Raw genomic sequence first — 144,179 nt, 5'->3', positions numbered from 1 at the left:
CATGTGATTATTAGTAAAACTATAGTGTAATATCTGAGATCAGAGTCATAAAGGTCCTTCTGCCCTGCCGAAATATAATTTCTTGGAATAAGAACACCTTAAATGAGATAAAAATTGAGTAGACCAAATAAAGCCACAGTGACAGAGGCCCTAGATTAAATGTTGACTCAAATTAAAGAAATGAGTGGAAGATAGCACTCAAGAACCTATGATTGGGATAGATAAATATGATGGTGTTATCATTGATACTGTGGCCCTATGTTTCTGTTGCTTCTCATGTTCATTGTTACTTCAAAGAGGGAGTTCCACTGTTGATTATCCTTGGTTTAATTCCTATGTTATTGAATGCATTTTACATAAATGCTTTCATATAATTTGACTTTTATCATTCTTTTATTTGTACTAAGCTTCTTCTGCAGTTTTATCTCTGATGCACTATTCATGTTCCTGAGGTTAGATTTGTTTAGTAATGATTTAAGCCTATTTAAACTATGGAAAGTGTTTATGAAGATTCTTGAAACATTTCTACCAAGGAATGGGATGTGGTAGGTGTGACATTTGTTTCAAAAAGGTTGGGCTTGTTTATCATTAAAGAATTTAGGAAGTCATTCCCAGGATTTGATTGATCTAGACATTCATGGATAAAACTATTGATATACCTTCTTTCTTATCTGAGACATGAAAGTCCAGCTTGTGGAGAATAAATATTTCTGAGCCTCAGCAAAATTCTCACTGCTTTTTGAGATACCTTTCTAAATTAGGTTTGCTGCCATATTGAATTTGCAGATATAAAAAAGTAGTATTTATCTCACTTGGTAATTGTAATAATCTTAAGCTATGTAAATAAACTTATTTTATTGGATTCTCCTTTTTTTTAAAATAAACTTTTATTGTTGACATTTTTCACATTCTAGTATGTTTCCTTTTTCTCTTCCCAGAGAGCTGGCTCATATAAAAAAGAAAACAGAAAAAAATGGAGGAGGAAAACTGAGCATATCAATCAATACCTAGAAAAAGTCTCAGAATCTATATAAAGTAACAAATTTATATAAGGTATTTTCATATTCTTCTTTGGAGGAATGCTTGTTCTTCATGATTTTGCAACATTCACTTTTTTCTTTCTTTTTTGGCAGTGATTATTTTGTTTTGTTTTGTTTTGTTTTTGGAGGGGGGGAGACAGGGCAATTGGGGTTAAGTGACTTGCCCAAGGTCACACAGCTAGTAAGTGGGTCAAGTGTCCAAGGTCAGATTTGAACTCAGGTCCTCCTGACTCCAGGGCCAGTGCACCACCTAGCTGCCCGTAGTGATTTTTTTTAAACTTTGTTGTATCCATTATGTTTGTTCTTTTCTTGGATCTGCTCAATTCACTGTTCATTAGTTCTTGGAGATCTTTCCATGCTTCTCTGCATTTGTCATGTTCATCATTTCTTAAAGTATAGTATTATTCTATAAAATTCACATATCATATTTTTAGTGCTGCCCCAATGGCCGTTTATTTCTTTCTAACTCAATTTCAATGCATTTTCTACATTAAAGTTCATATTGGATAAGGATTGGGAGGTTTAACCAAGTTCAGAAATTTTTTTCCAAAAATATTTTTAAATGTATCTTTTTATTAAGCCTACTATGAAACATTAAAGAAGATATACCATTTTTCCTTTTTATTTCCTTTTTATTTCTCCACATCAGAAAGAAATGTAGACCATGATAATTCAAAAACTAAGAAAAATAGCATAGCTTTTGCTGCCTGCTTTTTGGAAATTATTTTTATCATGGTTTAAAAATGCTATAATTCACTGTGAAAATTAGATGCTTCATCATCCAGATCAAATAACAGAAGTAGCCATAAGAGTTTTTCAAGCATTGTGTTTTTAAAGTTACTTCATGATGTAATCTCTCCCCTATTGATTAAAGCCTCCACCAAGAGACTTTCAGTACATTAAATGTTTGCACTTAATTATTTAATGGTTAATTAGCATGACATAGAAAAAAAAAAACATACTGGTGCCAGAGTCATAAGACCTGGATTCAAATTCTGCCTCTAGTATTTTATTCCTTTGTGAACTTGGGTGCATCATTTAATCTCCCTAATTGCTAATTTCATCACATATGAAATGAGAAGGTTGGAATGCAATTCCCGATTTCTTTTTCTTATTTATCCAGGATCCTATGATGGCAGACCATGGTTCTTAGAAATGGCCTAGAAACTCAAGCAACCTAGAAACTTCTGTTTTCTTTTTCTTGTTTTCTTCAGTCACAATGACCTTGGATACAAGTTTTTTAAAAAAAGTACTATTGCCTCCAACCTATACCTTAATCAATTTCCTCAGCTTCCAGGAGAACTTCAAATGCTGTGGATAAAGTAGGAGAAACAACGTCAGCTTGACATGGTTAAAAACCAGGAGAGTATAGAAGAATACAGAATTTCAAAGAAGGAAGCCTAGACTGAAATTGAATAAATACTATTTACTGTATATTTGACTCGAGTAATAAATATTTTATTTGACCTTTTCATTTGACAGGTAAGGAAACCACGTCTTACAGAAGCAAAATAATTAAATCTGCAAAATTAATCCTAATTTTTCTTGAGAAAAAAGATAAGCCTTTGGGACAAGTAGCATGTCAGAGAAAATATTTAAAAATTTACATGGATAGTACAAAAGGAAAATAAAAAAAATCTAAAGAGTTTGAATGATCTAGGTCATGATCCAGTGTATATTGAGTAAAAGGGAAAAATCAGACTATCAATTACTTAATAGGTATACTTTATGGAAAGATCACTGAGGGAACAAAGTCCTAGCTTAAAAGATGTAAAGAAATTCCCTAAAGGAGAGAGTAGGGAGAGGAAAGACCCTGATATTTCTTGATATTAGGTAACCACTAAAGGTCACTCAAATGTAGAACTAAATGGTAGGAGAATGAAGCTTATGAAGCATATACCCTACTGGGCAAGACAAACTACACACATGCACACATGCACACATACCTACACATTCACATTCATGCACACATACAAATATACATTCATATGTATATATACAAAATAGAGTGAGCAGGAAACTGAACTGAGACAGAAAGGGAGTGGAAGGAAACTCTAGGACATGGATTTCCTCAGTCTAAACACACCATAGCCATAAAGACTACAATAAATGAATGAATACATAAATTAAATGCATAAAATAAATTAATATGAAGATAGGAATACAAATAAATAAACAAATGGATGAATAAATAGATGAATGAATAAATGCAAAACAAACAGATTAATGAATAAAGAAATTTAAACAAAATTTGTTTATTTAAACAAATGAATGAATAAATTGTTAGAAATGTGCTGTAACAGAGGAAGAAATGAATGAATGAATATATAACTTAAAAATGGGCCACTTATCTGAATGTGGATGGTAGAGATATTTGGATTAGATTATTCTAAGCAATAAAAGTACACTAAAAACAGCAACAACAAAAAGCAATAAAAGTACACATATCTTGTATGGATTTGTTTCTGTAAAACAACAACATTACAATAAGATTTTGGATGAGAAAAAAAACATTATTCCCTTGAATGTGAAAGGGAGGAAGTCACCCTTAAAACTTGAGGTTGGTAGAATAGATTAAAAGTAATATGCTCCAGAAAAGCACTTACACCATAATGATTCTTATAAAGCTAAAATTAGAGATTAGAGAAGAATTCTTTATAATTCATCCTAATTAAAAAAAAGGAAAGTGCCAATAATGAACTCAAAGAAGAGAGCCAAAAAGAAACCAAAATTGTCAAAGCAGACATAATATGGCTCTTAAAGAAATCACACCAAGTGAAACTATATTATTGTGTATAGGGAGAAGAAGAAGAAGAAGAAGAAGAAGAAGAAGAAGAAGAAGAAGAAGAAGAAGAAGAAGAAGAAGAAGAAGAAGAAGAAGAAGAAGAAGAAGAAGGAGGAGGAGGAGGAGGAGGAGGAGGAGGAGGAGGAGGAGGAGGAGGAGGAGGAGGAGGAGGAGGAGGAGGAGGAGGAGAAGGAGAAGGAGAAGAAGAAGAACGAGAACAAGAACAAGAAGAACAAGAACAAGAACAAGAAGAACAAGAACAAGAAGAACAAAAAGAACAAGAAGAAGAAGAAGAAGAAGAAGGAGGAGGAGGAGGAGGAGGAGGAGGAGGAGGAGAAGGAGAAGGAGAAGAAGAAGAACGAGAACAAGAACAAGAAGAACAAGAACAAGAAAACAAAAGAACAGAGAAGAAGAAGAACAAGACATAAGAAGAACAAGAATAGAAGAAGAACAATAAGAACAAGAACAAGACAGAAGAACAAGAACAAGAAGAAGAACAAGAAGAAAAGAAGAAGAATAAGAAGTAACAATACAAGAACATAACAAGAAGAACAAAAAACAAAACAAAACAGAAAACAAAACAATAAGAACAAAAATAGAAGAAGAAGAAGAAGAAGAAGAACAAGAACAAGAAGAACAAGAAGAACAAGAACAAGAACAAGAAGAACAAGAACAAGAAGAACAAGAACAAGAACAAGAAGAACAAAAAGAACAAGAAGAAGAACAAGAACAAAAAAAACAGGAACAAGAAGAACAAGAACAAGAAAAGAAGAACAAGAACAAGAAGAGAGAGACTGAGTCATAAATATAGAGACATATTGCTATACTTATCTCCACATACATACATAGGGCATAGCAATTTTTTTTTAATTCAACTTTAATTTTTTTGCCATCTGTGTTCATGAATCCTCAGGTATAGTATGCCATGCAGTTATGAGGGTGTGACTAAGGCCTACATGTCAAAAAAGATGCTTACCCAAAAGAGCACATTAGATTTGGGAAGTGGTGATGACTCCCACAACTGAGTAGAAACCTGGAGTGGAGGAGGGAAGATGTATTACTATATTAAAAAATAATAAAGTCACATGATTACATCAACAGACTCAGAAAAAAAAATCAGCAAAATACAGAACTCATTTCTGTTTAAAAAGAATACTAAAAGACAAAGGAATAAAGGGACATTTCCTTGTGATCTTATGGATATACCTAAAACAAAGAATCAATGCTATTTTCAATGGTAAAGGGATAATGTAATTTTCTAGTAAAACAGGGTGTTCACTGTTTTTAGTATAGTTTAGTATGATGTGCTAACCATAAAAATAAGACACGAATAAAAAAAGAACTGAGTGAATAAGCCTAAAAACATAGAAGACAATGATTTCCATTTAATTTGGAAAATCCAGAGAGTCAGTTCAGAAATCAATTAAGGCAACTAATAACTTCAGTAAAGAAGAACAAAAAAAATCTCCCACCCTCAACAAAAATGAAATGGAACAAACAAACAAAAAAACTCTCCTCAAGAAGGCTACATCCCACGGGGATATAATACATACTAATAATATATAATATATTACTATATAATGTTCATAATATATTATTAATATATACTATTAACATTTTATATTAATACATGATATATAAATAGTTATATAACATATAATGCCCTATAACACAGGAATGTAATATAGGAATATGAATATATCCTATTAACATATAAGATATAAATTTCATGCAAATTAATTCGAACTAATTTCAAGAGGTAGAGTCCACCAAAAAAGTGGGAAGGCATTTCAGGAAAGCATACCTCTTTAGGTGGGTGAGAGTAAAATCTGAGTTATGAAATTCTAGGAGGGACTGATAAAAAGGGAATGTATTATTGACTTGAGGAACAGTTAGCAAAAAGTTATAAATGAGGGGGTGTAATGTGGAATAAACCTAAGAAGGTTGGCAAAAGCCAGGCTGAAGTCTTTGTATTTTATCCTAGAGACAATAAAAACTTGTTCAGTCATTTTCCTTCCTGTTTGACTTTAAGTGATTCCATTTGTGGTTTTCTTTGCCATATCCCTCTTCAGCTTATTTTACAGATAAAAAAAAAATGAAGCAAGCATGATTAAGTGACTTGCCCAGGGTCACACAGCTAACGAGTATCTGAGGCCAGATTTGAACTCGGAAATTCCTGAATACAGTTGCCCTTAATAAGTTACTACTGGATACTATTGAGAAGAAGAATTACATGATGAGATTTATGTTTCAACCATATTAGTTTTGCACCTCTGGCAAAAAAGAAAAAGGAAGAGAAATTCTACTTAAGATATAAAGATGGGGATGGAACCAAGATGGTGGCTGGAAAGCAGGGACTTGCTTAAGTTCTCCCCCAGGTCCCTTCCAACACCTGTCAAAAATGGCTCTGAACAAATTCTAGAGCTGCAGAACCCAGCAAAGCCTGTACAGTCACTGGGAAGGGTCTATCACATTTGGAGCTGTGAGTGGAGTGGAGCACAACCCATAGGGTCCCTGCCAACAACAACCAGACCATCAGCCAGGTGGAACAAGTAATAGAGCCCTGAATCATTGAGCTGTGGCAGTTATCAGACTTCTTAACCCACAAATGCCAAAGACAACAGAGCAGGTTTGTAGGAAAAACTGCTAGATCACAGCGAGACACGTGGGCAGTCAGCACAAGCCCTGGGGGCATGGAAGTGGTGCAGCTCTGGGGCTGCTTCCACAGATAGAGCTGTAGTTACTTCTGGTCCCAGGCACACCCGGTGGGAGGAATTAAGCAATGGATCAGAGCTGGAGTGCAGAGCCTCCTTGGATCTGGATCACAGTCAGGGTTGGCGGTTCTTGGGGGAGGATTAACTCTGGTGTGACAGAGCTTGTTGTGTAGAAGTAGCTCTGAAAACAGCAGTGCAGCCCCTCAAGCTTGGGACAAAGAACTCTCTACTCTACAAGCAGTCACACAATGACAAAAGCTCAAGGGTTAATTAGTTGGCTGAGAACACCAACAGTCAGAGAAAATGGTCTCAGATTCAGACTCAGACTTTGGAAACTTTTTTCGCTGACAAAGAAGACCAAAATATATAGCCAGACAAAGTCAACAAGTCAAAGAGCCAATATCAAAAACCTCCAAGAAAAATATGAATTGATCTCAGGCCATGGAAGAATTCAAAAAGGAGCTGGAAAAGCAAGTAAGAGAAGTAGAGGAAAAACCGGGAAGAGAAATGAGAGTGATGCAAGAAAACCATGAAAAACAAGTCAATGACTTGCTAAAGGAGACGCAAAAAAATACTGAAGAAAATAACACCTTAAAAATAGACTAACTAACCTGGCAAAAAAGCTCCAAAAAGGCAATGAGGAGAAGAATGCCTTGAAGGGCAGAATAAGCCAAATGGAAAAAAGGTCCAAAAGGCCACTGAATAAAATACTACCTCAAAAATAAGGCTGGAGCAAGTGGAAGCTAGTGATTTTATGAGAAATCAAGATATCATAAAACAGAAACAAAGGAATGAAAAAGTGGAAGACAATGTTTTATATATATATATATATATATATATATATATATATATATATATATATATATATATATATATATCATTGGAAAAACCACTGACCTGGAAACCAGATCCAGGAGACATAATTTAAAAATTATTGGTCTACCTGAAAGCCATGATTAAAAAAATAGCTTAGATATCATCTTTCAAGAAATCATCAAGGAAAACTGCCCTGATATTCTAGAGCCACAAGGCAAAATGGAAATTGAAAGAATCCACCTATCGCCTCTTGAAAAAGATCCCCAAAAGAAAACTCCTAGGAATATTGTTGCCAAATTCCAGAATTCTCAGGTCAAGGAGAAAATACTGTAAGCAGCCAGAAAGAAACAATTGGAGTGTTGGGGAAACATAGTCAGGATAATACAAGATCTAGCAGCTTCTACATTAAGGGATTGAAGGGCTTGGGATGTGATATTTTGGATGTCAAAGGAGTTAGGATGAAAACCAAGAATCACCTACCCAGCAAAACTGAGTATCATGCTCCAAGGCAAAATATGGATTTTCAATAACATAGAGGACTTTCAAGCTTTCTCAGTGAAAAGACAAGAGGTGAATAGAAAATTTGACTTTCAAACACAAGAATCCATAGAAGGATGAAAAGGTAAACAAGAAAGAGAAACCATAAGGGACATACTAAAGTTGAACTGTTTTGTTTACATTCCTACATGGAAAGGTGATGTGTGTAATTCAGGAGACCTTTCTCAGTATTACAGTAGTTGAAGGAAATATACATCCATATATATATATATATATATATGTGTGTGTGTGTGTGTGTGTGTGTGTGTGTGTGTGTAGACAGAGGGCAGAGGGTGAGTTCCTTATGAAGGGATGATATCTAAGAAAAATAAAATTAAATTAAGGCATGAGAGAGGAATAGATTGAGAGAGAGAGAGAGGGAGAGATAGAATGGGGTAAATTATCTCTCATAAAAGTGGCAAGAAAAAGCAGTTCAATGGAAGGGAAGAGAGGTCAGGTGAGGGGGAGTTAGTGAATCTTGCTTTTATTGGATTTGACTTGAGGAGGGCATAACATTCAAGCTCAATTGGGTATCTTATCCCACATGAAAGTAGAGGGAAGGGAATAAAAAGGGGGGACGATAGAAGGGAGGGCAGATAAGGGAAGAAACAATCAAAAGCAAACACTTTTGAAAAGGGACAGGGTCAAGGGAGAAAATTGAATAAAGGAGGATAGGATAGGAGGAAGGGAAATTTAGTTAGTCTTTCACAACATGACTATTCATGGGTGTGTTTTGCATAATGATACATGTGTGGCCTATGTTGAATTGCTTGCCTTCTTAGGGAGAGTGGGTGGGGAGGGAAGAGGAGAGAGAATTTGGAACTCAAAGTTTTAAAAGCAGATGCTCAAAAAAAGTTGTTTTTTTTTTTTTCATGCAACTGGGAATTCAGATATACAGGCAATAGGGCATACAAATCTATCTTGCCCTAGAAGAAAGTAAGCGGAAAAGGAATTGGGGGGGGGGAGGTTAGAAATGGGGAGAAAATTTATAACTCAAAATCTTGTGTAAATCAATGCTGAAAACTAAAAAAAATATTAAATAATAAAGTATGGAATTACAAAAAAATAAATAAAAAACACAAAAGATATTAAAGATGTTATATCTAAAACTAAAGGTGTTTAAAATGTATTAAACATCTGGGGATTAACCTCCCAAGACAAAGGCAAGTAATTTAAAAATAACTATTGAACCTTTTTTTTTTATAAATCAGAGAAAACAATAAATAAAATGATAAGTTGAGGCAGCACCAATATGGCAAAATTATGCTACTTTTCAAATTATTGTATAGATTTAATATCATACCAATCAATAAAATGTCCAAGGAGAAAATTATTGAATTAGATAAAATAGTAATAAAATATGTTTGATGAATTGGAAGTTCAAGAATAACTGTGAGAGTGTCATGGATAAGGAAATAGCAAGAAGGAACAAAAGCATAAATCATCATGTGTTAGGCACTTTATTATTTGCAGTGTAGAGCAGGATAAGTATCCTCATGGAAATTTCAGATTTCCTGAGTTTCTGCCCTTATATCTGATTGTTCTTGCTTATCAGATTCAATGGGAACTGAGTGGAAGTGGGTGTTCAGTCTAGTCAATCAGCAGGTGATTAGGTCTGTGAACCTAATTATCAACAAGGGTGCTGTGATGAGGAAAGCTTGCTAAAGTTAAATACCCATATTACATAAAGTTTGCTAAGCCAGTAATTAGGTAAATAGGAATATCATGGTATATAGGAAAGTAAATAAGTGGCCAAACACGGAGTCATTTCTGTTAGCTAGAGTGCAGCAATGGGCCATTTCTCTCAATAATATGATACATAATCAACAATAACTACACTTGAAAGTGTGGTGACCTAGCACTACATCTCAACCTATAGGCTAAAGGAATATCATCTATATGCACCACGTGGTCAACACTTCAGCGAGTGCAAAGACACGCTAGGTTTTCTGGGACTTGTAGTCCCAGAAGAAAGACTGAAAATACACCTTAGACTTAAACTAGAAGCCAGAGTTCTGCCACAGATAATTTTTTTTAGTCCTTCTCTGACAGAGGTAGAAGATACATAGGACCAGGACTTGAGCAGCAATGGGGAGAAAACTACAGCAAAACTATTGTGCCTACTGGGGTATATTGCAGTTATAATACCCCTATTGGGTATATTGAAGTATATATGCAAGACCTAAGGACTAAGAATGGTGTGCTAGCCTCAAAGTATCTTCTCTTTTACAGTAGAAGGACTGGGAGCTTGATGAGTGACCACTCCTTTGCCCACTGAGTAAAAGTTCTGAAAGGTTCTTTATCAAAAATCTCTATTAACTTTCCCTGTATATGCTAATAGACATTAGTGTATACAAACAAAACATATACATATGCTTGCAGGATATAATGCATATGATTTAATGTATGTATATACCTACATATGTTAATAGATACATATGTGCGTATATATTACACACACATGTCCATACAATGTAAAAACAGTTCTGGGATTTAAATCTGTTTTCATAGCCATTTTTTAATGACCTATGGACTTGATGAGATAAGTGTTAGAAGATCTTATGATTATGATTTTTGTCAATAATTTCTTTAACTTGATACACTTTCCTGATTGCAGAATTTAAATGTGATTCAGGACTTTCCTTTTGTCCTTTGGTTAAGGAAATTATTTGTAGCTTTTCAGGTTGCTTTGAAAAAATAAGTCTAAGGGAAATTTATTCCTCAGCAAGAATGATGTTATGTGGATGTGGACTAAGGAAAAGTTATGACCTGGATAGTTTTGAGTGGAAGGATTGCCTCATGGTTTCAGAAGAGAGTGAACCCACCTCCCTTTACAAAAGAGAGGTGTAAAACCCTTCTGAACCAAACTCTGACCTCCACAACAGCATATGATGATTGTATATCAGTTTGTGTTGGTAAATGTTTAACAAGCAGCTCTCAAGAAGGATTTCTACATTTTAAAGTTTAATATGAATTATGAACATTATTTTCATTATTTTCTTATGTCTAGACAATCAATAAAACAAGTCAAGTCATGATTTTTAGTATTTGCTAATTCCTCACATATGAACGCTCAAACAGAAAATTTAAAATTGAGAGCTTATTAAACTAGGATCTAGCATACTCCTATGTACCCATCAAAGGAGAATGATTGAACAAATTATGGTGCATGAGTATGATGTCTCATCATATCAGGGAGGTGATCCAAGGTTTTTGAAGTTTATGCCAGCAGAATATAATCTCTGGAAGATTCTTTTGTGATGGAAACATTTCAAGTAGGGCACTATTAATCGGTCTAGTTTCCAAGGTCTAAAATAGTTAATTATGGAGAGTCATATATAGTGAAGAATTTTGCTTTGGCCATGACAACCATGAAGTGACCAACCTACAATGAGCAACTCCATATTTAGGTAGGATGAGCCTTGAAGAGCACACTTAATTATTCATTGGTAGGCTTATCCTCTAAGTCTTTCTAGCTTGATTGAAACTTAGCTAGTAAATTGAGGTTACATTTATATCACAACAAGATTTCAGAGTTGCACTTTATTCAAATGATATATAAACAAAATCGTCACCAGCACCATCACCAGCACCATCACCAACACCAACACCACCACCATCATCATCATCATCATCATCATTGTTTTAACCCAGGAATCATTTAACCCAGGAAACACAGAATCTTAGAATTGATAGAGACTTTAAAGATCACCTTATCCTATTGTTAAGGCAATCAGTAAATGAGAAGCTCTTTCTTGCCTATTTGGATAGACTTAAGGTGGGGCCTCAGGTGGGGCCAACTAAGGGAGTGGGGCCAACTAAGGAAGTGGGGCCAACTAAGGAAGGTCTGATTAGATCTTTGCTCCTAAATTTGCCCCAAACCCCTAATTTCTAGGTGCTAAGCCCATGTGGGTGTGAAGCTCCCAGGGTCCTTAGGGGACGTGCTAAGACAAGAGCCAATCATAGGAGCTTAAGTTCCAGTCACAAAGACAACACTTGATGATGTCTGAAACTGTGTAAAAGGAGAGAACACAGCTAGGAGATTGAGACATGTCGAAGTCAGGGAAAGCAGCAGCAGCATCGACAGCAGCAGCAACAGTGACAGCCGAAGCCGAAGCAGAAGGAGCTGAAGCAGTAGGTGCTGCTGGTAGCAGGGCTGACCCGAGTGCAGACCAGAGAGTGCTGAGCGAGGGCTTGAGGCCAGTGAGTCTTCTTATTGGAGGGGGAAAACACGAATATGATTTGGTTTAATGTCATCATGTTTTCCTGTAATCTCCTAGTTTCTCTTGTGAGACGGACTTATTGAGCCTAGAAGCTTTTGGCCAGGATATCGAATTGGGGACACTGGTTCATGGGTCTGCTGCTTTAGAGCTTGAATAAATGCCTTAATTCTTCTGCCTTCTACTTAGAGAATATTTTATATCCTGTGGCTCTGAACCATTCAGGCATGTATATGATTTTCCTTGAAATCATGAATTCAGCCTTCATAATATACCAACCCTTGACTACTTTATGAACTATACAATCTGGTGGACTCATTAATTCTTTATCCACTGTCCTATTTTAAACTAGTTCATCACAGATATTTGGGGAGGTGAGTGAGAAGGTCTACTAGCACCTCAGGAGGGTGAAAAGTTGCACTTGGAAGCATCACCATCACTCTCTAAAAAACTCCACACTCAGCAACTACATAATTATTTTTGTTAAAGTCATGTCCTAAATATTAGAAACATTTTAAGGAGGGGCATGAAAACTTTAAATGGAAAAATAATGTAACTAAAGCCAAGTAACTACATAAATATTTCACTACCTGTCAATACTTTTCATTAAAATTACTATATATTTTTTTGTTTCATAAATAAGTCAACTTTGTCAGTGATTTAACAGAAAAAAGGTTTTTTTTTGCCAATTTATGAAAAAAAAAACTAAGTAGTGATGTGACTGGCATTTATTGGGCTAAGACTTAAACCATGTTTTTAGTAATAAAAACTGGCTAATAGCTCACTACAGGAGGTACTTTCCACCACACTCTAGAGACATAATTCACATAATGGAAGTAATTAACAGGACTAATATGTTAGACAGGCAGGAATGCAAGGGCCTTGCTATCTGCAAAGCATAGGGATGAACAACTGTATCAAAAAAAGTTAAGGGACAGAAAAGTGAAAAAGTCCTGATTTTCTATTTCAAGGTGACATTTTAAAAAGTCACACTATGAAAACTTTATTTTTCAGGTTTACCTAATTTAAAGAAAATATACAGACTAAAGGAAAACTTTTTTCATTTATCTAATACTTATAATTCATCTAATGCTTATGGTATCTACAGATAGTCTATGAAGTCATAATTGAGTATTAAACATTTTATTCATGTGTTGATACAGGCCATTTGTTAATTTTTGGATAGTGTATCATACTTTATTGAACATAATTGAAAGACTAATGTGACATCTTTTGTATGACATTTGCATTCATTATGTCTGTGATAAAGACGTTGTCACATAGCAATGCATGTGTGTGTGTGCGCGTGTGCGAGCATGCATTCCTTCAAACACTTATTAACTAAGTCAAAGACACTGCTGTAATCCATGGGGAAGGGAGCTGAAAGACAAATAAAGGGTATTATTCCTTCTCTCAAGGAATTCTCATCTATTAGTTTTAAATAAGGTACAACATTATAACATGATTACTTGTCAGTTATATTATAGGGAGGGATTCCTTTCATGTATGATTTAGACTAGGTGGACACTGAGTTCCCTTTGATTTCTCAAATTCTGTGGTTTTGATTATATAGTTAAGAGCTAAAGTTGGTGGTATATATTTTCTAGAAAAAGTCTCTTTTAGATTCAGTTAAAATTGTGTATATTGTCTACTATATCATGTCCTTCTGAGTTAACAACATGACTCCTATCTCAAGCCCTTTTTCTGATCCATGTTTTAGAAAAGTTGGTAACTCATTATATTCATAAGATTTGTCCTCAACTCTGGTCTTTCCAAGACTCTGACTATACAACTTGGGGTTATTCCTTCTATGTTCAAAGCTCTGCGGTGGACATAGCTCAGTGATGGCTGAATCTGGTCAGGAGTTCTTTTGGGACTTTTCGTTAGGTTCCTTTTATTTCTTTCACTACTTGTCATTCATTCATTCATTCATTCATTCATTCATCCCTCCATCCATTTATTCTTTCATCCATTCATCTAATCATTCAACAGCTACTGAACAGCTGCTATATGCAAAGCACTATCATAAAGGTTGGGGTAGTAGATAGACTGTGGTCTTGGAGTCAGGAAAACTGAGTTCAAATGTGAACTCAGACACTTAATGACTGTATGATGCTGGGCAAGTTACTTAACCCTATTTGTCTCAGTTTCTTCACCTGTAAAATGAGCTGGGGAAAGAAATGGAAAACCAACTTATTATCTTTACCAAGATGAAGAGTCAGACATGGCTGAAAAACTAGTGAATAACAAAATTGTAAACGTTACAGGGGATACAAAGAAAAATACAAAAAAAGATCTCCCTCGAGACAGTTAGAATTTAGTAGAAAAAAAAATACTCAAATGACATAAAAGACAGTTCGTTATAGTTGACAGATCACTGAATTTAGAACCAGGAAGACCTAAGTGTATTACCTATCCTAGACACTCACTGGCTGTGTGATCCTGAACAACGTCTCTGGGCCTTATTTACTTCATCCCTAAAATGAGGAGTTTGGTCCTGATGATCTCTAAGGATGAATCTAACATCAAAATATATGATCCTTATTTCCTATGACAAGAAACAATATGAAACTGCAACTGAAGACTATAAAGCATTATGACAGGTCAGAAGAAGAGGAACAAGGAAGGAAAGATTCCTGGATAATGTGGTATTTTCATTAGATTTACTCATGCATTCAAAATGTAGAACAATCAAAGAAATTACTTCTGCTAAATCATGTTTACTAAGTGTATTGGGAATCAAGATGGGCTCTTAGCACTTATTCAACCAAGTGCCCTTGAAGAGTATGGCCTTTATTTCCTTGATTAAATTAGGAGTCTTTGATGACCTCCTTGCCTCAAGGAAAAGACTCGTTTACATGGATTTGAGTGACATGTTTGTGACATCAGAGGCTTTTAGACCATGTGGGTTTAAGTCGCATTTTTGTGACAATTTTAGGTCACATGGGTGAGTTGCATGTGTGACTCACCTTTGACCCTGAACAAGATACATAAACACAGAGCCTGGCTTTCTCTTTTGGATCTCTGAGCTGCAGCAGGAGTGGTGCATGACTCTAGGCCAGCTGCTATTATTAGCTCCCTGGCTTTGATGTTGATGTTTCTCTGGTAACTGTATATTGTGATTTTGTCAGACAGAAATCTCTCTGTTGATTCGTGCTTATTACCTTTGTTTGTATTTGCTCTTAAGCTCAGGGTTCAGGCTTTTCCCCCTGAGTTGAATGAATGATATTTGTATGTTGGATTAAAGTAAGATTGTTAACCCCTCAATGTTGCTTTCCTTAATAAAGCAGATCAAAAGAACCTGGGCTTGCAGCATTCTTGTTGTCAGGCTTGTGTTGGTTTTTCACCCCCACAGCAACTGCTAACTGAATTGTTGAAACATTACGATCCTATCCACATAAGATCTAAATATTTTTTGGCTTAGAAATCAATATTTTATGAAGCAATCTACTCTATATAATCCTACTCAGACATGAACAATACAAGACTTAATGAGATATATATTACTTGATAATCTAGAGGCAATGTAGGCAACCCTACTTCACTCTAGTTAATGAATAATAGAAATCTTTTGATATACTATTATATTTTCCTCCTCTCCCTCCAAAACCAACTAAACTCACTCTTCAGGTTTACCTTCTTTCATTTATGCTTCTGATAAATGATGATGAGAATAGGGAAATGATCAAAAGTAAGAGAACCAAAGGGAAAAGGGAGAGAAATGAATGCCATGGCTATGGGACAATAAATGACCAAATAATTGAGGTTTGGTAGAATGGTTTTGATTTTTGCCTTTTGTTTGTGAAATAAGCAAAGGCACTTCACACATTGAAAACATTTATTAATAAGAATCTTTGTGCACAATATGAATATGAATCTTGGCTGCTAAAGAGTACCGAATTTGAAAATTCATAGTGCACTGGAAATCTGATTTCATACAGCTAAAGGGTAGTTCCCTGGAGATCTTAGGATAGAACGTTTACTAGTATGACTATGAAGGTAAGTCTAATCATTAAGTATTGAAGACAATCATCGTACCCAAGAGTATGCTAGGCAAAAAGAGTGAAAAAAAAACAGATGCAAGAGCAAAATGATAGTCTCTCGTGGCAAGGTGTCTACAGTCTCTTTTGATGACTGTGGTCAGAATTTATGATGAAAAGATGGAAAGAAACACAAAACTTATGTAACTGAAAAAATTAGGATTGGCAGGATACAATTTTAAATCTGCACTCAGACTTTTGGAATACTCTGTGTAATCAATTGAAAAATCAAATATTAAGGTCCTTTAATGTTACAGAAATTAAGAGAAGTGGGAGAGAAAGATAGGTGAAGGTCTGGGTGAGCCAGAGTTGGGAGGTCTATTGAGGTTAATTAGTTTAAAACCAAACCAAAGTAAGCACCCAAATATTAATGTTTGCTTATCGCTAGAGACAAATACTCTTAAACAATCCTGAAAAAGTTTTGGATTTCATTTAGATATATTCCAAAGTAATTTTATTTAGAAATTCCACAAGAATTTTAGAATGTGAAAATCCCAGTTATCCACAAAATAATTTGTGAATAAAGACTCTTTTAAAATTCAATAGCACTGATTTTATTTTAATTGTCTGTTTTTTTTTCTTTTGGTTTGCTAGCTTCCTTCACGTACTTTGTGGGAAGCCTAGACCTCCTTTGTACTTGTGAGAGTTTGAAAAGGACCACTCTACTTACATCCATCTGAGATCACTCTAGAAAAACTTGTTCTCAAGCTCTGCAAAGGTAATTGAATAAAGGATCAGAAAAAGGAAAAGTATAGTTCCACTTGAGTCATACTTCAATACACACTTCATTATTTGTTAAGAAGTTAAAAAATATCTTACTTCCTCCTTGCCCTTTTTAATAAAAGAACAAAAACAGTTTCTAAAATCAAATATAAATGGTTCTTGAACTTACCTCAGTGCTGAGTCTTTCTCAACCTGTCCCTGTGGTCTTTCCATCATAGACCATCCCTCTTTGGTATCCCTTTCCTCTTCTCCTCTTCTCTTATTGGTGAGTTTCTTCCAGGGCTTCTTTTTAGGGTAGGGGCCCAGATTGCCCAACCTCCATTCTCCCAGATATGCTAATGAAATTCTGGACTTTATCACCATTCCCCAGACTGAGTACTTCCCTTCCCCCTCCCACTTTCCCCTTACCTTTTGTGTATTGCTTCCCTCCATTAGAATGTAAGCTCCCTGAGGGAAGGGAATTTCTTTTGTTTGTATTTGTATCCCAAACACTTAGCACAGTCCTTGGCCAGTAATGCATCCTTAATAAAAGTTTGTGGCTTTGGCTGGTATCATCCCTTCACTGTGAAGAGCTAACTCCATGTTCATAGCATTAGATATACTCTATCTATTCTTATTAGAACATAATAAAAGATATATTTCAGGTTATGGAAAAAAATGAATACCTATTAATATCTTCATTTAAATGCCATTGAACTAACAAACAAATTCAGAATAGACATTTATCAGCAGGATTGAAATAAGGCCTAGACCTGAGATTTTCAATGATATAGAGAATTCCTTGGTAAAGAAACCTTCTCCGCCAATGAATATGGACATTTTCTCTACAACTTTTACTCTTAGAGCACTGTCTTGAGTACTCAGAAGTTAAGTGACTGAACTAGGGCCACCTAAGTGAGTGTTAGATTTGGACCCAGGTCTTTCTGACTTCAAGGCCAGAAATTCCCTAGCTTCCAGGCCATGATGTTTCCCAATATATTTTCTTAATTTGTACAGTAAGTTCTTTTGATAAATGAGTATAGTCCATCTATATTACTATATGTATCTTTCTAAAGATTGATTTTTTTTTCTTTTGATAATTCCCAAAACATTGAGTTAATATATTTTTAATTGGACAGTGGAAAAAATGCTTTCATTTTCAAGTGGATATTTTCAAACCTATAGTCAAATTTTATTTTTTTTATCCTGTAGCTTTTAGTGCATTCAGCTTATAAGACTGAGCTAATTCTTCAGAAGAGTAGGTTAAGTTTCAGCTCAGTAGGATGGGGAGGGTGTCAAGTAGCATTATGGTCAAATAAAAATCTCGTTTGAAAAACAGCACATAGAGTAAAAGTGATGATTTTGGCAGGCAGGATGAGCAGAGCTACAATGACATAGTTGATGAATTATGTCCCACTTCCATTAGGGGGTGAGGACTTCTTTCCCTTCCCCCTCACCCCTTATATTTCTTCTCAGTTTCTTATAATAGCCCTGGAAATCGAATCCATACATTATGTAACATGAAAGATGCTAGTTAATCCAGAGATCTTCTTCTCCTTCCCCCTAACCCCATCATGACTCTTCTCTGACAAGGAGAAGCAATCCTCTTGTTGATTGAACTGGTAACTTTGCCTTGCTTTCAAATTTTGTGACTTTTATGATGGAAAGCCCTTTGTCTTATTTTAGCAAATTCAGAAGTTTCCTTAAATAACTGAAAATAAGCCATTATTTTCTTGCCATTACAAGTATCATACTCTTCTCTCTTCCTTTTTTTTCCATTTCAGAAGGATAATTTCACTGGATCTCTATTCATGCACTTAGAGCTCATGCCTTTAGGTAAAGTAAGAAGACTAGAATCATTTAGTTGAGAAGTCAGGAAGGGAATAAATTGGAGGTTATGAAACTGGATGCTAGTCACACTTCTGTTACTAACTCACCATCTAATCTTGTTCAAATTCTTTCCCTCTGTGTTTCAGTTACTTTATCTGTCAAACAAAGAGATATATTTGATGACCTTTGAGTTCTGCTTCATTTCACATTGAATGATTTTTTATATTCAATCAGCATATACATATATTTTATGTTTTTTTTATATTTTTTTATATTTTATGTTTTAATGATAATTTTAGCTAGTTCCAATTTCTACTTTTTAAATTATTGCTAAAAAGTCTTATTTATCAACATGAAAAAATTAAACACAAAAGTACACATGAAGCCAGTTTGCCACTATCTATGCTATTAGAAGAGAACCACAGCCATCTTTCAAGTTGTCATTGATTTTAGTATAGCAAAATGCATATTATCAATATGCATTTCTTTCTGAAAAGGACACTGCTTCACATCAACAAGATTTTATTTACTGCACTGAATGACCAACTTCTTGAATATTTATAGAGCAGAAAATGTTATTGCTTCTACAAGCCTCTTAAACCCCAGAATGACTTCAGACTTGGCTTGATGTCCTCTTTGGGTGCATTTTTGCCAAAAATCTTATTAACTCTAATAAAAAACAATATTTACTTCAATTCTCCACATTTGCATCCATGGCCAATAAAAAGCAAGAAAAAGAAAAAAAAATACAAGGAATTTACACATTCACTGATTAGCAGGAAAAGTGAGTAAGTCCCTGTTCAGTCACTTTATCAGCGACTTTATCAGTTGAAGTGCCTGTGTAGAGCAGCTCTTAAGGAAAATACATGTCAGAACTTGAACTGAACATATTATAGTGAACCTTTTTTAATATTGTACTTTAAAATTAGTGATCTTTTTTCCCCTAAAATAAAATGTACTTGCAGACAATTTCATCATAATTTTCTCCTCCAAAATGTAATAATTTATGTAATAAAGCACTTAAGAGTACTGCATTACAAAACCCAATTGTACCATGCTATTCCAGGGAGTTAGTAATGGGACACAGACTATAATGCTGTCATAATAATTCAATAGTAGATTATTCAAATTTATATTAAAATCATTAAAAATAGTTCTATGATTTTTGGCTCAGTGGATAGAATTCTGGGCCTGGAATCAGTTCAAATCTGACCTCAAACACTTACTAGCACTGTGACTCTGGGAAAATCATTTAACCTCTCTTTTCCTTAATCCATCGGAAAAGGAAATGGCAAACCACTTTAGTACTGTGGCCAAGAAAACTCCATGGACACTATTGGTGTGCTATGGTCCACAGGGTAATGAAGAATCAGATATGGCTGAATGACTGAACAAGGTAACAATAAGTAAACTGAAAACTCCTAAATGGCATAAACCAGTTTAGGGGAAGTCAGGTGGCAGAGGGCTGGATAGAGCACCAGCCCTACAGTCAAGAAGACCTAATTTCTGATTTGGCCTCAGATACTTATTAGCTGTGTGTGACCCTGGGAAAGTCATTTAACCCTGTTTGCCTCAGTCTCCTCAACTGTAAAATGAACCAGAGAAAGAAATGGCAAGCCATTCTAGTATACCTGCAAAACCCAAAATGAGGTCACAAAAAGTTGAACGTGACTGAACAACAACAAAAGACAATTTTAATATATGAATACTTACTTTAGTTTTACATCTTTCTGATAAATATTACAAATGTTATGAATTATAATAAGATTATACGTACAATTTTAATAAGACCTCATCAATTCCACCACAAGAAAGTAAAATTCATTTCTATCTTTTTCTAAAAGCATCACTTGATTACCGATTTTATATTTTTGGTTTACTTCGAAACTAGAATATTTTGTTATGATTTATTCATTCAAAACTATGATTACATTTTATTCTTCACATCCTATCTGTGGAGGTCCTAATGCATATTCTCACAATGAGTCATGTGATAGGAACATCACCACATGGAGGAATCAGGCAGAAAAATAGACTTCTGGTCTTGATGCTGGTACCTGCTGTGGAAACAAATCATTTCATTAATCTGGGGCTGAGTTTCTTTAGATCTAACATAAAGCAGTTGGACTAGGATTTTTTTTTTCCTGTTCTAAAATTATAATACTGTCTGTCTCAGGGAATTTGCTGGGAAAAAGGCATTTTAGGGAAAGGATAGAGAGAAGAAAGGAAGAAAAGAAAGAAGGAAGAAAAAGAGAAAGAAAAGGAAGGAATGGGGTAGGAAAGAAAGAATCATTAAATTGGAGCAAAAATATGTTACTTTTGACAAGGCCAGTTTATGTAGCTTTCTAAAAAGAACACGCTTATAATATTCCTTGCTGAAAAATCTTTCCTTTCATTGCCTCACCATTCTATTACCTGAAAGAGAGGAAAGGGAAGTGGGAATCTTCATTGAAGTATGTGCAGTCATTTTTCTAGAATGTCATAGCTCTCACACCAGATAAATGAGTGAAATTAGAACTTCCATATCCTTCTTTCAAAATTTTGACTCTTTATTTAATTGATTAGATCAGCATAGGATGTTCATGCGAGAGCCAAAGCTTAATGAAATTCTTGCTACTCTCTACTCTCTCTCTCTCTCTCTCTCTTTCTCTCTCTCTCTCTCTGCCCCCCCGCCCCGTCTCTCTCTGTCTCTCTCCCTGTCTCTCTCTCTCTGTCTCAGAAGTTTCCTAGCTTAGCTATGATGTAGACAATGACATCTTTCAAAATCATTAATTCTATTTTTAAGGTAATTAAGAACTGAACAAAAAATTTCTTAGAAGCCCTAGGTTTAAATCTTATCTTTGACAAGTATTACTCACTTAAGCTTGCATCAATCACATCACCTCTTTGGGCTTCAATTTCCTCTTCAAGAAAAAATGAGGAGATTATAAAAGATGCCCTTTGAGCTTCCTTCCAGCTCTAGTTCTATGATCCTGGGATGCTATATAAACAAAGAAATGAGTCCTAAGAGGGATAAATTGGTTTCCCAAATTTATGGAAGATTCAGTACCAAAATCTAGTATCAGCTGAGTTGCTTAGCTTTATGAAACCCACTCACCTTACTGCAATGAAATTTACCCCCCACACACACATGCACATAACTATAATTGTGTTTTATGTATAAATATATATGTACATATATACTTAAATATGCATATTTATATATGTGTGTATGTATATATGTATGTGTACATATACACATACACATACACATGAAGTTTCAATGATTAATTAGAGTGGAATATTATCATGTCTATTGGTTCTGACACAGGCCAATCAAATACATGGTTGGAACTATCACACACAAAAAAAATACACTAAGATATTAGAGGGAAATTTAAGAAAGAAAAGAATGACATGAAAAACAAATTGGAAATAAGTTTGCAATACAGCATGGAATGCAACAGATTCCTTGGAACAGTGGGAAGACAATAAATTTCAATGTTAGTCACATGGTGCTGAATTGTCACCTCTGGTTTTCTCAGTCACCTGTAAAAAATAATAGCCTTTAGACATTCTGAATAGTATCAATATTTTTTCCTATGATAAAATTCATGAGCTACTGGACAGACAACCTCCTTAAATAGGTTGGGACAGTTGTCATCATTCTAATAAAAGCTTAATGAAACTTTAAAACTATCTCCTATGTCCAGATGGACTGGGGTGGTATTATAATATTTGTGGTTGCTGTAGTAACCTTAACTCATGCTGCTGGCTTCCAGAGAAACAATATGTCAGTGTGACATGCCCTCAGGCAATTTAATGTTCTCTTAAAATGAGAGAGTGTCTACCTATGAATCTCTTGGGCTCCTCAAAGAGAAATATGAGTAATTATCCAAAGTGATTGTCATTACTCATGAAATACTCATGAAAATAACTTTTAAGGGGCAGCATATACTGCTGCCCATCAGTCCTAGACTTATATTTGCTATGTACACTGTATATAGATCTCACATTTGTAATTGGCCAAGTATAGCACTTCAGAACAAACTTGACTGTCCTATTATACAGCTACAACAGTTTTAGAATTTGTCTGTTTTTTTCTTTCCCAATACAAAGGAAAACAGAAAAGTTTTCTGTTCTATATAGTCATAAATCCCAAGTGGCACTGGGTATTATTTCTATAGCTTGCTGTCCAATTATTAAAAAAAACCTATCAGATAAATTACTGGTAATTTTTGCTTAAAAATGGTGCTCACAATAATCCTTTTGGCAAGAATGACTGGCTTTTCTGCTTTTCCTTTATCATTTCAGTGAATATATTACTGATTAAAAAGCCAAAGCTATTCTTTAGCTTTGTCAATGCAAGATTTCTATTCATATTTGTTTTATTTATAATCTAAACATTTCTCTATGCAACTTTCTTCAAGTAAAAGGATTTTTGTAAGAAAAAAATTGTAAACAAACAAAAACAAAACAATATCCTGAATGTAGGATTTCAAAATAGCATTCTCTTATAAACATGAAGTATGAATAAAGAAAAGATAATCTGATTATCAGCTTAATTTGTGTGCTGCCATATAATGTATGTATGCACACAGAGGCTGTTTTAATATACCTTTAGTATTAATAGGTATATTTATAATATTAAGCATTCCCATCTCTAGAAGAGAATGTAATTCCTATCTTCAAGGAAACAGGAGAAGGGACTATAGAGTAATCATACTCTCCTTCAAAATGTGAGATGGTTACAGGACCAAATGACATCTATGTCACCCCTCCCTCTAAATATTGCTGTTATAAGGCCACAGTTGATTTAGAACAAAAACAATACTTCCTTTGCTGATCATTATTCCTTAAATGGGGAAGGTAGGCTAGATTTTTATGTTTTGTTTCCTAATGCTAGTTACACAAAAGACTATCACAAATACCAAATAGAGAACAGCCTCATTTATCTAAATAAAGAACAATCAGAGGAATTATGCAAATTAGAAAACACCAGAAAATAGAAAATGAATAAGCTCTTTCCTTGGGAGCATTACACCTCAGCTCAAACAAAGAGAGTGTTTTGATCTCTCTGTAACAACAATGTTGTTCACTGCTACTGTGGCTGTGTAAGACCAACAACACCAACATACAGGAGGGCTGCTGGCACAAGTTTTTTGATCTGCTTTTCTAAGAAAAGCAACATAAAGGAGTTTACAATCTCACTTTAGTCAAATATATATATATATATATATATATATATATATATATATATATATATATTTCACTTTAGTTCAGGGGAAAAAGTCAGCACCCCGAATTTCAGAGCAAATACAAAAAAATTATAAACAGAAAAAAAAATAACACATATCATCAGACAAGCTTCTATCCTTAGTGCTGAGAAACACTCCAAAACAAAAGACAGCAAAAAGTCCCACTTTGCTTGCCCTTACACTCAGCCACCAGGGAAGATTTTAGAGAGGCACTCTAGAAATCAGGTACATACAGAGGGGACAGCACCCTCTACAACTTCCAACATCTCTCTCTTTCTCCACACATCTAGAGTTGCTCCTTTGAGACCATAATTGCCCAATCAAAGAATTCAGTTCACTAATCATTGCTTAAGTTCCAGTGATATGCAGGATATTGCATTTCAAGTTTGGGGATTAGTTGACTGTAATGTAGAATGACTAAAAGGGAATAATGTGAAATAAGGCTGAAAGGAAGGGTTAATCCATACTTTAGAGGGCTATCCAAATTGTTTTTGTTCTATTTTTGAGATAATAGAGTGTTATTGCAAGTTTTTGAAAAGAAACATGAATAGTCTTCTGTGTACTTTAAAAAGATTACTTTGGCAGCTATAGAAGAATGAGAGTCTATGTGTCATATGTGTGTATATCTGCATATATCTATGTGTATTGCACACATATATGTATGTATATATAGTACTCAGCATTTTTGGTAAAAAGTAAGCATACATACATCCATTCATATTATGTATGTATATAGACTAAAGTCCATTATGTATGCATGGACACAGCTGGGTCATGATTTGTACAAATAAAGAATCCTCTGAAGTGGTAGCCCTATTCAAATTAAAGCTGCATATTTCCTTTGTGGTTGAACCAAATACTATATTTTACACAACTCTAACTTAGAACAGAAAGAACTCATATATGTGATCACATAACAGGTTAATTATTTAATAATTCACACCAAGGAGAGAAAGAGAAGAAAGAGAGGGAGAAAAAGAAGTACAGAAAGAAAGAATTCATTCTTTTTTCTTTTAATATAAGTTAGACTGAAGACAACCATGACCCTGTGAACTTGAAGAGAACAGAAGAAGCAACCTGAAGGCTGGGGATAGAGTCCATGCTGGGTTTTGCAGACAGCCAGTGCTTTGTGGAACAACCTTTGGGCCAAGCCCAGTGGTAGCTAAAACACAGACTCATCCAGTGGCTATGTTATAAATGTAATTAATTTTGAGAAGCGAGTTCTCTAAGGAAACTGAATTATACATGAGCCTACTCTCCCCAAGGGCTAAGGTGGTTTAGAGGAGAGTGACTGCCAGATATTAGTTGGAAATGATTGTTTTCTTTTCCTTATATCTTTGCACTAAATTAAATGCTAATTGATATTAATTGATTAAGTGAAACTGAGGAGTTAATCCTTGACTCCTTACAATGAGGAATTCACATTGGATTGGGTGGTCAAAATAAATAGCATTAGAGAAACACATGAATTGCCTCTCAGGGGTGCTTCTAGAAGCATGAAGGAAGATATAGTAACCATTTTACCACTGAAGATCGAAGCCTAAAAATTGCTCCTTATCTGTGGGATAGAATAGAGGAAATAATTAGCAATAATTACATTCAATAAAACAGATTTGAATAAATTGGAAAACCTAAATTACCTAGTAGTAAACACTCTTTTTGAGAATAACTGCTTGAAAAACTGTTAAAGCAATCTAACAGACATTAAGTTTATAACTAAGACTGATAGTACATACCTTAATGAATTGATATATAATGTGATAATTAAGGCCATACTCTTAAAATAATATAGAATCAGATCAGGTAATTTTTCATACCAATTACTAGGGTATGGATATTGAATATATCAAAAAAGTAAAAATGGAGGAAAAAGTAGAGTCACCATTATTTTAGCAGTTTCTCCAAGAGTCCAAAATCACTGCCATTCCCTGCTAAATTTGCTAAATAAACTGAACTATTATCCAGGGGAAGAAAAAAGGGTTCTGGACAGTATAAGGCATGAGTCAGTTTCTTGGGAAGAGCTCTCTATATGCCATGGCTCTGTCTTCAACTCTCCTCTTTCCCTCACTAGAAAGATTTTTCAAGCTCCTGCTTTGTTGGAAAATTCTGACCTTGTCCACTTCCAGGAGTGAAGATGGTGGAGTAAGAAGTAAGTCACTCTCGCTCTTCCTTAAGAATTTCTGAAAGCCTAGAAAATATCACACCAGGAAAAACCCTGAAACAGCTGATCTAGCAGAAGGATGGGGTGCAGTAGTCTTGTAGCCCAGGAATCTTGGAAGATTAATGGGAAAGGCATTTCTAGCTCTGAGGGTGAGGGAGTAGTACAGGACAGGAGGTGCCCTTGCAAACCAGTGGCAAATGCCATCTCTGCAAGCCAAGGGAGATCCTGAGCCCCATGGTGGTGGAGGAGGTAAGTGCCAATACCAGGACTCCAGACTCCCTGGAGTGCCTCAGTACAGGCAGGGGAAACAGTAGGCACCAACTTGCAAAACCATCATATGTATCAGGCATTTTCCAGCAACTAAATCTTTCAGTGCTTCAGGCCAACTCCAGGAAGCACAATTCCAACAGGAAAAGCTCCAGGCAGGCAGACATCCTCCAACAGCCAAACAATGAAGTTCTATAAAGAGGCCCAAGTGATCAGGTATTCCCAGGGGCCAGACTCCCTGCCCCCACCTCAAGAGCTCTAGTTTTGGGGACCACAGCTTCGCACCAGGTAAGCTGCCAGACCCCTACAGCTTCCAGTTGCCAGCACCTGAGGCTCCAGAACACAGTGCCAGTGAGCAGGCCCCAGGCTCCCACCAAAAGAAGCTTGGGTGAGTACCACCTTAAGCTTAAATTCAAGCTTCTCTGGGAAATAAATTTCAAAGAGGATCTTTTTTCTTTTTTTTTTAAATTTAAGGAAGCTGAGGAAAGCTGAAGGAAGCTCAAAGGCCATCTTTTATAAGCTCCTCATTTTTTCTTGAAGAGGAAATTGAAGCCCAAAGAGGTGATGTGATCAGGAGACCTCAACTTTAAAAGCCAGGAAATAGGCAAACCATGAGCAAAAAGCAGAAACAGACAATGACCATAGAATCTTATTATGGGGACAGGGAAGGTCAACGCACAAATTCAGAAGAAGACAGCATTGTCAATATAACCACATCTAAAACCTGAAAGGGGAATATTAACTGGTCTCAAGACCCAAAAACCTTCTTGGAAAAGCTCAAGAAAAATTTAAAACGTCAAATAAGGGAGGGAGAAGAAAAATTGGGAAGAGAAATAAGAGGTATGCAAGAGAGAGTCAATAGCTTGGAAAAAGAAGGACAAAAATTGACTGTAGAAAACAAGTCCTGAAAAAATACATTTGTCCAAAAAGTGGAAAAAATACCCTGAAGAAAACAGGTCCTTAAAAAATACAACTGGCCAAATGAAAAAAAAAAGTACGCTGAAGAAAGCAACTAGTTGAAAAGTAGAAGTGGCCTAGTGGGAAAGGAGACATAAAAACTCGTTGAAGAGAGGAACCCCTTAAAAAGTAAAATGGGTCAAGTGGAAGAGGAGGAGCAAAATTTAACAGAATAAAATAATGTGTTAAAAATTAGAATTGGGCAAGTGGAAGTTAATGTCTCTTTGAGATATCAAGAATCAGTCAAACAGAAACTAAAGAATGAAAAAAAATAGAAGAAATACGTAAAATCCAGGAGACAAAATTTACAAATTACTGATCTACCTGTGAACCATGATGAAAAAATAGCCTGGACAGAATCTTTCAGGAAATCATCAAGGAAATAGATAAAGTCAAAATGGGTGCATGATTTAGAAATAAAGGCTGATACTACAAGCCAACTAGGAGAGCAAGGAATAGTTTACCTGTCAAATCTATGGAGAAAGGAAGGATTTATACCCAAACAAGAGATAGAGAACATTATGAAATGTAAAATGAATGATTTTGATTACCTTAAATTGAAAAGATTTTGCACAAAGCCAATATAACTAAGATAAGAAGGGAAGTAGAAAGCTGGGAACCAATTCTTACCACCAGTATCCACGATAAAGGCCTCATTGCTAAAATATATAGAGAATAGGGTCATATTTATCAGAATACAGGTCATTCCTTAATTTATAAATGGTTAAAAAATATGAAAGGCAGTGTTCAGAGGAAGGAATTAAAGTTATCTATAGTTATATGAAAAAAATGCTCTGAATCACTATTGATTAGAGAAATGCAAATCAAGGTAACACATCACACCTATAAGAGTGGCTAATATAATAGAAAAGGAAAATGATAAATGTTTGATAAAATGTGGGAAAATTGGAATATCAATGCCTTGTTGGTGAAGTTGTGAACTGATACAACCATTCTGGAGAACAATTTGGAACTATGCCCAAAGGGCTATAAAAATGTGTATACCCTTTGACCAAGCAATACTACTTTCAAGGCTGTATCCCAAAGATATCACAAAAATGGAGAAAGGACCCACATGTACAAAAATAATTATACCAGCTCTTTTGGTGGTGGCAAAGAATTGGAAATCAAGGATATGTCCATCAATCAGGGAATTTCTGAACAAGTTGTGACACATATGAATTAACCAAATACTATTGTGCTCTAAGAAAGGATGAGCCCATGGACTTCAGAAAAATGTTGAAAGGCTTATTTGAACTGATGCAGAGTAAGGGGTGCAGAACCAGGAGAACATTGTACAAAGTAACAACCATATTGTGTGATGACTGACTTTGATAGAAGACAGCTCTTTTCAGCAATGCAAGGATTTAAGAAAACTCCAACAGGCTCATGATGGAAAATGCTATTCACATCTAGAGAAAGAACTTTGGAATCTGAATGTAGATAGAAGCAAACTATTTGCTCTCCTTTTCTTTGGTTGTTTTGTTTTGTTTCCTTTTTCTTGTGATTCCTCCCATTATTTCTAACTCTTCTTTATATCATGACTTATGTGAAAATATGTTTAATACGGATGTAGAAGTAGAGTCTATATCAGATTGCACACCATCTTGGAGAGGCAGGAAGAAGAGAAACGGGAAGAAAATCTAAAACTCACAATCTTATAGAAGTGAATGTTGAAAACTAAAAATATATTAATTAATTATAACAAAAGGAAATTTCTAATCTTCAGTCCTGGTCCTAATAACCATCCTCCCTTCTCACATTTGGGAGAAATAAAGCTTCCAGCATCTTTAGTGTCTTAGGCTACTTCAGAAACAATTGGTCCTATCATTGCCAGAATGGTCATACACCATTTTATAGATGTAGATACTAAGACTTAATCAGAATCAGAAAGTTAGCCAACATGCAGTTATCAAAGATTTATAATGTCAGATATTGTGGTAAGCATTGGGTATGCAAATATAAGCAAAAAGAGGGATAATCTCTGCCCTCAAAAACATCATTGTAGTGGAAGACAATACAGAAAAGGGGAATTGAAAAGTGAGAAGGAAAGGGAGGTGCACACATAGAGGCATGATAGATAAATCAGAACAATGAAGCATAAGTGGTTCATAGACACATGATTGAAATATACAAATAAAACAATAGTTTCTGTTTATTTTCCATTGATTACAAAGAAATCAAAAGCATTTGACTGTACTTCAAACTGTAGTTTTAAATGCAATCCTATAAAATATGTCTCTCATGTATGTGTGAATCTCACATAATATTTGTTGTTTGATGAAACCACAGTGTTTTTAAGTCAGTGTTTCAACAATCTGGCTAGCAACTGCTGTGGGGGTGTAAAACGAACAACAACCAGGTCACAGAATGCTGTGAGGCCAGGTTCTTTTGATCTGCTTTACTAAGGAAAACAACGTTAAGGGGTTAACAATCTTATCTCAATCCAACATACAAAAATCATTCACTTACTTCAGGGGAAAAAGCCAGCACCCTGAACTTCAGAGCAAATACAAACAAATTACAAACATCAACAGACAGACCTTGTCTGATTCGAATCTCAATTCATAGTTACCAGAGTTTAACAAAGTCCAACACCTGGTTTAAAAGCTGGAGGGCTCTCAGCTCCAGTTGCCCGTACTTTCCACATCAGAGCACCACCAAGAGTGAGTGCCTTAAGCAAATGGCTCTGTCTTCCCTTTTCATGTAATTTCAGAGGTCATCAAACATCATCTGAGCAGCCAGAACTTAGGGTCCTTTGATTGGCTCTTGTGTTAGCACCTCCCTTCACTGGCCCCACCTGGAGCCCCACCTTAGTTACCAATTCACACCCACATAGGCTTAGCAACCTAATAGGGGTTTGGGTCTAGGGCTTAGAACCTAGTAAGGCTCAATCAAAGACACTTAATTAATCATTCTAAAACAGTAATAAAGTTCCAACTTAATTGATATTACAGTCACCTTATCCTCAAATCAATTTGAAATTATTGGATTGGACATTAGAACCACTAGAAACTGAACCCACCAAAAGAATGATAAAATATCACATGACAGAGAGTAGTTTAATTGAGATTGCATTACTATATAAGGATAAAATGCCATATATATATATATATATATATATATATATATATATATATATATATATATATATATGTAATAGACTCTCTTCATTGAAGATGAAGCCAAAACATTTATTCGAACACCAAAAAGCTAAATCCCTCATAGCAACAAAGAAATCTATATGCATTATCAGTGAAGGGGACATCACCATCCCAAGCCTTCCCCCCATCAAGCTTCCCCATGAACAAACTCCTGTAAGCAAAATCATGCCCTCTCTCAGGCTACTGCTCTGCTCTCTCTCTCTCTCTCTCTCTCTCTCTCTCTCTCTATGCCCCCTCTCTCTCTCCAAGCTCCAACTCACTCCAACTTCCTGCCCAAAGCCTTCCTACTTCACCCATTCAGTAAGCTCCTCCTACCATAGGCTAATGTGATTCAGGCTTCCATGTGAGTCAAGCAGGTCACATAGGCTTATTAATGGATGGGAAAGATCTTCCCGTTGCATTAACATTACAAGAACTTATAATCTAAGTAGAAAGGCAGTACATAAAAGGAAGCTGAAAAACTGGAGTGGGGCCATGCATAGCCTGGGAACTTACCTGAGACACAGGAATAGTAGAGAAAAGTCAATCAGAAAAGTCCCAAAGTAGTGCAGCGAGGTGAGAAATGAGTCCATACCAGAGAAATACTCAGGATCATTTGAGACCTAGGAAAGACATGCACTATTATGAGAAACCCCTATAATATTAACAGAATGTTTAATAGTAATCCTAAAATACTTCTGGTTAAGATAGTAATGTGGAAGATTCTGGAAGAATCCAACTCTTTCACACATTCACTAAGTGAAGATCTGAAAAGGGAACAAATGTAATAATGATGAAGAAAATAAAAGAAAAATAATAGTAAGCTCATGTGTCCTGTGAAGCCTAAACAAGAAGTCTGTTAGCACTCTAAGGTGAAGGCATTGTCTGTGGGACTAAGTCATACTCTTGGGGCTTATTTAAAACTATCAAGCTAATTGTAATTGGAAAGTAAAGAAAGGAGTAGAGAGAAGGGTATCATAACTAAAGTCCTAAGACAGAAAAAGAAAATTGTGAGGGTACAGAGACTGACCAGAAGGCTGATTTTCAGGTTTGGTCTCTGTCTTCTCTCCCCCTAAACCATTTGACTGGATTAGCTTAGTGAATTTTGAAGCATTTGAATATCCCCCTCTACATTCTAGCAGAATCCTTGGAATTGCTGCTGGCAGTGTGAGAACAAAAACTAAGTTATTTAATTTATTTAATATATTTAGTATTCAGCATTGATTTTCACAAGTGTTTGAATTATGAATTTCCTCCCCATTTCTACCCTCCTGCCCACTCCAAGGTGGCATATATTCTGGTTGCCCTTTTCCCCAGTCAGCCCTCCCTTCTGTCACATACTCCCCTCCCATCCCCCTTTCCCTTCTTCTCTTGTAGGGAAAGATAAATTTCTATGCCCCATTGCCTGTGTATCTGATTTCCTAGTTGCATGCAAAAACTTTTTTTGTTTGTTTTTGAAAGTCTGTTTTTAAAACTTTGAGTTCCAAATTCTCTCCCCTCTTCTGTTCCTGCACACTCTCCCTAAGAAGGCAAGCAATTCAACACAGGCCACATGCGTAACATTATGTAAAACCCTTCCACATACTCATGTTGTGACAGATTAACTATGGTTTGCTCCTTCTTAACCTATGCCCCTTTATTGAATTTTCTCCCTTGACCCTGTCCCCTTTCAAAAGTGCTAGTTTTTGGTTACTTCCTCCCACTGCCTGCCTTCCCTTCTATCAACCCCCATTTTATCTTCTTCCTCCTTCTTTCCTGTGGGGTAAGATACCCAATTGAGTATGTATGGTATTCCCTCCTCAGGTCAAATCCAAGGACAACAAGATTTACTCTTTCCTCCTTACCTGCCCCCTCTTCCCTTCCTGTAGAACTGCTTTTTCTTGCTACTTTTATGTGAGATGATTTACCCCATTCTATCTCTCCCTTTCTCCCTCTCTCAATAAGTTTCTCTCTTATCCCTTAATTTGATTTTTTTTAGATATCATCGCTTCATATTCAACTCACCCTGTGCCCTCTCTCTCTCTCTCTCTCTCTCACTATATATATATATATATATATATATATATATATATATATATATATATATGCATATATTCATACATATACACCTACATATATACATACATAGACACACACATATGAGTGTATACACACACACACATACACACACACACACACACACACCTATATATATATATATGCATATTCCTTTCAGCTACTATGATATTGAGGTCTCATGAATCTTTCTCACATCATCTTTCCATGTAGGAATGTAAACAAAACAGTTCAACTTTACTAAGTCCCTTATGATTTCTCTATCTTGATTACCTTTTCATGCTTCTCTTGATTCTTGTGTTTGAAAGTCAAATTTTCTATTCAGTTCCGGTCTTTTCACTGAGAAAGCTTGAAAGTCCTCTATTTTATTAAAAATCCATATTTTTCCTTGGAGCATGATACTCAGTTTTGCTGGGTAGGTGATTCTTGGTTTTAATCCTAGCTCCATTTACCTCCAGAATATCATATTCCAAGCCCTTGAAGCCCTTAATGTGGAAGTTGCTAGATTCTGTGTTATCCTGACTGTTTTTTCACAATACTCAAATTGTTTCTTTCTGGCTGCTTGCAGTATTTTCTCCTTGACCTGGGAGTTCTGTAATTTGGTGACAATATTCCTAGGTGTTTTCTTTTTGGGATCATTTTCAAGAGGCAATTGGTGGATTCTTTCAATTTCTATTTTGCCCTGTGGCTCTAGAATATCAGGGCAGTTCTCCTTGATAATTTTTTGAAAGATGATATCTAGGCTCTTTTTTTGATCGTGGCTTTCAGGTAGTCCAATAATTTTTAAATTCTCTCTCCTGGATCTATTTTCTAGGTCAGTGGTTTTTCCAATGAGATATTTCACATTGTCTTCCACTTTTTCATTCCTTTGGTCCTGTTTTATAATGTCTTGATTTCTCATAAAGTCACTAGCTTCCACTTGCTCCAATCTAATATTTAAGGTAGTATTTTCTTCATGTGTCCTTTTGGACCTCCTTTTCCATTTGGGTAATTTTGCCTTTCAAGGCATTCTTCTCCTCATTGGCTTTTTGGAGCTCTTTTGCCATTTGAGTTAGTCTATTTTTAAGTTGTTTTCTTCAATATTTTTTTTCTGTATTTTTTGGGGTCTCCTTTAGCAAGTCATTGACTTCTTTATCATGGTTTTCTCACATCATTCTCATTTCTCTTCCCAATTTTTCCTCTACTTCTCTAACTTGCTTTTCCAACTCCTTTTTGAGCTCTTCCTTGGCCTGAGAACAGTTCATGTTTTTCTTGGAGCTTTTTGATGTTGGGTCTTTGACTTTGTTGATTTCTGCTGTCTGTATGATTTGGTCTTCTTTGTCACCAAAGAAAGATTCCGAAGTGTGAGTCTCAATCTGAGTCCATTTTCATTGCCTGGCCATGTTCCCAGCCAAATTACTTGACCCTTGAGTTTTTCATTGGGGTACAACTGCTTGTAGTGCAAAGAGTACTTTGTTCCAAGCTTGAATGGATGTGCCCATTGATTTCAGAGCTATTTCAATACAGCCATCTCTGCTACACTGGCACTCCTCCTTCCCCAGGTACCACCAGCTCAGACCTGATGCAAATGTTAAGCAGGCTCTGCACTCCTGCTGTGATCCCCCACTTAATTCCTCTCACCAGGTGGGCATGGGGTCAGAAGCAACTGCAGCTGTATTTCTACAGCTGCACTACCCCTGCTGCCTGTGGGGAGTGGCCAAACTGTGAAGTCTTTTTACTCTGTCCCCCACAGCTTTTCCCACTAACCTTCTCTGTTGTCTTTGGTGTTTGTGGGTTGAGAAATCTGGTAAGTGCCACAACTCACTGATTTAGGGCACTAGGGCCTGTTCTGACCGGCTCCTGGTCTGGTTGGTCCTGCCGCCACCCAGGCTGAGCTCCACTCCCCTCTGCTTCATGAGTGATAGACCTCATCCAGCAACCACCCAGGATGTCCTGGGCTGGATCCCTGCTTCCCTCTGCTACTTTCTTGTTTCTGCAGTTCTAGAAATTGTTCAGAGCCACTTTTTATAGGTTTTTGGAGGGACCTGGCAGGGAGCTCACGCAAGTCCCTGCTTTCCAGCTGCCATGTTGGTTCATACAGACTCCTTTTTAAAGTTAAGGCTGGCTGAGTAATTGATGTTGGTTATGGAAAGAAACAAACTGGTGAGCCATATGGAAATTAAAAGACAATCTCTGAACCAATCAAGTCTAACTCAAAGTAGTCCCATTCTCTGAAGACTCAGCCTACAAGTATGAGCTTTAGTTGGAATAACTGCTTTAAAGCATATATAACACAATCACAGACAAAGCTTCCCAGAATAAGGTAATTCTAGTTCTTCTGTGTTCTGTCATAATCAAACCATATATAGTATATTGTATTTAATTATAGGAACCGAATTTTCGGAAGAAAATTCATAAAATGGAGTTTGTACAGAGTGGATCAACTAAGATGGAGTAGGTCTTGCTGTAAGAGGCTTGGTTAAAGGAACTGGAAATGTTTATTTTAGTGAAAAGAAGACATTGGAGAGATATGATAATTCTATTCAAGTATCACAAGAACTTTCATATTTTTTTTGTTTTGTCCAAGAGTACTGAATTACATTTAAATGATAGAAACTGCAAAGAGGCATATCTAGGGTGAATGTTAGGGCTTGCTGGGGGCCAATGACTTCATACAAATCAAGGCTGTTCAAAAGTGGAATTGGTGCCCTGGGATGTATGGGTTTTCCATCACTGCTGGTCTTTTGGAAAACAAAACAAAGCAAAACCCCTAGATAACCATTGATTGGGTATATTGTAGAAAAGGTTGTTTATTCACCTATCAGTTTGCATGCTTTTTTATTTCATTCATTTATATATTTACTTATTCATTTATTTATATATGCATTCTTTTAGTTGCATACCCATTCATTCACTAATTTATCTACTTATTTAGTTACTTCCGCTTATTTATCTATTCACTTATTATCCATTTATTTGTTCATTTCTGTATTTGTATATTCATTAATCAGTCTGTCAACAGAGACAGGGATAGAGAGAGATAGATGAAGACAAACTTTAAGGGATTTGTCTCCAGTTGAAGCCCTCCACCATTACACTGGTTGAATACTTGACTAGTCTTACTAATGGAATAATGGCTATTTTTAGTTGTTTTGTTTTGTTTTGTTTTGTTTTTTGCAGGGCAATTGGAGTTAAGTGACCTGCCCAAGGCCACACAGCTAGTAAGTGTGTCAAGTGTCTGAGGACAGATTTGAACTCAGGTCCTCCTGACTCCAGGGCCAGTGCTCTACTCACTGTGCCAACTAGCTGTCCCAATGGCTATTTTTATATAGAGTCTTAGTACTGTCTTATATTCTTTCAGCATTTGACAACATGCTTCATTTGTGCTTTCATCTGCCTTCACCCAGTAATCCAAGTGATATAATCCTTTCAAACTGATTAATAAATAGCTTATATACAGTTCATGCTTTTGATTGATTTATTCAATCAGGGCCTGATCCTTCTAGGTTATATTAGTTAGGGATAAAGTGGAACCTCCAAAAACATTTATAGAAAGGTTTAAAAGTAAACCAGGTAGGCTAGATAATCCCAAAGGCATTTAAGGATAAAACTGGAAGAAGAGAAATAAACATACAAAAACAACCCTATCAGGTTTTCTATCAGATACACTTTTCCTCTTCTAGAGTGGAATCATCACACTTAGACTGTAAAATTGCATTACCTTTCATGCTGCAGAAGGAAGTAGAAAGAGCACAAAAGAAAACAAAATAGAAAAAATATCTAGACTAAATCAATTATGTACAGAAGAAGACTTTACTGGAGGTTAGAACATTTTAAGGGCATTTGAGGAGTTATAAACATACATGCACACATATGTATATATGTATATACACACGTAAGTACACATATATGTGTATGCATATATACATATGCATATATACATACACATATGTATATCAGTATATACACGTGTATATGTTCATGAGTGTATGTAAATAAGAAAGTAAAAGAAGTAAGAACTTTTCATTATTTTTGTCAAAAGTTAGGAATATTATCAACTACTTGACATGAGTATTTTTAATCTCCGTAACACCTTCAAGAAATCAATCTACATACCTATAATAGATATTACTTGATTAAGGTGTAAAAAGGGAAGAGGATTGCTTAAATAATTTACAGTAATCACATACACACAGAGAGACATATATATGTGTATATGTATACATGCATAAATATAATCACACAACTGACAAAGTTTAATATAAGATCTTACTATGCTTATTATTTGCTGATTATTATTTTTTAATTCACTAGAGCAAAATGCTACAGTAAATTTCTTCTAAAACAACATTTTTCAAGAACACATTAAAATTGCACATGATGTCCTAAATAACAAAACAATACTGGTCACTTTACTCATATTATTCATGGGAAATTAGGAATAAAACAAGGAAACCAAAAGTCATCAATTGTGTTTGCCTCTCTTTTGGAGAATGTACCATGCAGAGTCCAAATTAGAAAAAAAATTCTCTATAAATCTTTAGGTCCTCTATATTCACCCATTTATAGATTTCACTGATTGTATCATGCCTCAGAACACTGAATAACTTCCTAAGTGAAATCCAAAAATCATTCAATAGAGTTCATGGTACTTATTCACAAAGGAAAAATCAAGGGAATGTTAAATTCCTTTTATTTAGTCTGATATATAATTGGATGAAGAAGCAATAGAATTAGTCCTTCAGTAAACATACAATCCCAAATACTACCAATCTTCAATTTCTCTCTAGCTAGTGATCCCCTCCCTACTGACTTAAACTGTGGCTCAATATCATCCTCCTAAAAACAAAACAAAATAAGCAAAAGCCACTTCATAAGACTATTATCCCTTGAAGCCATTCACCTATAATCTCTCTTGGTTTCTAAGACAAACTTCTAAAAAAAGCTGCCTAAACTCAATGCCTTCACTTTTTCTCTTATTCCCTCCTTAACACTTGCACTCCGATTGCTAATCTCATCACTCTTCTGAAACTTCTCTTTCTAAAACTATGAAAGATCTTTTAATTAACAAATCTGATTCTCTTTTCTTGGACCTCATCCACCTCAACCTATATGCTTCATTTGACATTGTTAACTATCTCTCCTGTCAACTCTCTTCACATGGGTTATTGTGACACTACACTCTCCTGATTATCATCCTAACTCTCTGATCATTCCTCCTGGTCCCTATTTCTCTTCTTAGTTCATCATCCATATCGGGCCCCTTAACTGAGGAAGTTTTCTAAGGCTCTTTCTTAAACTTTCTTTTATCCATGTATTCTATCATGTGATTGCCTCATCAGCCCCAAATGGTTTAATTATGATAGCTCAACAGATGATTCAGAAATGCAAATGATTTGTAGCTCCTGCCTATCCTCAGGGCTTCAGTCTTGAATCATCAAATAAATATAAGATATTTCAAGCTACAGTATGCCTGAATCTTCCCATTTTACAAGCTTCCCTTTCCACCGGCTTGGTTTGGACTTCACTATCATCATACCTCCCAATCTTCCACCCAAGGAAAACCTATCACAAGGAAACTTATCATCACAGAGGCCTCATCATCTTTGCTGCTTATACTTCATTAGGGCCCTCAGTTGTCTCTGACCCTCTAATTAGAGGGTCTAATTAGAGCTGAGCAAAAAACTCCCCCTAAAGTCCCCATTTAAGGAGCTTTCAAAAGTGCAACTCTTCATTCCCAGCAGTTGCACTGTGGTTTTGACTCTATGATCATCCTGCTCTCGAGTAGGTACCCTTGTCTCCACAACCTTTTCAGCTTCATTTTATATGTTATATTCTATTATCAGATTGTAACTTCTTTGAGGGAAGTATTACCTTTCATTTTTTTTTTATTTCCAGTGTTCAGCACAGTGCCTAGCACACAGTTGGTGCTTAATAAATGTTTATCATATCATTTTCCCCTACTTTTGTCAAAGATACTACAATACTGCCAGCCTTCCAGGTTGGTAACTCACGCATTTTCTTTGAATCTTTACTCCTCACCACACATATACAATTAGTTCTCCAATCTTTTTTCTTCCTCCACAACATATCTGGACACTTCTCTCTACTCATGTAGTTACTACCTTGTTCAGACGCTCGTCACCTCTCACTGAGATTTTCATAACAGTCTTTTAATTGACTTCCATACCTTTAGTGTTTTCTCACTTCATTCCACCCTATAAACTGCTGCTAAAGTAATTTTCTAAAACTTTATATGTGATCATTTCATTCCCTTAATTAATATCAGTGCCTCCTTATTGTCTTATTTTTTTTATTTTTTTTTTTAAAGACCTTCATAGCCACACTCCAACCTATCTTTCCAGCCTCATTTCCCATCTTGAACTTTTCTTGTTGATCCAAACCGGTCTTGTATCTTATTCCTGCAGACAGCAATACTTCATATCCTATATCTTTGATTGGGCCCTAGTTATACCCTGTGTCTGTAATGTAGGCCTTCCTCACTTCTGGCTTATAGAATCCCTCAGTTGTTCCAAAGTACATCTCATACGCTAAATGTTATATGTCTTTTCAACTTCTCTCAACTGCTGGTAACTGCTTTCTTAAACTACATTGTATTTAATGACTTTGTATTTATTCCCTTTCTATTTATTCTGTACATACTTACATATGTACTCATTGCCAGTGAGCTACTTGTGAGCAGGGATTATATTCTATATTTGTATTGCTAGCTCATAGCTTGGTACATAGTGCATAAGAGGTGCTTAAGAAATATTTGTTCATCAATTGTTTCAAGCAATATTCTGAAAGTTCTGCTTTATTGTTGTAGGTCATGGGCCACCATGATATTTGACAAATTGATGTTATTTGTCACCTGAAGAGCTTGGTTGGCATAAATAAGTAGCAACATATTGAAAAGAAAAAAATATGAAAAGCTTTTAATTATATAATCAGAGATACTTAGGACTAGAAAGAGATGGAGCACTCATGTAGTAAGTATGAAGAATAACCAATGGAAAGCTCCAGATCTGGAGACAGGCTTACAGAGATTAAATAGCTGTCACAAATGAGATTAAGAGGACAGGATGTACCATAAGATTTCTAATGCCCTTTACAACTCTAAATTTATGATCTTACAAAGTTAAGACACTATTATCAATAATATATGTGGTCCCTATTTTAAAGTGTTGTTCTGAGATTCAAATGATATAATTTATAATATTTGATATAATTTATATGGTCAAATGTAAAGTGCAATATAAATATCATTTTGCATTTAGTATTCTTTCTCTGGCAAGAAACATATAAGTACATGAAATAAAAATTTGGATGGGGAAATTTTGTGAGTCACTTACTGGATTCTTTAGGAACATCAAAAATTCAAAGGAAATTCCCAGAATAAAAGGAAATAAAGCTTTAGACAATTTATTACATTTTTTAAAAATTTCTGATAAGAGAATAAACAAAAATTGAGATAGCTTCTATAAAATATCAGATTGAAATAGAAATAGTAATAAACATAGAGAGCAAATAAGTATCTTCATATCTCAGCTCTATAATAAGAATAAGAATGTAGTTGTAACTTGTTACTGCCCTTCTAGTTCATGCAAAAGAACCGATGAAACAAGCTTAATGATTGAATAAATCAGAAATCTTTCAGATTCATAATTGTTGATCATACGTTAGAGGTCAAACATTTTGTCTACCAAAAAATCATTCCATTACTCATTCATCTTCGGACAAATAAAAGATTCATCAACAAATGCTTGCCATTTAGTCTGTATTAGGGACAGAAAAATAATTTTGTCCTTAGGTAAATGCTAATTTTGAGAAGGGTAAGGGGTTTTCTTTCTTTTTCTTGGGGATTTATTTGTGGTTTGTTTATATTTCAGGAAATGTATAAATTAAATTTTTAACTTTTTGCTCCCTCTGACTCTCTTGGTGTTGAACTTCAGGAAACTCTTCAATGCAGACATACTAATTCACAACTCTATTACATTGAATTTAATACATTTTTGTTTAGCTCGGCTTCTATCAGAGACCACTGATGTAGCAATGATGCAATGACAGCAACTTCATTCATGTGTAACATGTATCTCTGCTTTGTCCTCTTATCTCTTCAAATTATTGATTCCTCTGGTGCTGAAGGTAATGAATCAGAGAGAGAAAGAAGGATTGGAAAAGCAGTTTCTGATAATTCTGGCATAGGAGAAAATAATTGCTCTTTGTATCCTCTTCAGACATTTCAGTGAGCTCTTGCTTAAAAGGATGCAGAAGTATCACAACTAAATAATTAAGGCCAGGGTTGAACCAAGATGGAGGCTGGAAAGCAGGGACTTGCTTAAGCTCTCCCCCAAATCCCTCAAAACACCTGTAAAAATGGCTCTGAACAAATTCTAGAGCTGTTGAACCCATGAAATAGCAGAGGGAAGCAGGTCTCCAGCTCAGGATGGCTTGGATGGTCACTGGGAAGGATCTATCCCATGCTGCTGGGAGCACAGCACACCCCAGCATGGGCCACACCAGGACAGAGCTGAGTGAGAATCGAGCAGAGCAGGCCTTAGGGCCATGAATCATTGAGCTGTGGCAGTTACCAGACTTCTCAACCCCAAAACACCGAAGACCATGGAGCAGGTTAGTGGCAAAACTTTTAGATCAGGTTAGAAAGCAGTCCATCCCCAGGAGCCCCAATGCTGGGGGTGGTGGAGGTGTGCAGCAGTGGTCACAGCAGTAGCAGGAAGCTCCTGCGACTGCTTCTGGAGCCCCAGCATCAATTGCTTCTGGAGTCCCTGGCTCACATGAATGATTCAAGTGGCAGACCAGAGTGGGAGTGCAGGGATTGCTTTGCCCTGCTTGAATCTGGGTTGCATTCCTGGTTGGCAGTACTGGGGGGAGGAGGAGCGCTGCTGTGAGAGAGCTTGTGGTGACAGTGGAGTAGAAGTAGCTATGAAAACAGCAGCACAGCCCCTAAAGCTTTGCGCAAAGCAATCTCTACTCTACAAGCAGTCATACCCTGGCAAAAAGCTCAAAGGTCAAGTATTTGGCTGGGAAGATGGTCAGGCAGTGAAAAAGGATGCAGACTCAGACTCAGACTCAGACTCTAGAATCTTTTTTGGTGACAAAGAAGACCAAAACATACAGCCAGAAAAAGTCAACAAAGTCAAAGAACCTACATCAAAAGCCTCCAAGAAAAATATGAATTGGTCTCAGGCCATGGAAGAGCTCAAAAAGGATTTGGAAAAGCAGATAAGAGAAGTAGAGTAAAAATTGGGCAGAAAAATGAGAGTGATTCAAGAAAATCATGAAAAACAAGTCAATGACTTGTTAAAGGAGACCCAAAAAATACTGAAGAAAATAACACCTTAAAAAATAGACTAAACCAAGTGGCAAAAGAGCGCCAAAAAGCCAATGAGGAGAAGAATGCTTTGAAATGCAGAATTACCCAAATGGAAAAGGAGGTCCAAAAGACCACTGAAGAAAATGCCACCTTAAAAATTAGATTGGAGCAAGTGGAAGCTAGTGACTTTATGAGAAATCATGATATTATAAAACAGAAACAAAGGAATGAAAAAATGGAAGACAATGTGAAATATCTCATTGGAAAAACCACTGACTTGGAAAATAGATCCAGGAGAGATAATTTAAAAATTACTGGACTACCTGAAAGCCATGATCAAAAAAAAGAGCTTAGATATCATCTTTCAAGAAATTATCAAGGAGAACTGCCCTGATATTCTAGAGCCAGAGGGTAAAATAGAAATTGAAAGAATCCAACAATTGCCTGTTGAAAAAGATCCCTAAAAGAAAATTTCTAGGAATACTGTTGCCAAATTCCAGAGTTCCCAGGTCAAGGAAAAAGTACTGCAAGAAGGCCAAAAGAAGCAATTTGAATATTGTGGAAACACAATCAGGATAACAAAAAATCCAGCAGTTTTTTCATTAAGGGATTGAAGGGCTTGGAATATGATATTTCTGGACATCAAAGGAATTAGGATTAAAACTAAGGATCACATACCCAGCAAAACTGAGTATCATGCTCCAAGGCAAAATTTGGATTTTCAGTAAAAGAGGACTTTCGAGCTTTCTCAGTGAAAAGACCAGAGGTGAAAAGAAAATTTGACTTTCAAACACAAGAATCAAGAGAAGCATGAAAAGGTAAACAAAAAAGAGAAATCGTAAGAGACTTATAAAGTTCAAGTGCTTTGTTTAAATTCCTACATGGAAAGGTGATGTGTGTAATTCATGAGACCTTTCTCAGCATTAAGGTAGTTGAAGAGAATGCACATATATATAGCCAAAGGACATGGGATGAGTTGAATATGAAGGGATGATATCTAAAAAAAATAAAATAAAATTAAGGGATGAGAGAGGAATATACTGAGAGAGGGAGAAAGGGAGAGATAGAGTGAGGTAAATTATCTCACATAGAAGTGGCAAGAAAATCATTTCTGTTGGAAGTGAAGAGGGGGCAAGTTAAGGGGAATGAATGAATCTTGCTCTCATCCAATTAGACTTGAGGAGGGAATAACATACACACTCAATTGGGTATCTTACGCCACAGGAAAGTAGGGGGAAGGGTATAAAAAGGGGTATGATAGAAGGGAGGGCAGATAGTGGATGACAGTAATCAAAAGCAAACATTTTTGAAATGGCACAGCGTCATGGGAGAAAATTGAATAAAGGGGGACAGGATAGGATGGAGGGAAATATAGTTAGTCTTTCACAAGATGTATGTTGTGGAAGTGTTTTACATAATAATTCATGTGTGGCCTATGTTGAATTGCTTGCCTTCTTAAGAAGGGTGGGTGGGAAGGGAAGAGGGGAGTGAATTTGGAACTCCAAGTTTTAAAATCAGCTGCTCAAAAGAAAATGTTGTTTTTGCATGCAACTACAAAATAAGATATATTGGGAACGGGGCATAGAAATCTATTCTGACGTACCAGAAAGTAACGGGAAAAGGGATGGGTGGGGGAGAGTGGGGTAACAGAAAGGAGGGCTGACTGGGGAACAGATCAATCAGAATATATGCCATCTTGGAGTGGGGGGAAGGGTAGAAATGGGGAGAAAATTCATAACTCAAAATCTTATGGAAATCAATGTTGAAAACTAAAACATTAAATAAAAAATAAAATAAAAAAATAAATAGTTGAGGCCAAAAGCTCTGTACTCCAGCCTCCCTTCTGTCTTCTTGTCATCTATCTGCTGACCTTGCCATTGTAGGTTTCATGAATGGAAACACTCTTGCCATCTACCTTGGCTTCATCTTTGCAATATTATTAGCCCATCTTCTCCTATCGCAGATTTCTGTGATAATATCCTTTATGCCTGCTGTTCCTCCTAGTTCCTCACTTGATATATGGGCTAGCCTAATGATACTCATCATGGTCACTATGTTTATTTTTGTTCCTTATAGTATATTATTTACTTTAAATTCTTCAGAAATGCAAAATCCATTATCATGCTGCCATACAGTAATACCAAGTTTGGTATTAAAAAAGCACCTTTGTTCTTGGGGGAGGTAAGGATGGATCAAGTACTGTAGCTAGGGCTTTGATTGACACTGGGGCTGAGGCCAGCTTGCTTTATGGAAATCCTGACAAACTTAAGCATGGAACTCCTATTACCACCACAGGACTTGGAGGGGCTGAAATATCAGCTAAACAACTGAAACTGATGATGAAAAATGGACAATTGCCTAAGAAAGAATATACTGTGGTCATTGCACCCATTCCTGAATACATCGTTGGAATATATATGTGTGTGTGTGTATATATTATATATATATATATATATATATATATATATGTGTGTGTGTGTGTGTGTGTGTGTGTGTGTGTGTGTGTGTGTATGTATGCATACATATATATATATATATATATATATATATATATATATATATATATATATATATATATATATATTATATAGATAGATATTGAAAGACATGACTCTGCATTTGCGTGAGGGGAGATATCAATTTGCAGTGAGGAAGATAGGAATTAATACAATTTTGGTGGGAAAAGTAAAGATGAACCCAACCACTTTACCTGAACCTTCTAAATTAATTACTTTGAAGCAGTATCATGTGCCAGGTGTGCAAGATGAAATCACCAATGCTATAAAGGAATATGTTGAAGCTGGAGTGTTACTACCTACAACCACTCAATGCAATAATCCTGTATGGCCAGTACGGATGTCAGATGGAATGTGGAGAATGACTGCAAACTATAGACAATTGAATAAAGTGACTCCTCCTTTGTATGCTGCTGTTCCAGATACTGTTTCCTTAATAGAAAGGATCCAGAAATATGATGAGACTTGGTATGCAGTTATTTATTTGGCCAATGCTTTCTTTATGATCCCAATAGACTCCAAACAATGGGACCAGTTTGTTTTAACATGGCCGTGCCTACAATATACTTTTACACATTTGTCACGAGGGTATTTGCACAGTCCAACTATTTGTCATAGGGTTGTGGCTGAATATTTGGATGAATTGAAGTTACCTGGTGTACAGCTTACCCACTACATAAATGATATTTTCATACAGGGGGAAATTGTAAAAGAAGTGGAGAAGAGTTTGATACTTTTAATTGAGCATGTGAGAATCAAAGGATGGGAAATTAAACCTGCATAGATTCAAAGAACAGCTCAAACTGTAAATTTTTGGGTATACAGTGGAATAAAGGACTGTGAGAAATTCTCCCACAAGCTATACAGAACATTCCCCACCAATAGGAAGGAGGCAGAAAAGTTCGTAGGACTGCTTAGATATTGGAGGCATCACATACCACATCTTGGACAAATTTTGAAACCCTTATATAAAGTTCTGAGGAAAAATATTAATTTTATTGGGGACTTGAACAGAGTAATCCTTTGGAAGCAGCTAAAGCTGCTCTACAATTGGCTCTGGATTTATGGCCTATGCAAACTGGACTAGTGGAATTATAAGTGACTGTACAAGATTACTATGTGAATTGGAGTTTATGGCAGAAACAACGAAGTGGAAATATACCCTTAGGATTTTGGTCAAGGAAACTACCTTCATCTGGATTACAATATATACCTTTTGAAAAGCAGTTGTTAGCTGCATGTTGGGCTTTGGTAGAGACTGAACAACTGACTCTGGGCCATGAAGTGATATTAAGGCTTAGAATCCTGATTATGATTTGGGTAATGAGTACCCCAGCATCTCACAGAATTGAACAGGAACAAGAGGCTAGAATAATTAAACAGAAATGGTATCTTCAGAATAGATCAAAAACAGGATAAAATGGAGTTTCTGGTTTACATGAATCTATAGCAAGCATTGACATTGATGGAAATGACAAGTCCTCTGGCAACAGTTGGTACAATCCTTGGTAAAATGGAATGACTGATATGATGGACTAACTGAAAAACAGAAGAAACATGTATGGTTTATTGACTGGACAGCAAAATATGTGGGCCATAAAATACATTGGGAAGCAGTAGCCTATAACCCATGTACTAAGAGAACTTCGGAAAGTACTGTTAAAGCAAGTAACATATATGTCAATTGGAAAAGGAAGGAACTGTTCCTTGGGTAGTAACTGGAGAAATAGCAAGGGGAAAAGTTCCAGCCCAGATTTGGCAGATAGATTATATCAGATCACTACGCCAAGATAAAGGATTCACATTTATATGTACTTGTGTTGACACCTATTCAGGTGTACTAGTTTCTTGTTCTTGTAAGAATGCAACCCAGAAAAATAACTGCAAAACTCCAGATATTGTAAGTCTATACCATGGAACCCCAATGTTGATTCAAAGTGACAATGGGTCACATTTCAAAGGTAATGAGATGAAGAGATATTGTGTATTAAACAATATAGAGTGGATATATCATATTCCATATTATCCACAAGAATCTGGATTGATAGAAAGAATGAATGGTTTGTTGAAAAAACAGTTAAGAAAGTTAAGTTCTAATAATTTGTATCAACATTGGAAGGATGATTTGTTCCCTACTTTACATAGTTGGACCATTAGGAGGAAGTACACCTCTGGCCAGAATGATGACCCCGAATCTGCAAATTAGAAAACATCAAACACATAAGATCCAAAATATTGAGTATTGGACTGTGAGGGAAGATGTCCCACCACCATATATAAGAACACCTGGTTTGGCAGGATATGATTTAAATTGTTTAGAGAACTTTTCATTGGATAGAAAAGGGAAAAGAAAAATCTCTACTGGGATATGTATGAGAACCCCTAAGAATCATTTTGGATGGATATTACCTAAACTAGGATTAGCAGCTCAAGGAATATATGTATTGGTTGGAGCCATAGATTCTAGTTATCAATGAGAAATTATTGTGACACTCCAGAATTTAGGTGAAGAACCTATACAGTTGTGTAAAAATGATAGAATAGTTCAACTGATTATTATTCCTTGTGAAACAATACCTCTTGTGAAAACTGACCCTCCTTCCAAAATAACTATCAGAGGAAAGGAAAGATATGGTTATACTGATAGAATAAAATTATGAGCTAAAGTATAGGTAAAATGGAAGCCAAACAATATTCCAAAGGCTGCAGAAATTATAACACATGGTAAAGACAATACTGTAACAGTTGTTTACCCAGGAGAAAAAGCTTATGAAATTGTATCTTTGACTCATGTATTCTATCATGAATGAGGCTACGATACTCTGTTTCTTTTTGGCTGATGTCTGCTGAATTTTTTGGTGAGATTTGTTTTCTGCAGGCTTAGTACCATCCACCTGCAGATGCCTGATCACTTAAGCCAGATGTCACCCTCTGACATGTTCGAATGTCACCTCTGGACCTGTCCACGACTGTAATCTGTCATCTCTGGACGTGTCTTAGACTGTGATGTGTCATCCCTGGACCTGGTGTCAAGTGAGTTCCAGATGCCAGCTTGCTAAAGAACTGACCTCTCTTTATCTTTTGGGGCAGGGACAGCTCTACATCCAATTTCAGCATGAAGGGTAAAACCTTTACCCCTTTTCCCAACATTTTGAACCCCATTCTTTGAAGGGGAATGATGACATTGTTTTACATACTTATTTTGTGTTATCCCTGTTATATTTTTGTGTGAAGTTCTGTGGATCCCAGTTATGCCAGAATTCCTATTGCCCTATGTAATGGCTATGAAAGATCTTGGGGCCAAATGTATTAGCAATTTTGATTTGAAAATCTTTCTCACCCATTAACAGGCCATATAACCTGCTTACATCACAGGAGGCCTAAGTTACATGGCAGAAGGTGCTTCTTGACAGGAAAAGGAAGTTTTGTCATGGAGAATGCTGAGAGAGAGAGAGAGAGAGAGAGAGAGAGACAGAGAGAGAGAGAGAGAGACAGAGAGAGAGAGAGACAGAGACAGAGAGACAGAGAGAGAAGTTATGGCTGCTAGAGGCTGCTAATGGCTGCCCCAATGATTGTTAGATGTGAACAGGCTGACTTAGCTTACTGTGAGTTTGTTTTTGGGAAGACCCCAGAAGCAGGGGGTCAGAGAGGGTTTGGGATGGTGAGTTTCCAAGTTGTGACATTCTATGTGGAATGTTTTACTGCTGTGATGGACTGGATAAATGTCTTATGGGATGTGGGTCTCTGGTGTCTGAATACATGGTTTACTTCTTCTACCTTCTATGTGGAGAGTCTTGTATACTTAGCAATACAGAACCACATAGGCATTTTGACAATTATCATCTACATTGCTATTATTGCCTTAGCGTTTCACCATCCCTCTTCAAATTATACTCTGATCGATCTCTTCTCTTACAATAATAAATACCATTGGTGAATATACATTCTTTTTCTCCTCTGCCTCATCCTCATCCCACCTGTAACAGTTGATGATGGCTCAAGGGAAGTTGTTCATTTATATATTTATTAAGAAACCTTGAGTGATTTCCATGTATAGGTTAATGTGCATGTGTGTTATAAGATGATTGTTTAGGTGGCAACTTGTTTTACCAGTTAGAGTGCTTTTCAAAACCAGTGGACAAAATGCTGGATGTGGAGTCAGAAAAACCTAAGTTCAAATCCTGCATTAGATACTTGCTTGTTGTGTGATACTGGGCAAGTCACTTAATCATTATTTGGCTTAGTTTCCCCGCTTGTAAAATAAGTATAATAATGGCACCTACCTTTCAGGACTGCTGTGAGGATAAAATGAGATTATATTCATTAGGTACTTTGCAAACATCAATTAACATAAGAATCTGGATCTAAATTTACCATACATCAAATGACTCTTTAAAATAATATAAGCAATTAGTTTTCAAAAAAATTAACAACCAAGGAAATTGTTATTTTGAATCACTAATAATAAAACAAATGAAAATCAAAACAATACTGACCTTTCATCAAAAACCAAAAAAGAAAAAATCACAAATGCAGTAAAATAGCAGTATGATCAATATTGGAATTATTATGGAAAAAAAAAGAAATACACAAAGTGTTGTCAGTGGACCTATGGATTAGTTCAACTCTTCAGGCAGGCACTTAGATTAGACAAATAAATAGCTCAAAATATTGACTAAACTTAACCTTGATATTTCACAACTGAATAAGTGCTCTTAAAGGAAATCATTGACAAGAAATAAAGCTCCATATGCACTAAAATATTTATTACCATGCTTTTTATAATAGCAAAAGCTGGAAAGACATTAGAGAGTCATCAGGAAGAAAATATTGAAATTAACTATTGAACAATAATGTACATTTTTTTTCCTACTTTCCACATTTTGCTGTGTTATTGGAAATTGTAAGCATTATGAATACATAGAGACATGGAAAATATTATGTGAACTGATTCAAAGCAAAATATGCAGAGCCAGGACACCAATATAAACAATGATTACAACAAAGAGGTGAAAGAACAAAAACCATAAAATAATTAAAATTTATTCTTGACAAAAAATATTGACCAAGATTGGCTCCAAAGAAGAAATATGAAGAGATAACTTTCCATATTCATTTTTAGAGGTGAAGAGACAGAGCATGATTTATGGATATATAATATTGTGAACAATATCAGATATTTTGACTAATTTTGTGTATTTTTAAAGTCTTCCTCATAAAATACCTTTTTTTCTTTGTTTTAAGATGTACAGAAATACAGGTGATGAAGTCAAGAAAAAGGAAGAAAGTCACCTGAGCTCTTCAAAATTCCCCTCTAAATAACTTTAAAAAATGCTTCAAAATGCATTGTGGAGGAGCAAAACCCACAAAAGGATGAGGCGAAACAATTTTCCTGATGAAGATAACTTAGAAGGTTAGCAAGAAAGGTCTGTGAGAGTGAGTCTTAGAGGGGACTGCAACAACAGTGGGCAGCAGCTGCTTCTGGTACTCTCAGCCCACAGATGATAAGGTATTTGATCAACTAGTCATAAGATAATAGGAATCCTTTTGCTGGCATTGGACGCAGGACTCTGTTGCATTACCCATACTTAGACCCAAGTTACAGTCCTGGGTCATAGTCCAAGAGTGAAAAGAAGCACTAGCACACCACAGCTTGTGGCTGCAGGGGGTGGGGAATCTGCTCGCTGTTCCAGGGTGGAAAACAGTATTTATGGTTACTCAAAGACTAAAGCACAGGCCAGGAGACTAGTAAACATGCCTCTCCTTAGATCATGCCACCTTAAAAGAACTGAAGGCTTGCAGATGCCCAGAACTATCTTTGAAAATAGCTGTATAAACAGCCTGAAGCTTGGGACAGGGTCCCTCCACCCCTGAAGCTGAGCCTAACTTTAATGTGAAGCTAAAAGTCAAGAAATAAGCTGGAAAAAATGAGCAAACATAAAAAAAAACCTTACTATAGAAACTTACGATGGTGGTAGGGAAGATCAAAGCACAAAACCAGAAGACAACAAAACCAAAACTGCTACACCCAAAACCTCAAAGAAAAATGTAATTTTGTCTCAGGTCCTGGAAGACCTCAAAAAGGATTTAAACAAAATAATATAGGTAGAGGGAAAATTGAGAAAATAAATGACAGTGATGCAAGAAAATCATGAAAAAAAGAATCAATATCTTGGTAGAGGAGGCACCAAAATTATTGAACAAAATAACACCTTAAAAAGCAGAATTAACCAAAGTTCTACAAAAATTCATTGAAGAAAAAACAAACTCCTTAAGAAGTGGAATTGAGCAAATGGGAAAGAAGGTACAAATGCTCAATGAAGAAAATAATTCTTTAGAAATTGAAATAGGAGGGGCAGCTACATGGTGCAGTGAGTACCGGCCCTGGAGTCAGGAGGGCCTGAGTTCAAATTCAGACTCAGACACTTGACACATTTACTAGCTATGTGACCTTGGGCAAGTCACTTAACCCCAATTGCCCTGCCAAAAAGCAAAAAACAAAATTGGAATAGGGCCAGTGGAACCTAATGACTCCATGAGATATAAAGAAGCAAAAAAGAAAAACAAAAGAATGAAAAAAATAGAACAAAATTGAAATACCCCATTGGAAAAGTTATTGTCCCAGAAAGTAGAAAAAAGGAAATAATTTATGAATTATTGGCCTAACCCCCCCCAAAAAAGATCCTAGAGATATTTTTTTCAAGAAATTATCAAGGAAAACTGCCCTAATATACTAGAACTAGAAAGTAAAAATAGAACTTGAAAGAATCTATTGATTGCCTCCTGAAAGAGATCTCCAAAATGAAAACTTCCAGGAGTATTAGCCAAATTCCAGGGCTCCCAAGTAAAGAAGAAAACAATGCAAAAGAAAAAAAAACAGCCAGAAAGAACAAATCCAAATATTCCAGATTCAGTCAAGATAACACATGACTTAATGGCTTTTATATTAAAGAATTGGAGGAATTGGAATATGATGCTTTCAAGGGCAAAAGAGTTAGAATTAAAAATAAAAGTCACCTACCACGAAAAATTGAGTAAGTTTCCTCAGGCAAAAAAAAAAAATGGATATTCAATGAAACAAAAAAAAATCTTCAAGCATTCCTGAAGAAAAGACCAGAGTTGAATAGAAAATTTGACTTTAAATACAAGACTCAAGAGAAGCATAAAAAGGTAAACAGCAAAGAGAATACATAAGGAATTCAGTAAGGTTTAACTTTTTTATATTCCTACATGGGAAGATCACACTTGTAACTGCTAAGAACTTTATAATTAATAGGCCAGTTAGGATACTAAGAAGAAGGTCACTCTTGGGTAGGGCATCACTAACCACTTAAGTACCACTATCACTTTAATGAGGTCAAAAACCTCAGAGAATCAACTGATAGATTGATGTGTGATAATATTTCAGCTGAGATGAATTGTTTCATGGAGGTTCACTTTTCCTTTCAACAAATTAGTGACTGTGAAGCATATCTCATGCACTGCAAATAACAATAGAAATCTCAGCATTTGTTCTCCTCTGGTTAGGAAAAGACCATCATACAGCATATACAAGATACAGATAAATACATGTAAGTGATAAAACTTCAACTACCAAACTTCTTTCCATAATACCTTAAGACAACATTTGAACTCTGGTTTCCAGAGGTGAGGAGTTAATTAAGTTCATTCTTCCAGCAAGAACCCTCTTTGTCAAGTGTAATTACCAATGCAACACCTATCACGATGTGCTAATAAGGTCACAGAATACAAATAACAAGTTTAAGACTAACAATATTTTTTGATTTAAAATGGTCAGAGAGATAGCCTATACTATTTCCAATCAGGAAGACAAGTGTAAATAAAATAACTTTTTTCTCTCAAAGATGACTTGAGTTTTCTAAATAGATACTGTTGAAGATTAACAGATGAGTTCCAATTACATACTTACTAGGAGTGGACTTTTTTCAATTTCGAAGATGTGTAATGACAAAATTTTTTTGGTTATTTAATGTAGTTGAAACCTACTTTTTTCACCTAATCACAAAGAGGAGAAAAATATTATTAAAACAGGATCCTTCTTTTATTTACAAGAAGCTTGCCTACATGCAGAATGGATAATTTTGTTGTTCAGTCATTTTAGTCATATGTGCCTCTTTGTGATGCAATTTAGGGTTTTCGTGGCAAAGATAGTGAAGTGATTTGCCATTTCCTTCTCCAGCTCATTTATATATGAGGAAACTGAGGCAAACAGGGTTAAGTGATTTGCCCAGGCTCACACACCTAGTAAGTATATGAGGTCAGACTTTAAAACAGGAAGATTAGTCTTCCTGATTCAAGTCTTGACTCTCTATCCACTGTGCCCCCTAGCTGTTGATGATAATGATGATACTATCTGATAATCTATATAGGGAAATGGGAAAGAATATGCTTCCTGGAAATAATGAAAAGAAAAAGCAACATATATATTAACATATGTGTTAGAGAAGACAAGGTTGTCTGCTATGACTAAGCTGAGTACTTTAGTTTGTCAGCACAGTTTGTGTCCTAAAATTTATTCATATTGGAGTAAAATGCATACATAAACAGATCCAAAACAATAGACACATGATAATCCACTCCATTCATTTAGTATTTTTAGTATTAAATTGGTGTCAAACATTCTTAATAACCTAAAATGAGGAAAAGGGAGAGTCAGGGATAAAAATGGAGTGGGTGTATTAGAAATAGCAATACCTTACATCACCACTGAGAAAATGGAATCACATGGATGTAGATTTCATGCTGGTATGGACCTTTGTAATCATTTTGTCCAACCTTATTACTTTTATACATGGAAGCCCTAAGAGATTGGATGAATTGTCCAATATTACACAATGATCTACTTACATATCAGAGAAAGATGTTCAAACCTAGGCTGTCTAATTACAGATCTTATTTCTGAACTATAATACCCTATATATAAACTGTGTCCTCTTTTATATTCATTCCTATTACATTCATTCATACCTGGCACATTGTAGATATTTAATAAATTCTTCATCAGCATATAATGTTTTATGGTTTGAAATATACTTTATGTCATTTAGTGTTCCCAACAACCCTGTGAAAAAAGTACTACAGATTTTATTATCTCACTTTTACAGATGAGGAGATGAATCTTATCTCTCTGATTTTAAATCCAGTGCTGTCTTTGTTGGAAAACTGTGCTTGATATTCTCATGCAATTTTGTTATCGCTAATTAGAAATAAATATATTCTAAGTAGAAGAATGAGAATAAGTGACTAGTATAGTTTACATAAAAACACCACTTAGATGTAACAGTACATACACACATTTATAATACAATGTGTATATGTATATATACATGTATATTTATGTGTGTACACATATATACAGAGAAAGAAACAGACACACATTTATGTATGTATATGTGTATATGTGTGTTTATACATATGTATATTTATGTATAGGTATATGTGTATGTGCACATGTATATGTGTGTATGTGTGGGGGTATGGGGAGTGTGCAATGATGCATGTGAAATGTTTATACCTTAAAAAGACCAGAAAAACTTAGTTCATGCTTGCATATGAATATATGAACTAGGTAAGAAAATTACTTTACTATGAATTATTCATTAACTTTTAAAATGAAACACAATTATGTCATATCACTGGAATGCATATTTCCTACATTTCTATGTATTATAATCTTTCATTTCATAGACTATTTTTTGAGAGTGGCTATGGACAAAAAAGAAAAAAAATCTTCCATCAACTTGAAGGTTACTTTCTCTGAACCTAACAAGGGCTATCCCTGGATAACAAACATTTTTTTTCCACATCACCAGATCCACATTTAGTATCTTCCCAGTTAGGTAGCACTTCCTAAAGATTATGATGTTCTTTAAAAATGTAAGGTCACCCCTATAACAAAATGAGGAATCAGAGTACAAATTTAATACTATATAAGACAAATATTAAAATAAGGAATCATTGAAAATTATCAAAAACTTTCATAATTTATACATGGTTTAATCTGCCCTAAAATTGGACATTTTATAGGAACCAAGTAGCTGAGTGATTTTTTTTACAAAGCTAAAATTATAGTGGAAAAGTATCTTTATATTTTTCATATATTTCCAAAAGAAAAAATAAATCTTTTTTTTTTTTCCTGAATGTGAAATAACATCGAAGTGATAGTTCAGAAATGTATTTGAAACACTCTTTCTAAAGCACTGATAACAGATCTGAAATGAAATTTTAAAAAATCATTGCAATTTTCTTTGCTAAGGTAGTTGTAGAGTTTTAGAATCATATTTTGTAACCAAAACAGGTAAGATGAGCTTTAAACAATCCTTAACTATCTGTAGCAGGATATGGTGGATAACCAGGATCTATCAGCCTTCTTGGAGTCAACAACTGAATAAAGCCCAAAGGGAATTAGTTAGAAAATGAATAATCTTGACATGGATATTAGGATTATAAGGTGAAAAGAGTAGTTTGAAATGCTGAAAATATTAAAAAAACCACAAAACATATATTTAAGGTTTTGAAAGAAAAATGATAATATCTCTAGCTACTACCTAATTTACATAAATTGTAAAAGAAAATTCAAGACTAAGAGTCTACAGACAAATTTGGGCAACATTACTGCTCTCCGGGGCTTGTTCTGTGTTCTTTACTCTATTCTACTTTTAAAGGTCGATGGGCAGGACATTGTGAGGGAATATTTTTCACGTAACATATTCCATGATGCCCATTGCCAGGTAATAATACATCAAGGATGGTGGGGCACAGATAACTTTAACTTTAAATATATAAAGCATTCACTTTTTCTTGACTTTCACTTACTCTAACCCACTAAATAAAATTTAAAAAAATGAAGGAGGAAATGGAGGATGAACCAGTAAAAACAAAATTGTGGGAAGGGCAGTAAGAAGAGAGGAAGGGGAAAAGAATGAGAGAAATAAAGAGAGAAAATGAGAGAGGGAAAGAAAGAAGAAGACATATAAAAAGAAGGAAGAATGTAGGTAAGAAGGGAAGAAAGAAAGGACAAGAAGGTTAACAGAAGGAAAGAGGGAAGGAAGGAAGGAAACAAGAAAAGAAAAGTAAGGCAGGAAGAAAGGAAAGAGCAAAGGAAGAAAGAAAGGAGGGAGGGAGAAAGGATAGAAGGACAAATGGAGAAAATGAAAGAGGGAAGAAAGGAGGAAGTAAGAAACTAGGGAAGGAAGGAAAAAAAGAAAGGTTAAAAAATACTTTTCCAATTCTTCATATTGGTTCATCATCTTTCTCATAATATGGACATTCTCCATCATAAGACTACTAGAATCAAGAATGATCATTTAATTGACCAATCAAATAATAAACATTTTATAAGAATATCTATGTGCCAAGCACTATGCTAAGCTATAGGAATAAAAAAATGCAAAAGAAAGTCCCTGCTTTCAAAGAATTTATGATCTAAATCTAATTCAGAAGATAAAAACCCTCAAGTTTTTAATAAATATTTTTACCCCTGCTGGTTATGTTCACATTGCTCTGCATCAATTCATATAATTTTTCCATGATTTTTTTTGAAACTGTCTTTTCCCAACTTTATGGGGGCAAAGGCAAGATGGTGGCTGGAAAGCAGGGAGTTGCATAAGCTCTCCCCCAGGTCCCTCCAAACACTTATAAAAATAGTTCTGAAAATCTTCTAGAGCTGCAGAACCCATGAAATAGGAAAGGGAAGCAGGGCAAGAGCCCAGGATAGCCTGCATGGTTGTTGGGAAAGGTGTGTCACACAGAGCTGGGAGCAGAGCTGAGCAAAGCCCAGCATGGGCAGTGCCAAGAACAACCAACTAGGAGACAGGTGGAACAGGCATAGCACTGAATCTGTGAGCTGTGGCTGTCACCAGACTTCTCAACCCACAAACGCCAAAGAAAACAAAGAAGGTTAGTGGGAAAAGCTGCTGGGGAACAGTGAAAGGAGTTCACAGTTGGCCACTGTCCTGGAGGCAGCAGAGGTGGTGCCGTTCTGAGGCTGCTTCCAGAGCTACAGTTGCAGGGGCCTCAGACCCCAGGCCCACCTGTGGGAGGAATTAAGGAGCAGATAAGAGCTGCGTGATTGGAGCCACAATCTTGGTTGGCTGTTCTTGGGGGAAAAGGAGCACTGCTGTGGCAGAGCTGGCTGTGTACAAGTAGCTCTGAAAATAGCAGAGCAGCCTCAAGCTTGGGACAAAGTACTCTCAACTCTACAAGCAGTCGTACCCTGACAAAAGACTCAAGGGTCAAATAGTTGACTGGGAATGTGAACAGGCAGTGAAAATTGTCTCAGATTCAGACTCAAACTTTGGAATTTTTGGGGGGTGACAAAGAAGACCACAACATAAAGCCAGAAGAAGTCAACAAAGTCAAAGAGCCTACATCAAATGCTTCCAAGGAAAATGTGAATTGGTCTCAGGCCCTGGAAGAGCAGAAAGGATTAGGAAAAGCAAGTAAGAGAAGTACAGAAGAAATTGGGAATAGAAATGAGAGGGATGCAAGAAAACTATGAAAAACAAGTCAATGACTTGCAAAAGGAGACCCAAAAAAATGCTGAAGAAAATAACACCTTAAAAGATGGACTAACTCAAATGGCAAAAGAGCTCCAAAGCCAATGTGGAGAAGCATGCCTTGAAAGGCAGAATTAGCCAAATGGAAAAGGAGGTCCGAAAGACCATTAAAGAAAATACTACCTTCAAAATTAGATTGGAGCAAGTGAAGCTAATGACTTTATGAGAAATCAAGATATTATAAAACAGGAAAAAGGAATGAAAAAGTGGAAGACAATGTGAAATATCTCGTTAGACCAAACAGTGACCTGGAGAATAGATCCAGGAGAGATAATTTAAAAATTATTGAAATACCTGAAAGCCATGACCAAAAAAGAGCCTAGAAATCTTTCGAGAACATATCAAGGAGAACTGCCCTGATATTCTAGAGCCAGAGGGTAAAATGGAAATTGAAAGAATCCACCAATCACCTCTGAAGAAACATCCAAAAAGAAATCTCCTAGGAATATTGTTGTCAATTTCCAGAGGTCCCAGATCAAGGAAAAAATACTACAAGCAGCCAGAAAGAAACAATTTTAGTATTGTGAAAAGACAATGAGGATACACAGGATCTAGCAGCTTCTACATTAAGGGATCAAAGGGCTTGGAACATGATATTCTGGAGGTCAGTGGAGCTAGGATAAAAATCAAGAATCACCTACCCAGCAAAACTGAGTATCATGCCCTAAGGCAAAATATGGATTTTCAATAAATAGAGGACTTTCAAGCTTTCTCAGTGAAAAGACCAGAGATGAATAGAAAATTTGACTTTCAAACACAAGAATCAAGAGAAGCATGAAAAGGTAATCATGAAAGAGAAATCATAAGGGACTTAGTAAAGTTGAATTGTTTTGTTTACATTCCTACATGGAAAGATGATGTGTATAATTCATGAGACCTCAGTATTAGGGTAGCTGAAGGGAATATACATACATACATATATACATATATATATATACACACACACACATATACATACACACACACACACGTGCACACACACACACACACACACACACATATATATATATATATATATATATATATATATATATATATATATATATATACAGAGAGAGAGACAGAGAGAGACAGAGAGCACAATGTGACTTGAAGATGAAGCGATGATATCTAAAAAATAATAGAATCAAAGTAAGCGATGAGAGAGGAATATATTGAAAGAGGGAGAAAGGGAGAGATAGAATGGGGTAAATTATCTGACATAAAAGTGCCAAGAAAAAACAGTTCTATTGCAAAGGAAGAGGGGACAGGTGAAAGGGAATGAGTGAATCTTTCTCTCATCAGATCTGACTTGAGGAGGGAATAACATACACACACCATCGGGTATCTTACCCCACATGAAAGAAGGAGGAAGGGGATAAAAAGGAGAGGACAATAGAAAGGAGGCCAGATAGGGGGAGAAGGTAATCAAAAGCAAACACATTTGAAAAGGGACAGGGTAAAAGGAGAAAATTGAATAAAGGGGGACAGGATAGGAGGGAGCAAAATATAGTTAGTCTTTCACAACAGTAGTACTGTGGAAGGGTTTTACATAATGATACATATGTGGCCTATGTTGAATTGCTTGCCTTCTTAGGGAGGGTGGGTGGGGAGCAAAGAGGGGAGAGAATTTGGAACTCAAAGTTTTAAAAGCAGATGTTCAAAAAAAGTTGTTTTTGCATGCAACTGGGAAATAAGATATACAGGCAATGGGACATAGAAATCTGTCTTGCCCTACAAGAAAGTAAGGGAAAAGGGGATGAGGGGGAGTGGGGTCACAGAATGGAGGGCTGACTGGGGAACATGGTAATCAGAATATATGCCATCTTGGAGTGGTGGGGAAGGTAGAAATAGGGAGAAAATTTGTAATTCAAAATCTGGTGCAAATCAATGGTAAAAACTATAAGATATTAAATAAATAGGACAGTAAGGAAAAAGAAAAGCTTTACTAAATCAAAAAAAGTGTTCTTTCCCTCATTTCTTATAATAGTATTCAGTTACATTCATTTACCGTAATTTATTGAGACATCCCCTAACTGATGGGAATCACTTAATTTTCACAAAACAATCCCTGCTATAAGTATTTTGTGCGTATCTATTATCTTTTTCTTTGTGATCTCTTTTTAGTGAAGAAACTTTGTCTTCTTTTCATTGCTCTCTTTTATTTTCACATCAGATTCATATTTGAGCATATCCTCCAATATTGCTATTCAGCAAGCTATTTGCTATAACAAAAATTTGAAGAAAAAGGATGAAAAAAAATTTAGCAAAGCTAGCCAAACTATAAAATATATCTAATGATATATCTCATATTATATACCCCTAATCACTTACCTCTGAAATGAAATGAAATGGTATATTTTCTAAACTCCTTTCTGGGCCAAGCTTGGCCATTTGCAATTATAAAGGACTGTTCTGTTTTGTTTTGCTGTTCTTCCCATTTATATTGTTGCCGAGTTTAAATTATTTCCTCATTCTGGTTTTAATTAAGTCTTTATTGGTTCCTATAAATATTCCCATAATACTTTGAATTTTTTATGTTCATCCCTTCATTACTTTCTTGCAACCACAATTTGTTTAATCAATTTCTGATTAATGAATATATATTATACCTTGTTTGTAATTCTTTGCTACCACAAAAAAGCTGCTCTCAATATTTTAGGAAATATGGGACTTTTCTTTCTGTTTTTGACTTTCCTGGGGTATATGCTTGACAGCTGGATCTCTAGGTCAAAACCTATGGCCATATTAGTATCATTGTTTTATCATAATTCCAAATTTATGCACAGAATTCATGGACTAATTCACTTTATTTTTGCCTATCTTGTCACAACTTCTCCAACAATGAGTACCTTTATATTTTGTCATCTTTACTTGTTTCCTATAATACTGCAGAATGGTATAATTTTGAATTTCTCTTAAAATTATTGATATGGTACCATCTTTCATGTGGTTTTTAATAGCTTGCAATTCTTTTTACAACAGTTCATATCCTTGGGATTATCTATACATTAGGGAATAGCTGTTGTTCTTAGAGATCTGTTTTAATTTCCTATAAATTTTTGATAACAATACCTTAGACATAACTGATTGTTAAACTAGATGGATTGATTTTCTTCAAACAAATCCTTTTTAATTTTATATAAAATTTCCACATTTATCTTTTTTTAAACTTTTCTCTATACCACATTTAGTTTCATGTTCAAATAACACATATATTTTTATATTATTATGCTATATGTTATAACAAAATAGATGTGTGTCCAAAACTAATTTCTGACACACTGTTTCAAGTTTTCTCATTAATTATTGGCAACTATGAGTTCTTACATGACTTTTTTAATGACCTTCACTTAATTAAACATTGGGTTCTGAGTGTTGTTTTTTATGATTCTACTTTTCTAGTCTGTTTCACTGATCTACTCTTCTATTTTCAAACCAATAACTAATACTTTTAAGATTAATTATTTATAGTATAAATTGAGTTATAGACTATTTTCTTCCTTTTTTAATTATTTCCTTACCATTTCTAGACCTGATCCTGCAAATGAATTTCCTTATTATTTTAATTAGCTTTACTTTAAAAAAATACATTCTGATAGTTTTTTTTTAATTTACACTATCATGTAATATAATGAACAGCTAATATATCTTCAATTATTTAAGTCATTATTTCTTGAAAGAAGTTTATAATTGTGTTTACTAGGTCTTGAGTATGTTTCTGTGGATTGAGTTGACAGATATCTTATATATTTACAGTCATTTTGAATGAGATTTCCCTTTTCTTTTTATTATTGCAACCAAACTATTCTAGAAGTATTCCAAACAACAGTGGCAAGAGAGGGGATATTTGGTTTATACTGATATTTATTGGGAAACCTTCTAATATTTCCCCATCCAAAATAATGCTGAATTTTGGCATTAAACATTTTTGGCATATAAAAGGGTTTTTTGCTCATTTTTCTGCATCCATGAATATGTTTGTGAATTGTGTTTCTATTTTTAATATGATTAATTCTATGGTTTTACCTATGTTGAATCAAACCTGTTTATTGTTCTTGTTTAACTGATTAATCCTTGTATCCCAGGTATAAATTCAACTTGGTCACAGTCATTTTTAAAATGTATTTTAATGTTGTCTTTACACCATGATTTTACATAAAAGTTTACATTGATTTTCATTAATTTTCTTGTTTTATGCCTCCTCCTCCTAAACCCATTCTTTACTTCACTGGGAGTTTCAATTCCTACACCTACTAGAACTTTCTTAGGCCATCACTCCTGCTCTGACTTAAATGTCCATCCTTCTCAATCCCCAGATCCCATTTTATCAGTTCAACTCCACACTGTCCCCTACTCTTAAATCCCTTATCTTATTGTTCTACTTGCCTTGACAAACCCCATCATTATGTAGTTTCCACTTTCTTCTTTCATTCCTATACTTGTGTTGCTGAATGGAGGAAGCCACACAACTCTGCTTACTGAAACCCGTACAAACTTAATCTCAATAGGGTCCTCAATGCAGCAAGATTTATACTCCATCCTAATTGATTCTCTGTCCATCTCCCCACCTTTCTTCCAAAACTTTTCTTCTCTCTTCAATTCTCTTCCATCCTTCCCCCTTTATATACACATATCCCTCATATACATAATGCAAAAATGCACCTTTGCCTCAAAGAGTTTCTCTTTAAGGGTAAAGACAATTTGCAAAGATGTATAGAATATGAAGGAAGATAACCTCAAAGGGAACAAAGGCACTGAAGGCAGGGGGAAAGGAGGATGAGGACAATCTTCCAGCAGAAACTCTTATTTGAGCTGGTTTTGAAAGTAAGGTAGAAATGAGGAAGGAAAATATTGTAGGAATGAGGGATAACTAGTGTAAAACCAAGGAGTTTGAACATAGAGCATGATACTGAAGAATGCAACAAGTTGTTTTTTTTTTTTTGTGATCAGCAGACTCTTGATATGGAACAGTTTCAAAATCTTTCAAATTAGCATCAGTATGTAGTATAAAGGCTTTTTGAGGGTGTGCATGGGGGGTAATATTGTACTTGACTGAGACTGGTGACCAATTTTTTTAACAGCTTGTTTACATTTATCATCCCAGAGATATCCAAATGGCTTCTGAGGGTGTAAGCTAGTGGTATCAAACTCAAACAGAAATATGATCTCTACATAAGGAGCCCTACCAGCTGCATATTGACTTAATTTTAAAATTTAACAGTATGCTTTACTGTATTTTTATTTTTTAAATATTTCCCAATTACATTTTATTCTGGTCCAGGCAGGCTGCATGTTTGATACTTCTCATGTAAACCAATTGACTTTTCTTTTACTTCTAATTTTGGCTCTTTTCCATGATTTATCCTCAAATGAAATTGTTGAGAAGTTCAGCAGTAGCAACAGAATTCAAAATGTATGGCACTGGCTACTGAATACAGGAAAAGTGCTTAACTCACAAAGTTTCTTTGGATTCTGCCAACTGAAGAGTGCTTTAATCTTTTCTGGATCAATGTTTATTCCTGGTTAAGATAGTAAATGACTCATGTATCTGTTAGAAGCTTTGAAAAAAAACTGGCATGTATCAACTGACAACTTCAGGTGAGCATTTTCTAACACATTAAACACCTTAATACCTTTCTTCATGTTTTTCTAGTATTTTTTCAAAGATAGAGGGATCATCCATGATCACCAACACTCATTTCATTTCATTTCACCAACAATTTGATACATAAGCTGTTGAACAATTGTAGGTACTCCTAAGATACCTTGAGGCATGCACTGAAATTAGTAAAAATCCTATTGGGCAAATAAATATTATCTTCTCTTTTTGTTTGTTTGCTGTTTCAATTCAATAGAATTTATCCCAAACTGAGAAAATACAATCTAGCAAATGATCAAAGTCACCTTGGATTCTTGGGATGCGGTATACATATATTTTAGTTCTATTGTTAAAAGTGTGGTAGTCAATGCATGGCCAGATCTTCCTAGTTTTTCGCTTTTCTTCTTTCCACTTTTGGTGTGTACAATGAGCACATTTTGCCTAGAATTTCCCCCTTATTCCTTAGGTTGGACATTCTCAGCCTTATGAAATGGGGTGCAGGGGCAGTTATCTAGATCCCTTCCCTTAGGAAACTGCACAAGAAAAGGAGTTTACATAGAAAAAGATTCAATTGATAGACCTTAGGCATGGAAGCCTCTTTCCTTCTAAGTGATGCTTTTATATCTTCCCCATAATGTCCTCCCACCAAAACAAGTCTCTCCTTTCCTGTATGAGACTGGAGAGGATCCTTGAGGCCACATGTGGTCTTCTAGGTCCTGAAGTGTGGTTGTTTTACCGAATCTAAACTTCATAGAACAAGTCATTTCATTAAAGGGGGATTTGTGAAATTTAGATTCAATGAAAGAGCAACACTTGAGGACCTGGAAGGTCATGTGTCACTTCTAGGCCACAGATTCACCACCCCTGGCCTAAACCACCTACACTGCCATTTCACTGATTATTACCACTTTTCATTCTCTTTGATAGACAAGTAAATGTGGGGCACAAAGTGCAGTGCCTTGCTTAAGGTCCTTCACCTAGTAACCATTAGGTCCCAAGACTCCAAGATTGCGCTCTTTCAACTGGTCCATACTGACTTTCTACATACACAAAATAGAAAACTTCTATGCATCTTTACTTGACCAAGAAACCTGGCATTACCTAAGGATCAGAATAGACCATTCACACTTCCTCCATGAGCAATTATTCTGGATAAAGTTGGATTACAATATCAGTTATTTGTTTTGCTGTGATTATGAGTACTGCCCCCAGCGTGTACTTCAGGCACCTAGAAGTTGAAGGATACTGTTTACACAAACACTACAAATAAGTTTAGGGATACTGAAGGAACGTTGTCTAAAGCGCTAAAATGAAACTGAGCTAATGGAAACTTTGATGACTCGAATACAATGCAATATTCCCTAATAAAGAAAACCATTTAACTATAAGATGAACTCCCACAAGAATTGAATCTCATCTACTTGAACTATTTAAGGATACCATGGAAAATTCACCTATGTATCTCCTGCAGGAGACAATACTATATTAAAAGAGGGAATGACAAGACACAATATTAAATGTTCTCTTTCTCTCTAACACCAGCCTGCCTTAAAAATCTGTCTTCCAAATAGCTGTCTTTTGCTTATAGGAGGAATTGTGCCTAATAAACACACTTTCAAAATTTCAATATATGCTCTTCAGATGAAATTCCTTGAGATCTTAGTAATTACAATTGATTTTAAAAGCTAATTCCTATTGTTTTTGTTTTTAAATTTTAAATAATCTATTACGATTATGCTTATTTAGGAAATATATCAATAATGAATCAGGACTGGAAAAAAGCTTTCTGAAATGAATGTCAAATCATTGCAATTTATATTTAATAATCACCTTCATATGTTAGCATGAAAAATTTACACTAGTGAAATAAGAATTAAGCTTGAACATCTGAGAATTGCCTCTTACAAAATCACCCTTGTTCTTTTCAGTCTAGGTAGCCTTCTCTGTTGTTGCTGCTATTGTTTTGCTGTTTTCCACTAGGGAAGAGAGCAGACAGAGAGCAACACCTGCATTCAGGAACACTTGAATTTAAATTCTACCTCAGTCATTTCCTAACTCTGTTACCCTGGGGCAAGTAACATAACCTATCTGTCCTTCTGTTTCTTCATTTGTAAAATGTTCCTGCAGTCATACTTTTGCCTTACTAAAGAATGAATACCATGTAGACAGCAGTTTGCCTGTTCTAGAAGACATACCACTATTAAATGCATGATGGCATTAACCCAGGAAAGAAGGTTGAGTGGTTTTTACCTTGCTAGTTCAAAATGATGACAAGAAATGCATGGGGGGCGGAGCCAAGATGGCTGGGGGACAGAGCCAAGATGGTGACTGGAAAGCAGGGACATACCTAAAGCTCTCCCCCAGAACCCTCCAAACACCTATAAAAATGGCTCCAAACAAATTCTAGAACTGCAGAACCCATGAAACAGAGGGAAGCAGGGCTCTAGCCCAGGACAACATGGATGGATGCTGGGGAAGGTAGTGGAGTGGAGCAGAGACCAGTATGGGCTGCGCCTGGAACAACCAGACTGGGAGCCAGGTGGAACAGGCCCTAGAGCCCTGTATCAGTGAGCTGTCACAGTTACCTGACTTCTCACCCAACAAACACCAAAGACAACAGAGAAGGTTAGTGGGGAAAAAGTGTGGCGAACAGAGTGAAAGGAGTTCATGGTAAGGATACCGCCCTGGGAGAAGCGGAAGTGATGCAGCTACAGAAGTACTGCTGTAGTTGCTACCAGCCCCAGGCCCACCTGGTGGGAGGAATTAAGTGGCAGATGAGAGCCGGAGTGCAGAGCCTGCTCAGATCTGAGTCACAGTCCAGGTTGGTGGTTCTTGCGGGAGGAGGAGCACTGGTGTGGCAGAACTTCCTGTGTAGAAAAAGCTGTGAAAACAACAGTGCAGCCCCTCAAGTTTGGGACAAAGCACTCTATACTCTACAAGCAGTCATACCCCAATGAAAAACTCAAGGGTCAAGTAGTTGGCTGGGAACACAGCCAGGCAGCAAAAATGGACTCAGATTCAGACTCAGACTTTGGAATCTTTCTTTGGTGACAGAAGCCAGAAGAAGTCAACAAAGTCAAAAAGCCTACATCAAAAGCCTCCAAGAAAAAACATGAACTGGTCTCAGGCCATGGAAGAGCTCAAAAAGAGATTTGGAAAAGCAAATTAGAGAAATAGAGGAAAAATTGGGAAGAGAAATGAGAGTGATGCAAGAAAACCATGAAAAATAAGTCAATGACTTGGTAAAGGAGACCCAAAAAATACTGAAGAAAATAACACCTTAAAAAATAGATGAACTCAAATGACAAAAAAGCTCCAAAAAGCCAATGAGGAGAAGAATGCCTTGAATGGCAGAATTAGCCAAAGGTAAAAGGAGGTCCAAAAGACCACTGAAGAAAATACTATCTTAAGAATTAGATTGGAGCAAGTGGAAGCTAGTGACTTTATGAGAAATTAAGATATTATAAAACAGATCCAAAGGAATAAAAAAAAGGAAGACAATGTGAAATATCTCATTGGAAAAACCACTGACCTGGAAAATACATCCAGGAGAGATAATTTAAAAATTGTTGGACTACCTGAAAGCCATGATCAAAAAAAAAGAGCCTAGATATCCTCTTTCAAGAAATTATCAAGGAAAACTGCCTTGATATTCTAGAGCCACAGGGTAAGATAGAAATTGAAAGAATCCACTGATCACCTCCTGACAAATATCCCAAAAAGAAGACTCCTAGGAATATTGTTGCCAAATTCCAGAGCTCCCAGATCAAGGAGAAAATACTGCAAGCAGGCCGAAAGAAGCAATTTGAGTATGGTGGAAATACAATCAGGATAACAGAAAATCTAGCAGCTTCTACATTAAGGGATGCAAGGGTCAATGGAGATAGAAATAAAACCAAGAATCACCTCCCCAGCAAAACTAAGCATCATGCTTCAAGACAAAATATGGATTTTCAATGAAATAGGGGACTTTCAAGCTTTCTCAGTGAAAAGACCAGAGTTGAATAGCAAATGTGACTTTCAAACACAAGAATCAAGAGAAGCATGGAAAGGTAAACAAGAAAAGAGAAATCATAAGGGACTTTCTAAATTTGAACTGTTTTGTTTACATTCCTACATGTAAAGATGATGTGTATAATTCATGAGACCTCAATATTAGGGTAGCTGAAGGGAATATACATACATACATACATATATACATACATATATATATACATACATACATATGTATACATATATGGACAGAGGGCACAAGGTGTGTTGAATATGAAGGGATGATATCTTAAAAAAATTAAATTAAAGGATGAGAGGGGAATACATTGAGAGAGGCAGAAAGGGAGAGATAGAATGTGGTAAATTGTCTCACATAATATTTGCAAGAAAAAGTAGTTATGTAGGAAGGGAAAGGGGGCAGGCGAGAGGGAATGAGTCAATCTTGCTCTCATTGGATTAGACCTGAGGAGGGAATAACACATACACACAAATGGGTATCTTACCCCACATGAAAGAAGGAGGAAGGAGATAAAAAAGGAGATAATAGAAGGGAGGGCAGATAGGGGAGGAGCTAATCAAAAGCAAACACTTTTGAAAAGCAACAGTGTCAAGGGAGAAAATTGAACAAAGAGGAACAGGATAGGAAGGAGCAAAATATAGTCATCTTTCACAACATGAGTATTGTGGAAGGGTTTTACATAATGATACACATGTGACCTATGTTGAGTTGCTTGCCTTCTTAGGGAGGGTGAGTGGGGAAGGAAGAGGGGAGAGAATTTGGAACTCAAAGTTTTAAAAGCAGATGTTCAAAAAAAAGTTTTGTCATGCAACTTAGAAATAAGATGTACTGGCAATGGGGCATAGAAATCTATCTTGCCCTATAAGAAAGCAAGGGAAAAGGAGATGGGGGAAGTGGGGTGACAGAAAGGAGGGCTGACTGGGGAACAGAGCAATCAAAATATATGCCATCTTAGAGTGGGGGGCAGGGTAGAATTGGGAAGAAAATTTGTAATTCAAACTCCTGTGAAAATCAATGCTGAAATACTTTAGAAAACTGAATGACTTCTAAAATTTATTTCTTAAAGAAGTGTACTTCATTGGCAAAAGATAGATACTAAAGCATTTAAAGACATTCCTGGGCAACTAGGTCACACAGTGGATAGACTGTCAGACTTGAAGTCCGGGAGACTCATCTTCCTGAGTTCAGATCTAGCCTCAGACTCTTACTAACTTTGTGACTCTGGGTAAGTCACTTAACCCTGCCTGCCTCAGTTCTTCATCTGCAAAATGAGCTGGAGAAGGAAATGGCAACTCACCCCAATACCTTTGCAAAGAAAATGACAAATGGGGTCCCAAAGTGTTGGACATGAGTGAAATGACCGAACAACAACAATGAAGACCTTCATGCTTGAATGCAGGTCACTAATTCTGTATCTGATTGGTTTGCTAATACACAAAACAAAGAGCAGATAGGAAAAAGGTGTCAATAATGATATTAAGTAGGTGAATGCAAATCAGGGCTTGATTTATTTATTTTTTATTGTCTACTGAACTTAAAATGATGGAAAATATTAATAAAATAGATTAACTCAAAAGTTTCTGTGGTTGAAATTTTTCAGAGCCTTTTGTTAATCACTTATCAGCATACCTCTACTTATGGTATTTTAAGACAAATCATTGCATTGTAATTATTCAGACGATTGATATCTTCTTTTAAACTATTTTTAAAAAATTGATCAGCAGATATATTTTCATACTCAAAACATTTTAGAAGACCCAGCAACTCTTGGATATCTGTCCTCTTGCATGTTCTGATATATAATGATACCATCTCTCATTTTTTTTTAAATTCTCTTGAATTTAAACATATCTGATGACCAGGTCATTTAGAATCTGCCTGAAGGATAGCATCCCTTGGATTTTCCTGTCCTAAAATGTCCTCTTTTTCATCACACAGCTCATAGAGTGGATTCTCCCAGGCTTTATCTGCCTGCTTATTCCCTTTTTAATCTATTGCCTTTGAAGTTTTAAAATGTATTATGATCACTCATACTCCCAAGTTTTATGTATTTATTTTACAGATTTGCCACTCTCTCAACTTCACAAATCTTTGCCAACCCATCTCCAGCATAGGTGTCAAAGAAAACAGCAACATAAAAAGTATAACAACCTAAAGCAGGTTGAAATGATTCCACTCTAAATATTATAGGCAAAACGATTCTGTTTGCAACACTATGTGTGATAAAGGCAGTATACATTGGACAGACTGAAGTACCAGATGATAAAACTATGTATTCCCAACTATAGATACTTCTGACCGTGTTAGAGTGATAGGAAGCTCTCCCCATGGTAAATTTTTATATACATGTGAAAAAAATTTATATATGCATATATGTATGTTGTATCATGTTTATATTTATCAAATGTTTATATATCTATGTCTATCAATCTATCTACCCATCTATCCATCTATACCTATGTCTATATCTATCATCTATTGATGGACCTCTCTATCCACACATTCATACACTCATAAGTATATAACACAAAGGCAAACATCTGAATTTTCATTGTTCTATTAGGATCAAATCCAGTATTCTTGTATCTACGTGCATTGTCCTCCTTTTCTGGAATAATTCTGAATCTTTTCCAATTGGTAACCAGGACAAATGACTGTGCCCCTCCACCTCCACACAGAAGTAGAACTAATGATTTCTTTGGTAAAGTGTGTAGCACTCCACTTTTTGAAGCACAATCAGTAGCACCTTAAATAAAAGGTTCAGGCTTCAGAAGCAACCCCCATTTTTTCAGATTCCGTGACAAGTAAGAAACATTAGATTTACTATATAATTTTAAAAGGTAATATGGGGTCATAAAAATTCTGAATTGTGTAAGACGACTAGGGTACAAATCCTGTGTATTCCATTTATTAATCATATAACCTTGAACAAATCACAACATATCAGAGTGTCAGTTGTCTCATCTTTTAAAAAATGAGTTTAATACTTCTTTTCCTATCTACCTCATGGGTTATGAGAAAGTCTTACAAACTTAAAAAAATGTTGCAAAAATTTACTATTATTTGACAATTTATACTTTTAAATGATTGTCAGGATACATTGTAAAAGAAATCAAAAATGGTGTTTTAAAAATCTAGTTATTAGTGTGTTTTTCTCTTTTTTGGATTTTTGTTAATTCTCATATCTGGACCAAATATTTTTCATTAGAAGAAGAAAGAAGAGGGAAAATACTATACAACTGAATCTTCTACAAAACACATTAACTATCAAAGCTACCAGGTTTCTCCTCTTTCTCTGGGTAGTTGACCATATACACTGACTTCCACTCACCAAACTAATCTTGGAGAGCTAAGAGCCATATCAGCATTCCTTAGCTTTTTGGACTCCTCGTTTATATATTTTCTTCTGCTGCATTTGGAACAGTGCCCTGAAAACCTGATTGATTCATTTATTAAAATTAGACTCATAATGTACTGCCTAGTTTGAAAAATAGAGTTAAACCTCAAATGCTCAGTAATAATAAGAATATGGGTTGCTCCTGATTTCTTTGCATTATGACCAGAGATCCTTAAAGGTAAACAATGAATAGCTGTTAGCTTAGGTTCAAGTAAGACATTTGATACCTAAAAAAAAAAAATCAGCAGGAAAGTGAATGAAGCTGTAGTCACATTTCTGAAGAATGAAGTCAGTAGATTGCAAGTGACAGGTTCAATTACTGGTCTGTGGACCAATGACACATCTCCCTTAAACTCTGAGAAATGGGCATTGGGAAAAGGATGAATAACTCTTAAGATTTAGAGAAAATATGTAATCACTCAGGCAGAAAATTAGCAATTACATTTTGTGCCATCAGGAATAACTATTTCAACAAAGATCTTAGGTTAATGTCAGACTGTTTGACAGTATATCAAGCATTACACCTGTGTTCAATCAGCAGCCACATCCCTCAATGTGATACTGAGTGGTTTAGTTCAAATGTGGCCTGTTCAATGATAAGCAAGATGGCTGACATCTGCTGCAAAAGTACTCAAAATCAATCTCTTTCACATTTTAAATGTGGTCTATTGCAAAGAACAAATTTCTATAAAATTTGGACAGTTGCAAGTTGTCTTTCTAGGATGTTCATTCTTTTATTTTTATTTTTTGATTTTATTTAGAATTTCATTATCAGAGTTAACACATAAAAACAATTTAACATTCATCTTTAAATCTGAACTCCAAATTCTGTCACTTTCTCCCTCCCCACCAACCTTATTAAGAAGGGCAGCAATTAAATGTAAGTTATACATATGTAGTCATGCAAAGCATTTCCATATTAGTCAATTTGTGAAAGAAAAAAAAAACACAGACCAAAAAAAAAACTCAGGAAAAATAACATAAAAAATAAGTATGTTTCATTTAGTCTTCAGATACAATCAGTTCTTTATCTGGAGATGGATAGCATTTTTCATCATCAGTCCTTTAGAGTTGTGTGGGATCATTGTATTGCTGAAAATATCTAAGTTATTCACAGCTGATCCTCTTACAATATTGAAATATTGATATAACTTTGTACACAGTACATTTCATTTTGCATTAGCTTGTGTAAGTACAGGTTTTTTCTGGGAGCATAGAATTTTCCTTCTGATGATTTATTTTCCATTTCATCAATTAATTAAATTGGGCTTATATAATAATCATAGGAGAGATAAGCTCCAAACACATTACTGATAATACAGAGTAATTTGATGAAGTGTAATTCTTTATTGTCAAATATATACTTTAAATCATAATTTAAATCCATGTTGATAGCTTCAAAGCTTATTATTGATAGATCAAATGTAAAAGAAAATCAGAATCAATTTTTATTATTCCAACTGGTATGAAAATTTTTGGAAGTGTGTACCAGACTTGCTTAATTATGAGTTAGCAGATATCTTACTATCCATTTTTTTCACATAGACCTGATAATGTATTAGAAATTGCCCATTACAAGACATAATAGAATCAGGAGAGAGAGTGTTATGCAATCTCACTGTTCTGAGTTTGGAATAAACAAGTTTAAGTTTCAAATTCTGTCTTTGACATTAATAAGTGATGTGGTCATGGACAAATCAATTAACTTTTCAATGACCCAAAAAACTCTAAGATAGTAGCTATCCATTTGTGGCAGTGGTGTTGGGGGGCAGTGTTCCATGCTGTTTTTCCCCTACAAAGATGAATTCACATCTATATTTTCTTCTCTATGGTTTGTGCATCTGATTAAGAACTTGAAACACACACACACACACACACACACACACACACACACACACCCCAAAGTATTTCAAATTAAATCCAATGTCCTCAATGGCCTGGAAAATATGTCAATTAAGCATCTTAAGGAACTAATTTCATCATACAGTAGCATCAAATTCACATGTCTTTTGGATATCTCTTCCTTAACCAGGTTTTAATTTTAAAAGTAACTCATAAAATGTTATTTTTATTATAATTTGTTAGTACTAGGAGCAATTAATCAAGAAAATCAACACCAGCTTGTTCTCTTCTTAAAACTCAGGTAGGCAAGTTATTATATTTTCCTGGAACACAGAATAAAGTAAATGTTCCTCAAGATCTTAGCGTAGAAAAGCACTTGCTTGCTGTCTGAAACTGTCATCTTTCCTATGGCTATGGACACACATATGAACCTAAGCACATAAGAACACAGGCATATCTCACTTTCCACAATAAGCTTATTCTTGAAAAGTTGTTTTAAAGTCACTTATAAAGCAAATACAGCTGAAATGTGCTAAGGAATAACTCCTGTTTTTTATAATGTTTTGAGATTTTCAAAATGTTTTTTTTTTCCAGCATGCCTGTAAAGTAGATAGTATAAATATGATTTATCCATTTTAAAGATAAGGAAATTAAGGCAAGGAAAGGTTTGGTGACTTTCTCAGGACATTATACATCCAGGAAATATTGCTGTCAACATTTGAACCAGAACTTTCCTCCCTTTGTTTTGCTTTTCTCTCTAGGACAAGGCATTTTTTAAAAGCTACGTGGCCCTAGAAGTGAATACATCTTGTAATATTAATAACTAAATTTATTGGAGTAAAATCAAAATTTTCTTTAACTGAATTTGTTTAAACACTTTTTCCCACATCAGGTATGCATGTTTCCAGGTACTTCCCTTTTCCTAATCTTGACCAAATCATATTTTGGGGCTAGTTATTATTGAACTTGATCATTGTATAATAAATGGTTCTCTACATGCGAAGATAGAACATTCTCCTTCCTGCCTCAATGGAAAGTTGTAAAGTGCGATCCTATATGACTTCCTACTGCCCAGTCTTCTCTGAGTTTGAAAAGTGATAAACTCAATATCACTTCACCTTTTTACTTAAGACTCACTTTGGGTCTCAGTGAGGTGCTATGTGGTAGATAAATTTTGTCAGCCAACCCTCCTATTGATAGTTTCATAATTTTCTTCCTCATGTTATCTTCCTTTTCCCAGTATCCAACACCTTCTTGTCTCTTTCTCCCCACCACAATCACAATTCTGCTGTCAATATCTGGTTTCAGTTTGTTTTTAGAAAGCAGTCGATATAGTGATTTAAATGACTGATGACAGATTGATATATTGCTTTTCTTTTTTTTTCCCATGGCTGGGTAGGTAGATATCCTAACCCTAGCAGGGTGATATAATGAATGACCTAACATTGGAAAATAATTTTTATAGGTTTACTGGGCTTCTAAGAATGTAGTTCACAAACACAGGGCAAGGAGGCCTGTTCATAGTTTTGTTTCTGGCACTATTCAGTTGGGTGTAATGTATCACTCTTTTTTATACATGGAAAAAATGTTCAGATGGTAGCTAGTGTGACCCTTGTTAAAGGGGAGGATGCTAGCAGGTCTGTAGAGGCAGAGGAACTGCATAGGTGAATAACTTTCATATGTTAATTGGGATGCCAGGGGTCACAGCACAATGCAAAGCTTTCTGTTATTCATGAAATTAAGATAATAAGGATAATAAATTAAATCATAAAGTTAAGCTCCAGCTATGTAAATGGCAAGGATTATTCTTCATCAGCATTCTCTATTTTTTCTGTGGCTTATAACGTCTGTTTTACAGTGCAGGGATATCCTAAAGAGCCACCTCAAGCCCAAATAATGTGCAAACCCAGGCTGTAACCATATTTTGTATAATGTTTTTACACTTTAACGGAAGGTAATTCATTGACTGAAAGAAGTTGCACCCTAATGAAAGGACAAGGGGAGAAATGTATTCCCACACCCAATGCAGTTGATGTTGTCAAAAGGGCTTAGAATGTAATCACGAGGTGTTAAAACTAAATATAATAGAAGCATCTATGTCCTTATCTCTTATGAGGTGAGAAAACCCCTACAATTGAGCCAAAAAGATAACATTATTGGATTACTAAACAAATTAGTCACATACCTAGGGGCCTTAAATAACTAAACCACAGAAGAATTCCAGCAATTAAATTTTGAGAATTTGAAAGTTGGTGGCATTGAAAGTTAGGAACTGCATGTGGAAAACAACCTTACAGTGGAGAATGAGAGAATACCCACCCCACAAAATACCCATATTGGTGCTTTAGAGGGAGCTACTAAACCAGTAACAGTCACTGCAACTAGCAGAGAGTGGAGGCAGACATTAATGATAGACACACACACACACACACACATACCTAAGGGAAAAAGCAGTTTCAAGGCATATGACTCTTAGCAGAGAGAAAAATGGAGCCAGATTATGAAGACTAAACCTTGGGAGCCCACATTGGACCCCACAAACAACAAAGATGCTACTCATAAGGAGATTTGCATGAGGAATCTATAAACAGAGAAAGGACTACCAGGCCCTACTACAGAACCAGGAGCTATAAGTTGCCTTTGACATATTTGAATCCTACACATATACCTCATTAGTATTGCTTTCTAAATTTGAGCCCAGTCTTCTCATGGATCCTGTGTATATTTATTGAACAGTGTGACTAGGACATATGGGTGTGGGTAATTTTGTACTTATTCTTCTTTCTATATGATTTTAATAAATTTCTCTAATATGAGCTAATCATGTCTATTAGTTGATTATTAATGGTAAGGGCACAAGTAGGGGTTCATGTGCTACAGTGTTATTAAGAGTGCAGATCCATAGTATACAGAGCCTGGGATAGTAGCCACCCTGGTTTGTGGGGGGAGATGTAGGGGTGGTGATGGACACAATCTACCAGTGCAAGTGCAAACTGAGGGAATATGTGTATGTGTGTGTGTGTGTGTGTGTGTGTGTGTGTGTGTGTTTGTGTGTGTGTATGTATGTATGCGGTAATGGTAACAAAACAGTATGTGTAATCTAGGGTCATAAGACTTTGTAGCACATATTGTTAAGGGTCTATGTGTTCTTGGAATGATTCAAAATCAAGAGTCTGGGATCATATTGTCTAGTATAAGTCTACTTCTTTATAGAAGGCAGGAATTCAAGCATAATTTGGCCTTTAATTTTCTTCTTGGACCTATGTGCTCAAATCCCAAATGTAGCCATTGATAGCTCTTTTGGAGAGAACATGCACATGCAAAGCCTGCCCTTTTAACCCTGGTCCAGAATCCAGGATGAATCTGCTATGATATGTCTTTGACAGAGATGGCAAAATGAATTGAGCAGATCTACAAGCACAGAGGTTTTCTCCTTCTAATAATAGTTTTTTCTATCTCAAGGTTATCAATCAGCCAAATAATCTTGGAGGTATTCCACTTACTAAGAAAAACAGAAACTTTCTTCAGTCCTCTTTACAAATTTCCAATGGATGTGCCCATACACTATAAAGAAGGATGCTGGGCTCCCGATAGCATCAAACTGAGCAAGGAACTACCTTAATCAATTCCATTTACATATATGTAAGAGATTGGGGAGTGGAGAGTTAAGAGTGGCAAGTACTTTCTCTTTACACATATGGAAAACTTTATTTTCTTCCCTGACAAAACATATTTCCTAGTAATGATTTCAATAGAATTTGATAAGCCTTTTAGTAGGATTTCATTTATTGTACTTTAGCAATGAAATTAAAAGGCCTGGCGTTAGTAGGGTTATCTAACAACGGCTGTATAGAACCCCTAAAGTCAATAATGCCACAAACAAAGAAAAAGATTAAAATATCCAATATCACAGAAAGTATAATGAAACACCCTAATCAACTATCCATTCACAAGTATTTATGTCCTTCCTTGAGCCACAGTAAATATTGTTTTAATGCCACACATCCTTCCCTGTTACTGAAAGAAGAGATGAAATTTCTAAGTGTCCTCTTGCTCTACAACTTTAGTAAATAAAATGTACAGTGCTCTTCAGAACTACCCTATTGAGACAGAGAGATTATATTGTATTCAAGCAAGTCCCTTCAAGCAAGTCTTATGAATTGCAAATTAGAAAGAAATCATCCTAGAAAAAGAAATAGCTAAAGTTTATTGATAACTTTGTTAGTCTCCATCTCACAAAACTCTTAATTTTCAAGTTGGTCTGTGGTCCAATAAACCCTTGTATTTTTCTTATTTCCTTTTGGATACAGCTATATTAGTGAAAGGAATGCTTTTTTAAATGAAACAAAATATTAGCCTTTGGCTGTGCCTACCTAAAGATACCAGATTGAAATGTGATGAAAAATTATATTTTGCCCCATTCAGCACTGCCTATGTGTATAGGGACATTCCAACACTAACTGGAACTTTTACCAAGCTGACAAAACTTTTGAGTTCAAACAGACATTGGAAAGTGGAAGTCATTATTCATGTCACTCGTGGGCCAACAAAAGTTTCAATTCATGCAAAGTTCATATAAAAGAGGAAGGCTAATTGAATTCCATAAGTATTCCCTGTAGAATACAGCCTTTGAAAGCATCAGGGTACCTCATCTATTTGGCATCACCAGAGACTGAACTGTTCTATACAAGTGATTTTTAATATAACTGAAATTTATTCTTTTAGTTTATAAAGCAGTGTGTTTTATTTAATTTTTTTTAACGATAGCTAAAATCTATTACTCATATCCTTACATAAGCAGCATGTACTGAATCTAATTTAACCTTTTCTTGATGATTCAGAGCCATCATGAATATAAATGATAGATTGCAGCAGGGGGAATTGAAATGTGCAGAGTCCTTACTTTAAAGAATTCCAAACTGCTGTACTCTGATAGCATGTATGCTTACTGGTCCACCATGGGCAATTTCTTCTGTTTATTTCATATATTTTACACATATGTATATACACAATGCACGTGTATATGGCTTAATGTCTTACTGCTTTTATGTTCTTTTGACAGAACATATATCTTGACTTTGTGTGTGTATGTATATATATATATACATATATATATATATATATATATATATTTAACATTTATAATCTCTTTATCTTTCTCTCTCTGCCTCTCTTTCACATACACATACATACACACACAAGCAAACGCATGCATTTGCACAAAGTACATACTTAAATGTTTGCAAAATTAGATTTTGTCTTCAACACATACATGTGATCACACATACACCTGGCTTGTTTCTAACCGACCTATCATCAAAGATATGTGAGAGCCTATAGACCCCTTCCCCAGTGTCCAAATATCTCTCTGTTTGCCTCACATGTATTGGAAAAAATGACTCACTGTGATTTTTTTCCTGGATTTTCTGATCATGATTCCATCTGGTTTGTTTTCAAAACTCATTTGAAGATTTTTTTGGTTGGTGCGGGTGGGGAGTGGAAGTTTGGTATATTTCCTGTAATTTTGCCATCTTTGCTCCCTATGATATCTTTTTCATAGTTCAGTGTTTCAAATATTCAAAGGCAGCTACTATGTTTTCCACTGAAGTCTTCATTCTACCAGACTAAACATTCTAGGTCCAGGAAGAAGTTATAGTGTAGAATGAATACAACATTCTACTTTGTCCTGGTTTCCTTCTACTACTAAAATTCTATGATATCACATCATCTTAAAATATGGTTTTCATAATCATATGAAAATGTCTTTCAAATAGGTGGCTCCTAAATTAACTCCTGATAGCTTTGTCTTTCAGGGCTTTTACAATTTACTTCTGTGTTTGTAGATGTTAACTGGGCAGTTGTGTTTGGCAGAAGTCTGGCCACTATAAGTAGGACTCTACTCTTCTAATTGAAGGCATTGACTAAAACAAGAAAATATATCATGCTTATCAAAAGCAAGAATTTAAACTCATCTACCAATTCCTCATTTTGAAAGAAAATGTGGGCATTACCATGGAATTTGGGAAAATTATATTTTCTTATTTCGGTAAAAAGAAGACTTTTAAAATGATTAATTTTTTCCCCTTCTGCTTAAATGGCAAAATCTTAAATTATTCATTTATTCAGAAGAGGGAAAAGGAAAAGCGACAAAAATAACACAATTTTATCTACAGAAATACCATTAAGTATCAAGAAATAGAGAAGTTCTGGGGTGGTGTTTTTTTGGGGGGCGGGAGGTCAAGTGGAGGACCCTTTCCTTTCCATGTGTCTTGCAGGACTTCTTAAACTCTGGGTTGCAACATGGGGTGCCAAGCCACAGTTTAAGAAGCTCTGATTAGAGGTCAGGTGTGGAAAAAGTTTAAGGAGCCCTGGATAAGTAATGCTATTTAGTACACCTCAGAGGAAAAAATAATCCTTTCCTTCCTTTAATTTTTGCATGATATCATTCAAAAAGTGTATTTAATTAAAATTATATTTACATTAAAATGCCACAAATAAAAGAAGAAAAGCAGCTGTACTCTCCTGGTGGGGGCAGGGTGGAACAGCTAGACTCAAGTTTTTTTGTCTGCTTTGGTTTGCTTTTTTTTAAACTGAAGTTAATATGGTTATCTGCTTAATTCCGAAATTTGTAATTGGCAAAAAAGACTCTTTAAAAGATTAATTTCAAAACCATTTCTATCATAAAATTCAGATGAGTATGTCTGTATGCATGTGTTTATATGTATAGATGAGAGACAGACAGACACAGAGATAGAGAATTTGGATTGTAACTCTGTGTGTGTGTGTGTGTGTGTGTGTGTGTGTGTGTGTGTGTGTGTGTGTGATTCTTACACATGTGTCTTGAATATTCTTCAAGAGTTTTCTGTTACCTCTGTAAGTCAGTCAACTAGCAATTTTTGAGGGCATATTGTATGTACTATATGCCAAGTCCATTGTAGTCACTGTTTGAATGTTTCATTTTAGTGCGAAGTGACCTTAAGATTGTCAAGGCTAAGCTGGCAGAGCACAAGTTTGAGCAAGTCCTAGGAAACTGTAAAGGTTTTGAGCCTATGTCTGCCACCTGAGAATATGCCCAGAGAAGGAGATAGTAGCTTATCCCTAGGAGCTTATCCAAAGTCAATGAAACAGATAATCTACCGAGAAATGGAAAGCATGCAAAATATGACAGTGGAGGGAATGATCATAGTAATGAAGTCCCAGATCTCTTGAGTAATTTTGGAATAATTAACCATTGTACTTTACATTTATTAAACTGGAGTTTATCTTCTGTGACTTAACATGAAAATCAGAGTTGGACAACTCTACTTGGAGGACATTTACTTAGCCAAGTTTTTCTTTTAAGTATCTAAATAATTAAGATAACAAATCATTTTTAAGCATCTGGATATCTTCTAAATATATGATTTTGAAAGAACTAAACTAAAGCATTAAAGACTCTTCAAAAGCAGAGTAGAAGTTGCTGTGGGTGGAATGTTAAACTATAATCTTCAAGAAATTACTGTATAAACACATATTTGATGGTTATTTAACTAAAAAATACACTAACAAAAGAAAAATAATTTTGCTCAACACAAGTAAGTAAATTAAGAAAAGTATTTACCCATATTATTTTTGCTCTATGATATAATTCTTTGAATCACTGTGAGTCAGTCAACATGCATTTCTTAAGGTTATATTACATTTCGGTTATTGTGTTGATTTCTTGGGCTGCAAAAAATAAGCAAAACATGATCTCAATTCTAATGAACTCATCCTATTTAGTTTAACAATTCAATTATTTATTTATATTAATATCCTTTTTAAAATGCTGAGTTTGAAAGTCTCTCCCTCTTGCTCTTTCTCACATACACTGAGAAGGTGAGAAATAAAATATTAATTATACATCTGGAATTACTCAAAATGTATTTTCACATTAGCCAAATTTCAAAAAAGCAAGAAGAATAAAGTGAGAAAAATATACTTCTATTTGCATTCATAGACCATTAGTTCTTTCTGTGGAGGTAGATAGCATTTTTTCATCATAAATCTTTCAGAATTGTTTTGAATCATTTTGTACTCATCAGAGTAGCCAAGCCTTTCACAGCTGATTATCATTAGAACATTTCTGTTACTGTGCACAATGATCTCCTGGTTCTTCTCACTTCACTATGCATCAGTTCATATAAATCTTACATTTTTTTAAAACAACCCCCCCTTGTCCTTTCTTATAGCATAAAAAATACTCCATCACAATCATACACCACACATTGTTCAACAATTCCTCAATTGATGGGCATCCCTCCAATTTTCAATTCTTTGCTACCACTAAAAGAATTGATATAAATATTTCTGTACATTTAAGTACTTTCAATTTTTCCTTTATTTCTTTGGGATACAGATTTAGTAATGATATTTCTGGGCTAAATGTTATATACACAGTTTGATAGCTGTTTGGGTATAATTCTAAATTGTTTTCCAGAATGGTTGGATCAATTCACTATTCCAACAGCAGTTCTTTAGTGTACCTATTTTTCCCTCAGCCACTTTAGCATTTGTTATTTCTAATAGGTAAGATGTGGTAACTCAAATTAATCATAATTGGCCTTTCTCTAAACAATAGCTTCCATTTTTCCCCTGAAGGAATAAACTCAGTTCTGCTTGGCACATTATTCTTGGTTGTCATCCTAGTTTTTTTTTTGTTTGTTTTTTTTTATTTATTTTTTTTTTTTTTTGCTTTCTGATATATCATATTCCAAGGTGTCAAATCTTTTAGTGTGGAAGATGCTAAATTTCATGTGTTGTTAACTGTGCCTTTATGATATTTGGATTGTTTCTTCCTGTCTGCTTCAAGTAGTTTCTCTTTGACCTGTGAGCTCTGGAACATGGCCATGCAATTCCTGGTCGTTTTTATTTTGTGATCTCTTTCAAGATGTGATCAGTGGATTCTTCACATTCCTTTATTACCATGTACAGTAAAGATATTTGAGCAATTTTCCTTGATTATTTCTTGAAACATGATTTCTATGCTCCTTCTTTGATCATAGCTTTTAGGTAGTATGATCATTATTAAATTACCTATCTTTAGTGTATTTTCCATGTAATTTTAACCTGTTATTACCATCAATATGTGTGGGGACTTTAGACAGGTCTCTATCCCAGTGTTATAGACTTCTGCAAGCCTCTTAAGTCTGCAGTGGATGGAAAAATGTTTCATCTTTTGTTGCCTCCACCACTTAAATATTTGATTTGAAATATTATTTTACAGTTGTTTGAAGGGGAGTGTTGGATATCTGCCCCTAATATGCTCATGAACTCACATTCTAATAGGAGCGACATCACTTAAAAATTGTATTATATATGTAGTTGTAAAGAGGGTGGGGTCCTATATATGAAGTGAGGTATGCATATATGATGAGGGGCCTTCTTTGTGTGGCTCAAAAGGAGGCAAAATAGATACCCCAAACCTCTCCTTCACCCTATCTCCCTTCACCAAGGAAGACTTTCATTCCTTCCAGAAGAGGAAGTAAAGAAATGGGGGCCAGAGGCCTCCATTTTTCTCTCCTTAGACAGAAGGGATACTGGGCTAGAAGTATATCTATCTGCTGCAATAAATATTGTTTCTCTAGAGAATATGATCAGATTCCATGTAACTTCTAATCACTTTACCTTTTGGGGGTGAATGAGGGCAGAACATGAGCTTTTTATCCAAAGCTTGACTACTTTCCTACCAAATACCAGTTCTATAATGAATCCACCTGGAAAATAGCAAACCCATTTGTATAAATACTACAAAGTAGAATTCAGAAAAGGAATCTGCATTGTTGCTCAGTCATTTTAGCCATGTGTAACTCTTCATGAACCTATTTAAGGTTTCCTTAGAAAAGATACTGGAGTAGTTTGCCATTTCCTACTCAGTCTCATTTTAGAGACTAGAAACTGAGGGAAATATGATTAAATGCCTTGCCCAGGCACACAATGAGTAAGTGTCTGAGGATTGATTTGAGCTCATGATGTGTCTTCCTGATTCCAGGCCTAGGGCTCTACCCACTATGCCACCTAGCATAGGACAATATATATCAGACAATATAGACTGAAGGAGCTTTCCCACTGAGAGTGAGATAACTCAGTGTAACCAAGAAGAAATCCTAGATCTCTCCCAAGGGGAAACTCTATGAAAGGCTCTAGAATAGTAAGTTGGGAATAGGGAAATCAAAGAGTTTGTCCCTACCTCTTGTGTCTTCCCAGAGTCTTTTCATTCAGACAACTAAAATGGAATTGGCTTCTTTCATCTTCCTCCTGAAAGCTGGAAGAAAAAAAGATCCAAAGCAACTTGATGCTCAAAGAAGACTTGAAATGTGACCAGTCCCAAAGGGGATTGACCCTGAAAAGTCCCAAAGAGGCAGAAAAGGTACTCTCACTTGAAGAGTCCCAAAAATGACTGGGGAACATAGAAGTTCTCTCTCCTATAGCCAACTCTGCCTTTCTACTTCAACAGAGTAGGGGATTTTGTCTCCACCAATAAGGAGAGAGTCTCATAGCAATGAACTTTGAGACAGGGGTTACATTCATGCAGGATATAAAAATGGAAGTTAATCTCAAAAGGAAGGTAATAACAGAGAGTGGTATTTGGTGGAGGACTTGGAGGCTGGGAAGAGATCAACCATTAGAAGCTCCTTCAAACAGATTATAACTGGTCTTTTCCAGGACAGAGTGCTAAAATAAAAGAATAGCAGGTTATTCAGGACTGATTAAAGGCAGTCTGTGGTTATTAAGTACTTATTTTTCCATACCTACTAGCTGTGGTCAAATATTGATAAGTCCTCATAGAACTTCAGGAGTTCTATTTCTTTTTTTAATTTAGTGTTGTCCTTCTGCCCTCCCCCCCACCCTCAAGTTACATGTAAAAACTATTTTTAACAATCCCTTTTAAAACTTTGAGTTTCACATTCTCTCCCTTACTCCCTTCCCACCTTACTCCCTTTGAGAAAGCAAGCAATTTGATATAGGTTTTATATGTGTAGTCATGCAAAACATAACCATAATAGTCCTGTTGTGAAAGAAAATATGACCAAAAACTCAAGAAAAATAAATTTTAAAATAGTAAAAATCGGATGTCGGGGGCAGAGCCAAGATGGTGACTGGAAAGCAGGGACTTGTTTAAGCTCTTCGCCAGATCCCTCTAAACACCTGTTAACATGGCTCTGAACAAATTCTAGAGCTGCAGAATCCATGAAATGGCAGAGGGAAACAGAGTTCCAGCCCAGAAAAGCCTGGATGGTCTGGGAAGGGTCTATCGCATGGAGCTGGGAGCTGAGCGGAGCAGAGCACAGCTCAGTGGGGGCCACACCAGGACCAACTAGACTGGGAGCTGGGTGGAACAGGCTGTAGGGCCCTGAATCATTGAGCTGTGGCAGTTACCTGACTTCTCAACCCACAAAGGCCAAAGACAACAGAGAAGGTTAGTAGAAAAACTGCTAGAGTGAAAGGAGTGCACAGTTGGCCCTAGCCCCAGGGGTGCAGAAGTGGTGTAGCTCTGGGGCTGCTTCCAGAGAAAGAGCTGCAGTTGTTTTGGGCCCCCAGCCCTCCATGTGGGAGAAATTAAGCCGTGGATCAGAGCTGGAGTGCAGAGCCTGCTTGGATCTGGATCACAGTCCGAGTTGGCAGTTCTTGGGGGAAGAGGAGTGCTGGCGTGGCAGAGTTTGCTGTGTAGAATTAGCTCTGAAAACAGCAGCATAGCCCCTTAAGCTTGGAACAAAGTACTCTCTACTCTACAAGCAGTCGTACACTGACAAAAAGCTCAAGGGTCGAGTAGTTGGCTGGGAACATGAACAGGCAGTGAAAATATACTCAGATTCAAACTCAGACTTTGGAATCTTTCTTTGTTGGCAAAGAAGATCAAAACATACAGCCAGAAGAAGTCAACAAAGTCAAAGAGCCTACATCAAAAGCCTCCAAGAAAAATATGAACTGGTCTCAGGCCATGGAAGAGCTCAAAAAGAATTTGGAAAAGTAAGAGAAGTGGAGGAAAAACTGGGATGAGAAATGAGAAGGATGCGAGAAAACCATGAAAAACAAGTCAATGATTCACTAAAGAAGAGCCCCCCCCCCAAAAAAAAAGTGAAGAAAATAACACCTTAAAGAATACACTAACTCATTCTTGGAATGTTGTATTGCTGAGAATAGCCAAGTCTTTCACAGACGATCATATTACAATGTTGCTGTTACTTTGTACACAGTACATTTTGTTTTGCATCCTCCCATGCAAGTCTTTCCACATTTTCTGAAAGCATCCTGCTCATGATTTCTATGCTATAGTAGCATTCCACCATAATCACATACTACAACTTGTTCATCCATTCCCCAATTGATGGGCATTTCTTTGCCCCCAGGAAAGAGTTGCTATCAATATTTTTGTACATATATTTCCTTTTTTTTTTTTATCTCTTTAGGGATACAGACCTAGTATGAGTATTGCTAAGACAAAGGGTATGTATGGTTTTATAACCTTTTGAATATAGTTCCAAATTATTCAACAGAATGGTTGAATCAGTTCACAACTCCTCGAACAATGCATTAATGTCCCATTTTTCCTACATCCCCTCCAAAATTTGTCATTTACCTTTTCTATCCTGTTAACCAAATTGATAGGCATGAGGTAGCATCCCAGAATTGCTTTTATGTGCATTTCTTCAATTAATAGTTAGTTTAGAGTATTTTTTACATATATCTATAGATAGTTTTGATTACTTCATCTGAAAACTAATCATAACTTTTGATAAATTATCAGTTGGGAATGACTTTTTTTTATAAATCTCAGTTCTCTGTATGTTTGAGAAACAAGACCTTTATCAGAGAAAATTCCTTCAATTTTTTTTTTCACAATTACTATTACTAACTATTTCTCTCCATCTTCTCCCTCCATTTATTCCATTCTATTTCCTTTTATCCTGTCCCACCTCAAAAGTGTTTTGCTTCCGACTACCCCCTCTCCTAATGTTCCCTTCCTTCTATCATTGCTCCTTCTTTTAACCCCTTCCCCTACTACTTTCTTGTAGTGTAAGGTAGATTTTTATACTTAATTGCATGTATGTTATTTTCTCTTTGAGTCAATTCTGATGAGAGTATGATTCTCTCATTCCCCTTCCTCTCCCCCCTCTTCCCCTCCACTGTCATTTTTAAAGGTATTTGGAGAATTTTGCAGGAGAGATCAGATGAGTCCTTGCCTTACTCAGTCTTCTTGGCTTTGTCTCCCAGTCCTATCTTTTTAAAGTATCTAGTCTTCCTGTTACCTAAAGGTTTAAGTGTGCTTATTATGGTGGGCCAGGAAGCCAGGAGCAAGATAATGGTAGCTAATGACAGACAAGCCAGTTCAGAGAGTAAAACATCCACAGCCTCTTAATTTTCATTCTTTTTATGTCTCCATTGTATCTTGAATACCCACAGGTCACAGGGTATTACAACATCTGATGTGGCTCCATCATGCTCCCCTTCTTTGATGGGGAAAAAACATGGCTTATATTGAGAGGAATGAAATTAGAGGGCCCAACAGAATTTTAAAAGAAATATTGGATAGGGGAGTGTATACAGAGATCATGAGACCCAAAGTTAGTCAGTCAGTCAATAAACTTTTATTAATTCCCTACTCTGTGTCAGGCACTATGCTAAGCTCTAAGGATGCAATGAAAGGTAAAAGTCAATCCCTACCCTCGAGGAGCTCAGAGTCAATGAGAGCAACAACATACAAAAAATACCACTATGTACAAACAAGCTCTATACAGGACAAACTGGAAATACTCAACAGAGATAAGGCAATAGAATTCAGAAGGCTTGGAAAAGGTTTCTTATAAAGGTGATATATTGCCTGGGATTTGAAGGAAGCCAGGGAAACTAGTTGACAGACATAATGAGAGAACTCATTTCATGCATAGGGCAACCAGTTTAAATGTCTGGGAAAGTAAGCATGGCGAGATATCTCATATATGTTTTACTGGTGATCAGTCTATTTAGAAACTCCTCTCAAATTATGAGATTCCACTAGGCATATTTATTTCTAGTTTGTTCTAATTTGGTCATGATTCATATAAGAACACCCATATATATTTATTGTTGGTGTTTCCTGAATATCCTCTTCAAAGTATATTCTTGATGTAAAAAATAACTTGAATATTAATATTTTTCTTATATGAATTTATTCTAGTCAATACTTATATGTATAGTTTCTGCCATTAGATCTCTCTGATGTTATAGGTATTGGAAAACTCTTTTGAAATTATTAGAATATAGTCTATTTTTACAGGTGCTCTTTCATGAAAACACATTCCTTAATAATGAATTCTAATATATTTATCTAGAAATTCAGTTTCTGAAAGATAATGGTAAAATATTTTTTTTCTGTAAACTTTCAGAATGTAAAAAAAAAATCAGAAACTTGCAATAGTTCTAAATAAAATTCTGTATTACTTCCATTGTCAACAAGATACATTCAACAGCGGATAACCCCTTAAGTGTTGAATCAAAGAATACTGCTTCCTTGGGTAAAAAACATGGAAAGGTTAAAAGATCACAACATTATAATTTTACTTTCTCTTTCATTTCACCTGTACTACTTGATATCACTAAATGGCTCTGTGTAGTGGATTATTTATTTGTCTCCCTACTTTTTCATTTGATAATGCCATTTTCGCCTAAGGGTTCAATTATCATGTGTATACAGATGACTCCCAAATCTAAATATCCATCTCTATTTTCTTTTGAGGTGTAGTCCAAGTCAATTTTGCAAAGAGCACTCATTATTTTCCCATAAAATCTCTCCCCTCTTTTGAATTTCTCTACTACATCTTCAAGATCATTCAAGATTTGTAATCTCAACCTCAGTCTTATTCTGGAATTTTAACACTTTCTCATGCCATTTTTCCAATTGGTTGGCAAATCTTGTGAATTCTACTTCCACACTTCCCTTGTATACATTTCATTTTATGCACTCTTATATCACCACCTTCGGTCAGATCCTCATCAACTCACTCCCAGACTATTTTAAATCTTTCAATGCTTCAAGTCTATCCCAATTCTAATTGATCTTCCACACAGAAGCTAATATGTTCTTCCTGAAATATAGGTCTAATAGTCCCTCTCTCTCTCCCTTCCTTTCTCTCTCTCTCTCCCTGTCCCTCTCTCTCTCTGTCTCTCTGTCTCTCTGTCTCTCTCTCTCTCTCTCTCTCTCTCTCTCTCTCTCTCTCTCTCTCTCTCTCACACACACACACACACACTTCTTGTTACCTTAACATCAAATATAAACTTGCATGTTTTGAATGTAAAGCTATTTTTACATTTCCCTTTTGTATCTTTTCACTCTTTAACATATTACTCCCCCTCTCCCTGCCCCATGTATTGTACAATTAAGCCATATTGAACTACTTGTTCTTCACACAACATTGCATTTCCTATTCCCAAAACTTTGCATTGGTTTTTCCTCATGCCTGGAATTTTCCCTCTCCATTTCTGCTGCTTCAAATCCCTGGCTTCCTCCAAAACCACTCAAACAACATTTTGCCTTACTTCTAGGTACTTCCAAAAAAGACAGAGTAAAATGGTAATCATTATATACTGTAGGAATTTTTTAAATGGTACAAGATAATTTATTTCTATACACAAAAGAAATGCTAGTCATAAAATCTTTTCAATGTATATTAAAAGAATTGTGCAAAATAAGATTCAATAACTTATAACTGCTGCTCCAATTAGACTGTGAAGCCATGGACAATTTTTTTTTGCATTTTTTGTATTCCCAATGCTTAAAAGAGTACTTTGCATCTAGTAAGAATTTAATACATGCTTAAGTACTTGACTTGATGATTACCTGGGAGGCTGATACTTAAACATCACAGTATAAAGCTGTAGCAAGGCTGCTAATTAGATATTTTACATTTCACTTCAGCTTTGCATTGTCCAGAACACTGAAAAGATAGCCAGATTTGATCCAATCTTCCTGTTGGGGGGTATCTTCTCCAGCAGCATTGGAATACTCATTGGGGACACTACCCTAAACAAACTGTTTTCTCCCAATTGATGCAACCCAGATTTGCTATATATTCAAACGCACAAACTCACCTCCAAGCCTATGCTTCGGATAGATAATTACTCGCTAAGATTGTGTAAGAACAAATATAAAACACACAGTCCACATCAAAAGCCAGACTTGCCTAGAAGGATATGAGCTTTATATGCCATTTATTCATAGACAAATGGAGACTGGTTGTGGGCAGGAGAAGGATGAGGAGGTATGAGAAATAGAGCCAACTGCATTTCTCCCCACTCCTCTCTCAAGGAAAACCCTGAAAGAATAGTGATGTGAAGTCCGAGAGAGAGAGAGAGAGAGAGAGAGAGAGAGAGAGAGAGATGAGTGCATAGTTGCTCATTTCTGGAAACCCGCTGATTTAAAATTTCTCCCAGGTCCACAATCAATAAGAGAATTCATCTTTACTTCAATATGCAAGCCAAGTTATCAGTCTCATATTATTAGAAATAAGTACACTCAAAAATTTCCCAAGATAATGCTGAATCAGAAATGCCAACCCTGAAGCATGTTCCATGGAATGGTGCATGCTACATATCTATTCTTAGTGCTTGGTATAATACCTGACATATAGTAAAAGTTTAGTACATTCTTGATGATTAATTAATTGATTAATATTGCACCCGGCAAAAGCCCAAGTTCTTTTGATCTGCTTTACTAAGGAAAGCAAAATTAAGGGGTAACAAGTTTACTTTAATTCAGCATGCAAATACCATTCACTTAGTTCAGGGGAAAAAACAAGCACCCTGAACTTCGGAACAAATACAAATGAATTACAAACATTGAGAGACAGACCAAATACAATTCATAGTTACCAACATGTAGGTTCAGCCCGGGAGCTCAAAACAAGGGCTGGCCCAGAGTCACATGCACCACCATAGCTGTGGGTAAGAGCTCCAAAAAATAGAAAGCCAACTCCTGGTTTTATATCTTTTTCAGGGTCAAGGGTGAGTCACACATGCAACACACCCACGTGACCTAAAATCGTCACAAAGAGGCGACAAACCCACGTGGTCTAAAAGTCTCTGATGTCCCAAACATGTCACTCAACCTCATGTATAACTAGGCCCTCCCTTGGGGCAAAGAGGACTCCAAGGACTCCCAAATATAATCAAGGAAACAAAGGCCAAACTCTTCAAGGGCACCTGGTTGAACTGAGAGCTAAGAGACCATTTTGTTTACCAACACACATAGTTGTGATGCCATTTGACCCTGAAGAAGTGTATATAAACTCAGAAGTTAGTGTTTTGCCTTTGGGGGAACACTTATTGGAAGAATGTTGGTGATGAGGCTCTGGTTTGCCAAAGGATGCCCCCCACCCCTGCTTTGAAAACCCAGATGTTGGTGCTTATCTCTGGTAACTATGTAAGTTATATATTGTTATAGATAGACTGATTTGTGTTTATTTGCTCTGTTTATATAATGTATGCTGGCAATTTCTGTTTGTATTCTCTTTGAAGTTTAGGGTGCTGGCTTTTCCTCCTGAACTAAGTGAATGATGTATGTATGTTTAATTAAAGTGCTATTGTAAGCCCCTTAACGTTGCTTTCCTTAGAAAAAAAGATCAAAGAGTTGGTGCTAGCAGCCCTCCTGTGTGCTGGTGTTATCGGCCTTACATAGCCACAGTAGCAGTAAGCAGAATTGTTGTTATACACATATATCACACAGGTTTCTGAGTTTGGACTCAAACTTTCTGACTTTAAAACTAGATCTAGTAGATCAAATAGTTCTAAGAGATAAACATTCTAAACATGTCTAAACATTCCAAGTCCTAGGTCTATTAACGTTTAGTCATGAGTCTTCCCACTTGTTCTTTCCAATTTTGATCTAGTACTTATAAATTATTGCCAATTAAAATCAATCTTCTTACCATCTTCCCCTCTAAAAATTTTCATTCTCCTCTTGATTATTTCATCTATCACTGTAAATCTGGTTATCAAGATTTATTACCTCTTAAAATGTTCCCTCTATCTACCTCCAATCATATTAAATGATTGACAGTGAAGGATTTGACTGAACATTTGTTTTTTTTTGTAATGTGACTGTGTGAACTATATTGCTTTCAGTAACAAATTTCCTTTAACTATGTTATACAAAAACAAAATTAAATAGCCAGTCATTGTTTTGGAGCCATTGAATATAAGGACTTTTCATGTTACTTTACTTGAGTGATACCCACAAGCAGACAACTTTATCTAGAATAGAGTCCTTTATTAAGGAAATATGATTCTCTGTGTGGATGAAGTCATTACTCCCAATTACTATGGTTAACAAATTCAGCTGTCCTAGAAGAAACATGATTTTGCATATTTTTAGTTAAAATGGAAACATACAGTACAAACAAATCACTACTCTCTTTGAACTAACTGGAGTTACATTTTAGGATTAACATAAAACACACGTTATTACTGTATGTAAGGTCAAACGTATACTGCAAGTTATCAGATGCTTTTTCTGACTCAGAGAAGATACCACTGGCCAAAGGTTTCATACATAAATTAGACCTGGTGTTAATGACAATACTGTGTAATTTCATTTTGCTCTTTATAATAAAAGAATTCCAAGTGAATTCACTTGAAGTTATTTACTCAAATCTATGTTATGGCAAATTAAAACAAAAAAGAAAACAAAAAAATGACCTTTTTGCCTGTAGAGCTAGGCCAGAAATCTAGACTGCTGACTCCCAGTTACTTTCCATTGTACCTTGCCTCTATATTGAGTCTACAATGCATATCAAACTACTGATTGAATTCAGAAACATTACCCATTAGTGATGGGTATTCTTAGATTCCAAAGTACTTTTTACTAATCTCTCCTGAGAGGTTGTCAGCAGTAGCAGTGAATTTCATTTTCCATGTCAATTTTAAGGCACTAACACAACACAAAAGAAACTTGATCTCTAAAGAGGTTTGATGTTGGCAAATTAACCTTTCCTTTCTGGCAATGGGGATTTCACCACACAATGAGCTAAAACTTTTGAATTTTGATTTGTAGTAGGAAACTGTCCCCAAGAGTTAATGTATAACAATTTTCACAAGATACAGCTGATTTCCCCTGAAAGGGAATTTGTATCTCTCTTACAACACAATCTATAAAAATTGTACAATATCAGGATATTTCTAATCTAAGAAGACATGATTTACATCTCAGGATGAACATAAACTCATTCTTAGCATATATTGTTTTAAAATGTTCTGCATTAACTCACCAGTGCACAGAGACATTCTCCTGGAGATTAAAAATCACCATGTGGTTTTTCGTACTTGGAAAATGGCATAAAAATCTTTGGGAAAGCACAGTTACTGAGAAATATTTCTAATAAAAAAATGCATGACTTTGGGGGGCTGTGTAAGCATGTGCATAGCAGGATACCTTTTTTCTTATTCTTATTTAGATTTAGAAGACTGAATACTTCTCTCATTAGTTCTCTCAAGATGAAATTTTTTTGTACTGCATAGCAACTACTGAAGTACATTTCTCAGATTCAATATCATACTCTTTTTACTTTATTGCCACACGATGAAACTTGAATGAGTTATTTCACAAAGCTGTTAGGTGGATATGCTGTTTTTTTTTTACCAACTTTGCAATCATTGTCTTATACTTTACTAATATTAAAGGTCTATAAATGCAAAAGAAATAGTCTAACTTGACATAAATGACACCAGTAAAGGAATATATTAATAAAAAGGAATTTTAGGAAGTGTCTAAATGTAAGATTTCCCAAATTAGAACAAATACTTTTATTCTGACACATTTTAATGAGAACAGTCATTTAAATAGCTTTAAACAATCTATTTTTAAAAGAAAGCATTATTATACTTTCTGTAAAATACAGTCCCAAAGTAGAATATCTCATATTGCCTTTACTTTTGCTTTCTATTTCTGCCGCGTTCCACTATTCCCAGGCAAATGAATACTTTATACCCTCATCAGATTGTCCCATCTCTTTTCCTGGAGTATCCTTAAAAAGGATTGTATCCAAAGTTTGGAATAAATGACATTCCCCAGTTAACCAAGCTCTTTCTTCTCCTTATTCAAATATTCCTTAGTGTCATTTCCACTAGAAATTCTATTAGTAATTCTAAAAAGCCAATACCCAATGCTGTTAAATACTTAAAGAATACACATTTTACTTTTAATGTCTTATATATTGAAAACATACTACTTCTCAGCTATCAGACTGATCTTCCTAGAGTTAAGATCTGACAACTCCATAACTTCACCCCCATTCCAAAAAAAAAAATGAAAAAGAAAAGAAGTAAAATTTAGTTACTCCTCATCACTTCTAGATTATTAAGCATAAAAATATCTGTTTGGTTTTTAACTTTTTTCATTAACTGTACCTCTACAAGTTTCTGGTCTTTTTTATATCTTATTCCCCTCATCTATCTTTCTAGCCTAGAGTCTAGCAAACAATGCGCACTTAATAAATATGTGTTGAGTTCCTTTATACTGTATGTGTTTCCTACATACTTACTAATTTATATTCAATTCTTTTCTCATATCACTGCTATTCACCTTGGCAAGATATAATGTATGACTTAGTTACTTTATCTGTCAAATATTGAAAGGTTGCCAGCCCCATCTTACAGTATAGTTAAGACATTCGTACATGAAAATGTTTTGAGGAAGATAGTCAGGAGAAGGATAAATGTAACACTGTTGCTGTTAAGTATTAACTAACATAGTGGCAATAAGCTAATTGACCTATGGTTATCCTTATCTGCACTTAACCTGATCAGACAGAGCATGGTCTATACCATCAGAATGATGAGATAGCCAATCTTTTCAGTTGCTCAATTAAAGGTACACAACAGGGGTATTTTATTTATCAAAGAAACTATTGATCCAATTGGCAGTAAAATTAAAGCTAAACTCAATCTTTTAGTGCCACCTGATACAAGCTCTCACAATTCAACTTTTTTGTGTGGCTTTACCTAAAGGCCCAGGTTCCTGACAGTACTATATCTACATGAACTTAAACATTGGTGCTAATGTAGGAAATGATACTAAGGACCCTTTGTCTGCACACATTATTATTCACTTTAAATAAATAACCATACTTAAAGTGATGTTTTGTTGACAATTTATATATGCCTTCATACAAAGATATTATTCAGTTTAATAGGAAAATACTTTTAACACAAAACTACAAAACTGTATACTATCAACATTTTATTATTCAAAGTGTGAGACATATTATAGTAATGTAGAACATAAACATTTTCTCCACTGTTAAAATACTTTGTCAATATATTATTTTTCTTCATGGCACAACATATTTTAGGTTGCTTTTTTACTCCATTAATTTATATTGGTCATCTTCTGTTCTCTCTCCCTCTCTCTTCCCTCCCCCCACCCTCAAACTTTCATTTGGGTTCCCTCTGAGGGATAGGAGAATGGCCTTCTCCCTCACCCTAGCAGAAATAGTGACTACTTACATGTTTGCACATGGCCACATGGCCATGGGCACACTAGGATATGGCCTGAATGGGAGTTTATGGTCCATAGCTGATTCTCCTGCTTCATGTTCCTTCAACTGAGTCTGGATGACCAAATATCAGTACTGACATGTGTGCTTCTAGCCATGGTGGCAACATCATGAAGTTTAAAAAGTTGGAATCTCCTGGGACCTTCAATTGGAATGTGGCAGCAGAAGTTCTTGTAACTCCAAACTTCTTGGATGAGAAGTCAATCACTAACAAGGGGATAAGCCCAACAAATGGGCATGCTTACCAGAAGACATCCACCTTGGGGAAGTCAATGAATATGAAATGCCATGTTCAGCCCTCCCATAAAATGATTGATGTTTTGATATTTTAAGTATGTGTTAACCTTCTAAGAGAATTAAACAGAAGTTTCAAAATCTTGCTGCATTTTTTTTAGTTTCTGTCAATGTATACTTGCTAGTATTTAGTCAGTATAAACAGACAGTAACAGGAAACAAGATTGTAAAGGGGAACCTGGAAGCCATGTACAAACTGTCCTAAAGGTCAAAAAAGCATAATGTATAAATAGTATAACATATTAACTAAAATCCACATCATGGTAATATATGCTGAATTAGGGGAAGCTTTCTGGTCCTACGATATGTAAATTCCAGATACCTCAACATCATCATACAAAATATGTAATGGTAATCAGGGAGGGACTTCTTTGTTTTCTCTTTCAAAATGCTAAGGTAATCAAGTACCTTTGGTGAGTCTTGCCTTTCAAATGTAATGGCAAGCAAAGTGGACTTTTGTTGTCTTTTGTTTCTTTGATTGAATCAAGAGTCTTTGACCCACTTAAGAAACAAGAAAACCTGATCACATAGGTTTGAGTCACCTGGTTCTGATGCCTGAAGAAGTGTCACATGGTTTGGAGTCACATAGCTGTAATGCCCTTTGACCCTGAAGAAGTATATATAAAATCAGAGGTTAGTGTTTTCCCTTTGGGGGCACATTCATTGAAATAGTTTTGGTAATGAGACTCTAGTTAGCTTTTGAATGCTGCCCCTTTCCCTCACCACTTTGAAAACCCAGATATTGGTGTTTCTGTCTTGCAAGTATGGATTGCTATGGATAGACTGATTTGTGTTTATTTGCTCTGTTTATGTAATGTATGCTCACAATTTCTATTTGTATCTGCTCTGAAGTTCAGGATTCTGGCTTTTTCCTCTGTACGAAGTGAATGATACATATATGTTCCATTAAACTGAGATTGTTAATCCCTTAAAGTTGCTTTCCTTAGAAAAGCATATCAAAGAATCTGTGCTAGCAGCCTTCCTGTGTGCTGATGTTGTTGGTCTTACACAGCCACAGTAGTGGCAAGCAGCATTGTTGTTACAACAACTCAGCTCTAACCTTTCTTTCAAACTACCTTAGTAGTTTAATAATATGATAATAGTTTTAAGAATACTATTATTAATAATAATGACTAATAATAATCATAGTTTCAAATATCATAAGTAAACATTTTGATCTTAGTCATCGCCTTATAATTAGTCTTTAATGATTTCCTCATATATCTCCTGAATCTTTTACATTGAATTCTACATTGAGTTCTGGTTTTTTGTTACAAATACCTGAAAGTTTTTCAGTTAATCAAATATCCATTTCTTTTTTCATTCAGTATTATATTCAATGTTGCTCAATAAGTTATTCTTGGAAGGAACCTCAAGTTTGTTCTTTGAAATATAGTGTTCCAAGATCTACAGTCTTTTAGTGTAGATGCTACTAGGTCTTGTGAAATTGTTTTTCCATATTATTTAAATTATTTTTTTCTTGTTGCTTGTAATATTTTCTCTTTGACCTGAGAATTTTGTAACATAGCTATGACATTTCTGTAAGTTTTCTTCCTAGGATCACTTTCAGGTGGTGATCAGTGGATTCTTTCTATTTCTACTTTACCTTCTTGTTCTAGAACTTCATGGTGATTTTCTTTAACAATTTCTGGTAATATTGTATCCAGCTTCTTTTTCTTCGATCGTATCTTTTGGTAGATGAACAATTCTTATAGCAACTGTCTGATCTTTTCTCGAAATCAGTTGTTTTACTAATGAGATGTTTCAGATGCTCTTCAATTTTTTCTAGCTTTTATTGTATCTTGGTGTCTTATAATGTCATTGGATTCTACTTGTCAAATTCTTGTTTTTAAGGAGTCATTGAATCTCATCATTTAACTGATACTGTTTTTCCTATAATTACAGATGATAACTTAATTGCCAAATCTAATGGCCTTTTCTCATTCCTCATAGTTCCTGACCTCTCCTCAAAGTTCAATACTATGTATCACCATCTCCTCCTAAATTTTCCCTATTATCTATATTTTCATGACACTGCTTTCTCCTGTTTCTCCTCCTACATATCTGATGACTTTTCCTTTTTGGGGTCTATATGCAGGTTATGTCCTATAATTATGGTAGTCTCCCAATAATCTTTTCTGTCCCCTCTTCTCTTCTTCCATTATACAATTTTGCTTGGTAATTTCATCAGCATCCATACAATTGGTTGTCAATTATATGAAGATGAATCTATTTATCCAGCCCTCACTTCTTTCCTGATCTTTAGTTTTATATCTCCCACTGCCTATTGAACAATTTGAACTGAATAGCTCATAAACATCTTAAATTCAATATCTCAAAATATCATTTCAATATCTTTTTTTTTCAAAATTTTCTCATCTTCCCAACATCCTTATTACTCTCACCAACTTTCTTCAAGTTATGCGGGTTAACAACCTTGATGTCAACTTTGATTCTTCATCCCCCCTTCCTGATCTAATAAGTTATTAAGTCCTGTTCTTTCCATTTCTGTAAAATCCCTTATATATGCACCCTTTTCTTCTTTGACACTCTGGTATAGGTACTCATCACCTCATAACCACATCATTGAAATAGCATTCTGGTTGGTTGTTCTGCCATAATTTATTTCCTACTCTAAAACTTCTTAATTCAGCTATTAAATTTAACTTTCTAAAGTACAGTTATGGTGTTACTCCTCTACCTCCATTCAATAAATTGCAGTTTCCCTCTTATTTCAAATTTCCTATTACATCAAAGGATGAAAAAGGAAAAAAAGCCTTTCTCTGATTCTTAAAGTATTTCTCAACCTGGTCTGTTTTTACTTTTCCTAATCATATCACACTTTTTTTTGTCTTCATGTACTCTGTTATCCATGACACTGACCTTCTTCCCATCCCTCACACATGACTGTCAATGTCTCTCTCCAATTTTTTTCTCTGGCTGTCCTCCATATCTGAAATCATCTCCTTCCTTATCTCCAACTCCTGGTTTTCTTCAACACACACCTCAAATATTACTTTCTGCAAAAGGCCTTTTCCATTCGCTCCTTCACTGTTGATTGCAACATCTGGTCATTTCTTCCAATTTACCCTGAACATACTTTTTTGTATATAGTTGTTTACATGTTTATTCTTCCTCCTCATTTGAATGTGAAGGAAGGGATTGTCTTTATCTTGTTTTTTTTTTTTATTTTTTTGAATCCTGAACACTAAGCATTAGTGTTCTAAGTATTAAGCATTAGCCTCCCACATAGTAAGCACTTAATAAATGCTTGCTGATTTAGTATTTAAGAGCAAAAGATATGTATACAACATCAACAGCACTAAAAGACATGATTGGCAAGTTGGCCCTTCTTCCTAACAAAAGACTGATAATGAAACACACTCTTTCCTCTCATTAGGAAGGTAATGAAAGTCAAAGTTCAAATGCTGATCATCACACTTACTATGTAACCGTGGACAAGGCACTTAGACTTATGAATCAACTTTTCTCATATAAAAATGGGAATGACAAGACTTATACTATCTAGTTCAGAATAGCTTATGAAAAGAAAAACACATTATAAACCTTAGAAAACCTTTGGCTCTTTATTATTCAACATTTTTTTAATAGCTTGGATAAACTTAATGGTCGTGTACCTACTAATTTTACAGATGATAGAAACCTGAGGAGGGACACCAAATATTTTAGATATCAGTCAAAATTATGGACTAAAACAACTAAGATTAAATTTAATGTATATAAATGCAAATTTCTAATAGTACAAGTACAATTTCTTTTTCAAAGTCAACTGTAGGATTTCATGATTATATATACACACAAGTACCTATACATGCATATACATGTGTGAATATATGTGTTTATACATATGTATATGTATTTAAATATACGTGTGTTATCATATTGTATATCGGTCTATAATTTTAACCTGTTGAGATATTTTTGGACACAGTCTTCCAACTTGTTAGCTATCTCTTTTAACATTATTTCATCCAGAAATGAGGAACAGGATAATCCCATTGTACTTTGTCTGGTAAGACCACATCTAGACTATTTTTTTTATGTCGGTGTAAGCCCCCAAATTCAGGGAAGGTGTTGACAAGTTGGAGCATGTCCTAGAAGAGAGGAACCAGGAGGGCAACTAAACGAGGCCTTGTTGAATGAAGTAGAAATGTTTACCATTGAGAAGAGAAATCTTAGAGTGGTAAAGTAATTGAAGTGTTATATGTATGAGGCATTAGAATTGCTTTGCTTGGCATGAGAGCAGCTATCTAAGGATTCATGGTGGAAGGACCAAAAATACAAACTTTGAATTGACTTAAGAAAAAAAATTCCACCAGTCAAAGTTTTCTAAAAATTGAATGTTGTCTTATTAGGTTGTAGGTTCCCCATCACTAGAAATCTACAAGTAAAAGTTGAATGATGGATTGTTAAAGATATTAGAGAAGAAATTCCTGTTCAGTTAGAATTTAAACTAAGTCTCAACTCACTTAACCTCTATCTGACTAAGTCTCCATATCTGTAAACTTAGGTTAATATTATTTACCTGAGAGAGTATTTGCGAGGACAAAACTACATAATACATGCCAAGTATTTTAAAAGCCTTACAGTAATATATAAACACTGTCTACAATCATTATCACGACCATAATCATCATCATTACCTTCATCAACCAATGAGAAAACTATCAGTATAGATTGGCACCAACTCTGCAACTTAGAGAATTGTAATTTAGCTAATTGTTTTAGGGTACTGAGATGTTAAATCATTTGTCCAAGATCAAAACACCACTATATGATAGACACATACAATTCTTTAATCCAGGTCTTCCTGACTGATGCCAATCTTGCCTCTCTACACCACACTGCATCTATATGGAATTATTGTAGTTTACATCTGTGTCCTTTCTTTTCTCCATATATGAATTACCACCAATAAACCAAGTTCCATTTACTTTAATTTTATTACTGTATTTTTTCTCATTTTTACTTTTCTTCCTAGCTTTGTACTAATATTGATTTTGGGGTATATGGGGTATTCCAGGAGCACTAATAACTCTGTTGTGAGGGCCTCTCACCTGTGCTTCCAAGAAACTATAGAATATACAGTGGCCATACTCTAGTGAACTCTCTTGAAGGATGGGCTAAAACAAGTTGAGGGTAACCAACAGGCCCCAAAGCTTTCAGTGCGTTATGCGAATGTCTCCCTTAAACATGTGAAGATTTCCTCTCATGCAATAGGTAGATGAGAACAATTTGTTCCAGCAGACAGGAAGGCAGATGAAGCAGATGTGGTGAAGGGCTTAGAGCTTGGGCAGACATCAAAGATGTCAAGGCCATTGACTTTATCCTGGGTCATCATCAGTCATCTTGACTTTTGTCCTATTACTGGACTTGGATGCCTCTTGGAAGAAAGAATGAGACTGACAACTTTGCTCAACTCTGCCTCACTTAAATACAATCCATACACAAATTAAGACATCACCCATGATATCATTGGTCCTCTTCAAGAGAAAGATAAATAGCAATCTGGATCTTTAAGAAGTTAGTTTGATTTTCAAAGGCAGATAACTCAAGCATGACTTACTCATGACTAATGGGTCACTTATTGTCCAAGTATGAACAATTTCTTTTTTTTATATTATTTAGTTCTTCCCATTTCTGCTGTTTCTTAGCTCCTCTTTATTTTGTTTTCACTATTGCTTTTCCTCAAAGAATTCGTCAGTAACATACAGGTGTCAGACTCTCGATTAGTGTAAACATATTTGGCCTCTTTAATTCCTTATTTTTGATCAATATTTTCCAAAACAGTTTTTTGATACTCTCTCCAGTGGTAGTTTGACTTCAATGAAAAATATCTTGATCTTTGAGGGTCTTTTTAGAATTTCTCTACCTCTTTTTCCTTTGCATCAAATGTCATTTCATAAGCTCTGATGGATTTCATATCAGTCACTTTACTTCTGCTTATAATGAGAACTTAAATATAAGAAAACTAATGCCCCATGAAATGATTCTTCTTGCTTTTGGAAGTATTACAATATGAACTTCTCCAAAGCCTTTATTTACCTCTTCCAGGATAACTGGATAACCATCCTCCCATTTAACTTCAACTTACTTGTCTCTTCTGGTTTCATTTATAGAGACCAAGTTCCTCTCATAGACTACTCACTAGATATAAAGGGACAAAAGATCTCACATACAAAATACCAAAAAGCTCAGATAAAATTATCAGAAACTCTAAAATTTGTGTGATTCTCAATACCCTTTGCTCACCTTTCTGCCACTCTTCCACCTTCATTGCAGAAGTAGAAACTGGTCACTGTGGTGATGAGGGTCTCCATATTTAGCTTGTCTGTTCCTTTAAAAAGAGACAGTCTGTTATTGCGACCATGCTTGAAGCCTTTCCAGCACGGAAGAATGTATCAGAGCTTGTGCTTTGCTGACAAAATTTTGGGAACTCCCAGTCCCCCCTTCTCATTTCTTTTCTAATTCTTTCCTCTAGTATTCTCACTTCATTTATTAAAAAAAAATAAATGTTTTAACTTCTTAAAAATACACCAAAATTCTTGACTTGTCTTTTCTGAGAATTCTGATTGTGATTTTACTTAAACTTCTTTTTCTTCATAATTTTCTCTTCTGAGTTTTCATCTTGAGTATCCATGCCAGTAATAATAGATCTTTATGAAGATAGTCTTTTTTGCACATTTTTCTAACCTACTTTCTTACTTCAGACTTGAGGTTAAGGGTGGCTCTATATATTTCTGGAAGAAATGCCTGGGGTAGTTCTGCTGCTGATTTGGCAGGGGCGGGGGTGATTTTTGTGTTGTTCCAAGATCTCAGAGACAGCTCAGTCTTTCAGTTTTCCCAAAGTGGTTTGATTCAGGACAAAGTCTGTAATCCATAATTTCTTGACATGGTTTTCAATCTGAGCAACAGTAGAATAACTGCTACTGGGCTCAGTCATTATCAGCCATGTAGAAGACTTTGATGGTTTGGAAAGACAGAACTGATGGCTCTCCTTTGGGCTAGAATTCCTGTCTTGGTTATTCTTCTTCAGGGTTCAGACAAAGTTAAAAGCAGGAACTGAAACTTTGCTTTGTTCCTGGAAGCTGAGCCACATTGCTACTGTTTGATTCTAAATTTGTTCCTCTTTGGGCACAAAGCCTATTTCCTGAGATTGTTTGTTACTCTAGAGTGTCATACTGAGGCACAGGTACCCTTCTTGGTCCACCCTGGTCTGTAACCTTGAAAAAGGTTGTGGGTGAAAATGCTGATGGTTACCATTTATTCCCCTCATGGTGCCCCAATATGGGTCTGGAACTTTCTCTTGCCCTGCCACATGCCCTCGCTCTATGATTTCCATGAGGCACACTCTTTACCAACCACTCGCCTTCTGTCCACAGACCTTTGTGTCTCACTATTATGGTTGGTACTGAAAAAAAGACTCACTATGACTTTTTCTTGTATTTTCTTCTTAGGATTTGGTCTGACACATTTTGTTACCTTACTATAATTCTTCCTACTATTCCTCTATCTTGGCTCATGCTTACTGTCTTGCCACCATCAATATTTACTAATGCATTCATATTTATCGTTTTGGTAGACTATCTATGGTAGATTTCTTACTTACTTCTAGGAAGCTGGTGTTCATTTAGAAAAAAAACAACTTAAAATATGAATGTCTCAAGTGTGAAAGGCTGCTACCAGAATTACAAATATATAACAGATATGAAGGACACCTGGTATATAATAAAGATCTAAGTTATAGTTTGGGAAATGTCAGGCATTATGTACTCTTCTTTGCTCCATTACTTCAACTGTCAATTACATTTACTAGTATGCAAAGGTGTTAAGTTTATTGTTAAACCAAATTCCCATTTTCTTCTCTCCTTTTTTTTTCCTCATTTTCTATTTCTCTTCAATGTGGTAGGTACTCATGAGAATGCAATGGAGAGGAGTATTTCATAGCCTGAAATAAACAAGGAAGGGGCATTTCCATTTGTCCTCCACTATCAATCAAGTGAACTTGTCTCATTTACTACTACATCTTTCATCTTACCTGGTTTGTCAATTTAGGCATCTTTCTGTTCCCCTAGAGTTGCAGTGCAACCACTCAAATAATAAACCAGGCAAGTTGTTCTAGTACAAATTGAAATGATCTATTGTCAGTTGAGCTGTTGATGATGCTCTATAATCTTTTTAAAAATATATTCCTAAGATGAATACTTATTACCTTCTCTATAGCAAATGTTCTAAGATCTCCCCTAGCCTCCAAAGTACACTCAGTCTGCAAATGACCTTGAGTAAAGCTCTATTGATATTTAACATATCTCCACTTTACTTCAAAATTTCTTTTATGTGCATATTGCATTTTTTCTTCAAACCATAACAACCTAACAGAGCATAAGATACTCGACAGAAGGTATTATTTTTGTGTGTCTTCGTAGACTTAATACGTAGCCAATGCCTCACATAGAAGATGCTTAGTAAGTATTTATTGAATTGCCTTATGCTATATGATATTTCAAAGCAAAATTGTATTAATCTAAAATAAGTTTTACTTGTAGTTATTTTAGATTAATACAATTTTGCTTTTAAATATCATTTTAAATATCCATTTAAACATTTAATTTTCAATTAATATATTTAGTTAGTTTTATGAAGCCAATTCTATCTTAGATGGTTTTTTGTGGCAAGATAATGTCCTTATAAAAATCAAGAAACAAGAGAAAAATTTCCACAAATGAAATAATAACAAAGACAATAATAATGAATCCCATTTACATGGCACTTTGAAACTCAACAACATATTTTACATAGATGGTATATTTTCATCCTCAAAACAAATCTGTGACATAGCTACCATTACAATCCCTATTGCACAAATGAAGAACCTCGGAACTAGTAAGTGTCTGAAATAGGATCTGAACACCTCTTCCCTTTTCCAAGTCTAGCACTATATAAAAAGGCATATATTTTAAGTTTAGGGTTTTTGATTTATTTAAACTGAAATAACTTCGGGAATCCAAATTATTCTCTCTTCAGCTATTCCACTTTTAATCTGGCTAATAATGAACAGAGATACAGCTCTTCTATGCATTAATTAAAAACAAAAAAAAATTCCAACTATTACTTTGTTTACCATAAACAAAACAACACCTCTCTAAAAATCTTAGCTTCATGGAATTAAGATCCATTCTGAGTTTGATTCCGTTTTTTATTCAAGAAAGTCTAGTTATTAGGCCTTTCATGTAAAACAAAGTATTTCAGACTAGAACACTATCATGTTATTTTGTAACATAACTCAATTAATGAGTAGCTATGTGGTATACTGGATAGAGTGGCAGACCTAGAGTCAGGAGGACTCATCTTTTGGAGTTCAAATCTATCCTCAGGCACTTACCAGGTGTGTGACCCTGGTTAAGTCACTTAACCCTGGTTATCTCAGTTCCTCATCTATAAAATGAGGTGAAGGAAATGGTAAAACATTCTAGTGGTTTGTATCTCTATCATTACCTCTGTCAAGAAAACTACATAATGGGGTCAGAAATTATCAGACAGGAATGAAAATCACTGAATAATTGAATTGAAACTATTAAATTAATCAATTCAATAACTCATTTGAAGCTTAAGTGCAATATATTTGTGTAACACACTCCAGAGAGAAACTGAGGAGGCCACTGCAGTAGTAGCTCCAGTTGATACCACTTGGTGATCAACTCAGTTATTACACTCCCTCAATGGATGATTAGCATAGCCATATTCCTTCCCTTAATGAATAAGTAATATAGTGATTATATTTCTTCTTGTAAATTGCTTAAGGAAAAAGGTGTCACTCAAGTTACATGAACATATTTGTACTGCTTGTACTGAGCAGGCCTCTTAAGTGACATGCAATATAAATGTTGGTGGATAAGCAATAATGACGACTCACATTTATTAAATTTTGATGGGCATGAATCCCATTCACTAGATTTACAACAGTAAAAGTTTTACTATACCTACACTCTTCTGTCTTTGCTATTCCATCAATTGGATATCCTTTTTCTTCCTCTTCCTATTTTGGAGAGGTGGTGGGACAGAGGGCAGGAAAGTTCTTCCTTTATATGAGGGAGGCATAAATTCTCTGGGTGATGAGATCCTCTTCATTTGATATAAATAGACTTTAGGGGATCATAGCAAAGCCATTTGTGTTGCAATGAAGGTGGATAAAACTGAAATGAATTCTGAGGCCTTTCAGATTCTCAATAGAGTTCTTCCTTTGCAGTGTGATAGAATGGCTGATCCCTCTCTGCACAGTGATCATACCCGCTGTCAACTTCTGAAGTTCTGGTCTCTATCCACCACACCCTCAAACTTTCACAATGATTTCTGCTACTGAGTACCATTAACAAAAATAGTAATTTAATATTACACTTAACCAAAGGACAGACTTCTAAAAACTTCTACTCTTTCGAACATTGCAAATAATCTGAAAGTAGAAAGGACATCAAGGAAAATATCTGCACTAATATCCATGCAGACCTTGGAGATGAATATAGAAGTCTTATTATGTGTAAAACAATATATAAAATTAGAGAGGTCATACTGATAGCATGGTGACAACTAAGAAGGGGGAAAAGCAGAAATAAAAGTTGGAAAAAGAAATACAAAATATAGAAACCTTAATCATCTAGTATAAGGACAAAAAGTATTCTAGACATCAATAGTACCTAAAGGCATCGCTGTATTAAAACAAAGTATAATAACTGATATTCACAAGGATGACCCAAGAAAACTTTACTAATGTATGATAATGTAGATTATTTTATTTTTAAGTGTTTACAGGAAATGACTTTAATATTTAGTTAGTTTTTTAAATGGTAAGGTTTTATACCTGGAAAACACACATGTATGAAACAGCACGCGATTCTTTAATATCAGATAAATGAGTTATTACTGTATATGAAGTGACTTCTGCTCTCAGAGAGTCTGTCATTTTGTTGGAGGTGGATAAGAATTGCAGAAATTAAGCAATTAAAAAATTATGACAGTAAATCTGAAGTCCTGAATTCAAGATTAACTGAGAATCATAACCATAAGGGGGAAGAAAATTCAATGTTTATGGAATTATTAGAGAAGAAGAGAGACTTGAATGGTGGGTCAGATTTTGATAGTTCAGTTAAATTGAAAATATTCCATAAATATAGAAAAATGTCTACTGTAATATGTTGTATATGTTTAGTCAAAAATATAAGAAGTTAATAATTTTAGGGTATATACGGTAAAAACAAAAGAAAACAGATGAAAAATAGTTTATTAAATTTAAGAGGAAATATAGAGAAACAAAAGCATACTGAAAGAAAGCATTGGGGGTATTTAGCAGGTGGAACACTTTATTATTGCTTGTTGTTTTTATTTTTTCCCAGCCTAAATGCTTTATATTTCTCCATTATGGCCAAATTTTAATATAAATCTTTTAACATACAAATAACTTTTGCATCAGTAGCCATAGAGTCAAAGCACAGGTTAGAAAAGCAAAAGAGCTAGAGGATGTGGATGCCTACCCTTGCATTGTTCTCTCTTTCTAAACTCCCCCCAATATGCTGAGGGAGAATATGGCTACAGAAGAGCTTAAGTGAAGCTTTTTTGTTTAAATCCAAGAGTATGTTCTAGGTAGGGGCCCAGGGTTTACAATGTTGAACATGTTTCAGTTTTTCTTGCCTAGAGAAATTAATATGGTGAGTTTCTGATAAGTTCTTCTGACCCCCCCCCCAAAAAAAAAAGCTGAGAGGAACAGGTAATATTTGGGTGAAAATGTCACCGATAAAATGAAGAGGATAACACCATTTTGGGACCCCATTCTGATTCTTAGTACCTAAGGGAATGAGCCTTTACATGAGCTGGCAAGATCGAAGCAGCAATAAAAAAATCCAGCTGGAAAAAGAGCATGCCAAAATCTTCCCATTAAAAACTGTAGGCACAAAAAACCTACCAAGATTGTTACAAGTAACTCCAGCTATCCAAGGAAAATTATTGATTGAGGGTGAGAAAGTGAAGGAACTAAAGAAAGGGAAAGAACTAAGAAAATAATACCCCACAAATCAGCAATCACTAGTCATATATCCAGAAACCCAGAAGTATGTATATAATCTAAAATAATACACGGAATAACTCACCCATTGACAGATTATCTCTGCAAATCAATAGTACTAAAAGGTTTCAAGGCCTAGAATGAGAGAAGGAAAACTTTCAGTGAATAAAAACTGAAGAATTATCTTCTCTGCCGATGAGAGAGAGAGAGAGAGAGAGAGAGAGAGAGAGAGAGAGAGAGAGAGAGAGAGAGAGAGAGAAAGAGAGAGAGAGAGAGTAGGAAGAAACCTTGGAGCATGTGCAATTATCTTCTATGTACTTTCAGTTATATATAATTTATTACTGGGTTGGGTCATCCTGGAATAAAATGACTCAGGGTGCCACCCTATGTAGAAGGGAGGTACCTTCTAGATGGTTGCTCTCTTGGTTTCCATACCCCAAGAAGCAAGATGAGATTTCACTCAGAAGAGGTGAAGGAGGATCTTCTTTTCACATGTGAAACAGGGATTAAACTCACTGGGCTTGTAGCAGGACCCCATTTGCCTCTGCTTCTGATGATTTTCCTTCCTTTGTAATAATCCAAAGATTTTGAGAAGTCTCTGAGGGCTGGTGAGAATCAGCAGTGGCTACGAGAATGATGGCAGTGGTAGCAGCACTGGGATATCAATGGTAACGAGTAAAAAAAAAAGTTTCAATCTGACAGAAGACAAGGTCTCTAAAAAGAAGATCTTGCTTGGTTTTTGATTGGACTGTACGTAATAGAAGTGAAATTTAAAAGGTAAATTCTCAGCCTTGAAAAAGAACTGTCTCCAAATGAGGATACAGTTGTACTAGCAGGGATGAGTTACTAAATTCTGTTTAAATTATTTACTGATTTTTTTATTGCTTTGAATTTCGTTTTCTATATGAGAGTAAACTCCCGATTACAAATGTGCTTAGGTTAAATATTGTATACTTCTTTTACTTCCTCCTTTTGGGGTTGGGGGAATAAAGGGCAGATACTAGAGCCAAAGCTGAATTTTCTCATTAGGAATATGAAGAGGGAGTGGAATGAAGCACAGGGCAGTCTAATTCCATCACAACAATACAAGAGCAATAAACTCCAGACAAATCTTGAGAAGAAAAGGAGAGAGATTGGCATAAGTCCTTAGTCTTTGTGGCCTCAGCCACATAGTGATAAAGTATCCACAGTACAGAAAGTAAAAAAAAAAAAATGTGACCCTAGATATATAATTAAATTTGGATTATAATGTAATCCATACACTCACTGTGTGTGTGTGTGTGTGTGTATGATTAATTGAATTCAATGTAGCTAAAATGTCTTGGTTTGCCATTGCTTATTAAAATTTAGGATTGTTCTTTTTTAAAGAGTTGTTTATTGTACAAGTTCTCAAAGTAGTCTAGTTAATATGTTTTATGATTGCATAAATCAGGCTGTCAACAGTTTATTTTTTAAAAGAAATAACTATTCATCACCATTTCACTCAAAAATGGAACTAGGAACCACTTAATGGAGGGGGTATGCTAAATATCACCTTCTGAACTTCATTCATTTCAGTTTTTTTTTTCTTGATTAAAGAACAAAACAAAACATACACAAGTGACACACATATTGTTTCAAGTATTTTAGTCTTACATTTCAAAACAAATGAGATCACCATTGGACTAGGATGATTTTATATAAATATTTTAGTACCAATTCCCTTTAACTATAAGAACAAAAGGAAAGGGAAGTATTATTTTATGAAAACTATTTGAGTAAATGAGAATTATATAATGATATACAGTCCATCATGAAGAAAAAGACTTATAGTAAGTTATACAAGTGAATGGCACAAATGCAACCAGAAAACCTGAAACATTTACTCATCACAATTCAGTAACTGAAACTACAAAGGAAAGATTCAAGATAATGAAAGAGTGGTGTCCAGATAACCTTTTACCTGTGGAACATTAATATAAATTTAACACAAAGCTCTATTTGTTGACCATTAAGTAATGAATCATACCTATGTTTAAGAAATTAATGCTGTGTGTTGGGGCAGAGAATTCTAGTAGATAAGTCTCCTCAACATACTTTACATAATTTGATTTTAAAATAATAACGGAACAGCTAGATCCTGCCTTGAGGTAAAGTATAAAGTTGAGAAGTTTAATTGAAACTTTCACTTATGATGATGTAAAAGAAAACAAAGTTTTAAAAATTAATTGAATTTAATTGATACTACAAAGCAGAACATTTTATAATTTATATTAATTTATTTTGCAAATGTGTTATGTAACCGTGATATGGAACCCTCATTATTAAAACTTTCTTTGCTAGCACTTGGGAAGCTTCTCTACAATTTATGATTGTACAGATTTCTGTTGTTCTTGTTCAGAAGTTAAAAGACTTACAAAGAATCACAGTCAATATGTACTCTCAGGTAGCACTTAAATACATATATTTGTAATAAAATAGGTCTATTTTCTATCCAGTACTCCACATTGCATCTTGAATCATCACCTTTTTATGAATTGTGTTATTCAAAATATCTACATTTTTACAAAATTATATTCCAAAGAAGAGTCTGCAACAAATTTCTACAAAATGCACACTAGTTTTTGGAATAATATCCAATATAAAAATCAAAGGTGAGCTCTTTAAGTGGTAAGGGCTATATGGATCATAGATTGCATTGGGTATTGGGGTTTCATCCTTATTTTATGAACATGGATAACATGCTGAAGAGATTAAGAGAATTGTCCATTTGCAGTTAGAATACGTATTTCCTCACCATAAATCTTAATTTTTTTTTTCCAATTTGTTCTATTTTTAACTTCCCAATTAGGAAACCATTATTCAATTCTCCACAGCTACATTTTATGTCTCCATGTTCAAAACACCAAAGGCAATTAGAAAAAGACAGATATTGCCGTAATTCTGTGAGAATTTTTCTATTTATCTTCACCATTTCTGAGACAAAAAAATAGTAGTTCAAACTAAAAAGTTGATTTTAAAAAACTGAACCATCCAAACATACCCTCAAAACCATTTATACAAAGACTAAGAAGACAAATCATTATTGTTAATTAAGTATAATGTGCAAGTAGAATATATGCTTTATATTAATATGTTGATCAAAATTACACTAAAATACAGCTGTAGTTTTATAATATGTATGATAAATATATGTGTAGACATTTATATTGTGTTAGAGCCCGATTTATTAGCTTTCTTTTAAAATTATATTAGAAGTTTAAATTTGGTCCCTTAATTTTGTGACATATTATCCGTCTTTCTATGATTTCTTTTACGTCAGGTTCTTGGTCAAGAATTGAACTTTTTTGCCTTAATAGTATTTTTCCAATTAATTTTGAAGGTAGTTTTCCACATTTGTTTTTGTAAAATTTTGAGTTCTAAGTTTTTTTCCCTCCCTCCCTTCTTCCCTCCTCCCCAACATAGCAAACAATCTGACACAGGCTCTACATATGCAATCATATTAAACATATCTCCACATTAGTCATATTGTGAAAGAAGAATCAGAACAAAAGGGAAAAGCCATGGGAAAGAAAACAAAAACAAATGAAAAAAGTATGCTTTGATCTGTGTTCAGATTCCATGGTTCTTTCTCTGCATGTGCTTAGCACTTACCATCATGAGTCTTTTGGAATTGTCTTGGAACGTTGTATCACTAAGAAGAGCTAAGTTTGTCAAAGTTGATCATCAGGTAATGTTCCCCTGGTTCTACTCACTTCACTCAGTATGAGTTCATATGTCTTTCCAGCTTTTTTCTGAAATCTTATCTGCTCATCATTTCTAATAGAAAAATAGGCTTCCTTTGAATTCATATACCGCAACTTGTTCGGCTATTCATCAATTGATGGGCATCCTCTCAATTTCTAATTCTTTCCCAAAAAGAGCTGATATAAATATTTTTGTATAGGCACGTCCTTTCCCCCTTTTCATGATTGCTTTGGGATACAGACCTAGGAGAGTTACTGCTGTATGAAAGGGCAGGCACAGTTTTGTAGTCCTTCAGGTCTGGTTCCATATTGCTCTCCACAATGGTTGGAACAATTCACAACTCTACTAACAATTCATTTGCATTAACATTTCCCTACATATTCTCCAACATTTATCATTTTCCCTTTCTATCATATTAACCAATCTGATAGGTACCTCAGAGTTTTTTTAGTTTGCATATCTCTAAACAATAGAGATTTATAGCATTTTTATATGATTATGGATAGCTATATTTTTTTCCTCTGAAAACTGCCTGTTCATCTCCTTTGACCATTTATCAATTGGAGAATGACTTTGTATTCTGAGAAATTTGACTCAGTTCTTTATATATTTGACAAATGAGGTCTTTATCAGAAACACTCCTGTAAAAATTGTTTCCCAACGTTCTGCTTTCTTTCTAATCTTGGTTGCATTGGTTTTGTTTATGTAAATACTTTTTAATGTAATCAAAATCATCCATTTTGCATTTTGCAATGTTTTCTTATCTCTTGTTTGGTCATAAATTATTCCCTTCTCCATAGATCTGAAAGGTAAACTTTCTTGAGAGCCTAATTTCCTATCTCATTCTTTATATTTAAATCATATACCCATTTTGACCTTATCTTGTTAAAGGGGATGTGATGCTGATCTATGTCTAGTTAGAATGCAACCTCAATTGTATCATTGTTCCTATGGGCAAAATACCACCTAATGTGTAATCTTAGGACACATTGGAATATGAGTTAGTTACAGGAAGTAGTAGTAGTAGGAAAAGCATGGCAGCTTAAAATTGGAAAATATCAAGGAAAGGAAAACTTTTGATATGTATCCTAGGAACTTCCTTTTTATAAAGGACTCAAACTTGTATGAGTCATTCTTGCCTACTGGATTTCATCTCTTCCCACAGTATTCCTTTGAGAGTCATAGCTACAGTTGAAGACAAAAATGTGGCTTTAAGAGAAGTTAGTTTAGTTGCCCCTTTATATTGTTCTTTATATTCAGATCAGGGACCCATAGGATATCCATTCATTCTCACTTTCTTTTAATGAACTATACCTTCATTCAGTTTGCTATACTACTAGTGCTAACGCAACTTTAGAAAGCAGCCTGAAAATTCTATTCATTTGTGATAGAGTTCATCATAGAATTTACTTTTTTTGCTAAATAAAACTTAGATGTAGAGTGCTGTGACCAGTGCTTGTACCAGAAAAGCTAATGTTAATTGTGTTTTCAGCCCCATCTATTACTATATATCACCTAGAACCAGAAAATCTTCTAGAAATAATTCCACTGAGCTCTCTCTGGCTCTCAGAGAGCCACCCAGCATTTTTCTTTTGGATCTATCACCTTGTAGGGTTATTATTTTCCCTGGCTGAAAACAGAGTTTCTTAATCTGGGGTCTGTAAACCATTTAAATTTTTTTAAGATGACTATATTTAAATAGAATTAGTTTCTATAATAGTATTTATTTTATTTTGCATATTTAACAACAATATTCTGAGTCCTTGGGCTTTGTGAGATTGCTGAAGCTGTACATGAGACAAAAATAGTTAAACACCCCTAGTCTTGTGCTTGATATATTTATTCTCTTGCTCTAACTTACATAGGATTATACCAATCATACTTGTAATTCCAATTACTTAAGCTTCCATATTTATTTATGTTAAATGCTAAATGAAATGAGTAAAATCATATGGTCTTATTTACCTATTCATCTAATCATAGTCTTTAGAGTAACAAACCCAAGATCTCTTCTGCCTAATGTCCCACCGCCCCATAATGACCTAGATGGAGACAATACAAATGGAACATTGGGAGACTTACTTGTCATCTCACCCTAGAAGTTGCAGTATCTGCATAGTTTCCTAAGAATAACCTAGCTTGTGACCATCATCAAGTCTTTTATGTTTGCTGCCTGGGTTTTTATTTTTACCCTGACTTGTCCTCCTTTTCATAACCCATATGTGGATCTCACTCATCAAAAATAGTATGCAACTTCATTTTTAGAATCTGTGTACAGGTAAGCAGCTCTATGGCAAGGGTAAATTATTTCCATCTTGATTGCCAAATGCTCTCTCTCTCTCTCTCTCTCTCTCTCTCTCTCTCTCTCTCTCTCTCTCTTTCTCTCCCCCTCTCTCTCTGTCATTCCCCGCCACACACACACACACACACACACACACACACACACACACATAAAGCTTCTAATATATCTATATTCCTCTGATTTCTAATTGTCTCTCCAATGTCTTGCCTTTACCTTTGGGCCCAAACTAAGAAAAATGAAATTGACAAAATTACTTCAATTCCTCCTTTAGATCCACTACATAACATTTCCAAAAGTTGGGGTTTGAGTAAATAGGTTAATCAGGAGATAATAAAATATTTAAACAGATATGCATATCACAGATAAGGATGTTACCTTCCATAACATAAACTGTGATCCTTTCATGCCTGACCATCCTGGCTAACTTTTGTCCATGTCCTCATATAAGTTAGCTTTGTGGGTCCATTCAAAATTCTGGGGCTTGACAATGAATTATCTGGACATTGTGAGGGTATCAGTGGAGCAGACTAGTTTAGTCATTATCCCTCTTCCCTTCCCCAAAACCCTCTCATCTCTTTTGATCATACATTTTCCTGAAAACACATTTTATTATTGTCCTTTTATTTATTTTCTCATTTTTGTGCTTTACTGTTTGTAATAGCTATCATGGATTCCTATTTTGCATCCAAGTGACACTCAACTGTTATTCTTCAGAACGTGTATTTGATGGCTCACAACTATGTAATCCTGGTAGAACCATATTAATACATATATACATATATATGTATATAAATATATATTTATATATATACATATATGTATACATATATAAAACTTCATTTCAAGGAGAAATTTGGAGATTATTTTTCTTTCTTCTTCCTTCCTTTCTCACTTTTTCTTTCTCTTTCTTTCTTTCTCTAATTTTGGTACTGACTAATATTTTTTTCAATGTAGTCACTCTTCTTTATTTATTAATTTCTTTGTTACTTTTTGATGCCAGTAAAGATTCTGTCCAAGGTGAGTGATGTGTGTTGGTCAGATACAACTGACTAAAAGACACTACAATGGGAGGGAGGATTGAGCATTCAGAAGACATTAAGGAAACAAGAAGTTTATTAGAAATTTAATTTCATGAAAATAAAGTAAGTAAATTTCACAGTAAAAGTTTTGTGATGAAAGAAAGTCTTCATAAATGAAGCTTTTTGAGCTGACAAAGTGATGGGAAAATTATAGTTTGCAATCAAAACATCATCTACTTTTTAGAAAGAATCTTTAATGTCAGTGTAACAGCAGGGCATCTTTTACAAAAGAGTACTGGAGATATTCACAATCACGTGCACTACAGCTTAAGAGGAAACCAACTAATTTTCATCTGTTCTTTTCTCAATTCTGACCCCAGAAAGCCTATCCTAAAAAGGCTACTGCGTCCCAAAACTATACCTTTCAGGTTAGAGATGTAATTAGATCTCGCTATTAGTAGTCCCTAACAATGGCAAAATCATTGATTATCCTGCTTTTGAAACCTGGTATCACATTAGGCTCCTGCTAATAATAATGGTCTTGGCTGAAGAGGAAGAAAAAATCAACTTGACCTAATTAAAATCTCTTATGATCCTCTCCATTACTTTTCATAAAACCAAGTTTGCCATTTACCTATTAAAAGATGAACCTCTTTGAAAATTTTACATAATGAAGATAAAATAAAATGATGTATGCTGAAATGAAGGAGTGTAGAAGAAGTGCAGTTTGTCAGCTTATATAAAAATTTCTAAGACCAAATCACAGTTTGAAATTGTGAGCACATTCATCTTTGTTATTCTCAAGTACTTCAGATCCAAGAAAAAGACACAGCTGAGCCAAGAAAGGTGAAGCCTTAGGATAAAAGGCGCTCTTTTCACACCATAATTACTATAAACTTCAGTGAATAATGAGGCCTCTCTTGTTACCTTGGTACCATCTTTCTAGCTTTCTTCATGTTAGTGTTATACAATGAGATATCCCACATTATTGTTTCTGAGTCAATCAAGGGCCAGGCAGCTTCAGACAGCTTGGAACGTACTCAGCTTGGAGTTTTCATTTTAATATGGAACTATTTGAATTCACATACTGAGAAAATCAAAATACAAAATGAAGTTCAGTCTCCTGTCATAGTTTTAGAAACATAGACTTTCTATTGTTTTATGCACATCAAAATCTATTTTCATGAAATATCTGATATCTATCTCTCTATTTTCTTTTTTCTTACATTTTCCCATCATTTTCCCCTACTGCTTCTCTTTTGTGCTCTGCAGTTCTGTTCTTTCATTATGTAACAGGCATGTTTTCTGTATTTTGTTAGGTTTGTGGGTGGATTTTTATTATTTTTTTCTTCTTTTTCATATGTATTTGGATTTTTCTTAATCACTTGGAAATATTTCTTATAATTTTATATGCACTGATTCCATTTTATATTTTTCATACTGTTCAACTGTATTCTGATTTTTATAAACCTAGGAAGAATTGTAAACTATGCCATTAATACAGTTAGCCTAGTTAATTCATATAGAATAAAATAACATGTACTTAAACTCTTTTAAGTAACCTTTCAGTTTGGGAAAAATATGTTTCCATAACTAAAACTTTTATTATATCCATTTTTTTAAAAAAATCATTGTTCCTCTAAGAGAAATCACATCTAGGTAATGTATTAGTCTTTGAGAGTATACGTATGTATCAAAGTTGCTAGCTTGTCATGGATAAAGAGCTAGTTTAGAGGCACAAAAAAAGGGAAAATAAAAAGTAGATTTCCTAGATATTAGAAACTGGATGGTTTAATTTAGCCTTATAAAAATCCAATTATCTAATAAGTAGTACACAATGAATTTGATAAATTTATATGACAATGAATTTTTTTGGATGGCAACATATTAAGCCAATAGTCACCAACCATAGAAAGATGTGATGAGACTGGCTGAGTTCAGCAGTAAAGTAATGCTTAGGGTAAATAATTTAAGTAATAATGTGATGGACTCAGAGTTATAATGAAGCAAAAAATAAAGGAGTCTCTGCAGACTGTTTCTCAATGTTATGCTGTGACTAACAAATAAACAAATTGCCAGCTCTTAGAGGTTTAAAATGCTAGTTTGTTTTTGTGGTGAGAATCTTTGTAAAAGCAGATTGTTGTAACAGTGGATAGTCAGGGCCTGGAGTCAAGAAGATATGAATTCAAATATAACCTCAGTCATTAACTACTTTTATGTCCCTGGGCTAATCACTTAACTCATATTTCTCAATTTCCTCAACTTTTAAATTGGCATATCAATAGCACCCTAGAGAAAGCTTGATGAATCAGTGGATAGACTACTGGGCTTGGAGTAGGGAAGACATGAATACAAATCCAATCTCATACCCTCACTGAGCAATGGAACAAAAATGGATTATTACAAATCTCTGACAACTAAAAAAACAAAACAAAACAAAATATATCTCAGATTACATATTAATAATAGTCCACAAATAAATACTAGGTAATTTAGTGAGGAGACACTAAGAGCTGAGAGTGTAAACAAAGACTTCTCATTGAAGGTGGCATCAAAGCAATTGGGCTTCTCTTACTTTTTTACCTCGGACCTTAACTTTCTGTAGATCAGTTTTCTCATGTGTAAAATGAAAGAACTGGACTAGATTATGTCTAGGTTCAGTAATGCAACTGATTAAATCACCTGAAGAGTGTATCTAAGTCTGATGCTTTTTATCCATACTTAGACTTACACAGTTTTTTTGTTTTGTTTTGTTTTGTTTTCATACAGTCACAATTGAAGATAATCAGTGCCATTTTCATTTACAAATTACCATAATGCATGAATTTGTGATTCTAAGACATACTAGGAAAATCCGTAGATGAGATTTATATTGAGTACAGTTAGCAAAGCCTAACACTATATATTAAAGCAATGAAAATGTAGTTTCCTTTTGTGAAATTATTTTACCATGTAGACCTTGATATATCTTATCTTGTGTACAGATTTCTTTTTTGTCTATTAACCATATCAAGTAGATATATCTGTATGTGTTGTGTTGTTTTCTGATGGTTTCCTGTTAAAAAAAAAGAATTAGGAACTTTGGTAGAAATTTTCTTGAATAGCTATTCAACTAACTGGCTGCCAACTTGGAAGCATCAAGGTGAATCAGTGAATTGCCTTCATACTAGAATAATAAGCTAGTAATTTGTGTAGTCAAATGGAACACTGAGTTCAGAGGAAAACAAGCTCATCTTAATCCTACTCACATTATACACACTCAGGTAGAAATCTAGTGCCACTTGCACATGCAGAAATGAGAATCAGAGCAGGAATTTTACACATTCAAATGAGTACTTGTAAGAAGCCTGATGTAATAAATGCTATTTAGTCTGAAAGACCTTATGATGTGTAAGCCAAGCTTCAGTATAGGAGCCAAATTAAGTGATAATTGCTCTAGCTTGAAACTAGCCATACTTTCTGATATTGGTAAATACTTGGAAAAATGACATTTTCATAATTGCATGAATGTCTATTAAGTGAAAACCTGTGAAAATAAAAATCAAACATTATATTGCTAAATGCATATAATTATTTCTATAACTCATCAAGTATTTGAAGAGCTGATATGTGGAAAGGGATTATTTTTGTTGTGCTTGGCTTTGGAGGGCATAACTAGAAGCAATGGGTAGAAACTGAAGAAGAAAAGATTAGATTAGGTAACAGAAAAAAAAAAACACTAACAATTAGAACTCTCCAAAAGTAGTATAGGCTGCCTCAGGAAGTAATGAATTTACTCAAAGGGAAGAGAAATGTGTCAGGATGTTGGAATATGGGCATTTGTGAATGAATTACTGAAAGGTATAATTAAATCTTGACTATTCCCTTGATCACATTTTTTATGTCCCATGAGTAATCTGTCCTCATTACTACCATATTCTGTAAACACCATGGTTATAAAATTCAATAGAATTTATAAGAATTAACTTGGCTCTTACAGACAGGAATAAGTTAGAGGTGTCTAACGCTGTACTTGTAGTGCCCCTATATAGTAAGTCAGAAAGATGTATTTGTCATTTTAGTTGTTAGTGACCTACCCCAAACTAAAACCCCAATATTTTTGCTTTGAATATTTAATATCATTATTTATCAATATCTAACCACCTAAAAAAATACTTGGCAATTAATCACAGAAGTCATTTACATTGTTTTCCTTGTGATAACCACTTAGCTGAATACTAAATAGTAAAGTAAATATCCCTGATTTATGAGAGTATTCTCTTTTTTGCTCACACATGTAGCTCATATGATAGTCAGTGCTCTAGTTTCTAGCAAATTTTTGCAGTTTCCTGAGGGATCCCAAGGTAGACTGTGACAATTTACGGCAGTAATTCTGAATGTCTAGAATATACCCCCTCTTCACCTCTACCCTTCACATTTTTTGGAGGGGTGGCAGGCAGGTCAATTGGGTTAAAGTGACTTGCCCAAGACCACACAGCTAGTAAATGGGTCAAGTGTGTGAGGATGGATTTTAACTCAGGTCCTCCTGACTCCAGAGCTGGTGCTCTACTCACTGTACCACCTAGCTTCCCCACACCTCTACCTTTCAGAATCATTATCTTGGTTAAAAGCTTAGCTCCTCTTAAAAACTTACTCCACTAAGACTCGCCCTCATCTCTCTACTTGTTAGTGCCCTCTTCATCCTCATTTTTTTATTCCATACTTATTTTTGCATCAATCCTTGGTAGCATGTAAGGACATTGAAAGTACCTGAAGGCTTTATTTTTGTCTTTCTATCCATAGGACCTAATATGGTGCCTAGTAAATGTTGAATCATGGTAGATCATTGGTTGTGACCTTCACTCCAATTGTACTAGAAGCTTCAGGAGGTTATATTGCTTTTTGTCTTTGTGTCCTCAGTGGTTTATGTGTAGGAGGTTAATCAGCTATTCTAAATGTTTGCTGTGTGGAGATGAACTTCAGCCTTTTCTCTCTATGCCTACATACAGAAAAGATAATAGTGGAAGATAAGAGTAATGTAAGGGGTTTAACTTTTCATATCAGGAAATTTGAAAAGAAGCAGAAACTTTTCCCAACCAATGTAGGGAATATTGACATAGATTATCATTAGTAGTGATGACTCTGCACTATAGGTCCTCTAGAGGCTCCTTGGTTCATTGTGGGCACTATTCTCACAATCCAGATAGCTGTCATTAAATAACATGATTGCTTGTTGTTACAACATAAGCTAAAAAAAATAAGCTCCTTTCTTTTTCACTGGTGTCATGGGACATTTAACTTATTTTCTTCAGAGATGTTAATTAAGACTTCTGAAAAATTAGGGTAAATCATGTAATAAAACAAAACAAGAGCAGGTGGCTCAAACAGAAAGGTTCCAGAACATTCCTGATGTGAATTTAGGCAAATGGAATAAAAATATCTTCCTGTAAATGATGTACACATTATATTTGCAGTTCTTGAAACAAATAATAAGTTTAACAAATTTAATTTAACAAATAATTTCTCTTCTCTTTGATGCCCGGTGAGAAATTGTTACCTATACTTTTCACCTTTGAAGTTATAGCCATAGAAATGGCAATGCACAAATAATCTAATAAACATTTTTCTTATGATATGGAGAGCAATGTAAAATTAAATGAAAAAATATAATAAAATTATTTCACTACAATCATTGATTATCAATTGCTACTTCACAATCTTGATTTGCAAATTTATTATGATTATTTTACTAGAAGTCAAAATATGTTTTGCTCCAGATTTTGTTTAAAATATCTTGCAATTGTTTTATCTAGCTTATCTTGTCAGGCTCACATTATGTCTGTTAATCAGCTCTAGAGCTTTCTTCCATCTTTCTCTTTCTTTGGAAAAAAAGAATTGTAGAATGTAGATACCAGTTCTTGGTTCATATTTTCTTCCTTCATTCTTCCAAAGTATCCCCTCTACCCAAATAAAAGCCTGACAGTCATAAACTAACATTTCTGCTATGATCAAAATCTTTACCTTTACCTATAGCAAGTTGGGTGATTCAATTATTAATATAATGTACAAATACAGTATATTCATTTGCTTAATTCTCTTCCTTACATCCTTGGTGTAATCTTTGATTCTTCCCTATTTTTCACCCCGATCAGCCAACAAGTTCTTAAGCCCCATCAATTCTATCTTTGCAATTCTTGGAGAACCAATGTTTCCTTGTTGTTCCCACTGCCATCATTTTAATTCATGATTTTAGTGATTTTTACCTAGCATATTTTTAATATCATCCTTTATCAATTTTGACCCTTCCTCTATGCTTGTTAGGTCAGTTCCTCCTAGCTACTATAAATTATTGAAATCATCCTAAAGACTTGATTGGTTAGAGGACTAAAGGTTAAAATTATTAACATCACTTTATAGAGATTTGCGGATAGAATAGTGATAAGAATCTCCAGGCATCCACTGGTGCTTGGTTGGTAGATCATGATAGGCAACTTAGGCAGGGAGGATTGTTGAGTGAAATCAGCTCAAAATGTCCCAATACATATCCTTGTTGAGTGCTCTCCTCCTCTAAGTAAATCTTCATCTATTAACTATCAAATGATCTATGAGTGTCATTTCATAACCATATGGAACATAAACTAATAGGCACTGGCCTGAGTCAGACCTAGTATACATCAACTTGTCTTACATACAGTCTGTTTTTATATATCTATTCCAAATGACTCTTCCTGATACATATATTTGGCTATTTTTTTCTCCTATGAGCGTCAATGACTTCCCATTGTTTTTGCAATAAAATCTAAACTCCTTACCTTTACATTTGAGAACAGCTTCAACATAAAAAATACCTTTATATACTTCTGCACTTCTCCTATTTCCTATACTCTGGCTAAATAATTTACTGTTTTCCATGAACATTTATTCGTTCCCACATTTTTGCCTGTTTTCTATATACTTTCTTTCACAGATCTACTAGTTAAAATTATATGCATTCTTCATTTTTTTTCAATCCCAGTGACTTCCTTCTCCATGAAGACTTTCCAGATACCCTAGCCTGGACTTAATTCCTTCCTTCTTGGAACTTTTATAGTACTTTGTCCAGTATGGTGTACTAGTAAAGGTTTGTGGCTTAGAATTAGGAGACCTTTATTCAGGTTTTACATCTGGAAGTTATTAATGCTATAACCCTGGAAAAATCAATTTAAAATCAGTGTGCTTCATTCCTTATATAAAAAACAGACATAAAACAATACAATAGAATGCAAGTATGTCTACATAATATATTTTATATATATACACATAAATATGTGTGTGTATATACATATACACACACATATATGACAAAATACCCTACTCTATCTACCCTATCCATTTCATAGGAATATCATGAAGATCAAATTAGATCATATTGGAAAAGCAAAACATAAAGTTATACCAATATATCTTTGAATTATGATCAAAGATTTCTCGTTACTCTTGCTTCAAGCTCTTATTTGCTATTGTATATGTTGTACTTTATAATGTATTTCACTAGGGTTCTCAGAGTTAAGAAGATTTTAGAAAACATCTAATACAAATTATCCTCAACAACAACAACAAAACCCTCTAAAATATTCCATAGAAACTATCATTTATCATTTATTTGTAGACCTTTAGCAAATGGGAATTCACTTCCACTCAAAGGATCATGTTTCATTTTTTGTATAATTCTAATTTCTTGAAAGGTTTTATTTCACTTCCCCTTGCATTAAATCTTTTTTTTATTAATTTCTTTATTTATTGTTAGTTTACCACATACGGTTCTACATAGTTTTGAGTTCCAGATTTTCTCCCCTCCCTCCCCCCTCCCTCCCCAAGACAGCATGGAATCTCATATAACTGTCATGTATAACTTTGCATTGAATTAATTTATGCACTAGACAAGTTGTGGAGAAGAATTTTGACCAAAGGAATGAATCATGAGAAAGAAGAAACAGAACCAAAAAAACAAAACACAAAAAAACAACCCAAAAACAAAAACTATAGAGAAGCAAAAACGGCGAGCATGTAGTGCGCCTCGATCTGCATTCAAACTTCACATTTCTTTCTCTGGATGAAGACAGCATTCTCCATCTTGAGTCCCCTGGAGTTGTCCTTGCCCCTTAGGTTGCTGAGAAGAGCGCAGTATGTCAGGGTTGGTCCTCACAGGATCCATATATCTGTGGCTGTGCACAACATTCTCCTGGCTCTGCTCCACTCACTCAGCATTATGTCGTGTAGGTTTTTCCAGGTTGTTACGAAGTCTGCATCAACCTCATTTCGTACAGCACAATAGTATTCCATCACCTTCATATACCACAGCTTGTTCAGCCATTCCCCAATTGATGGGCATCCCTTTGATTTCCAATTCTTGGCTATCACAAAAAGAGCTGCTATAAATATCCTTGTACATATGGGTCCTTTTCCCGCTTGTGTGATTTCTTTGGGATACAACCCTAGAAGTGGTATTGCTGGGTCAAAGGGTATGAACATATCTATAGCCCTTTGGGCATAGTTCCAAACTGCTCTCCAAAATGGCTGGATCAGCTCACAACTCCACCAGCAATGCAACAATGTTTCAATTTCCCTACATCCTTTCCAGCATTTATCATTTTCCTGTTTTGTTATTTTAGCCAATCTGACAGGAGAGATGTGGTATCTAAGAGTTGTTTTGATTTGCATTTCTCTAATCAGTAGTGATCCAGAGCATTTTTCATATGCCTACAGATAGCTTTAATTTCTTCCTCTGAAAACTGCCTGTTCATATCCTTTGACCATTTCTCAATTGGGGAATGGCTTGTATTCCTATATATTTGGCTCAGTTCCCTGTATATTTTAGAAATGAGGCCTTTATCAGAGATACTAGTTGCAAAGATTTTCTCCCAATTTTCTTCTTCCCTCCTAATTCTTGTTGCATTGGCTTTTTTTGGACAAAAACATTTCAATTTGACATAATCAAAATTATCCATTTTGCATTTTGTAATGCTCTCTATCTCTTGTTGGGTCATGAATTCTTTACTTTTCCATAAATCTGATAAGTAAACTATTCCTTGCTTTCCCAAATTACTTATAGTATCAGCTTTTACTCCTAAATCATGAACCCATTTTGACTTTATTTTGGTATATGGTGTAAGATATTGGTCTATGCCCAGTTTTTGCCCTACCATTTTCCAATTTTCCCAACAGTTTTTGTGAAATAGTGAATTATTAGCCCAGAAGCTGGCCTCTTTGGGTTTATCAAAGAGTAGATTGCTAAACTTGTTGATTTCTCCTACCTGTGTACCTATCCTATTCCACTGATCCACACCCCTGTTTCTTAACCAGTACCAGACAGTTTTGATGACTGCGGCTGTGTAGTACAGTTTAATATCTGGTGTGGCTAAGCCACCTTCTCTAGCATGTCTTTTCATTAATACCCTAGATACTCTAGACCTCTTGTTTTTCCAAATGAATTTTGTTATTATTTTGTCCAGCTCAGTAAAATAATTTTTTGGTAGTTTGATTGGTATGGCACTGAATCGATAGATTAATTTAGGTAAAATTGTCATTTTTATTATATTAGCAACTGATATTTTTTTCCATTTATTTAGATCTGATTTTATTCGTGTGAAAAGTGTTTCATAGTTATGTTCATATAGGCCCTGGGTTTGTCTTGGCAAATAGACTCCCAAATATTTTATAGTGCCATCAGTAACTTTGAATGGAATTTCTCTTTCTATCTCTTGCTGTTGAGCTTTGTCAGTAATGTATAGGAATGCTGAGGATTTATGTGGGTTTATTTTATATCCTGCAACTTTGCTAAAGTTGTTTATTATTTCAAGTAGTTTTTTACTTGATTCTCTAGGATTCTCTAGATAAATCATCATATCATCTTCAAAAAGTGATAATTTAGTTTCTTCTTTTCCTATTCTAATCCCTTCAATTTCCTTTTCTTCTCTTATTGCTGCAGCTAATGTTTCTAGTACCAAATTGAATAATAGGGGTGATAATGGACATCCTTGTTTCACCCCTGATCTTATTGGGAATGCATCTAGCTTATCCCCATTACAAATAATGCTTGTCCATGGTTTTAGGTAGATGGTATTTATAATTTTGAGGAAGGTTCCACTTATTCCTATGCTTTCTAGTGTTTTTAATAGGAATGGGTGTTGTACTTCATCAAAGGCTTTTTCTGCGTCTATTGAGATGATCATATGGTTTCTGCTAGTTTTGTTGTTGATATGGTCAATTATGCTAATAGTTTTCCTAATATTGAACCAGCCTTGCATTCCTGGAATAAATCCTACGTGGTCATGGTGTATTATTCTCATAATGAGTTGCTGCAATCTTTTTGCTAATATTTTATTTAAAATTTTTGCATCAATATTCATTAGAGAAATTGGTCTATAATTTTCTTTCTCTGTTTTGACTCTACCTGGTTTGGGTATTAGTACCATATTTGTGTCATAAAAAGAATTTGGTAGGACTCCATCTTCACCTATTTTCCCAAATAGTCTACAAAGTATTGGAATTAGTTGTTCTTTAAATGCTTGATAGAATTCACCTGTAAAACCATCTGGCCCTGGAGATTTTTTCTTAGGGAGTTCATCGATGGCATGCTCAATTTCTTTTTCTGATATGGGGTTGTTAAGAAATTTCACTTCCTTCTCTGTTAGCCTGGGCAGTTTATGTTTTTGTAGATATTCATCCATATCCCTAAGGTTGTCAAATTTATGGGCATACAGTTGGGCAAAAAAAAGCAAATTGAAAATCCCCAATTAAATACCAAATTAGAAATACTGAAAATCAAAGGAGAGATTAATGAAATTGAAACCAAGAAAACTATTGAATTAATAAATAAAACAAAGAGCTGGTTTTATGAAAAAACCAATAAAATTGATAAGCCTTTGGCCAATTTGATTAAAAAAAAGAAAGAAGAAAATCAAATTACCAGTATCAAAAATGAAAAGGGTGAGGTCACCTCTAATGAAGAGGAAATCAAAACAATAACTTTGTTTTATTTATTAATTCAATAATTTCCTTGGTTTCAATTTTATTCATCTCTCCTTTGATTTTCATTATTTCTAATTTAGTATTTAATTGGTGTGTTTTCAATTTGCTCTTTTTCTAGCTTTTTCAGCTGTATGCCCCGGTCATTGATCTCCTCTTTCCCTATTTTATTCATGTAGGCATTTAGAGATATAAAACTTCCCTTAAGAACTGCTTTTGCTGCATCCCATAAGTTTTGGTATGTTGTTTCATTATTGTCATTCTCTTGAATGAAGTTATTAATTGTTTCTCTGATTTGTTCTTTGGCCCACTCATTGTGTAGAATTAAATTATTTAGTTTCCAGTTAGTTTTAGCTTATTTTTCCATGGTACTTTATTAAAAATGATTCTTATGGCATCATGATCTGAAAAGGATGCATTGACTACTTCTGCTTTTCTGCACTGGATTGTGAGGTTTTTATGCCCTAGTACATGGTCACTTTTTGAGTATATGCCATGTACTTTTGAGAAGAAAGTGTATTTCTTTTTATCGCCATTCAGTTTTCTCCAGAGATCCATTATATGTGCCTATTCTGAAAATCTTTTTACCTCCTTAACTTTTTTTCTTATTTATTTTGAGGTTAGATTTATCAAGTTCAGAAAGGGGGAGGTTGAGGTCTCCCAATATTATAGTTTTGCTGTCTATTTCTTCCTGTAACTCTTTTAACCTCTCCTCTAAGAATTTGTATGCCTTACCACTTGGTGCATAAATGTTAAGCAATGATATTGCTTCATTGTTTATGGTGGCTTTTAGCAGGATATAATGACCTTCCTTATCTCTTTTAATTAGATATAGCTTTACTTTTGCTTTGTCTGAGATTAGGATTGCTACACCTGCTTTTTTTACTTTAGCTGAGGCACAATATATTTTACTCCAGCCTTTTACCTTTACCCTATGTGTATCCCCCTGTTTCAAATGCGTTTCTTGTAAACAGCATATTGTAGGATTATGGTTTTTGATCCATTCTGCTATCTGCTTCTGTTTTGTGAGAATGTTCATCCCCTGCACGTTCAGGGTTATGATTTCTATCTGTGTCTTTTTCTCCATCCTAATTCCCCCTGTTTATGGTTTTATTTCTCCCTTTCCCCTTCTCCTCCTCAACAAAGTTTTGCTTTTGACCACCGCTTTCCTCAGTTAACCCTCCCTCTTTATTCCCCTCCCTTATCTTACCGTTACCCACTTGCTACTTCTCCTTTCCCTTCTGACCACCCCCCTCCCTTTTTCCCCCCTTACCCTCCCACTTCCCGTAGGACAAGTTAGGTTTCTAAACTTATCAGAGTAAGTTTTTCCCTTCTTGAACTAGATCAAATGACAGTAAAGCTCAAATACTGCTCTTCTCCCTCCTTTCTTTCCCTCGACTATAATATGTTTTTGTGCCACTTCATTTGGTGTAATTTACCCTTTTCTACTACTTCCTTAATGCTTCCCTCATAGCCCTCCCTTTATATCTCTTACTTATATTTTATATCTTTACATCAGTTAATTTATACGGGCATTCACAACCTATGTATATCCCTTTCAATTGTCATAATAGCTGTACCATTCTCAAGAATGACATATATGAATATATATATATATATATATATATATATATATATATATATATATATATATATATGTATATATAAACATACATCAGATGATATAATCCCACATAAAGATGTAAACAACCTGCCCTTATTGGTTAATAAGGTTTGTGGGGTTTTTCCCCCTGGCTACCTTTTTATGTCTCTCTTGAGTTTTGTATTTGGAGATCAAATTTTCCATTGAGTTCTGGCCTTTTCATCGGGAAGGTCTGGAATTCCCTTATTTCATTGAATGTCCATCGCCTTGCCTGGAAAAGTATGCTTAGTTTTGCTGGGTAGTTGATCCTTGGTTGTAGTCCCAGCTCCTTTGCCCTTCGGAATATCATATTCCAATTTCTCTTGTCTTTTAATGTGGAAGCTGAGAGATCCTGCGTGATCCTGACTGTAGTTCCACGATATTTGAATTGCTTCTTTTTCGCTGCTTGCAGTATTTTCTCCTTGAGTTTATAGCTCTGAAATTTGGCTATAATATTTCTTGGTGTTTTCAGTTTGGGATCTCTTTCAGGGGGTGATCGGTGAATTCTTTCAATGACTATTTTGCCCTCTGGTTCTAGGACTTCTGGGCAGTTGTCTTTGATAATTTCTTCGAAGATACTGTCAAGGCTCTTTTTTTCATCATGGATTTCCGGAAGACCAATAACTCTCAAATTGTCTCTCCTGGATCCATTTTCCAGGTCAGTTTTTTTTGCCAATCAGATATTTCACATTTTTTTCTATTTTTTCATTCTTTACATTTTGTTTTATTACTTCTTGGTGCCTCATGGATTCATTAGCTTCCACTTGCTCAAGTCTAATTTTTAATGAGTTAGTGTTTACATTTTGCTTTTGAGCCTCCATTTTCAATTGGTTGATTTCGCCTCTCAGGGTGCCCTTTTCTCTCTCTAGATTCTGAATCTCTGTAGCCATTTCACCAATCTTATTCTTTAGGGACTTGATTTCATCAGTGGATTTTTTCTCCCTTTTTTCCATTTTTTCCATATTTTCTTTTAGCTCCCTAATTTGGTTTTTAAAATCCTCCTTTAGCTCTTCCAGCAGTGCTTTTTGGGCTGGAGACCAGTTCATATTAGCTTTTGAGGTATCTGATGTATCTACCATGTCATTGCTATCCTCTTCTATGTTGATATTTTGATCCTGCCTGTCTCCATAAAAAGAATCTATTGTCCTCGTTTTTTTTGTGTTCTTCTTCATGTTGGTTTGCCTTTTGCTGGCTTTACAACGAATTTCTATCTGTGGGTCTCAGGGCTTTCTGTCCCAGCTTTCTTATTCTGGGGGTTGTGAGTCTAGAATTATAACCTTCAGTTTCCTGAGTTGCGGTGGAGGGGTCTGGCTCCCTGGCGTCTCACTCCCTGTGGGTGCTCTCCAGCACTTGCTTTTCAGCAATGGTCTCAGCTGTTTGTTGTCTGAGCTGATGTCTGGCACTTCCCCTGGGGGAGCAAGGTTACGTCTGGGCTCCTGGCATTGACCCCTGCCGACTCTGCCCCTATGGGACTAATTAACTTCTGCTATTTGACCACTGAAGCCCCGCTACTTTTTGCTCAGTTCCAGCGTTCTTTTTTTTTTTGTCCCCGAGGAATTCTCTGGGTGAGGGGGGGAGGGATTAGAGCCTTTTACCTGGCCATTGAGTCTTCCGGAAGTTCAAGAAGTCGAGTTCCTGGGTTTTGCAAGCGTCAGGACTGGGTGTTTTCATGTCCGGTGGCGTTGCGCTGCCTCTCGTCGCTCCCACCAACTGCCGTCCTGTGTTGGGAGGTCTGGGGATCTCTGCCGGTTTCGGGCGCCCAGCTTTCTCCCAGCCCGTCTCCCACATGGATCTCCCGGCTGGCCACTTCCGCCTTGTTCTGGAGCCGCTCCGCACCGAGCACTCTCCGAGCCTACAGGTTCGTGCCTCCGGCCTTTCAAACTCTCCCGGCTCGGAAATTTGCCCCACTCAGACTGCTCGCGGTTTCTGACTCTCTCAAATCTGCCCAAATTCACTTTTTTATGGGAATCTGACAGACCTTGTGAGAGAGCTCCGGTAAGACGCTGCCTTCATGCGGCCATCTTGGCTCCGCCCCCCCCTTGCATTAAATCTAAAAACAAAATTTTCATTTTTAGAAGTTCTATCCATTATTCGTACTCATCAATTTCATCTATAAACTATGGTATCTATAACTGGACATGATACTCTAGATCTTTTGTGGTTATGAGTTTTGGGCAAGGAAGACTAGCATGGAAAAAGAACTCTGCCTTCTTTATTGATTTAATATCATATTAGCTTTAAAAGCTGTTATATCATACTACTGATTCTTATTAAGCTTACAATTTCCTAAAACCTCAAGATAATTTTTTTTTCAAATTAATTAATGTCTGACCATACTCCCTCATCTTCCACTTGTGACATCATTTTTGGAACTGGAACATAGGACTACATGTCCCTATTAAATGTCATTTTTGAGACTCAATTTAATATTCTAAGCTGCAAAACATCATGGGATCTTTTATTTAGTGTGGTAGCTATCCCTCCTAGTTTCCTGTCATGTACAAATTTTACAGGCATTCCATCATTGTAATAATGCCTTTCATTAAGTTATTGATAAAATTGCTAAACCAGAATGGAGTCAAGCACTGATCTATGAGGTGTTACCCTAGAGATTTCCAAGTTGATATCAAATTATTAATGATTATTCTTTGAGTCAAGCCATTCAACAAATTTCTAATTTACTCAATGGTACTATTATGTTCTGCATGTGTCTATCTATGCCCTAAAAATAGAAAAATAGTATGAAAGAGTTTGTCAAATGCTTCTAAAATCTTAGTAAACTATATTGATTGCATGCCCCTGGGCTATCATTGTAGTTACAAAAAGGCAGGTGGTGGTCAGGAATCTGGAATAATCTTTGGCTGTCATTGTTGTTGTTAACCTGCTAGCTGCTTTTCATTACCCATTCCTTTTCTAGATATGCAGTAGGAAATCAGAGTGGGATATCTCTGCAATCAATCTATGACAGAGTATATTGTTTCCATAAGACTCTTTGAAGCATATACAGGCCAATGGACTTGCCTAAATACACAGAGCTAGTGTCAGAGAAAAGATTTGAATCCAGGCTTTACATACTCCAAGCCCAATATTCTATCCACTATGTCTCACTGTTTCACTAACCACCACTTTAATTTTATTTTCTATGATTTTGTTGGAAACCAAAATGAAATTCAAACTTATTACTCTTTTCACAAACATGTTGTGATCAATGAAGACCCTAAGAGACAGAGTTTCTCAGTAATTAAAATCAATTTATGAATCAAGCTGGTCAGCAATCAATAAAGTGATGGTGTGTGGTTTCTCTCAGTGTCCAAAGACCCCAGGTAAGACTCTGAAATGACTTAAATTCCTTCTGAAAGGGAACACTCCTGATGAGTGAAAATCAACCCTCAATGGTGAAAGTTTAATGAGGAGCTGGGCTTAAAGTTTTATCTCCTCCTGCTGGGAATGTGGCTTGATCACAAGACTAAGCAGGTTCAAGGTATCTGGATAGGGAAAGCCATTTCCATCAGGACTTTTCCAGGTAGTTTCTTCCTTCATGAGCTAGGTTTCTCTAAACTGTAATGGAGAGGATCAAGGACCAGTCCCCCACACACACCAAGAAAAGGCTCACTCACACTGCATTGCATTTAAACTGTAAACAGAAATCAGATTCCCCAATTGTTTGGGGTCCCACCAAAAGAGCATGTGTCTTGAGGGTTAGAAGAAAATCTCATCACCCAGCCATGCACTTCAGAGATTAGCTAATGTTTTCAGGAGGTGAGTTGTAACAGAAATGAAAGGAAAAAGGATTGATCATACATTAATAATTAGATATTATTATGATAGTATAATATTAATTTCTCTCACATCCCATGTGTAAATACTTCTGTCTGTCTCTGCCTCTCTATCTAAGGAGTTCTGTCAGTCTATTTGTCTGTCTGTCTGTTTTTCTCTTCCCATCTCCTTCTCCTTTATTATCTTAAAATTAGAAAAAGAAAAAACATTCCTTTCTAATATCCTGAGGAAGCTTTCTTGTTCTCCATGTTCTTTCAGAGATCACTGAAAATGCCTCAACAATTACATTTGCCAGGTCTTCCAGTACTCTGGTATATAATTCTTTTGGGCCAGGTAACTTTAACCTATGAAAAAATGAAGGATTTTCTTACTATTTCCTTATTTGGGGGGATATGATTTCTCCCACCCCACTTCCCCTAAAAGGCAGCTGGGTATTGAGAACTAGTCTCAAATGAAAAACAAACAAACAAACAAAAATTAATTCAAGTCCTACTTCTAACGTGCTGGCTATGAAGTTCTGGGCAAGGTACTTAACATATTAGAGTTCCCAGAGAATCTTCTAAGATTACAAATTGCAAATAAAACAATGACCTTTGTTAGTGGAGTAAGTTTCTCATAGGGAACTCCCAACTCCAATGAAATCACAGGTCAAGTCAGTCCTATCCTATTACTCTTTCTTCCTTCTTAAGCTCCTTGATATATCATATCATTCATATTTATGCCAGATTGTTTAAGATTTGAATTGAAAGCATGGACCACATTTGGTAGGTTAATGAAATTGTTAATACCAATAATTTGTGATGGTGTTACAAAAATCTTTATTCCTTGCAGATGACAAAAATGAGAATGTTTCAACTGAATAATTCAAAGAATTGGTCCCTTTAATAAAGGGCAAAATAGCAAAATATAATTATTCAAATGCATAGTAATAGTGTGCATGTGTGAACATATATATGAATGTTTGTGTATTGCATACATATACATATATACAAATATATGTGCATACATATAATATACACATACATATTCATATATGCACATGTGTATAGATATATACATATATACACAAATATATGTATTTATATGTGTGTATATGTATATATAGGCATATTATGTACTTTGTAAACTAATATTAATGTATGCATATATAAGAGTTTACAAAATATTTTCCTCTCAGCAATCCCATGAGGTAGGTATTGCAAGGATTTATATCCCTATTTTATAAATGAAGAAAGTGAGACTCAGAATATTAAGTTTTCTCAGTTATCCAAGCAGTAAACTGACTGATTTGGACTCAAATCCAAGACCGATGATTTCAGGTCCAGTGATGTTTTTTTTAAGATTTATTTATTTATTTTTAGTTTTCAACATTAATTTCTACAAGATTTTGAGTTACAAATGTTCTCCCCATCTCTCCCCTTCCCCCATCCCAAGATGGCATGAATTTTGATTAACCATGTCCCCAGTCTACCCTCCTTCCTATAACCCTCCACCCCTTATCCCCTTCTCCTTTACTTTCTCATAGGGAAAGATGGATTTCCACACCCCATTGCCTTATATCTTATTTCCAAGTTGCATGTAAAAACAAATTTTAATATTTGTTTTTAAAACTTTGAGTTCCAGTTTCTCTTGCTTCTTCCCTCCCCCCAGCCTGATTTAAAAGGCAAGCAATTCAATATAGATTCTACATTTGTAGTCATGCAACAATCTTCCATAATAGTCCTGTTGTGAAAGACTAACTATATTTCCCTCTATCCCATCCCATCCACCCTTTATTCAATTTTCTCCTTTGATGCTGTCCCTTTTCAAAAGTTTTTTTTTTTTTCCTTCTGACTACCCCTCCTCCAATCTGCCTACTTTCTATTATCCCCTCACCCTTATGCTTTTCCCCCTACTTTCCTGTAGGCTAAGATACAAAATTGAGTGTGTAATGTTATTCCTTCCTTAAGCCACTTTCATTTATACCCTTTCACTTCCCTTTCATTATAACAGTTTTTACTTGCCTTTTTACGTGAGAAAATTTACCATATTCTACCTCTCCCTTTCTCCTTCTCCCAGTATAATCTTCCCTCACCCCTCAATTTTATCTTTTAGATATCATCCCTTCATATTCAACTCACCCTGTCATCTATCTATCTATCTTCTATCTATCTATCTATCTATCTATCTATCTATCTATCTATCTATCTATCTATCTATATTCCCTTCAACTACCCTAATACTGAGAAAGGTCTCATTAATTACACATAACATCTTTCCATGTAAGAATGTAAAGAGTTCAACTTTAATAAATCCCTTATGATTTCTCTTTCCTTTTTACCTTTTCATGCTTCTCTTGATTCTTGCATTTGTAAGTCAAATTTTCTATTCAGCTCTAGTTATTTTCATCAAGAATGCTTGAAAGTCCTCTATTTCATTTAATATCCATTTTTTTCTCCTGAAGTATTATAATCATTTTTGTTGGAAAGGTGGTTTTTGGTTTCAATCCTAGCTCCTTTGGCCTTTGAAATATCATTTTCCAAGCCCTCCAATTCCTTAGTCTAGAAGCAGCTAGATCTTGTGTTATCCTGATTGTGTTTCTCCCATACTTGAATTATTTTTTCCTGGCTGCTTGCAATATTTTTCCTTGACTTGGGAACTCTGGAATTTGGCTGCAATATTCCTAGGAGTTTTCATTTTGGGATCTTTTTCTAGTAGCAATTAGTGGATTCTTTCAAGTTCAATTTTGTTCTCTAGTTCTAGAATATCAGGGCAGTTTTCCTTGATAATTTCTTGAAAGATGATGTCTAGGCTATTTCATTTCTTTTTTTTTTTTTGTTCATCGCTATCGGGTAGTCCAATTATTTTAAAATTATCTTTCCTGGATTTATTTTCCAGGTGAGTCATTATTTCAATGAGATGTTTCACATTGTCTTCTTTTTTCAGTTCTTTTGGTTCTGTTTTATAATTTCTTGATTTCTCATAAAGTCATTATCTTCAATTTGCTCCATTCTAATTTTTAAGGAATTATTTAACTCAGTCACCTTTTTGACCTCCTTTTCCATTTGGCTGATCCTGCTCTTTATGGCATTCTTCTCCTCATTGACTTTTTGACCTCTTTTGCCATTTGGGTCAGTCTATTTTTAAGGTGTTATTTTCTTCAGCCTTTTTGGGTTCTCCTTTAGGAAGCTATTGACTCATCTTTTCATGATTTTCTTGCACTACTCTCATTTCTTTTAACAATTTTTCCTCTACTTCTCTGGTTTGATTTTCAAAATCATTTTTGAGCTTTTCCATGGCCTATGATCAATTTTTATTTTTCTTGGAGGATTTGGATGAGGATCTTTGACTTTGTTGCCTTATTCTGGTTGTATGTTTTGATGATATTTGTCACCAATATAAGATTCTATAGTCTGTGACATTTTTTTGCACTGTCTGTTCATTTTCCCAGCCAATTGCTTGATTTTTGAGCTCTTTGTCAAGGTATGCCTTTTTTTCCAGAATGGAGAGTGCTCTGTCTAGACCTTCAAGGGTTTTGTGCAAGTGTTTTCAGAGCTAATTCTAGTCACCTGTAAATTTTCAGTTCTTCTGATTTGGTATGATCTGGGGAGAGGTGTTTATTCCTCTCTTGGACTGTACTCTGCTCTGTGAGTGACCTCAACCACTCATTTCTGCCCTGGAATTGTGAGGACTCCCTCTCCACAGCTACCATAAGCTCTGTCACTCCAGTACTCTTACTCTCTCCAGCACTGCCACCCAGTACTGTGACCTAGATCTCAGCAGGACAAAGCAAAAGAATCCTGCCTCAGCACCAGCAAAGAGATCCCTGTAATCCTCCTATGATGAGCCACTTGATCCCCCTACTGTCTGTGGCTTGAGACCTCCAGAAGCAGCCACTGCAGCTGCTGCTGCTTGCCAACTCCACTGCCTCCACCACCCTGAGATTTGGTTGGACCATGTCCTTTTCTCACCAAGTTGCGATGGAATTTTCCCACTGACCTTGATGTTTGTGAATTTAGAATTCTGGAAACCACCACAGCTGCCAATGATTCAGTGCCCTGAGGCCAGCTCTGCCCAGTCTGCTCTGGCCTAGTCTGTGCTGGTGTAGCCCATGCTGGGCTGAGCTCTGCTCCTAGTCTCATGAGATAGAAACTTTCAGTCAGCCTCCCAGGCTGTCTTGGGCTGGAGACTTGTTTCACTCTGTCATTTTTAGAGTTCTGTAGCTATAGAATTTGTTTAGAGTAATTTTTTACAAGAATTTGGAGGGATTTGGTGGGGAGCTCAAGCAAGTCCCTGCTTTTACTCCACCATCTTGGCTCTGTCCCTGTCCAGTGCTCTTATCATTAGTTCTGTCAAATAAGTTATTCTAACATTTCATGCGAGATTAAAAGGTTGTGACAATGAGAAATTATTTTTTCATTGAGTAATAACTCACAATTTAAGGTTTATACCATACTTCATTCACATAAAGATTATGAGTGGGAAGATCCTACTGGGTCACATAGTTCTCCTAAGTGTTAACTGAAGTAGGTATTACAAGTGTATCCCTGTTTTATAGATAGAGAAATCAGGTTTTCCAGGATCACGTAACTTTCCTTAAATCACAGCAAATACTGGAGTTAGGAAGAGTCATCTTCAATGGATCAAGTCTGGTCTCAAACACTTACTTGCTGTGTGTGACACTGGGCAAGACGCTTAACCCTGTTTGCCTCAGTTTCCTCATCTGTAAAATAAGCTGGAGAAGGAAATGGAAAATCACTTCAGCATTTTTCCTGAGAAAACCACAAACAGGGTCATGAAGCACTGGACATAACTGAAAAACAATTAAACAACAACAAAAGTTTCTGACTCAAGTTGAAAGCTCTTTCCATTGTACTCACATGAATAATACAATCAAGTCAGTAAAACAGGATTATAAGTTCATCAATTTCCATTCTGTTTTAGATGGACTTATAGACATATCATTGTGTCAAAATGATATGGCATTTTGTCAGCAATATCTGTGGATAATGTGGTAAGGTAAATTAGTACAGTGGTACAGTAGAAAAGAAGTTTTGAATTTAGAATCAGAGGAGTCATATTAAAATCCTAAGCATATGCATTCTTTCCTGGGTAACCCTGGATATATTGCTTAACTTCTCCAGGCTTCAATTACCACTCTATCCAATTTAATCCAATAAACATTTATTTTTTTTCTTTTTGTTAATTTATATTTTTATTTTTATTTTACAACACACAGTTCCACAAGTTTTTGATTTCCAAATTTTTTCTCCCTCCCTCACCTCCCCCCTCCCCCCAAGACAGCATGTAATTCAATATAGAGTCTACATATACCTGTGCATTGAAGATATTTACATAATGCTCCATTTGGAAAAAAAAAGAAATAGAGTCGATAAAATGAAACATGAGAAAGAAGAAACAAAACCAAAATAGAAGGGAAAAAACAGAGCCAATAGTTTGCCTCAATCTGCATTCAGACTCCATAATTCTTTCTCTGGATGTGCATAGCTTTTTCCGTCATGAGTCTTTTGTAGCTGTCTTTGTACCTTGCATTGATGAGAAGAGCAAAGTCTATCAAAGTTAGTCCTTATAGATTCTGTGTGATTGTAGTAATGTGTAATAATCTCCTGGTCCTGCTCCACTCAGAATTTGTTCACTTAAGTTTATCCAGGTTATAATGAAGTCCATCTGCTCTTCACTTCTGATAGCACAACAGTATTCCAATACATTCATATACCATAATTTTTAGCCATTCCCCAATTTGTGGGCCTCTTCTTTATTTCTGATTCTTTACCAACACAAAAATACTTCCTATACATATTTTTGTAATACTTTCCTATTTCCCACTTGTGTTATCTCTTTGGGATATAACCATAGAAGTAGTAATGCTGGGCCAAAGAATATGCACATTTTTTCTAGCCTTTTGGGCATAGTTTCAAATTTTTCACCAGAATGACTGGATCAATTCATAACTCCACCAACAATGTAGCAATGTTCCAATTTTCCCACATCCTCCCCAGTGTTTATCATTTTCCTATTTTGTCATTTTAGCCAATCTGACAGGAGAGATGTTTTACCTAAGAGTTGTTTTCATTTGCATTTCTCTGATTAATAGAGATTTAGAGCAATTTTTTCCTATGACTATAGATATCTTTAGTTTCTTCCTCTGAAAACTGCCTGTTCAATTCCTTTGACAATTTCTCAATTGGGGAATGATTTGCATTCCTATGAATTTGACTCAGTTCCTTGTGTATTTTCAATATGAGGCCCTTATCAGAGACACTTGTTGTAAAGATTCTTTCCCAACTTTCTGCTTCCTTTTTAATCTTTGTTGCATTGGCTTTGTTTGTACAAAAACTTTTCAATTTGACATAACCAAAATTATTCATTTTGTGTTTTGTAACACTCTCTATCTCTTGTTTGGTCATGAATTCTTCCCTTTCTCATAAATTTGGCAGATAAACTATTCCTTGCTTTCCCAAATTGCTTATATTTTCAACCTTTATTCCAAAATCATGAACACATTTTGACTTTATTTTGTTATATGGTGTAAGATATTGGTCTATGTCCAGTTTTTGCCATACTATTTTCTAGTTTTCCCTGCAGATTTGTGTGTGTGTGTGTGTGTGTGTGTGTGTGTGTGTGTGTGTGAAATAGTGAATTCTTAACCCAGAAGCTGGACTCTTTGGGCTTACCAAAGAGTAGATTGCTATCGTTCTTGACTACTGTATCTTGAGTACCTAGCCTATTCCACCTATCCACCACTCTGTTTCTTAGCTAATACCAAGTAGTTTTGATGGCAGCTGCTTCATAATACAGTTTAATATCTGGTATGGCCAGGCTACCTTCCCTAGCATTTTTTTCATTAATTCCCTAGATATTCTGGATGATTTGTTCTTCCAGATAAATTTTATTATTATTTTATCTAGATCTGTAAAATAATTTTTAGTAGTTTGATTGGTACGGCACTGCATAAGGAAACTAATTTAAGCAAAATTTTCATATTTATTATATTACTGCGGCCTAACCACAAGCGACTTATGTTCTCCCATTTATTAAGATCTGACTTTCTGTGTGTGAAAAGTGTAATTGTGTTTATATAGGTCCTGGGTTTTTCTTGGCAGGTAGACTCTCAAATATTTTCCAGTGTCTAGAGTAACTTTAAATGGAATTTCTCTTTCTATCTCCTGCTGTTGGGCTTTGTTAGCAATATATAGGAATGCTGAGGATTTATGTGGCATTGTTTTATATCCTACAACTTTGCTGAAGTATTTTTTTTATTGTTTCAAGTAGTTTTTTTACTTGATTTTCTAGAATTCTCTAAATAAATCATCATATTATCTGCAGAGTGATAACTTAGTTTCTTCTTTGCCTACTCTAATTCCTTCAATTACTTTTTCTTATTACTAAAGCTAACACTTGTACTACCAAATTGAATAATAGCAGTGATAATGGGCATCCTTGTTTCACCCCAGCCTTATTGGGAATGCATCTAGCTTATCGCCATTACATACGATGCTTCCTGATAGTTTAAGGTAGATGCTATTTATAATTTTAAGGAAGATTCCATTTATTCCTATGCTTTCTAGTGTTTTTAATAGAAAGAGATCTTGTATTTTGTCAAAAGCTTTCTTTTTCTGCATCTATTGAGATAATCATATGGTTTCTGCTAGTTTTATTGTTGATATGATCAATTATGTTGATAGTTTTCCCAATATTAAACCAGTCTTGTATTCCTGGAATTAATCCTACCTTGTCATAGTGTATTATTCTCATGATCAGTTGCTACAATCTTTTTGCTAATATTTTATTTAAATTTTTTTGCATCATTATTCATTAGGGCAATGGGTCTATAATTTTCTTTCTCTGTTTTGACTCTTCCTAGTTTAGGTATTAGTTCCATATTTGTGTCATAAAAAGAATTTGGTAGGACTCTTCTTTGCCTAACATCCCAAACAGTCTATAAAATATGGGAATTATTTTTTTAATATTTGATAGAACTCATATGTAAATCCATCTAGGCCTGGAGATGTTTTCCTAGGGAGTTCACTGATGGCTTTCTCAATTTTTTTTTTTCTGAGATGGGGTTATTTCGGTAGTTTACTCTCTTTTCTTTTGACCTGGGCTATTTATATTTTTTGTAAATATTCACACATTTCCCTCAGGTTTTCAAATTTATGGGTATACAATTGGGCAAAATAATTTCTAATTATTGTTTTAATTTCCTCTTCATTGGAGGTGTCACCCTTTTTAGTTTTGATGCTAATAATTTGGTTGTCTTTTTGTTTAAATCAGATTAACAAATGCTTAATCAATTTTAGGGGATTTTTCATAAAACCAGCTCTTAGTTTTATGTATTAGTTTAATAGTTTTCTTGATTTCAATTTTATTAATTTCTCCTTTGGTTTTCAGTATTTCTAATTTGGCATTTAATTAGGGATTTATAATTTGTTCTTTTTCTAGCTTTTACAGTTGCATTCTCAATTTGTTGATCTCCTTTTTCTCTATTTAATTCATGTAAGCATTTAGAGATATAAAACTTCCCCTAAGAACTGCTTTTGCTGCATCCCATAATTTTTGGTATGTTTTCTCATTATTCTCATTCTCCTGAAGATATTATTTGTTTCTACAATTTGTTCTTGACCAACTCATCCTTTAGGATTAGATTATTTAGTTTCTAATTAATTTTTCATTTATCTTTCCATGGTCCTTTATTACAAATAATTTTGTTGCTTCATGATCTGAAAAGGATGCATTGACTATTTCTGCCTTTCTGCACTGGACTGTGAGGTTTTTATCCCCTAGTACATGGTCAATTTTTGTGTATGTGCCATGTACCACTGAGGAAAATGTATATTCCTTTCCATTCCCATTCAGTTTTCTCTAGAGGTCTATCACATCTACCTTTTCTCAAATTCTATTCACATCCTTAACTTCTTTCTTGTTTATTTGGAAGTTAGATTTACAAAGTTCAGTGAGAAGGAGGTAGAGGTCTAGTCTAGTTTTGCTGTCTATTCTACCTGATATTCCCTTAACTTCTCCTGTAAGAAGTTGTAGGCTATACAACTTGGTGCATATATGTTAAATTATGCTATTGCTTCATTGTCAATTGTGCCTTTCAGCAGTATATAGTTTCCTCCCTTATCTCTTTTAATTAGATCTATCTTTGCTTTAGCTTTGCCTGCAATTAGGATTGCTACCCCTGCTCTATTTTTTTTTTACTTCAACTGAAGCATGGTATATTCTACTCCTGCCTTTTACCTTTACCCTAAGTGTATCCCCCTATGTGAAATGTGTTTCTTATAAACACGATATTGTAGGATTACGGTTTTTAATCCATTTTGCTATCCACCTCTATTTTATGGAAGGGATCATCCCATTCACATTCACAGTTATGACTACTATCTGTGTGTTTTTCTCCATTCTACCCCCACCCAATGTTTATGCTTTTATTTCTCGCTTCTCTCTTCCACTCCTCAAAAGAGTTTTACTTTTGACCAACACCTTCCTCAATTTTCCCTCCCTATTGACATCCCTCCCTTTAGTTACCCTTTTCCCTTTGCTACTTCTTCCCTCCCTTCTACGCCCCCCCCCCTTTTCTTTCCCTTTCCCCCTCCTACTGCCAGTAGGACACGTTGGATTTCTATACTTATCAGAGAATGTTATTCCCTCCTGGAACCAAATCTGATGAGGGTAAAATTCAAAGACTTCTCCCTCCCTTCTTTCCCTCTACTATAATAGATTTTTGTGCCTCTTCATGTGATATAATTTACCCTTTTCTACCTCCTCCTTATGTCTTTTCCCAGAACAATCCCCTTTCAATCCTTAATTATGTTTTCTTCATCACATCAGTTACTTTATACTGACACACTTAGTCTATGTATATCATTTTTATTTGTCACAATAACTGTAACATTCTCAAGATTAACACACAACACACACATATGTGTATATATATCATATATAAAATAATATGATGCTGTATAAAGATGCAGACAATTTGCCCTTATTGAATGACAAAGGGATTTTTTCACAATTTATCTTTTTATGTCTCTCTTCAATTTTGTATTTGACGATCAGATTTTCCATTGGGTTCTGGCCTTTTCATCAGGAAGGTCTGGAATTCCCTTATTTCACTCAATGTCCATCCCCTTGCCTGAAAAATTATGCTCAATTTTTCTGGATACTTGATCCTTGGTTGTAGTCCAAACGCCTCTCCTTTTTGGAATATCATATTCCAATTCCTCCTGTCCTTTAATGTAGAAACTGCCAGAGCCTGTGATCCTGACTGTAGTTCCACAATATTTAAATAGTTTATTTCTGACTGATTGCAGTGTTTGCACCTTGACCTAATAATTATGAAATTTGGCTGCAATATTCTTTGGAGTTTTCAATTTGGGATCTCTTTCAGGGCGTGATCGATGGCTTCTTTCAATGACTGTTTTGCCCTCTAGTTCTAGGACCTTTGGTCAGTTTTCCTTGATTTCTTGGAAGATACCATCCAGGCCTTTTTTTTGGTCATAGATTTCCTGTAGACCATTAATTCTTAGGTTATCTCTCCTGGATCTATTTTCCAGGTGAGCTTTTTTTTTCCTAGTCTGATATTTTACTTTTTCTTCTATTATTTTTTTTTCGTTCTTTAGGTTTTGTTTGACTGATTCTGGATGCCTCAAAGAGTCATTAGCTTCTACTTGCCCAATTATGATTTTTTTATTAAATTGTTTTCTTTATTTAGTTTCTGTACCTCCTTTTCCATTTGGTTAATTTTACTTTCCAAGGAGTCATTCTCTCCAATTAGATTCTGAGCCTCCTTAACCATTTTACCAATTTTACTTTTTAAAAAATTGTTTTCATCAGTGCACTTTTTTCCATTTTTTCTTTTGCCTCTCTAATTTGTTTTTTTAAAATCCTCCTAGAGTTCTTCCAGAAATGCTTTTTGACCTTTACACCAGTTCACATTCCCTTTTGAGGTTTCATACGTGTGTATAGTGTCAATGCTGTCCTCTTCTGAATTGGTGTTTTGATTTTCCCTGTCTCCATAATAAGAAACAATAGTCCTTGGTTTTCTGGACTGCTTCTTTATGGTGGCTACCTTTTTACCTGGCTCTGCTTCTGGGGCTGAGGGGGTTCTGTCCTAAGCTTCTTATCCTGGGAACTGTGAGTCTGGTTATTGGCTTTGTGTACTGTGGCCTCTGATTTCATGAGGTGTTGGGGAGGGGTGGTCTGGTTGCTGAAAATCTCTTCCTCTTGGGCTGTGTTACATCATGTGTGGTCTCAGCCATTGTCTGTGCTGGTGTCTGCCACTTCCCTTGCCTGTGTGAAGGGATACCTTGTGTCATGGTGTTTAAGCTTGCTAACTCTGCCTCCCTGGGGCTGAGAACCTCCCACTATGCTGCTGAGGTGGTGCCTGCTGGAGCACCTCTCTTCCTGCACTAGTCTCTTTATGCCACTTCAAGAAGGGCCCTCTCCCCAGCTTCTCCAACTAAAAGGCTACTGTATCCCCACTTCTCTCTCCTCTGTTTTAGAGTTTCTCCCTGGGGATTATTATCTGGGTGAAGAAGGGAGGGATGAGAGCTGTTTTACCTGGTCATCATGGCTCCTGGAGGTTCAAGAAGGTGAGTTTCAAACCTTTAGATTGTGTGCCAGAAGCCTCAGGAGTAGCTGCACCTGCAGCCACAGGTTCTGCACTGGTGTCTCCCATAACTGCAAAAAACCTCCTTTGCTGGCCTAAGAGGCCTAAGGATCACCACCATAGCCTGTACTTCAGCCTGGGTTTGCTCCTACTCCCACTCTGTGTGCCCAGCATGCTCCTTGTCTAGTTCACTGTTTGGGTTCCACGGCTGCTCCCATTCTGGTGTGGTCTGGTGCAGTCAAACATGCCTGGCACACAACAGCCACACTTAGTCTACTAGTGCCTTTTAACTCTGAAATCTGCTCAGATTCCCTTTTTTTAGAGGTGTCTGACAGAATTTGTAAGAGAGCTCCAGTAAGTCCCTGCTTTCACAGCACCATCTTGATTTTGCCCTTCAATAAACATTTATTAAGTACTTATGGGTTCACGAATAACAGAAAGAAAAATAAAACATTCTTTTCTCTTATAGAACTTACAGTTTAATAGAGGAAGTAACAAAAAAGGAGGCAGAAAAAAGGAGTGGTTGGAGTAGAGGATAGGTTAGGTATCTTGTTCTGTGAATTTTAAACTAGGCAGAGCAGCAGTTGCAAAGCAGAGTGAGATGAAAGTACAGTTTCTGACCTCTATGAAGGAAGACATCAGGAGGAGTTTAGTACTCTACCCTCCAGCCTTCCAATCAGAAATAAAAGGAGGCTGAGGGAGGTGGTATTAACTAAGGCTTGAGAAGTTAGCTATAAATCAATGGTATCAGAGCAGATAGTTCCTTATGTTCCTTCTCTCTGAAACATTCTGTTACCTTATTGTGATCCTAGCAGTCACACCATCCATTCCATTACCTTCTCAGAGTAGGATGCATCAATTTTCAAATTCTACATGAAATGCAAACTGATTTCAAAATATGAAAGATATCCCTCATAATGGAAATATGGGAGCAACATGGGAGTTTAGAGGGACTTCAGAGGAAAAAAGTGTTACTACTTCTAGGAACAATAGATTAGTAAGGTTATAAGTAAAATGATCTAAAATATTCTGTTTTTATTATCCCTATTTTGTCTATGAGGATTTGAACAGTGCCTGGAACATAGTAGATGCTTAATAAAGGGTTGATGATTGATTGCTTGATCTGCCCTACAGATGCAGATCTTCCAAAGTTCTCCAATTGTATTCGTCTACCAGTGGATTTTAAACAAGCAATGGAAGCAAGGGGTTTAAAAGACATTTGCATTCACAATCACTTTCAAAACTGTGGGAAGTTACAATGCAAGTATGGATTCCACTAGGTCAGGAGACTGGGTAATTCCTAAGAGTTATATTTATGGGAGAAATTTGCAGTGAGGTTTGAAGTATGGAAGGCAATTGGATTGCTTCCAAAACAATTAATTCTCTGTAGGATTGCAAGAGAATTCATTAGAATTGCATTGCCTTGGAGAAACTGGGAAAGGTTTCTGCAACTGTGGATTGGATTCAAGGCTTTTTGAAAGTTGAATGAGCAGATAAAATAAATTCTGACTTTTTCTAATTTTTTCAGTTATAATTCAAGCTGATCTGGGATAATATAGCTATGTTAAAATGATAATAAATGCCTTATCAATTTTTATAGAATTGTGGGATCAGTTTTATTTCTATGTATTCACCAATCTAAAATCACAGAATTTCAGACAAGAGGATTTAAGGAATTACATAATTGAAGTCCATCATTTACTGTAGCAAAAAAGTAACTGCGTCCTAAGTGAATTTACTTTTCCAAGGTGACATGGTGAGTGTATGGCCAAGCCAGGAATATAAGAACAGATGCCCTCACTCCCAATTCTAGTACTTTTCCAATAAGCAAATAAACACTTTATTCATCAGTTTCATATATCACTGAATCAGACTAAGGAGCAAGGAAACTAATTAATAATAATAAAGATGATGATAATAATGATAATAATAATAGCTAGCACTTATATAGCATGTATTCTGTGCCAGGCATTGTGCTAAGCACTTTATCAGTATTGTATCATTTGCTCCTCTCAGCAATCCTGGGAGGTGGTGCTACTATTATTTCCATTACATAATTAAAGAAACAGAGCAATCTAAAGCAAGAGTAAATTGAGAATTGGAAAATAGCCTTACCACAAGATTAACTGTTGTCTTGTGCCAATTTGAAATAAATACAATTTATGCCTATGCCCTTTTTCCAGCATCAGTTCTTAATATTTTTTTTCTTCCCATTTTAAGAAATGCACAAATTTTTGTCCTTAGAAGCAGAGTCCAGCTTTTAAAACATTATTCATATTGTTAAGTTATTCTCACTTTATTTCCAATTTTGTTCTTTCTAAAAAATCTATTCTATGATGGGCAATTCTAATTAATTCAATAAGCACTGTATTTGTTGATCACTTAGAGTGTTCCTAGTATACCTTTAAGGGGAAATAGTGTTTCTTACCAGGAATTCTAAAGTGATCTTATGAATGGACATATGTACTGCATAACAATTTACAAAATGCTTTATACATGCATTGTTTTATATGATGCTTTTTGGGGGGTTGTAACTCACACATGACAAAGCTGTTGAATGACTTAGTAGCTGTGAATATAAGTACTAATGAGTGGTAGCAGGGGCTATTTTTTTCTGAAATTTGAAAAGCATGTAAGCTGTGTTATGGTGATATCATGAGAATCATTAAATTAAATGTTAACTAGTGTGAAATGTAGAGTTACCCAGTTGGCTTGAGTACTTCAAAACCTATTAACATTTAAGAATAGTGCAGAATTGTCCAAAAAGATACCATCATAGATGCCTAAGATGTGAAAACAAATGAGTAATGGATAAACAAAACAAAAGTATGAACTATCAAGAACTCTAGAGGAAAGCTTTGTGTAAGACTTTGGGAAGGACATACAGTAGCAAATGATGGCAAGGTATGGATGGATTGTGGTGTGGCCTACTGGATAGAAAAAGTATCTACATGGATGATATCACAGTCTATTAAAGTATCTAAGAATAGCTTAATGCTCAGTGATGTTAATGAGGTGGGAATATGGAAGGTAGGGGGAGGAACCGTATAAAATTATGTGAGAAAGCATCCTTTTAAAAGTTCAAAAAACTGCACAGAAACCTACATATTGAGAATATTTTGTTGAAGAAGTGACTTGAAAGCTCTGAATAAAATGACACAAAGTATCAAAAAATAAATTTTCAAAGTGTCTTTATTGAAATGAAGCAAACAAGAGGGAGACATATGAAGTAATGATTAATAAAATCAAAATGAAGCACCGTTAAGCTCCTCTATCAATTCCATGTATACACAAGTAGATTGCCAGAAGCCTTTTGGAGCTCTGGTAAAGGCTATTACAGTAGAGCCTGAGTTCAGTGTGATCTCTGGTAGATGGGCCCTGAATCCAATGGAATCTGTTCTGTCATAGCTAGGCAGAAGACAAAGTCAGGAACCAGTAGGTGAAATTGTAATTAGATG

Source organism: Trichosurus vulpecula, chromosome 1 (genome assembly GCF_011100635.1).
Source record: "Trichosurus vulpecula isolate mTriVul1 chromosome 1, mTriVul1.pri, whole genome shotgun sequence".
Classification (NCBI taxonomy): Eukaryota; Metazoa; Chordata; class Mammalia; order Diprotodontia; family Phalangeridae; genus Trichosurus; species Trichosurus vulpecula.
This window is presented reverse-complemented; position numbering follows the sequence as displayed.